At 45.6% G+C, this 144,179-nt stretch overlaps 1 protein-coding gene across 5 annotated transcripts; it reads right to left on the reverse strand.

Moving 5' to 3' along the window:
- Positions 1-1,072: 1,072 nt before the first annotated feature.
- CD44 (CD44 molecule (IN blood group)) lies at positions 1,073-84,277 on the reverse strand. 5 transcript variants are annotated; one of them, XM_080814978.1, is made up of 16 exons: positions 83,985-84,277; positions 50,043-50,208; positions 46,261-46,394; positions 41,219-41,287; positions 38,347-38,577; positions 30,358-30,459; positions 27,647-27,760; positions 27,060-27,176; positions 22,669-22,797; positions 19,703-19,804; positions 17,876-17,965; positions 16,813-17,019; positions 14,043-14,108; positions 10,235-10,306; positions 8,074-8,152; positions 1,073-1,417 (listed from the first exon to the last, which is right to left on the reverse strand). In XM_080814978.1, exons 1-16 carry the CDS (start codon positions 84,049-84,051, stop codon positions 1,213-1,215), a joined length of 1,950 nt encoding a protein of 649 aa, XP_080671104.1. In that variant the 5' UTR covers positions 84,052-84,277; the 3' UTR covers positions 1,073-1,212. The 5 variants fall into 5 exon arrangements, with proteins under 5 accessions (XP_080671104.1, XP_080671103.1, XP_080671102.1 ...); XM_080814977.1 differs by having other exon boundaries at positions 30,358-30,483; XM_080814976.1 differs by having other exon boundaries at positions 17,867-17,965; positions 30,358-30,483.
- Between the last annotated feature and the right edge of the window lie 59,902 nt (positions 84,278-144,179).

Consider the following 144,179-nt stretch of genomic DNA (forward strand, 5'->3'; position numbering starts at 1 on the left):
ACAGCTGCCCCCCTCTTCCCCAACCTGTGGCAACCAGTTGGCTACGGTCTATGCTCTCTTTCATTTCCATTGGCTTCTCTTTTTATTTCAAGAGGTCAAAAGGTTCTCCCATAATGTTTTTGGACATGTCTTAGCAGGGTCAGCATCTATGAAATGGGATACCACAAATGGTAGGTCATGCGATGTAATGTGACTTTTCAGAGCCTTGTAAAGGGCAGAGAACTGGTGGCCATTCTCACGTAAAAGCGGCTGAGGCTCCTCCCCCTCGCAGTTCTGGTGCTAGGACCGGACAAAGTTTTTGGAGACTCAGGGATAAAATAGTGCTGTCTTCCTGGATTCTCTTTGGGATTTGGTCGAGTGAGCCTGAATGGGGGTTTAGTGGCTCTGAGATGAAGACTTTCGAGGAGGGCCTTCTCACATCTTCCTGATGAGTTTTTGGGAACCAGACTTGGCTGGTGAAAAAAAGTGAAGGATCACAGCACCAAGGGTTAAGGTGGAAGAAGTACAGATGTTTATTATGAATCAGCTTGAACCCTTTATGCCTCTGACAAAGTAACCAAAAAAAAAAAAAAAATCATACTAATCAAAGGACCTCCAGGGTTTAATATTTCAAAAACATAGATAAATAGCTTCCTACAGATAAATAGCTTCACCTTTTGGGTATTTCCCAGAAGCACATGAAAAATTTCCAAGGGTTCTGTAGAAGGGGCTTTGTAACCAGTACATTCTGACCCCTAGCCCACCGGAAAGAAATGCCCAGGGACGGGCTGTAGGAGGGGGGTGGGGATGCGGACTGATTCAAATATCCTCCCAGGGACCAACCCCTCTTAGCTCTGGGGGATGTCTATAGCAGGTGGCTGCTGCCTGGGAGGAGGAGTGGAGGGATGGCCGGGATCAGGAAGACATATTTGTGGCTTTTGTTAGAAGCCATCTAGAGCATGCCCTACGGGGTAGAGGCTTCTAGTGGAACAGTCAAATTCTTGCAGGTTATCAGTTGGATCCTCATTTCAGAAAGCAATGCTGTTTTTATAAACTGGACGTGACTTTAAAAAACAAAATGCAAAAAACCAAAAAGGAGTAGAAAATTTTATACTAAAAAAAATCTCCAAATGAAACAATCAGTAGCACGTCACATCTGTGAAGTGTCCCAGCTCCTTCTTAAGGTGATGTTTCCAAGGGCTATTTCTCTCCAAGGTCACCACGGCATGGGTGTTACACCCCAATCTTCATGTCCACGTTCTGCAGGTTCCGCGTCTCGTCAGCTGTCATATACTGATCGGGGGTCTCCGAGGGCTCCTTGTTCACCAAGTGCACCATCTCCTGAGACTTGCTGGCCTCTCCGTTGATTCCGCTTGGCTTCCTGTCCCCCACCGCTCCATTGCCATTATTAATCACCAGCTTCTTCTTCTGCCCACACCTAATGATTGAGAAAAAAAGCACATGAGAAGGCGCTCTGACAACACAGATCATCATTGTCACCACCACCGTCAAGGTCATCACGACAGGTTTGGATGGTCCGACAACATTTTTCATCCGACCGACGGTTAACCCTCCAAAGTGAGTCCCTGAACCAGCAGCAAAAGCATCACTTGTGAACTTGTTAGAAACGCACATTCTCAGCCTGACCTCAGAGGTACTGAGTCGGAGAAGTCTTGGAGTGGGTTTAATCTCTGTGCTTTTACAAGCCTGCAAGGGGGTTCTGATGCACAGCTGAGTTTGAGAAACTGTGGTCCCAACTCAGGGACGCCGGGGCTAGTATTGTACTCCGAAAAATCAGTAAGTTGCCCCCTTTTATTTGGCAAGTAATAAAAGAGTTGGGATTCAAGCCTTTTGGTATCTGACTCCTAAGTTCTAATTCTCCTTCTTCATCCTAGGCGATGGCAATGTTTGCCTTTTTTAGGCACTTCAGCAGTTCCTGCAGACTTAGATAAACCATGAACATGAGGACTATAAATCATTCTGATTTGTGTATTCAACCAAGTGCCCTGACTTCCTCTCCCAGTGGACATTTTGTTGGCCTTATCAGGGTTCTGACTGCATGGCCTGAGAAAAATGAAACATTATTCTCGACATGTAAGGCCATATTGATTTTCATCAGTTAACATTGGGTAACTTCCATGTAACTCTGCACATAGGAGGCTTAATTAACTATGTAAGGAAAGCTCTTCATGGTTACTGCAAGGGTTCTCAGTAACATTGCTCAAGATCCGAGTTCAGGAGGTCTTCTATGGGAGAGCATGACCTTGATGGTATCTCTGGGTCATAACTGTAGTATTGCCTTGCCCCACTCAGCCTGATGCAATGCTTCCTCTGTCCCATCCCAGGCCTACTGCTGCACATCTAGAAGTCAGATTGCTTAACAGAAGCAAAGCCGCAGAGCCTCATGGCAACAAGGAGGTGGGGATGAGACAAAACGGGCTGGCATTTATTGGACACCTCCTGACTGCAAGGCACTTTACATATAATTTCATGAAACCCGCAGAATAATCACGCAACGCAGCTGTTATTCTAGTTACACAGCAGTGGAAACTGAGGTCCAGGGATGTTTGATAACTAGCTTGAGGTCACACAGCTAGTAAGACAGAGTCAATATTCAAATCTATGCCTTTATGACCAGAAGCCTGGGCTCTGCCCAGCTTTATTCATGCTGCCAGCCATCTGGAGATTTGGAAACAGTGTGAAGTCGGAATTGTTCACTTTGCCGCTGGATATTTGGAGTTGTAGAGACAAAGCCTCTATTATTCATGATTATGGGCCATTCCCTTTAGAATTGCCAAGGCCATAAACTTTAATCTCTTATTTGGGGAAGCAGAAATTATACCTCCTCAATGGGAGGTAGATCCTGTCTCCGCTGGCATGATGCTTGAGGAGGGGTGGAGGGAGGGTCACTTGAACTTTGGAGCATGTCCGTGGAGCTGGGACTATGGGTGCAGTCCGCACAGATAGGGGTAGAGGCTGGGAAGGCTCGGGTTTTGAGAACTTCTTGCTGTGTGGCCTGGAGCAACTCATTCAACCTCTCGGATTCTCAGGTTTCTTATCCATAAAATCAGGCGGGCAAGATTACCAGTCTCACAGGATTGTGGAAAGCCCTTGAAACACAGCCCAGCACTGACACATGAGTGTAACCGCAGTTACTACGTGTTGCTCTTACTCAGGAGGATGGGGCAGCCAAGGCCTTGGAGAAGCACTTAGGACAGAATCTGGAACACAGTGAATGTTCGAGAAACGCTGGCTATAGTTCACAGAACCAGAGCCACATGAGTTGAGATTTGCTTGTGCTCTGGCTTCTCCAGTCATTAACCAGTCATTATATTTCCTATGAAGATGGCCCAGAAGGCTGAAGGTGGAAGTCTGCTTGTATTTTTTTCAAATTCTCCAATGGGTATCTCAGGTGTTCTTTGGAGGGAAGGTGTCTTACTAAAGCAATTCCCATTTGCCGACCTAATGGATGCTTTAGAAGTTGAATGGCACATTGTAGAAAAGTGATTAATAATCACAAAAAATGGTGCATGGGTGGGGGCTAGAGACTCATGTTATTTTGTCTAATAAAGCTGATTTTATTTAATTATTTTTTAAGATTTTATTTATTTATTTATTTGACAGAGGGATAGATAGTGAGAGAGGGAACACAAGCAGGGGGAAAGGGAAAGGAAAAGGGAGAGGGAGAAGCAGGGTCCCTGCTGAGCACGGAGCCCCATGCGGGGCTCGATCCTAGGACCTTTGGATCATGACCTGAGCCGAAGGCTTAACGACTGAGCCACCCAGGTGCCCCACAAGCAAAGCTGATTTTAAAAGTGGATAACATTGAACCCATGGGGTGCCGAATTACTGTGCTTGGGTTTGTCCTGCCCCCATTTCCCTTTGGATTTCTGTGTCTGTGCTCTGAGTTTCTTCAGGAGGACAGGATGAGTCCCATAAATAACTAGTTTAATATTTTTGCTCCAGGCACTAATAAGTCCGTCTGTCTTTCCTTCCTTCCTTTCTTTTTTTACTTACTATATCACTGGCTTATTACAAAGGACATAACCCAGGAACAGCCTGATGGAAGAGATGCACAGGGCGAGGGCCAAGGAAAGGGTGTGGAGTGGCCCCGTCCCTGTGAAGGCACCAGCCTCCCCGAAGCTCCCCATGGTCACCAGCTCAGCAGCGTTAATAAGTACCTTTTAAAAGACAAGTTATAATTTTTTTTCATTCTTTTTAGTTACAGAACTTTCAGAGAGAACACAAGAGCTGAGGGGACTTCAGAGGTCGCCCAGCCAACCTCTTCATTACGTAAAACCAGAGACCGAGTCCAAGAAGCCAAGGGTATCATCTGAGGCTACAAGAGTTACGGCAATAAACAGAGTATCTGCAAGTTAGACTTTCAGACTCCAAAGGGCAGACAGATCTCTAGCAAACTGCACCCCTTCTTCAGCTCCTTTCTCCTCAAATCTCAGGCATCAGACAGCTGAGCAGTGGAAGGAGCCATACAGGGGTCTCACCAGGTCTCCAGGGTGGGCAGCCTGGGTGGGGCGAGAAATCAGGTGGCACACATTTGGGGCATGGAGGAATTTATCCTGAAAGGTTTGGGGGAGAAACTTAACAACGGCTCTTCTGTCTTCCCCCGCCCCGACACTCCTTAAAGATACTTAGAGATATATTTTGCATTGTGTCCGAGCTGTGCCACCCAACATGGCAGCCACTAGCCACGGGCCACTATTCAAATTTAAACCAATTAGAACGGAACAAAGTTAAAAAGTCACTTCCTCAGTCAAACTAGCCACATTTCAAGTGCCTAGGATCCACAGGTGGTTAGTGGTTGTGCGTTAGTGCAGATGTAGAACATTTCCATCATCACTGAAAGTTCTATTGGACAGCTTTGTTCTGGAGGACAGAACAAGGTCGGGTGAAGATAGAAGGCAGTGAACTTGACTGTAGCGGAAGAGAGAAGGAAGGCGGCTAAACCATGGAGCTTTACAGAAGGGGCTGTAAAGCACAGGGGGGACGAATGCCCTCTGGGAAGGGGCAGCACAGAAAAGATGATTATTCCCATGAGACTGACAGCTGGTGAAGGCCTTTTCTGCATAGCCATATAGTGACACCCTGGAATCATTCCAGCTTTGTGAAACCTCCTCTTGTAAGGTCCTCACATTCCCTCCCCCATCTTCATACAAATCAGATCACATCCTTATGGGAGAGGCACTTAACCCCTCTTGGGCCTTATCTGATACCTGCCAACCCAACCGACTCCTAAGATAATTGTCTGCTCTTAAGGAAATGGAATGAAGTAGGATTTTCACTGTAAAGCGGAAAATCAAGGACTCTGGTTACGAACAGCAAGGGAAGATGATGTGGGGTGTGACGGGGATGGGAAAAGCTAAAGAAACAACAGGACCCCTCCATCTACATCTTTACGATGCATGACTCACGGGTCACTTTGTCCTGGAAGCCCGTGGGCAAGCCTTGCCCGTCAACTTCAGTAACTGCTTTTCCCTTTCATCTTTTAACCAAAGTTCATACACCAGGGCCCAGCACAGAGTATGTTCTCAGAGAGATCAGCTGACTCAGATCCAGCAAGTCAATGCTGCTGTTAAACCTCAAGGTTCTTCTGGGCTGGGATGGCATCTTTTCCGTGTTTAATCTTTTCTCCCTCACTAGCGTGGATCGTAGGAGCCGCTCAAAAGACGTTTGCTGGATAAACGGAAGCCTGCCTTGGGTCCTTATTTTCCACCAAACTTTCTTTGATGAAAATAGGATTCTGGATCTCTCTAAAATGTAATGTTCAAAGCAAAAAGGCCCCAGCCTTTTAAGAGGATTAGAAATGGGCTTGCGGCTTTAGAAATGCAGTGCACATGAAGGGGCCCGGGGAGCCGTTAACCACCCAGTCACTGTGTGGCAAATCTGTTTCCGATTATCAAATCGGGACATGGTGATTTACGGCATCTAAGCAGCTGCTTTCCCTGTGAGATACTCACTGTGCCGGTCCCCGTGTCCCTGTTTGCCTGTTGCTAGGGTGACGGCTGGTGTTGGGATGGGGCGGGGGGGTGGGGAGGCAGCTGTGGGGCCCCTTTCTGAGGCTGACAGGCTGGGGAGTGCCGTGGGAGCTAACCAGCCCCACTGGGCAGACTCCAGCTGCTCTCGGGGACAGCTGAGATGCTTCTCGGAGGAGTCTCCCACTTGGACAGCGTCTGGGGCCAATGTTTCTATGGCGACGTGTGCAAACCTTATGGACGGTGTATGTGAGCAGAGGGGGTGCAGTCTAGGCCCTGGAACAAAAGGACTCATTTCCAACAATAGCAAATTCATCTTTAATTGGGCAAAAGTAATCTAAAAGAAAACAAGAAGGCTGAGGGAAAGTATAAAGATGCTTTGTAAGGGCTCCCTCAAGTCACGTTATTTAAATTCAGCAAACAAATTCTCTTTCCATTTAGTCATAGGCGCCTCCTAAGAGGTCTTTCAGATTTCTTTTTCTAGTTTTTGTTCCTTTTACAGTTGGCTATCATGAGTAATTTTTTTAATCATTTTTTTAATCATTTGTCAATGATAAAAAATTACTTTTTATCATTCTTTCAAAGATACAGATAACAACAGCTATTTGACTTTAAGATAGCACTTTTATTAACTTGTACCAGCATAAAGTGACATCATCTAGTTTCCTCAGATAACCAGTAACCTCAGAGATACTGCACATGCACTGCACACGGCCACACAATTAGCTGTTGCTTTCCAAAAGCCAACAAGAAAGATTCTAGCATGTTCTCCGGGTCCTCTCCTCAATCAAGGGCCCCTTCTGGCCTGTTAGATGATCTGGTGATACAATAAAGGGAGCCCGCCTTGGAAATACAATTCTTTTATCTCGGCAGAAGCAAGCTCCAGGGACATTTATAAAAGGTGGAATATTCCTCTGCATATGCTCAGAAGAAGACAGGGCATCTTTAGAGCCCTGGAAATTGAGACTCATGCTTTGGAGGGCCCTGTCAAAATTCATGTTGCTAGAATGAAATTTTTCTTTCATTTCACTGAGGTGGTATTATGTCTGAGACTATCACAGCTCAGTCAGGTACAGGAACTATTTAAATAACTTCCAACATGACAGGTCTTGGTTGGGGTGAAGAGAGAGAGGGACCTCTGAGAATATGACAACAGCCCACACGCTGTTTGACCATCTTTATTCAGACTTTTCCAAGGAAAATTCTTCATTATTTCATAGACCTCTTGTCAGAGAGCTCTTCCTAAGCAATAAGCTGAATCCTTTCAACTACAGTTTCCAGAAAATACAAAATAGTATGATTACAAAATAAATAAATAAATAAATAAAAACCACAAACAGTAAGAAAGCCACAGGAACCCAATGCTTATTTTAGGTAAAGGTTCTAGAAGATTCCATGGGCCATAAGCAGGCTAAAGGGAATGACCAATTCCTAGATCTTTTTACAGTGTTTTTGTGCATTGTGAGTGCACTTACTAAATACTATTTAATCAGTCAATGAATAGGTACATACTTTTATGCCTTCCAGGTGAGATATTTTATAAATTTCATTAGATAGTATCTCCATGGGTTTAACTCTGATGTATTTAAGAACCTCAAAAGATTAAACATTACCTAAAAGTGATGGTCCAAATAATCACAGGGTCTCTTTTATCTAAAGAACGTGCCAGAGCAGGGCTTCTTAAACTGTACCATACACATGAGTCCCTGGGATCTTGTCAAAAAACACAGATTCTGATTTAAGAGATCTGGGTAGGGCCTGAGATTCTGCATTTTTAACAAGTTCCCAGGGTGTTGAGGCTGCTGGTTCCAGGGGCTACACTCTGGAAGTTCATGGAGCCCACATGTAAGTGACATCCTTTCTTTTTTTTTTTTTTTTTTAAGATTTTATTTATATATTCGAGAGAGAGAGAGAGAGAATGAGAGGGGGAGGGGTCAGAGAGAGAAGCAGACTCCCCGCCGAGCAGGGAGCCCGATGTGGGACTCGATCCAGGGTCTCCAGGATTATGACCTGAGCCAAAGGCAGCTGCTCACCAACTGAGCCACCCAGGTGCCCCATAAGTGATGTCCTTTCAAAGCAAAGGCCCCGAGGTGCATCCCCTTACCTTCTTCGACTATTGACAGCGATGCAAACAGCAAGAATCAAAGCCAAGGCCAGGAGGGAGGCCAAGATGATGAGCCATTCTGGTGAGAGTGAACCAATAGACAACCATGAGCTTGGGAAATACACTTTGTAAAAACAAAATGCACTTTATAAATTGATCTGGTCCAAACAAGAGCTATACTCAGCACCAGAGGCAAGTCCGGCCAAAGGGCCCTGCCAGCTGGCAGATAACGCCAGACCAACTCTGCTATAGGCGTCTGCCCAACAGGCCTCTTATTTTGAACTCTTACCACCAGTCAGAATTTTCAAGTTCCTCCAGGAGAAGTATGTCTCCAAAAAAAGCATAGACTGACCTGTAGAAACCTGTAAATGCCTTTGGCGCAGTGAGATTAAGGAGACTAAGGGAAATTTATGTTTCCCTCGAAAGGAACTTTCCTCTTCTATATAAAAGCATCCACCTTGTGTTTTATTAAGAAACACAAATGGGGGCCATGCCCTAGTGGGTGGGAAGAGGACACCCCCGTGGAAGGCTGAACTTCTGCACATTCAATAGGGCAGTGGTGTGTGTGTGGGGGGTCATTTGGCAAATCTTATCGTTCAAAATGGGCATGCCTTTGATTCAGCTTTTGATTCCTGCTTCTGGGAATTGATAGGACCTCAGAATTCGTTTTGAAAGATGTTCATTGCGTGCTATTTCTAATAATAAAATTTGGAAACAACCTAATGTAAGAGTAAGGGATCAGTTGCCAGAATTAGGTCATACCCACTCTATTCTACACAGTGAGAACAGGGGAAGAGTATTTACTGACATTGGAAAGCCGCAGGCAACCCGTTGGTAGTGGCGGTGGTTCACTAAACAGCATGCGTGCTATAATTACATTTTTGTATATAAATTACATTTTAAAATGATGGGAAGGACATCTATGAAAATGGGAACTGTGGCATTTCCAGATGGTGGGGGAGCTAACAAATGATTTACATTTTTGTCCTTTGGTTTGTATTTTCTCAAATGTCTCCACATATCACTGGTGGACCGTTAAGATGTTATCTATGGGTTTTACAATCAAGCTTTAAGGGGATAAAAATATGACGGCAACTTTAATACGTTCTTTTGCCACATGGGTTGTATATCTGTGCAATGAGATAGAAGCTCACGACCCATGAAGGATGGGAAGTCATTGATTGGCCATTCCCCCTTGGGAGTCTTGGTTTTCCTCCCACTTCCTGCTCAGGACCACCTCTGCCTGGCCTCCACCTGGTTAGGTGAGGGTGGGGAGGGAGGTGGAGTCAGGAGGTGGGCATGCCAACAGGTGGCCTCATTTCTGCTTTTTTCTCTGGTCTCTCCTGTTCGTGCTCACTAGAGCCGGGAAGAGTACTGCAAATCGCATCTCCACCACCCCTCTTCCCAGGGAGCCCACTCCCTCTCTCAACTTGCTCCTCTCCCAGCTGTGCTCAGGCAAGCTGAGGCAAGGGGGCAAGGTGCACCCTACATTCCTCCCTTTCCCCGAGGGAGGCTCAGCTCAGAGGCTTCTGAAGAGGGGAAAGTTAAAAAGAGAATTTACAACCCTAGGAAAACCCTTTCTTCTTTGTAACCCTACCGCCCCTCAGAAATGCTCCATTTTGACCCCAAGTCAAATAAAGAATGTGCCTTGAGTGCCTTAAACCTTGATGCTCAGGAGAGCCAGGTGTCCTGGCCCTCTTACCGCACGATATGACTCATTTGGACATTTTCTTCTGTCTGGATCAGGAAAGACTGTCCCTTGAGAAATAGTCGTTTAGGGACCGGAAGAATGTTTTTACTCCCCCTACACACATGGCGCTCATGTCTCCCCAGTGTCTGCAGTGTGAAACTTATATGCTGCCTTCCAACTCCAGACATAAAGCAGAAATTGCGCTGGGATAGGAAGGACCTGGGTATGGGACAGGTATGACCCTGGGTGATGGATCACTCATGTGGGAAGGAAACTTTAGTAGCTAACGTGTCCCTTCTTTGGGACAGGCCAGGGACAGGTCTGAATATTAGCTCATTCTATTTATGGGATCTGGAAAAAAGAAAGTTCCATTTTTTTTTTTCCTACCAAGTGCTCTCATTCACCTTTTAGCTTGCAAAGAATGCATTTTTTAGTATTTATTTATTTTTTGCCACACAGCTTGAAATTTACCTGGAATTTGAGGTTTCCGCATAGGACCCGAGGTTGTGTTTGCCCCACCTTCTTGACTCCCACTTGAGTGTCCTAAGGGGGAAAAAAGCAATATCTCTCAATCAAAGTTTGGAATGCCTAACGACGAGCTCCTTACAGAGCAGCACACACAGCGAACCTCTCTACCTCCTGCATCACTGTGCAGCTATTTATAGATTCAAGCCACAGACATTTATAAAGTGTTACATGAAAGATTTCTCCCCAGAAGAATTGGTTTGATTAAATCCGGCATCTGGAAATGTCACTGTTCATCAAGAACATGAGAATTCTCACCAGCAGTGCTGTGCAGTGTATAAGACCTCGGGTTCCCAGAGCCGGGGCAGCCCTAGATTCATGTCCGCCTCCACCTCTTGCTAGCAATGTCTGCTGAGTCAAGCTACTCTCTCCAGGTCTCAGTTTTCTCATTCAGAAAATGGGGATAAGAATAAAAATCCACCTCATCACAATTTCACAGAAGTTTAAAGAAGTACACAAGAATGGGAATTGTGGAGAAAAATAAAAAAGAATGGGAATCACGTGTAGTTGCTCCACCCTATTTCTGATTTAGGACCTTGCTACCCAAAGTGTGGTCCCCGGACCAGCAGCATTGGCATCACTGGGAAGCCTGCTGGGAATACAGAATCTCAGGCCTCACCCCAAACCTACTGAGTCAGGATCTTCATTTTAACAAGATCCCTAGAGGACTCAAATGCTCTAGGAAGTCCAAAGCAAATCTAACAATCGCATCCAGTGTCTTCACAGACTCGAAAATAAACATTAAAAAATAAGGGTTTAGGGGGCAATGGCCCTTTTTGTCCGGGAAAAATCACCCTATTAGAGGTCCTGCTAATATGTTATTGAAACATGCCTTGTTTTCAGAGGAATGAGTATTTTCTACCCCTACAAAACAAAATAAGGAAACAAAGCATCTCAAACTGGAAGGAAATGTCGCAAGACGAAGAACCCACAACTCTAATCACTGAACATGACATCGTAAACTAATGATGTGTTATGTGTTGGCTAACTGAACATTAAAAAAAAAAAAAGAATCCATAGTCTTCCTGGGAGGCTTATCAAAATGAGGGAGGCATCGTGTTTTAAAAGAAACTTCTAAGCCCTCTCGTGAAGAGACTCACCTAAGTTAAAGCTTCGTCTTTTGTGTTTTATGCTCCCTCCACTGTTTCAAAACATAATTTGAAAATATCCCACAAAAGTGAACTTGCTCCCTCCTACCCGTGGGGAACCCACTGCAATATTCTGAAGTCTACCAAGGGAAGGAGAAGCAAATCAGGGCAGTACGTCTGGCTAAGCAGGGGATGAAGATGGCCAGGGGTGGATGAAAGGATGATGTCTGCGAAGAGTCAAACTTTAGACAGTGGACAGTGAAATTTTGATGATGGTGGTTATTCTGGAGAGGATGACTCCTATTTATGCCATCTGATGTTTTTGTTAAACTCAAAATGGAACAAAACAAATTCTTACCAGACCTCTGGCCGTTCAACACACCTCATGCCACTAGGACAGTGGCCTTAAACTTTGCAAACCTCAGGAATCCAAGGTGCTTTTCCTAGCTGCCCCCACCCCCCAGGGCTCTTGGTCATTGGCACATCTTAACCTGCACAGGTCATGGGATGTTGGCCATCTACACTGGAGATCTTTGGGCTTGAAAGCCCATCTAAGCAGTATAGTCTCTCTCCCTGGTCTTCCTCTGACTCATAGCAGCCTTTGATATTTGAAAAGGAGGCCACTAATGGATCATAATCTCTTTATTTTGGTTTTCAAAAAAAGCGCTCCCAGCAAGGAAAGATCTGGGTGTGTGTACAACAAGATGAAACCTCCCACTTGAACAATACACACCTGCACAGGAGTCAAACAAAAGAGACCGCTCCCGCCCACCTGATTCTCACTTCAAGCGAAAACCAGAGAAGATGAACGAGATAGAGCAGGCCTCACCTCGCACCCTAGAGGTCTGCAAAGCCAGCCAGAGCAGGGCTGGCTGGGAAAGCAAGCTTTGCCAAGACGGACACTTGACACTGTAATTTGGAGATGAGATACAACCTGAGACGTGTGCACAGAGATAATTCAACTGGCCTTGACTGTGAGAAAAACAGTCTAGGACAGAGTTTCTCAAACTTCAGTGCACATACAAAACACCCAGTGTTGGGGGAGGCCTAATTAAAATGCAGACCTTGATTCAGTAGGTCTGGGATGGCTGGGGATTCTGCATTTCAGCCAGCTCCAAGGAGATGTCCCAGTGCTGGTCCAAGGACCACAATTGGATTAGCTCTCTCTTGATTTCAGACAGCATGGTTGTAACAATAACTCCCTATCATTTCCCAAAATTTTTCCTTTTCCTGATAGTTCCCATTCTTCAAAAAAAAAAAAAAAAAAAAAAAAAAACTCTGGGAGGTAACAGAGGCAGGTGTTCTGATCCTCTTTTTTACTAAAAAGGAAAACTGAGTTGGGGTAAGGCTAAATGGTCCATCCAAGGAACGTAAAGAGCTTGGGACTTTTGTCTTTACTTTAGAAGCATTTCTAATGAACCCTTCTATCCCATGCTCTTGCATGAAAGCTTATTACCAAGCCACCTTGTAAATAACCGTCTACATATTTGCTTTAAGTATATAAATCTTTAGGCCCGGAGGCAACTGCAGCTCTGACTTGGGCATGAGGGGAAGACCATGGTCCAGATGGATTCCCTGGTTTTCATGGGGTCACCTGGACTAATGATATCAGGGTCACCAGTGTCGGAAGAACCTTTCAGTGGTCCCAGCATTACCAGTCACAAGTAAACCTGCCTCATGTCAGACTTTGGTGCCTGCAGTAATGTTTCCAGGGCTGTGATCTGAGTCACAGCAAACATGTATCCATTTAATAATATGTGCCTGGCAGTAATTATGGTCATTATGGAGTGTTTTCTCCAGAACATACTTATAGAGGCAATATGAGACCCCAGGGCTCGAAACCCAGCTCCACCACTCAACTCACCAGTCATGTCAACCCAGCCAAGGTACTTGCCCTCTTGGGGTCTTAGTGTCCTCATCTGGAATATAGGGATGCTAACCATACTTTCAAAGGTCACAGGGTTTGTAGGATGGTTATATAAAGTAATACTAGGTGAACCATACAGAATCGTGGATATTTGACTATTAACACAAAAATGGCAGCTTCATCGGGCCCACCCTAGTACATGGAAAGTGTTCAGTACACCACCACCAGCACACCGTAAATTCTCAGTAAATGCTAGCTACAGTGCCATGTGCTGGGGTTTATGTTAAATGCTTTATACCTGTTTCATCATTTAGTCCTTAAAACAATACCCTGTGACAAGTATTATTATCTCATTTTTAATTATTAGGAAACTGAGTCTCAAATCCCTTAAGCAACATCCTTAGTATATGCAGGAGCTGGGGTCAAGCCCAGGCCATTCATACTCCAAGACCCACGTTCTTAATCAGGTTGGAGCAGTATAATGTGAAATTGAGACCCTGCCTGAATTCTTCCTGATCCTTCCACATGGAAGACTTCTCTCCAACACAGTCGTTCTCAAAGTGCAGTCCCCGTCCCTGCAGCATCAGCAGCACCAGGGAACTTACCAGAAACAGACCTACCACATCAGAAACCTGAAGAATGGGGCCCGGCAGTGAGATTTAATAAGCACTCTCCGTGATTGTGATGCGTGCTAAGAAAGTCTGAGAACCACTCTTCTCGAGACACTGACTCATGCTTTATTAATCAGCAGCAGGCTCAATGATGATAATAGCAAATGACTACAGTAGTGCAAACTCACCAGCTGATTCTGATCCATGAGTGGTATGGGATGTTCCACTGGGGTGAACCGATGGGTCCTGGTCTTCTGTAAGGAGTAATCAGAACAGGCTCATTACTGGGTATTCCCCACTGCAGTTCTGCATTTCCTCACTTTTGTAATTTCAGACATCCTATCACCAACTTTGGTGTTTTAGAGGTCACCAAAAAACCAATGGCAAGGAGCCCTGAATGGCTCCATAGTACTAATTACTGTTCATTGCTGGATTCACTGGTGCGTAGTAGTGAGTAGGCTAGGGATTTTAATCAAAATGAAAGAAACTGGGATAGCACAGACCATCCAAGATGACCACAGGAAGTGTGGTTTTGGTAGAAATCTAAGAACATAACACTCTAACAAAAATATTATGATGTCTTCACAGATCTGAGGTTGGAACTTGATACTGTGTCTTTGAAATAAAAACTATATGCTTTGAATTACACAAATGTGATTACTGGGAGTATGTGTACTCTCTGACTCAGAGTGTGAGCCACTTAAAGAGATTTCTCGGAGGCAGGAAATAGAAAATGGTTTTGGTGTGCCGTAAAGGATCTTGGTGTTGAATTATGTAAAAATTCAAAGGGAAAGGCCAACTGCTTATTTAGGGAAAAAGAGCCTGAAGATAAGTGAAAAAGGAGTACGATGATGAGAGCTAACATGTAAAAAATGTGGACCTGGTTATTAGACTATGTTTTAAAAAATAACATTTTTCAAAATTTAAATTTGTATTTTCAACACCAAGAGTTAGTATAATCTCATCGTCCCAAACATCTATCACCAAAAGGCTTTAGATTGAGACAAGCTCACGAACTACTCAAATCAGGGTCCACAGGTCAAATCTGGGATTCAGCCTATAGAAACCCCTCCTCTTCTCCCTCTTCCCCACATATTTTCCAACATGCTGGAATCTTAAAAAACAAAAACAAAACAAAACAAAACAAAAGCAAGACAACAACAAGACAAACAACAATAACAACAAAAAGGGACACTGGTTTCATAAATGGCTATAGTCACCTCTTATGAAGACCTGTAAGGAAAATATAGTAATCTGATCATCACCATTTCCTTCATTAGAGAAGGCAGAAGTAGGCATCCTGTCACCTCTCATGTAACTATATAGAGGAGACAGCTTGTTTTGTTCCTTAGTTAGAATACTCAAAAATAGCATTTGTTAAGATGCTAACACCAGTACCCCCAATACCACCACCACCACTGTCACCACCATCATCACCACCACCAGCACAATGGCAAATGTTTTAGTTCTTAACATTAAGCATCAAAACAGAGAAAAATGTATGGGAAGAAATAAGCTTTATCTGAGTGGCTTGGAAGAAAACCAAGGATGACAGTTGAATCACTTACTAATCATTTAATCCATGAAGAACCACAGAAAATCTGTTTGACCATGGAACAGAAGGAATCCACGTATGTGAGTATCAATTTTGTAGAAAGCATTTTATTTACTAACAAATAGGTTACGTAACCGTTCCGCGATACTATTACTTTGAAAATTGCCATTTGAAATTTAAATTCATTTGATTGAACCACAGTCCTTATTCTGCCAAGAGAAAAGAGCAGTGCTCTAAGATTCATTTCTTTGGAAGAAAACGGACAATGTTACTTGGGATGTTTCATAACTGAGGGCAGAACCATGCTGAATAATGAATCAAAGGGTGTGAGGAGCTTTGTCTTGCCAATATCACCAAAGTTAGTACTTTTAAAAACTGCTTTTCTGGAAGCTCTGGGTGAGCACCACAGAGGAAAGAATCCAAGCAATTGGCATTCTGAGTCTTCTGTCCCCATTTCAGTTAGAGCATCACAGATGTCATCTGTTTTATATACTGGGTTCTCATAAGACTTATTCATTTTTGGGGGGGAGGAGAGGCAGACCTTGCTACAGATATAACTATATATATTTAAAATCACAAATCTTTAATATAATTCAATGGTTGAGTGGCAGGAAACACTTGAGTCACTGAATCACTCTCATGAGGAGGACAGATTTCAATTCTCATTTCTTAGAGTAATATTTCTAGTTCTTTTTTCTTCAATGTAAGTTTCTTATTGCAAATGAAGGAACAAAGAAAGGGAGAAGTAGGGAGACTGGTTATTTGAGAAGAGAAGTCTCACTTTCCTTTTAGGTCCGTGTCCAACTTAATTGAATAAGTCATCTTTAATCATCCCTTTGTCATTGCAACAAGAGAAATCATGTCTGTTTATTAATAGTAGATTAAATCATAAAGTTTGAGGTGTGAATCATAAGTAGGTTTAGCCACAAGCCCTTCACCGAAAGTAAAATTCACCAACCCATCACCAGTAAAGATAATAATTTCAGAGCAAAGATATTAGCATATGTAAATTATTCACATGTTGGGTAAAGCCATATGAAACAGGTAGCATATCTGACTTGAATCAAATGAAATTGCTAATATTTAACTACTTTATCCTACAAAAGTATTGATTTCATACGACTCAAGTTAAGATATCACAAGATTAGGAAGAAAGAAAGAAATTCTACCATAACAACTAAGTCACAAAAATAAACAGAGACTATACTGGCAAATAAAAGCATTATATTCTAAAATAAATCTAACTTTATTGGCACTAGAATGATGACCTGTGATAAAGGCCCTCCCCAAATCACAAATCGGTCTAATCACAGCCCACAGAGAAAACGTCCCCCTGTAGTATGAGAGTATGCGCTGTTTCTCTCTGCAGAGAAATCAAACTGGATGACAAAGGGCCAAGTTACCTGAAAAGAAATGAATAACGTTAGAATTGGAATCTCCAGCAATATTGACTTCAGTAACTCCAGGGAACCCCGTGTTGGCAGGGGTCACCGGGATGAGGGTCCTGTATTCCCCCGTGGCAGGTGAGTGAGAAGTAGAGGCTTCCACTGAAGTAGCTGAGTCTTCAGGAAGATGTCCACCTCGTCTTCCGCCTCTGTCATCAGTCCTATCTGTGTGGAGGTAGGATCAAGGGTAAGCCCATGATTGTGAGGCCACCCCACCTCGGGGGCTTGTCTTCAGAATGTGCCAGTGCTGCAGAAGCTTTCCACTTATATTCATGAGTATGGAGCAAAAGACAGTGCAGTTTGTTCCTACTATTGAACAGAAGTGATATTTTGCCATCGGCACCACCTGGACATGATTCAATGGAAGAGATTCTGGTGATCCCAATACCCAGGAGAGGCATTTGTTGCAACATCTGCCTGGATTGTTAGCCACCATGACTGTGACCTTGAAGTCAACTCAGGTACTAGATACTCTTGAGCTCTTACCCAACTGGACCGGGCTTTGATGAAGTGAAGAAAACACATCATTGAACTGACAAGTAAACTTATGCTGCCTGCATATGGAACCATAAACGCCAGGGCTCAAAACCGTGAGGCTTTCATTACTCTTTCCTTTGCCATAAGGGCTCCGCTTCCTAGTCACCAGCACCATGGGCATATATCCAGAGGATGAAGGCAAAATAACAGGTTGATGAAAGGAAAACAGAGAGTGATAGAATTCAGACCTTTACACCAATTATAAATCATATATAAGCGATTTTGAAACCATGCCACTAACTCTAGAGTTTAAGAAACCTGACCTTTAAGATTAAGAAATACACATTGCACTGAATGTACAATAGCTTCTAAGAGGCCTACAAAGCAGAAAAATCAAAGAACCATCACCAGCCGCACCTTCAGATCAGAAGTAACAGCACAACAGCAGCCACCTGATGTACCTCCACCAAAGACACTGCAGAAACATCCATAATTTACGGATTTTTATACAGAGCTGAAGCCTGCAGGGCTTTACCATCCTTACTGCTAGATGTTGGAGCAGAAGTCACTGGCTGGTCTTTATCTTCTTCCAAGCTTCCATGTGAGGTAGAGAAGCTCTGAGTCTGACTCTGCTCTGTTTCAATGAGGGAGGAATCCAACGTTAATTTGGAGCCATGAAATAAAGCCTCTGTTATCTGCCGAGAGGGAGGAACTGGCTAGAGCTAGTGTCGATGGGTGGGTGCCTAGGAATGCCCAAGTTTGTGTCCACCATTCTCCTCTGATTGCTAGAAATGTACAACGGAATTGTTTTGTCTCTAATTGGCTCCTAAGAACCTCTTTTTCAGTACAGTCAAGAGAGGTAAAGTGCCAAGGTGAAGTCTGAGGCGACAGTCTGTCCCCCCCGGATCATCCTGGCCCGAGGGTAGCACTTAGGAAAACCAGGGAACACAGAGACAGGGAAAAGGGAATGGCTGAATTCTGGTGTTCCTGTACACAGTCAAGGGCACCCAGCTGTGGCTTGAGATGTGGGACTGCAGGGAAATGAACACCAGGATAGCAGAGAGCACACTTCTCACGACCAAAGGGGAAGAAGCTCTAGAATCTAGAATAACCTGCTCAAGTAACTCAGATCAAATTTACACAAAGAAATCTTAAGTCCCTTCTAAAGAAGATTAAATTAAAGTTAGTGTTTTATTCTGTTATTAGGTTTTTGATCTTGTCTATGAATGAGGATTCTCTTCACTGCACCAAAATGTCAGGAAACGCTTGCCTGGGCAAACACAGGGCCCCCGCTGACATACACCAATTTGAGGTTGAACCACTGCCCATATCTGAAATCACTTTGACTGTTTTGAGTTGATTTCTTGTGTGTTCTTCTAAGGAAGGGACTGACCTCTGAGTTACAGGTGCAAGCATTCCATAAAGCACATCCATAAGCCATATCCACTACCAAGTAAACATGACAACCAGGAGAAAGATGGTCACCAAATCCCCATCCCAGTATCAGAATAAAAGTCAGAAGGGACATAAAGTGGAAACACAAGGCCCTCCACTGGAGAGGTCCTTCTTAGTCTTCTCTCCATCTCCTTTGATTCTTAACGTTGTGCTTCCTACATTCTTGGTGATCAAGACATGCTTGCGCTCACATGAAAGAGTCTGCCCAGTATGTGTAGCAAGCAGTGAAATGAAGCCCTCTTAATTCTGGATTTCTTTCATACTCTGTCAAGAAATTGTGAATGACTTCAGGCTGATCTCTAGGATAGCCCTGTCCACACAGTGGCAATTAAGGCCGCTAAGAGTTTAGCATTGCTTCTCCCAGATGTTTAGTAGTAGGAAGAGATATTAGTAAATGTTCCTCTTTTGTTTCCGGGCCCTGGCACCTTTGTTAATATTCACAGCATGTCTTGCCCCTCTTCTGTGGGCTGCTAGGATTTCCCAATTTTCTATGATTATCTGGCCCTAAAATGTCTTTTCACGACCAATAAAGCGACCCTACTCCTCTTCTGCCTTGATTGGAGGAAAGGTGGGAACCAAAAGGAGATGGTTAAAACATGGAGAAACCACTATCTTAGGCATGGTCTTGGGTTTCACTCACATAACTATTTAGGGAAGAAAAATCAAGTGGGGTGGAATCCCACAATCTTTTTCTTTTTCTTAACATAAAGTCATGTGTCTGGAAAATCACCAAGAATGTAGGCAAAAACCAGATTTAAAGAGCCCACCAAGAAAATACAGATAACGAAGACCCTTTTATACTCCAGGGTTGAACCTCTCAACTGCACCATTCTACCACCAAGCTCTGCTTCCAGGCCAGTGGGAGCAAGAGCTGAAGCGGGACTACAAGCCAGCAAAGGGGTTGTTATATCCTTACGAGCTGTCACTGAAAGAGGTCCTGTCCTGTCCAAGTCTTCCACCAAATGTGTGTTTGGAACTGCAGAAGGCTGATGTGTTGTACTATGGCTGGAGTCCATATCTGAAGGAATCAAACCAGTGTTAATGCTCGATTTACTAAGCCACTCCCTGAGGGTGGTTCATGGTCTTTAGACAAACTATTTTCATATCCAAACCCGGACTAGAGGGAAAAAAGTACGTACTGATTCATGTCTCCAGAACTGGAACAAATGATAACTTCTTTAAAAAGTATCATAAGAAGTAACTGGTTTTCCTTTAAACACTAAGTGTACAAAAGGTGTAATTTTTGTTTATTTTTGCTGAGTCTGGAAAGACACTAAATGAGCACATGATGTGTCTCTCAAACCTTGCAAAAAAACCAGAAACAAAGCCTGCATGTGACTTGTCCCATACCATACACCTTGCCTCCCTTACAGACACGTGTGATCTGGATCATGGAGAAAAGACAAAGTGTACTGGTTCAGCACCATTTTTTCACACCTCCTTCCCTCACTTGGCAAAAGAACTTTTCCTTCTTCCTTTTTTTTTTTTTTTTTACGACCCTCTTCTCTCATTTGGTCCTTTCTGCTTCCCAAAGTGAACGTGCATATAACACATAAAATTATCATCCAAACTACTTATGTGGAAGTCATGGGAAGCATTTAGGGGCAAGAAATAAGCAGTAGAGGTCAGTGAATCATTCTCCCTATAAACACAAGTATGAGGTCTCTCTGGAATTTAACATGTACCATGTTGAGTGATACACAAATGTCACTGAAACATTTAAATGTGCTGTTTCTAGTAAATATCACGAATCAGTGTTGCTGGAATAACAAGTCCTAAGGGAAACAGTGGCCAAACAATCCAAGAGCCCCATCACTGTTGCTGGCTCTCTAGTTCAAAGTTCACCCACACTGCTACATCCGGACAGACTTAATCAGGTCCAGATGACTCCAGAAGGAAATGCCAGAATACTGGGCACTCGCATATCTACACTGAAACCTTCACATATAAGAAAAGATCTTTGTAGGACATCAAGATCTTTGTAGGACAAAACGGGGCTGACTGTATTATCCCAGGTTTCAACAAGGAGGAAAGGCTAGTTAACCCAAATCAAAACCCCAAATGGATATTCTCCCAGAAAAGTCCTGTCTGTTGAAAGTCTCTAGACACTCTTACTCATCTTCCCTTTTGTAAATTAGACTCCTACAAGATGTTTTGCACTGTTCTATGGTTGAAGCCCATTGTATTGAAGCCCATTGACATGTTCAGTTCAATAGGCTCTTTCTGTTCAACAGTATGGAGGCTTAATATTGATCCAGAAGCCTTTTTTTTACTGTCTTGGCTTTCCACCTTTGTGTTTGCATGTGGTACTTCAACCCCGCAACCTAATGGCCATGACCTAGCCATTCAAACTCATCTTCCATTATGACAAATGGACCCAGTCACTCTGAAAAATTCATTTCTTGGTTTCCCTTCCTTTATCCCTCTCCTTACATGAGTCTCCTTCCTATGAAACGTTCCCCAACTCCCTTTCTGACTATCCATATTTCTTTCCATTTTTTGAAAAAACCAGATTAGATCCATCTTTCTCTGACACTCTCTGGAGGGTCCTCTGAATGTTTGTGTTTATTGTTGGCAACATTCATTTGACATCTATTACCTATTGTCCAGTATTGTTAGATATATTTTAATTTATCATCGATGATAAGTGTTTTCTTTTCCTAGCTTTATATTAAATTAGTTAAGGGCATGGAACATGATGTATCCACAATGCACTGCACATTAGAAGATATTTAATACAACTGTAGCTTAAGGGATACCTAATCATTAATACTGGGGTACAGCATAGGATGTTTTAAAGAAATGAGGTCATAGAAACTGTGGGATTCATTTTGGAGATAATTTTGTTCAATTCAATATCAAGGGACATCATCATTGTACTCTTAGAACCCATTTCAATACAGTCTAAGTTATGCATACCCTTGGCTTTTTGGATCTAGATAATATATTCAATACTATGACTGAAAATTCACATCCTTCTATTGACTCTTTTGGTTTATCTCCCTTTTTGGAATGTGACATTTCTGCAATCAAGACATCTTGTCAAATAATTAAAAAAAAAACCTGAGTAACTCAATTCATGGGTATAGTAAGGAGCATCAGTTCTTCAGTCTGGTAAAGACTGAGAAAAGGGATGACACCACCTGCTGCCAACTCCTACAGATTCTCTCAGGAAAGCTGTCATCTGTTCTGATAAAGAAAGAATTCCTTTGGAATATAAAAATTAGTCAAATATAATCACAATCATCCATTCTTGCAGAACTACAGCTAGTATCTTTTTTACTTTCTTTCATTTCTGTTTTTAACTGCTTATAGGTAAATAAGAATGGTATTTAAGGAAATGGGGATTCCATCCTGTATAAAAGTTGTCCATTCATTACATTTGAAAACATTTACTGAGGGCCAAGAGTGGTCTAAATCCTAAGTCACTGGGTGCTGTATTTCTCTCTAAATGTAGAAAGAGTGAACAATAATGTTTTCTGAGTTTTTCAGTTACTTGTTTGAAATGAGCACTCGCCAATTTTTGACCTCCAATATTTCTCTACCAAGGACAAGTTATGGCTTTGGGTCTACAGTGAAAATAGTCACTGAATTAATGTAAAAGAAATCTGAAGACTGCTCCTTCTTCAGAGAAAATAACTTCCACTCCCACCATCTTAGAACTAATTCTTTTTTAACTTTCTGGCCAAATTCTTCAGTCTCAGCCTAGGATTTCATATTCAGATGAATGTCCATATCACCCCTACTTAGAAAACTAATTTTTAAAGAAACTTCAAGTTCCTTAAGGAAGCAGACTGGTCTAAAATCAAGGGCACATTTCTAGGTAAATAGCTATTGGGTGGCTTTCAAAAACAGCATATAAAAAAGCTCAGAGGCTATTACCCATCCATCTTTCTGTTTGATGACCTCGTCCCATTGGATGTGAGATGGGGTCAAAGAAATACGTCCAGGAGCTGTCCTCTTGACTCTGCGTTGTCATTCTTTGATCTAGATGGCCGTCTTGGGCTGGGGCTGTTGTGAACATGTAGTTCAAGCAAGTGTCAAAGTGTTAGTTGACATCTGGCCAGGGATACATACGCTGATAGTGTTAAAAAGACTTTACTCTCTAGATAAGACAATGAAAGCATCTTCCTGGTATAGAGGGTCAAGAAGTTGTGTAAACACAGACTGTTTTAGCAGGTATGGATTTGTTCATGCTCATTTACTTAGCATTCAGCATGTGAACAAAAGGCTACGAAAGCATTAATGATCCCTGCATGAATAGAGGATGAGTTATAGTCATCATGTGAAGATAAAGAAGTAGTTCTTGAACCACACGCCATACGGTCACCATCGCCTAAAGGAGGAAGTATCTGAGCACATGATGTCATTCTGAGACAACCACATCCCAGGGAAATGCACATTAGGCTGGCAGTGATTTAGAGGAGGAATCAGGCTTCCCACAAGATAAACCTGAAATAAGTAACATTCATCTCAAAAGCATGAATGGAATCCATTAGAAGCATTACCTTCTAACAATGGGATTCACAGCTCAAGGGACATTTAGAATTCAGCACGTGCTTTTGCTTCATTCTGAGCCAGCGGAGATATATACGTAGAGAAGAGTCCAGTTGTAGCCCCTTAGTACCAACCACTAGCCAGTCACTGAATCCACATCTCTGCCAGGGATGCATTCAGAAACTGCCATGCCCCGGAAGGACATTCTGCATTACCTTCTATGTCACAAATGAAAACAAAGGACTATTCTGATATCAAGTGAGAATACGGAATTCATATTCTTTTACAAGACAGGATGAATCTCCATGTTTCTGCCACACAGACAAAAGAATCATGCACAGCAGCTTGCAGAGCCAAAGTCATCTGGCATCACTTAGAGATGATGGCAGAACTTGAGTCCAAGTTCCACAATCCCACAAACAACAGAGAAAGTGTGTTTCTAAATGTAAGAAGAAAGCATGGTTCTTTCAAAGAGAAATCTCCAAATAGATAGGACCAAAGTGCTAAATGACATCAGACAGGTATTTTTCTAACGATCTGGCTCCATTTCTTCCAACATTAGGATTCTGACCAAATGTGTTCTAATGTGCCCAGTATTTCATAAAGTCATGTTGTAGATTCCATCACAAGAGAAGAGGGAGTATTTGGTCAGATCAGAGTCTCTGCCACAATCTCATTGGGAGATGCCCAAAACTAGACCTGAAAGTGACATACACAAAAGACATATTCTCTAGGTCTCCTATATGCTATATCCATTCCTGTTTTGGTGATTTGTTCTACGCATCTAAGGGTTGGCTCTGTATTGTCCATATTATAATTTATTAAGGAACCTTAATATCTTGTGAAAACTCCTTCAATGTCTTTCTATTCAGTGTCCTTAATGCTCAATATTTAACCCAAGAGGAAGCTTCCACCCAAGTCTGCTAGTTAAACAATCCATTACCAGCTGTCCCTGCTGCTGAATGGGAGTCTTCTTTTGGTGACTGGGAGTATTCCCCATGCCACCCTTTCTCCACCCACTGCTCTTTTGGGGGTAGCTCTTTATTCCATTGTACTACTAGGAATTCCCTGAGCTGTGAGAAGAATGTCAGCTGGGAGTCATTATTGTTCAACTTCTTTACCAACACATATCTTAATACTTTAAAGCCACATACACATGGGAGAAAAGGTAGAAAAGGAAAGCAGCATGGAGAGAGATCACTTATATTCTGAAAGAAATATTAGAAATCAGTGGCCCAATCCTTCAATTTTTCAGATAGGAAAGCTGGGACCCAAAGTAGTTTTGCTCAAAATCTTACAGCCAGATTGGCACACACAAAGTTAGGACTGGACCACAGTCTATGAATTTCCAGTACGATTCTTGGTTTACCATACTCTATGGCCTCATATATCCTCGTTTGAGAGCACTGTGTGTTCACAGAATTAACCTTTTTGCTCCTGTGATGGGGGGGTGTATTATATATACCAACTGATGACAAAATCAGCATGGTGGGAGGCCTTCTCAAATGGTGGTCACATAATCCATGATCACATGCACTGGAAATGCACCAGCAGTGGATTTGCCCAGCATGAAATAGGTTGACAATGATGGGTACATTATGAGATTATGTCTATGTGGTATCCAAAATTGCCAAAATTACTTTTTAATGAAATTAAGTCAATAGAATAAAACTATTCTAGCCAATGTTTGGCATTATATAAACAATAGGAACGTGTGACAAGTTAAAAATTTCAACCCCTCGGTGTTTTAATTGCTCAGTTTTAAAAAGAATAAATTGAATGGAATAAAATTGTATCAGGGTATCTTTGGGAAAAATCAGAAAGCCAGGGTCATTTTCATTTACAGCAACTAACAGCAAATTTTTAGTTCAACAAGAAAATGAGAGCCTATAAACTTGCCAAGCCAAAGTATTTTTTGCAACTGGTAAGACCAGTTGTATTTCATAATTTTAGAAAATGATATGTGTGATTTGATAATAAGAAAAATCTTCAAAAAATACAATGTGTGTCCTCATTTTACCCTTGCATTGGCCAGAACATTCCTGGGGTTAACTGGTTATCCAGAGGGAGGAAAAAGAAGTCTCAAATCTTCAGTTTTACCTCCCACTGACTAAATCACTACCTCCTGACAAATAATGAAGTTAGAAAAACTATGAACTTAATTACCAAAAAGGGAAAAGTAACCCAAACATAAACTGTCTATTCAAAATCTTTTAGAAAAGAAAGAAAAAAGACAGAAATATATGTGTGCGCGCGCACACACACACGCGCACACACTACACTATCACTATCTTCATAAACATTGCACTCCTTTGAATATCCAGTTTAAATACCCGCTGTTTTCAACATATGGATTAGCAGAATATAGGATTTCCAGTGTAAAATATGAAGGTTGAATCTCTTCTAGAAGTTGTAATGTCCTTTGATAAAGCCCAAAGGTCACCAACCAGAATCTGTTTATGTTTTGCAAGTACTAATGAGAGAATTGCTGTAGTGGTTACTGCTTTCCCTTTTCCTCTGTGAGGTTCTGTCACATCTGGCTTTTCAACCACCCTCCAGGAATGATGTGCCCCCGCCAACCCCCCCACAACCTTCTGACAATGGGCTCATTAATTCCAAGCCTCTCATGTAGCTATCTTCTTTTTAAGTACAAACAGTCTTAAATTTTAGGTTCCAAGGGGGATTGGTACAGAATCCCTTTCCAAAGAGACTTCTGCTTCTCATCTCCTCCTTCTATCAGAAGACTCTTGCGTTCAGTCCATAGTCCTCACACAAAAATAAAATCTAATGGGATAAGTGATGAGATGCAGGCCTATTTGACGTATTCAGTACAATGCCCAGCACTTAAAACCTATGTCCTAGTTGATGTCCGAAATGTTTCTTTTGTTGTCTGAAGGCCTCCCTCAAACTCTGGGGTCTCCCTTTGGTTTCTAAGTGGCTACTTCTTACAGTCTTGCTTTAAGAGTATCCAAGACTAAGGGAATGATAGTTAAACCATAGTTTTAAAGATGCTACAAGCTGTTATCCTAAATTAAGGCTCCTTTATTCCAAATATGATGGGCATATTGCCAAGAGAGAGATGAAAGAAGAAGTGTATATAGTTCTTATTTTCTTTGGTCCCGTCCTCAAGACCTGTAGTGAGACTTGAGATTGTTTGGGGAAACCTGAGATGTTGGCACTTAAGTAGGAATAACAGCATCAAAGCCTTCGCCAAGTTACTCTGGGCTTAAAAACAGAAAAAGAACAGTCACAGAAATTCAAACATAGTCTCTATGAGCTACTGACCTTCTTGCAGAGAGTACAAGGGATGCCTTCCTACAGTACAGTGAGGAACAGAATGTAAAAAAAGAAACTGGATTTGTCAGAGATCTTCACAGAAGAGAAGGATTCCGAAGATCATCGCACTTGTCAAGCTCTTTCCAGACCCCACTGCCTGGCACCAAAAGATACACTCTTCCTCACACATTTCTATAAACACAAAGAAATCGCCCAAATGGAAACTCGAAGAATCTCTAACACACAAAAAAATATATCTCAGACCTTTAAAAAAAAACATTTTAAGCTTTCCACCATTTTGGCCCTTCATGCAACCTGACCAGTTGGTGTTTTTCTCCCAATTACTAAAACTAGTCTGTAGATTTGGCAGCTTTGCATGCTCTGTGGATAAAAGAAATGACAGAAGATGTGGCTAATGTCTAAAACAAAGCATTCCCTATTCTTTGGAAGGACTTCACTAAGTCACGGACACCGGCATTGCTGACCTCCAGCCTCCTTACTTGTGCTTGCAGGATGCTGGGTCTCCTCTTCATCGTGATGCTCATGGTGAACAAGAGGAGAGTGTGGTTCTCGGGGCCAGTTCTCTCCATTGGTGCTGGTGCCACTTTGGTCCATATCTGCCGTGATGATGGTTATATACACTGTGACTTTTTATCAACCAACATTTGGTGTTGTGTTCTTCCATTGAAATGCATGCTATTTAACAGTGCCATGCCTACGTAGGACCTCCGAGCATCTACGCTCAATGCTTTTGAGTGACTCCACTCATCTCTCCCAAGAGAAAAATCAATAGGTGGGAAATTTCTTAATGATTACCTGTTGTTCTACTATGATCAATTTGTAAAGGGCAGCATCATAAACTGAGCTAATGTATTTATTTTTGTAATAAAGCAACATAAAGTATCTTGTGCCCAGACAGTGTGATTGATGAATGACTCCTAGGTTGAACTGAGTTTCCTCATGAAAGTTAAGAATTTGTGATGAGACATGAACTACTGTTCCCACCGTGTCCTGATGATTGACCTTTGCAGCGTCATAGACTTTGAGGGGGAAAAAAGTCTTTAATGAAGTATGCAAAACCCATTACCAGTCATCCTTGTAGTAGTCTGAAGTAATACTCCTGGATTCGATTCACCGGGGCTCTGCGAAGTCCAATCCTGGTTCTGTTTTGGGTGGCTAAAAAGCCGTGGTGTGGTTGGAACTGTTATAATGATGATTGAAGCAATTAGGAAAATGTTAGTTCGTGAGCCTTCACCACTTGTTCTGCACATCTCTCCCTTCTTTGGTCTACACAGTGAATCATCTATACCAGCTCATATAGATGGTTGAGTGGAAACGGAGGGAGAGCAGAGAGGACTTCAGCTTGGTTCAGCCATATTGTTAAGCACCTCAGTATCCTCTGCCTTCTGTCATAGGAGACGCTGGGGTCAGAACATGAGATTTTCTGGAGAAAGCAGCCAAAGGAGTTGCAGCAGAAGGAAGAACAGCTTTGCAAACACCAGCCCTCCACCGAGGAGAACCAAGAACATCAGAGTTTTGGCCCATCCATGCAGTCCATAACGGCCCTGCGCGCTTGAAAGCCCAAGGGATTGGTATCATTGGCAAGTGTGCTACAGCAAGATCCTCAGGCTGAAGAGGTAGATTCCTGAAAACTATACCATGATGATATGATCATTTTATTTATTTCGCTAGTTTTGGTGGGAAAAGGCATACTCTGAGCAGCCATGGATCTCCTATAGATGGTTCTAAGAAAGAACATCTACCTTTAACAGCCATATGATTTAGCTGTACATTTCTGAATGTGTAGCAAACACCTATGGTATTCTCATCAAATACAAAGCATTTCATGAGCAAGCCATTCATAGCCAATGAGAGAAAAACAAGATTCATACATTCAGTAGAAAAGCACCATAGGTCACCAACCACCATTATGAAGCTCCCCGAAAAAAAAAAAAAAAAAAAAAAAAAAGAGGCATACATCCACCAGAGGCCTGATGCCGTCACCCAAAATGATAGAGCTGGAGTAGGAGATGCACTTGAAAGAAGGATCATGACAAAATTAGGATCGGTTGCTTTAGTGAAACTATCATGTGCAAACCTATCCTAATTCTTCCTAACTTAACTTTGATACCCAACTAAATACAAAATTCTTTTCAGAACTGTAATACTATCAGCTTGATTTCACAAGTGAAATTTTCAGGTTGATCTGTTTGGGTTGCCACCCAAGAAAGCTACGTTTCTCAAGTATCAAGACCACATCTTTCCTCATGGTCCCACCTGGAAGATGGGGCCACATCCTGAACCCAGAAGACAGTGTGATAGTAAAGCTCCAGTGTTTTTGGTTATTTGGTTTTCTTTCTGAAGTTATTAAGAAGAGTTTACTTGTTTTATAGACCAGACTCTGCAGAGATGTCTGGGCTAAAGAATGCGCCATTTAAAAGCTTAGATATAAAGTGTCTAGTTCATTTTGAGTATTTATGGTATCGATGCCATATACTCAGGTGCCTCAAAGCCCAAACTATTATTTTGGACTCCTCCCTTCCTGGCTGTTGTCCATGTGGGGACAGTCCTCTCAGGTTTCAGTAGGACAGTGAGAACTTCAGTGACCTGAGAGGGTCCAGTCACACTGCAAAGGTCCACCTTCTCTAAGAACAGGTGATATGGTAGCATCAGGTTCAGAATTCTCATCTCTGCTCAGCAACATCTCACATCATTACAGATATGTCTAGGAAACCCAGTCATCTGGCTTAATGTTAGACTGACCTTTGTGTACTTTTTTAAAGGTTTTTTGGGGCGCCTGGGTGGCTCAGTGGGTTAAAGCCTCTGCATTCAGCTCAGGTCATGATCCCAGGGTCCTGGGATCGAGCCCCGAATCGGGTTCTCTGCTTAGCAGGAGCCTGCTTCCTACTCTCTCTCTCTCTCTCTGCCTGCCTCTCTGCCTACTTGTGATCTCTGTCAAATAAATAAAATCTTTTTAAAAAAATAAAGGAGGTTTTTCAAGAAAATAAAAATTAAAAAAATAAAGGGGGTTTTTCAGCTCAATTTCCATCTCTGTTCTCAAAAAGTTTTATAACTGTCACAAGTTTGGATACTATTACACAGTGTTTTCACTATTCGTTTTTAATAATAGGCACTGTTTTAGTTAAAGCTCAGCTGACGTTCGTCCTTCCCTTCAATGTCTTTCCATTATATTTGTGCCCTATTTGCTAAAACTAGATTTGTCCCCTTGGTTTCAACAAAGTTTTGGTTATGATGATTCTTGAATTCTGTACCCAACTTTTAAGCCTTTCTAGGGCCATCTAAGTCTTTAATGTAGAATCACCTGCAAGCTTTAATTAATATCCTCCCACTCACATTCTATTGCTTCAGTAAGCCAGAGCTTGAAGGCAAAAGCTCTGGCATTTTTCATCTTTGTGTTGCCAGCACCTAGCACAGTAGGTATACAATAAATATTTGTTGTAATGTTTTACTATGCCATTCTCTGTCAAAGCTCAATAATTCAAGAAGAATTTGCAGCAGCAGACCACATAAGTAACAAAACAGAAAACCTGAGGCATTAGGAGTTTTATAAAAGATATTTTCCATATCTTTCCTCCAAATATGTTTTGGCTTCTATTTTTTTAAAAAGTCATTTTTCTTCCTTCATACTTTTACCAAGGTATAACTAAAGTGTGGTCAGTCATAGGTTTATGCTAATTTTCCACATTAACTATTTCCCAAGGTAGACACTATTGGGCATCACTCAGTTTAATTAGTAAGCCTTGCATAAATGGTTCTACTGTAATTGATTATTCTTACTGGTGCTGGAGATAAAATCTTCATCATCATCAATGCCTGATCCAGAATAACTGGGGTGTTTGTCTCTTTCATCTTCATTTTCTTCAGTTGGTTCCCAGCCTGCTGAGATGATATTTGAATCCGTACCTGTTGTGGTGACTTAGGTTAGTGGCTGAACTGGATGCCAAGCAACCCATTTGACAAAGGAAGAAAATAAGGCACAGAATGTATAATGAGTTCCCAACACTTTAAGAAGAGAGTGAGACATCTGATTTGTGTAGTCCCAGATTGTTATATCCTGGTCTCTGAAGCTAAGGCATAGATCTAAAAACAATTGGCTATGACCGTTACAACGGAACAATCTCCTTAAGGAAGTCAAAAGAATAAATATGGACATAACCCCACAAAAGAAACAAAAGAAAAACAGGCCAATAAACACTGCTCCCACCCCATGCTCTCAGATTATTAACTTATTAAGCATGTGCCATTAAAGCAAAGGTGTCAAGAATAGAATGGAAAGGTTTCACATGTGCCCATTTGTTATATCAGCCACCTTCAGAAAACTTTCGGAATCTAAACACATGTCCACCATTTTAAAAATCTCATAGATGTATTCATGATTTGTTAATTCATCTGCTGACCTTCTCCAGCATCACATCACCAGAGCTCTGAACACAAGCTGAGCTACCATCCCAACAACAGTGCAGCATCCAGTCACAGCAAAGTTAGTCAATTCACAGAGAAATCGAGCCTGGCACTTCTCAGTCTACCGAAAGGGTGGACTAAAGTGGACTGGAGCCAAGATTTTGAGAAATTCTCATGTTTTCCCTTCTGGACACATCAGAGGAAAGAAGATGGTGACCCTCTGCCTCTTCTCAGTGGTTGCTGTAGATGTCTCTTTCCTGAAAAGGGGTTTCCTATCATTTGACTGAGAGTCATGCTGTCTTTTGGAGTGACCATTTGTCTTTTCTTACTACCAGTGGCTGCCCCGAGAATAGTTCCACTGATGGAGAGTTTCTATATTTTTCTAGTTCTAGCTATGTTATTTTATTTCCTCTTGGAAAGTCAGGAATTTCTAATGACTTTTGTCTCTTTGGAATATCTTTCAGAGCCAAAATTTTGTTCTGTCCTCAAGAAAGACTGGCCCCCTTTCATAGTGCTCTTAATAGCCTTCTCCAGGCCTGTATTAGTTCTATAGAATAAAAAGAAGAAATCTGCTTATTAGTGTTATCAAATCAAACATATGGGTCTCTGAGCTCATGGCCCTTTGAAAGTCATCAAAAACATGTGTGAAACCAGAATGCATTTCAGACTTAGTATCCCCGAGGTCAGTGAACTATTGAAAACTGTCAAGAGATCTTATGAAATGAGATAATAATAACTCATTACCAGCCATTATCGTTGTTGTGTGAAGATGATTCTTGGACTCTAATGGTTGAAACCACCATGAAAGCCAATCCTGGGCTTCTCGCCTCTTGGTTGCTGTTTTGGGACTTGTACCACTAGTGCTCATCAAAGCTGTTGTAACCACAATGGAATTGACGGTTGAAAGGTTAATCATCAGCCCCTAAGAAATAGCACTGTATATGCTTCTACTCTTTTATTACTCAAGAGAGTCATCTATACTTCATATAGATGGCGGGAAGAAACAGAAAAAGTACAGAAGTTCCGCTTTATTTTCGAGGCCCATACTGCAGGTCATAGAATGTCAGAAATGGAAAGACCTTAAATATCATCTTGTTCATGATTCTCATCTTAAAGAGGAAAAAACTGTGCTGGATGGAGCTTGCCTTGTCTGTAGTCAGGAAGGCCAAATGAGGGGCACCTGGGTGGCTCAGTGGGTTAAAGCCTCTGCCTTCGGCTCAGGTCATGATCTCAGTGTCCTGGGATCAAGCCCCACATCGGGCTCTTTGCTAAGCGGGGAGCTACTTCCCCCTCTCTCTCTGCCTGTCTCTCTGCCTACTTGTGATCTCTGTCAAATAAATAAATAAAATACTAAAAAAAAAAAGAAAGGCCAAATGACAGAGGGTGTGACAGTAGTCTTTGAATTTTGAAAAACTGTAATGTAGAAGTGGGATTAAATTTTTGTGTGTGCTCCCAAAGGCCAAACCAAGGCCTGTGGTGATTCATTGCAAGTGGAACAAATATTTTCCCAAATGTTGAATTTAAAGGTTATAATCTGGACTACCCAACAAAGAACATCTTCATAAAAGTTGTGTTCCTCACCATCAGAAAGATCACTTAGCCGGAAAATTATGTAGCTCAATCACTGGAAGTGCTGACTGAGCTAGACTATTGAAGATGCTCTCCAAATCTGAGAGTCTATGATTCTGAAACCAAGCTCTCCAGGGTCCTAGCCCTTCATGTTCTATCTTGGCCAACCAATATCATTCTCCAAGAATTTAGGGTATGATATTTCTGCCAGCAATCCCAGACACTTAATCCCAGCAATCCCCAACACACAAAAGAATGCCACATGAAGGGGAAGCTGGAAAAAGATGCCTTTCCACCTTTTTCCAGTTAGTGTCCAGATCCTCCAGCAATTTTGCCCATGGTCACTTTTTTATATCAACACTATATTTTGCAAAGTGGAACAGGACATTTTGAGTCCATTTTTGAAAAAGAGGTAATCAATCAGGAAAGATGGAGAGAAATGAAGTGACCCAAGGATTTCATGAATAAGATCAGAAGTAAGAGTCCTGGTTTGAAAACTTCCCCAAACCGCCATTTTTGCCACCATATTGTGCACCAGAAGAATATTAAAGAGTGGATAAAAAACCGAAAAAAGTTGAAGCAGAGAGGCTGAAACCATCGTTAAATCCCCCAAAACAAAAGTAAGGTGATTAGATTTCTTTTTTTCAGCTATCAAGAAAGCCCAGAAATGGCCCACGATACAGCATTGACAAGAAGACTTTTTCTTCCCAATGTTTGTTCTATGAAGATAAACATTGTAAACATTAAACATTTAAAAATAGCATATTCTTTATTCTGCGTCCCCCCTCCAGCATGACCTTTATCACCATGATATGAAATCACAACATAACATCAGCACTATTTTCCTTACGGGAATATTTGTTAAAATAAAATATACTTTATTCAACTAAGCTGAATATTTGTTAAAATAAAATATACTTTATTTGACTAAGCAAGTATTAAGGACCATTTTTATTATTCTCCTTCTGTAGAAAGAATGCCCAATTATTTTAAAATATGACCATATCCTCAATCAACAAAAGCTAATAAATGAAGATATGCTTGTAATCTCCCATTGTTCTGGACCTGGACTCTTTTCCCACATAAGCTCTCAGTCCAGAATACTTTGCAGGGATTTAGAGTTAATGGTCAAACATCCAGGCAGTCTATATTCTCAGGGAAAACAACAGGTCACCCCCCCACTTTAGAGCTGAGGACTGAGTGTCCAAACAAGTACACAGAACCTACACTTTCCATCCATAAGTCAGTATTTCCCTCTATTATTACTGACTGCGATAAGTAGACCAGGAGAAAGTAGGAGTATGCATTTTCTAATAGGCTTCTTTCAAGAGGATCTGTTCTGAATGAATCTCCTAGTTGAAGCTCCTGAAGGAAAACTAATTCTGATTCTATGTGCATGCTGCCAAAAGAAAAACAAATAGAACACAGAGGAGTATCTAACCATATCCCCAGATCCATAGGCCTCTCTGATAAAAAAAATGGTATCAGATACCAATTCCTTAAGGATGGAGACAGGACATCAGTCCCAAACTTGGACATAATCATGGATACTCTTCTCCTTGACGCTGAAAAACTTGACATTCAGGACAATGGATAAGCAGAAGACAGAGCAGTTTACCTGTTGTTGCTGCTGCTGTGTGATCCTGAGTCTTAGGCTGTGAGTTACCAAACCAGGACCACATCCAATGCATTTTCTCCTGAACTGCTGCTTGGCTGTTTGAGTGCACAGTTGAGGTAACTGGATCAATTATGAAAATATCATTTAGTGAGATCTTTCTACAAACCTTTTTATTCTCCGCTCTATGTATATGTGACATCTGTCTCTATTGTAGAGCAAAGATTAGAAAAAGAAAGACTGAGGCCTGGCTTTATCTTTCCAATCTCCTGAAGTGTCTTGTAATCTTAGAACAACATGAGCAATGCAAATTCTGGATGGGTGTCAATTCAGAGCTACTCAAACTTCAGACGGAACCCTCTGAACACAGGCTCAGAGCAAAATCAAGTAGGAACTTAACAACCTGTGAAGGAAATGAGATTTTATGTTTACTTGATGAGGTGACCCAGCCATGGACTGAAGGTCTTTGATGCAACATTTCATAAAGTTGCTTTCATTCATCCGTGTTTGGAGTGTCTTCAGAGGTGCTTGCTTGTGTCTTCTGGGCCTATCCCTTCACGCCAGTAGCCTATGATAACAACTGGCATTTCAAAGATCCACACACACTCATTAACTTCAAGTCAAGCTTGATGCTTGAGCAGGAACCTTGCAAAGGGTGTGTGCTAAAAATGTTGAAATCAGATAAAGCTTTGTCAAGTCTCCCTCTATCACCTTCCGTCACTTGTAATTCTTAATTTGGAATGTGTTTCCAGCAAAGAAACAAAACTGTCCAAGCTAGAGAAATTCTGGACACTATTCAAATTTGAGAAAGGATAATCAGTGATATCTTACAATTTGAAATCTCCCATTTGACTCTCAAGTAGGACTTGGGTCTAGAATGTTTCCCTGCGGAAGAATAGCAAAGATTATCAGGATCAACACCTAAACCAGCTGAGGTTTTTAAAAGCCATTTTGAGCTCTACCTCCCTTTGAAAATCTGATCTAAGTTATGACTTCTGTCCTCAAAAGAGTGATGTGACACATACACATTCTCAAAATTTTGTATATTATTTCAGGTTCTTGAATGCCTTATGGCCTATCATTGAGCCTACTGGAGGTCCATGAACACCTGGTTAAAAACTTTGACCCTATATTCACCAAATGTCAATAACCTCTGCAGTATGTTCTGTGCTAGCCAAGGACACATTGGCAAAGAATAGAGACGAGACACAGGAGCCAATTTCACCAACAATGCCCCCAGATCCACCTGAGCATCCCCCCTGAAAAATTCTCAGGCACCCATTCTGCCCTCAGAAACTTTATTACAGAGTTCCTGCCACCTTCGCCCTATATAAGGCCGAGAAGAGACCAACAGGAAGTAAACATACAAGAGCAAGACAGAAATAGGAGTTATTTCTACTTTCCCAAAAGGAGTCACATGAGATTTGGGGAAAATGGAAGGATCTACTGTCTAGCCAGCAGAGTTTCCAATTTTCCCCACCCACGTAGACGATGCCAGACCAAAAATATATATGTATATATTTCTTTGACACCCAGAAGACAAGGAAATGGAGCGTTCCAAGGTAGGAGTCTCTGCTTCCTGAATTAGTTTAGGTTTCTGGATTCCAGAGAATTCCAGATAACCAATAAAAAAGAGGCTGATGACATGCCCCCAGAAAGTCTCTTCCAAAAATAACATTTACAATAAAAAGCCTGCTGGAAGTCAAAACCTACCCAGATGGTTGTTCTTACTGGCTTTCCCTATTGCCACCCACCAAGGACCCTTACAGAAGGAATGAGCTGCCAAGCTAAAGATGCACTTCTCTGTCCTCAGCCAGACCTTCTCTTGACATCTGTCCTTCTGCATGCATTAGGGAGGATTTGCAATCACTCTTCCCCGCCAAGACCCACCTTTTAGTCCAACAGTCATGAAGCTTTGGGAATCTCCACACTGGGCTCAGAAACTGGGGTCTATTCAGGAATTTACCAGTGGTAATCTTTTCTAGTATGCCATGGGTTGCTTTCAAGTTTCCACCCGATTTTTTTTTTCTTGGACACTCTTCTTTGCAAGAATGGATTTATTTGGAGCTGCCACTGGCCATTTGGATGTTTTAGCACTTCGGTGACTCTCAGGTTGGCCCTGGACTCACTCTTTTGGACCAGTGAGTCTCTCTGTTCCCAAACTACTAAGAGAAACTTAGCTAAGTGCTTTGAAAAGAGGAAAGCAAGATTCTTTTCTCAACCCAAATCCCGAACTACGCTTTCGTGAAATCTCAAAGCACTCCTTCTCCTTGGTTTCTGAACAGTGGATGGGCTCCACGAACGTCAGTCCAACTCTGAGCCCCCAGTAACTAGAGCAAAGACACAGAGAAGACCTCAAATATTGGTTAACATTTGGCAAATATTGGTTACTAGCTTACTGATCCTTATTTCCCTTCTGTATTACTTTCTAATGGTACTTACCACTGGATCCCCCAGCATTAGAATAGACTTGGTACATAGTAGGTCCTCAAAATAAGTATGCTGACTACCTAACTTGGGCAGGAAATGTACAATCCCTAAAAGATGTGCAGACTATTCGTTAAATGTCCTTGTTGCCTTTCTAAAGTACATGTGTAATACTCACTGTTTGATATAGACTAATAATGACTGCAATGTGAATTTCACCTAGTTCCTCAAAGGTATATTTTGCCACGATTTTCTTCTTTGGTGGGAACTAGTACTTTGGAGTAGACTCGATCTGCCTCTCGCTGAGACCACTAATTGTTACGTTTGCCAACATCTGACAAAATTGCATGCTCTGATGATAGGAGCCTTCTGCATGGTTACTTTAACAGGGTGGGGGAACTCAGGGGCAGCCAGCCCCCAGCAGCAGGGCATACTGGGTTTGTAGAAGCTCCTCTCCAGAAAGGTTGTCCGTGGGACCATAGTCAAAAGGTGACCCAATCTCCAAAGAGCCAGTAGTCTGGGAAGGCATCAGCCATTTGAGAACATCTGCTTCCTGAAAATGCTTCAAAGGATCTGCAGAGAATGACCAGGCTTCGAGCCCATTGGTACTGCTCCCCCACCCTTAGCAAGCTGCTCATAGAAATTTAAAACACTGTTGAGCAAGTACCCTTTGGCTAAATCATAGTGCTCTGAAGGTTGCCCTGAGTTCTGGGTGACAAGGCACAGAAAAAGGCCCTATGCGGCGCATTCCCAAACCAGTGAATGTCGGCCACACTCTTGGGAGAGCAGAGTCCTGCCCCACAAGAGCAAGAGCCTGGACAAAAGAAAATCCACACCATAAGAGGAAAGCTGCCCAACACGCGGATGCCCTACTTCAGTTCGAATAATCCTCCACAGAAGGAATGCAGCCAATCTGGAAACCCGTTTTAAAACAAACCACAGGGAAAAAGCAAAGTGGAAAGCAAAGAAGGAGGCCAGAGGGAGATGTGAATACTTTCCAAGGACAGTGGAGCACAAAGGGCAAAACCCCAAAGAAATCGAATGCAATGTTGCCATATTTCTGCTCTCGCAGTCCCCAGGTAATGAATTATCCACGTTACCCAGCAAATGTTAACAGCTTTCCCCTAGAGGCTGCAAGGAGACAACTTTTAAGTGGGTTGAGTTTGATCAGGTAACTCCTTTAGATATGCTTCCTTAGACTGAAACCAAAGGAATTGTTTAGTAAATCATGGATGAATAGGACAAAATATCGTACCATCGATAATACTGCATAAATCAAGTTAAAACATAAAAACGTAGAGTTAAGATGAAAAAAGCAGATGGGATGGTATGCATCTGTTAGGATCCCAACTTTATGAGAACAATCTTATCCAAAGGTGGGGAAGAACAAGAAGGAAACACGTGAAAGTAAAAACAGCTTCTATAGCATGCTTGAATTGTCACCACATCCCTGGGACAAAAGAACGAGAAAGTCTTCCAAAAAATCTTCCAGTATGGTGCTTCTTATCCCGAGGTAAGCAAAACAGAGGAGTAGATGGAAACAAAACAAAACAAAACAAAACAACACTGTAGACAGTAGCAGGCAATGACTATGGGGCACTGGTTACCATAATACCCCCCTACCCCAAATGGTGTCCCCAATTCTACAGACAGGAGACAATCAACACACAAGGGAATGCTGATCACCCAGGAAGCTCAGAGACGGTTTTGTAAACAAATCACCACGGGAAAGCACAGTGATTCATTCTCCTTACTGGTAATGGGGGTATTCTCTGGGTTGTCAGACACCCCGGTACTGTCTTGGTCCTGGGTCGGGTACACAGTTGGAAGGAGGGTGTGGAAGATGTAGCCTCCCGAAGTGCTCCTCTCGCTGGAGGAGCCACTGCTCACATCATCATCAGCGGGGGTGCTGGGGTTGATGTCTTCAGGGTTCGTTCTGTATTCCCCCGTCTGGCTGTAGCGGGTGCCATCGCGATTGACAATGGCTGGGGGAAAGAGAATGCACTTTCAGAACTTGTCAGCTGACGTTTGTTGAGTATAGGAAAGGCTGTGGGTTGTCACATAAGACAGTGATTTCAAAGCTATTTTTCTTCATTATCAAGCAAAACAACACCTAACTACCTATCTAGTGGGGGGGGGGCAGGGAGCAGGGGATGCTCTAAGAAAGTCTACCCTCCCCTGCCCACCTGCACCTGCTGGAAATGGGGAGGGGGAATGAGGGTGTGTTTGGAAGTCCCTATGTTTGAATCCCAGCTGTGTGCGCCCTTAGACAAAGCTGGTACTGAGCTTCGGTTTTGTCATTGGTAAAATGAGGATGCTACTCCCTTTTGCTCTGAGCCCTATATGATACGTGGTATGTGAAGTGCTTAGCACAGGATCCAATATTGAGTTGGTCTCAATAAACGATAGTTCTCCCACTGGTTCCTTTTCTCCCTTCCAAGTACATATAAAATCTATTGCTGTTAATTCCATCTATTTCCAGAAAGGATTGGAAGTAGGACATGAAGAGGTTAGCAGTCTCAACAAGGAATATATATTTGCACCTCCGTGAAGAAAGAGGCTTTTCTTCTAAGGAGCAAATTTTGTCAGTCTATGTGAACCCCTACTCTGGCTAAGAAATCAGCATGCCTAAATGATGACTGAGCCTCCGCCCATTCTCGGTGAGATTCAGTCTTGAAATTAAGAGGCACGGAGGTATATAAAGATCAGAATCTTTGATTTAAACAAGGAAATGTCTAGAATAGACAGGTGAAGAAAAAGCAAAGCGAATTCATTCTTTGCTCCTCCCTGAGAGGATTTGCTGCCTTCAAGTCTGGGCCACTCACTGTACAAGTGTGCATTTAGCTAAAATTATCCTCTGCTATATTGCACTGGACTAAATGTTCCTTTTGTCTACCTATCTGGCTTGCCTAAGTGGAACTATTAGTAAAACATACATTAGAAAATATTGCAAGGGTGCCTACGTGGCTCGGTCAGTTTTGGCTCAGATCATGATCTCAGGGTCATGAGATCGAGCCCCACATGGGCTCTGTGCTCAGTGGCGGGGGTTAGGGGGGTCTGCTTGAGACTCTTTCCCTCTGACCCTCTCCTCACTTACTCTCTTTCTCTCTCAAAAAAAAAAAATAAATAAATCTTTTAAAAAATATTGCAAAGTCTCAAACACCCTGATAATCTCTCCAGATGTAGATCTGATTAAAAAATATATGACCAAATTTGTACAGATCTGGACTTTGAAAGGTATTGGTGGGGACCAAGGAAATGGAAAGTTTATTGAACATGACTATGGTCCTGACATGCATTGGACATACTACTTTTCTTCATTTTCATTTCAAATCTCACAGGTTTTCCATTATCCAGATGAGAAAACTGAGGCTCAGAGAGACAAAGTCATTCCTTTGAGATCAGCCAGGTGGCAAGGGACTAGGATTCAAACCAAGCCTGACTGAGACAGCACATCTGAACTTGTGAGCCTCCCTTTCCATGAGGCACGGGTCGGGGACAATTTTTGGCCTAACAGTATGGGGCTGGATTTGCGTGGCTAGGATGATTCTCATCCTTCTGTTGCCTGCCACCTCTGTTCCCCTGCACAGTAAGGGGTCTGTCTCTTAGGAGGCAGAAGTCAGACCTCCTCAACACTATGATACTTCTCAAAAAAAGTGAGGTTCAGAGGCCATAAGATCAGGGTTAATAAGTTGACCTCTTTGAAAATTTTGGTTGAGATTTTTGTTCTCATATAGTACCAGACGCCTACATCTTGGGATCATCAAGATGATTTTAGGTGGATGTGGTATAAATAATGTTGAAATTAGAATTAGAATTAGAATTAGAATTAAATTAGAATTCTCTTCCAATACACAAATAATCAAACAGAAAATTTAGGGGGCTGGAATGCATCTCCTCCTAGCCCTTATTAATCCCTCTCCATGAGAGAGAACATGGCTCAGACTCAGAACCTTCAAGCAGCTAGAATTTAAGAAGACTATTTAATTTGTCCTACATGTAAGTGTATTTTTAAGGATACCCTCTGCTTATGACTGGGGGTTTTGTTTTCCATTTGTAGAGGATTGATTGGTTTATTTTATTTTGTTTTATTTTTTGAAGATTTATTTATTTGAGAGAGAGAGAGAGCATGAGCAATAGGGGCAGAGAAGGAGAGAGAATCCCAAGCAGATGCCCCGCTGATCATGGAGCCTGACATAGGGCTCGATCCCACAACCCTGAGATCATGACCTGAGCTGAAATCAAGAGTCAGACACTCAACCAACTGTGCCACCCAGGCACCGCTGCAGGCTTTTTTTTTTTTTTTTAACAAACTTATTTAAAGCGGAAAAGAATAGGCCAATTAAGTGAAAAAATCAATTAAATGATTGTGCTGTGTACACAGAGGTGCCCAAAAAGGTGAAAGCGGTTTTCAAATGACTGCAGTTTGAGGAACAATGTGTTGGGGTCAACGGAATCGCAGTTTCAAGTCACTGCAGGGAAAGGGGAAGGGACAGTGAATCACACCCAGTGTCCCTCGCCTTGGGGAAATGACTGCTCTTCTACTCAAATATGAAACACAGAAAGTACACCTGATCCCCTTCCCAAGAATGGGAACACCCCACTGAAGTCAGAAGAGATACGTACTTATGGTAATTGGTCCTTCAAAGGCGTTGGGTAGGTGTGTGACTGATGTACAATCTTCTTCGGGTGGAGCTGTGGAGCAGCAAAGAGAAAAACCATGAGAACTTTAAAAACATAGGAGAAAAACTGACATCCACTTCTATTAGTCAGGATGGGGTTTTATTAAAGCTCTATTTGGTAACTAGACCTTGTATTGAGATCTAAACACTCAGAGAGCTTTCAACTGGCTTTGTTGTTGCAGGGAGAATGGATCCATTTGTGGATGATAACTTTTATACCGTGTGTGTGCGTGTATGTGCATGCACTCCTGTGTCTGTGCACAAGATGGCAACTTATTTCTTAGACTGATTTCTCTCATTGTTGCTTCTTGTCAAAGAGGAAGGGAGAAAGGGATGGGTGGATAAATGGATGAATGAATGAATGGATGGACAGATGGATGGAGGCAGGTCGGCAGACTGCTATCACAAAGGAAGGCTGTTACCACAAGCATTTTAGGTTTTCTGACATAAATCGCGAGGTCCTCATAACATTGGACAGAAACATCAGTTCAACAAAACAGGGCTTTGTTGCTTCCCAGGTCCCAGAAGCATCTTTCCTACAGGTAAAAGGCATGTCCCTTGACCTGCCTATTTCTTTGACTCATTGTGAAAACAACCGGCAGCTTTATTTATTCACCTGGAGAAAACCAGGTCTTAAGAAAAGCCATTCTTGCAAAGGCTAAGTAAAAGACATCCCCGAAGAGAGTCTCAGAGAAAGTCACCTCCTCAGTAAGTCCTCTCCTCACCAACCAATCTCAACCAGCCCCTTACCAATCCCCCACACATATCACCATCACATCTTTGCTTACAGTTCTCCTTCTGACTTACTGCTGCCTCACATTATCTTGTTCATTTTACATGATGGCTGCTCATGGCACATCTCTCAACCCCTAACTCCCGCTACCCAACCCCCTCACCTCCAAAGAGCTATAGAAGTTGAGTAGTGATGAATAATGACCTTATTTATCTTGGCCAGAACATTTATGTATGATGGGGTCAGAAAGACACTCGACAAATACTTGTTGAATGAATGAAAGAGGAAGTACCAATATAATTCCCACAGGCCCATGCTTCCAGAAAACATACTGAAGATGTTAACCACCCCCCCAAAATGGTCTACAGTGATGAACAGGTCAAGAAATGTTTAGATGAATCATGAATGGAAATGCCATAAGAAATTCTGTTTTAAAAAGTTTAAGATATATCAGTTCATTTATTCATTTTAAGCATTACTCATGAGACAGATTAAAAAAAAAAAAGGAGCAAAAAAGATGAACATGTTCCTGTTTCTACTTTTAAGGAATTCACAAGGTCATGGACGACAATAACAATTAATATTTCTTTAGATTTTTACAGTTTTCAAAAAGTGTTCCCAATAATTTCCTCATTTGAAAAGCAGGGCAGATAGCCTCCCTGGGAGATCGTAAAGAGTATCTACACTGTCTGCTCTGGTAACACCACCAGAAACCCGCCTGACCCATGAGAAGCTTCTGATACTTTATGTTGCACAGGCCCCGAAACAGGCCTTGGATTATGACTTCTTCATGGCAGGGGTGGAACCACTTTCCCCGAATTCAGGCAACAGTAGTGCCCTGGGAAGAAATTTCTAAGGGTTAGGTTGTAATCGAACGGGATACAACGTAAAAAACACTAAGACAGTTTTGGAAATCATTAGAGCATTTGTTCAAATGGACCTTCTTCATGCTCCAGTTCCCCTTAACTTTTAAAAAGAACACCAAACCTGGCAAGCACAATATGATGAATGGTGACCCAATTGTGCAATTAATACATTCACGCTCCCATGTCAGACAGCAGGGCCTCACTGACAATCTTTTATTTTAATGATTTAATGTTTAATGAACACAGCACTGCTGGGAGCATAGGGCCTGGTGAGCTTTTCCTGAACTTAAGGAATTGTTAGAAAGACTCTGCGGGGGGCTTCCTGGTGGGCTGCACCTCTAAACTGTGCCTCCATTGCCCCAAAATAGCCGGGAGCAATGTTAATTACTCAGTCTAGCCAGTGACTCAGTGCCAGATAGAAAGACATCTTCCTCAACGCCTGATATATTCTAGGTATCCAATAAATATTTGTCGAGTAAATGAGCAAATGAGTAGACAAATGAATGTAACATCTTCTCCTAAACTTCACCTTTAAAAAAGAATGAGGCATTTTACTGGAGGCAAACTCCAAAAATGAACTAATTCAAGCCAGTTCTCTGGGCACTTAACACAGAAGTCACCAGGCTCGTGTTGGGCCTGAGACATGAGGGAATCAAAATAAAAATCATGGGGCCTTTCCAGGGTCTGCCTTATTTTCCTCTATAAACCACAGGCCACGTTTTACAAAAATACTGCTGAAACTGCAAGCATATGGAACCTATCTGCTAAGATTGTGCTGGCTTTGGTCCCTGTAGACCAAAAGGGTTTGGAGGGGGTCACATCATTGGGTCTTGACCACCTGCCTGCAACTCTCAGTTGGACCTTTCCAATGGGATGCTCTGCCTGGAACAGAAGGTTATCCAGATCCATAGTTTGCTTAGCACCTCTCTCATCACCAAGACATTCAGAATTTATTTATCCTTAGATAAACACTCTCCTCCAGCTTCTTTATTCTTTTGTTTCATCATTTCAATGAGATTACTTCCCAAGACAAGAAATATGACTGCTGGTTCTCTCTCACCCTACTTGCCCAGCAGAGTCCTGACTGCATATAGTTGATCCAAAAATACTCTTTTTAAGACTTAAAGAAAAACTTATAAAATCAGTCTATCTCCATTAAGTAAACTTGGATAAAAGAAAAGGAAAAAATCTCCTTAAACTACTTTAAGACAGCCATTTGGGTATGAACACACCCCCCAGAAATTCTCCAGCTTTTCAGCTGCTTTAACACCTCCCCGCAAAGAAGAGGAAAGTTAATCAGGAGGGTTCACTTCCTTCTCTGAGGCCAGACCCAACCCTGCAGGGAAAACTAAGGGGCAGGGAGACAAGTCTCAGTAGTAACTTGTCCACATGGTTGCCATTCCCGGTAAAACGGTGGGAGCTTCTATTTTTTGGAGTTAAAGTTCTTTCCAGGAAGTGATACTAACTTTTAAAACAGGGGAGACAATGTGGATTCACAACAACATAATTTATTGTATCCATGCCCTCAACAAGATTCAGTGGGGGAAAAAAGGGGTAGTACCCAAACACTCTGAGTGTGCGTCCCACACTAGCCCAGTCTCATGTGACCAGCCCCTTCCTCTAAAACACAAAGTCTGCCCAAATTCCCCCTCTGACCTCTGGCACTAAGATAAGCTATTGAGACCACATGCTGCTCTGTGTCTACTTCTCCTTTATTTGCACGTGGTTTTCCTCAATATCATGTCCTTAGAACATTCTGGGTATATGGGTATGGGAACTGGGTGGGGGCCATGCACCATTTTGCCTCATGGGGACTCTCCTCTTTTTGGCCAAACTCCATTTGCATTCCTTGCCCATATACCAGGGAATAAGAAATAATCTACAGTTTTCTTCTCTTTGTTGTGAGCGTCCCCCCCAGAGGTTTAGGGACTTGCCTATATTAGACATAATGTATTGGCTTCAAAACACACCATTTCAACTATCAACCCTGAAACTTTCTCTTTCTCCTCCTAATCTCTAGATTTCTCTTCTGAAATCCCACTTCCATCCCTACTTCTCATGCCACAGTGGGTGGCCGGCATAGCCGAAAGCTACTGACGTAATCTCTCAATTACTTTAATGCCTGCACTTGCACTGAAAACCCTGTGCAGATTTCATACTCTCCCACATGTGATATCTGTGTTTTTCTCATGCAAACAATGCCTTAAGTCATCACTGAATAACATCTGTGTTTGTCTCATACGACATTCTTTAACCACTTTTCAGCTAATTTAACACCCTCCTTCCCATCTCTAAGGAAAACAGATATGCCAGGAAGACGTGTCGAATTTACCTCGTGGTTCCATCTTCCCTTCACACAACCTCAGACCTTCCTGAGGAACAGAAGCCCCAGTTTGAGAAGGAAGTAGTCAAACAACATTTGATTGTTGGCATTCAAAAGCTTGACATTTGTGTGTTTGACCCTTCTCAAAAGACCCTGAAGACACACAGCGTGGAGAATTCTTGAATTCTGCTGGAGCCTGAATTCGACTAATAAACATGAGTTTCTAGGGCAGTGGTTGGAAGCAAGTCCCTCTGACAGGCAGAGGGGCCTGGCCTACAGCCAAGCATACACATCTTAACTTGGTTTTCTTGTTCTCTAGTTGTCAAGGCTCTCAATTGTTGGGAAAGGAAACTCAAGAAGGTCAAAGGCCTACCGTATATCCTCCCAGCTTTCTCTCCAGGCCCAACACAGAATAAATACTTCTAAGCCAAGCCATTTGGCTTGTACCCCTGTTCATGTCACTTCCTGATTCAAAACCCTGCAGTGACTTCCCATCCCACTGAGAATAAAAGCCACACTCTCTACCATGGCCTACAAGGCCCTATGGGACCCGGGCCCTGCTTACATCTCTGACTTCATTCCTCGGCATTCCCCCTTCTGATCACTGGGCTTTATCCACCCTGGCCTCCTTGGTGTCCTCAGAATAAGTCACAGTGCTCCTCCATGCCTGGCTTGGCACTGCTGTCCTCTCTGCCCATGGCTGTTCTCCCTGACACCGGTTGGGGCTCGCTCTCAAATGGACCTCCTCACAGGCACCCTCACCGGCCACGTTCTCAGAGAAAAGCTTCCCTAGCACTCAGAAGCCTCTTCTTCGGCTTTCTTTTCTATAGCACTCATCACTTTTTGACTTCGTATGAGGTATTGACTCTTTCTCTGTTTCTTGTCGGCCTCCCTGCCTAGCAAGTAAGCACTCTGGAGAGAGGAAGCCTGTCTCTGCTGTAGCTGTGGAGATATTCAGTGAGCATCTGTTATGTGAATGGAAGCTGCATGACTCCCTACTTAAGCCAAGACTGATGCGTGTCCAAGGCCACCCCAGACGCAAAGACCATCCCCCTGGAACCAACCTGAGGCATTGAAGCAGTACGTGTCATACTGGGAGGTGTTGGATGTGAGGATGTACACCCCTGTGTTGTTGGCCGCACAGATGGAGTTGGGGTGGATACGGGGGATCACCACGTGCCCTTCTATGAACCCGTACCTGCAAAATGAAAGCGAGAGGTTATGCCCCTGCGAGGCTGCGATGGGGACTGTGTGATGTGCCATCAGATGACATCTCACACAGCACCCGGGGTCATTCGGTTCACCTCTGGGGATCATATAGGTTTCAACAACTGGTTACGTGAAATCCAGAAACAACAGCCGAGAGAGAGAAGGAAAGGGATCAACACTGAGGGAGGCAAGGTGATTTTATTTAGAGCTCTGTAAAGAGCTTTAAAAGAAAAAAAAAAAAAAAGATTCATGGAAGGAAAAACTGGCTTTTTAAAAATAAAGAAGTTTTATTCAAATAATCTCTACACCCAGCCTGGAGCTCAAACTCACAACCCCAAGATCAAGAGTCACATACTCTACTGACCAAGGCTGCCAGGCACTCCAGGAGAAGAAAACTGGTTTCAAATAAATTATGTGGGCAGCAGTGTCAAGTCAGTTTGAACATGTGGAGGGAAGCCTGAGCCACTGAGGTGAGATCCACTTTGGCTCTCTATCGCCTTCATATTTTCCAGAAAATACATCGGACGACCAGTTCCCATAAGCTAGGGCCAGGTGGCTCTTCCTTTCAGTCCACACAGGTCAGACCTGCCTATTTTGTATCCTCTACTCTTCCTTTTTTGCGTCACCTTTCCCTGTGATTCCCTCCCTCTTGACTCCATTACTATAAACACGAAGCCTTGTTTATATGCTAGAAACACAGTATATTTTCTTCATGAGCATCCCAGGCATAACTTCATTGCCAGTGGAAGTAAATTGACTGTCATTAAAATGGGAGTAATAGTGATTAAGTAAGTAGATAACGGTACCTCATTTAGCTCAGGAATTTTCCAGAGGCAGCTCAGAGAAGTGCGTAAGCCCCCTCTGCCCCCACCAAGATGTTTCTGGGAGCATGATGGAGCCTGAGGCCCTGTGGGATACAACAGAGAGCACCCAGCCTCTTCAGTCCGCATCTCGGAAGTTAGTACTCACTCACTGCACAATCTCTCCCGCATATAAAATGCCTCCAAAAATAAGATATGGGCGGTGAAGGGGTTGGTGGCAGGGGTATGGTAGAGAGGACCAAGCTAAATCCAGCAAGTTTCTGAAAATGCAATGCTGGCTAAAATGCATGGCGGAGAGCCTTTTTAATCTTTGCTACCAGAGGTAACAGTTCACAGTTCATCATCCTGCAAGACCCACGGAAATGGCTGGGAGTTTGAAATTTCTAAGCACACGGAACTCATCAGGTCCATGTCGCAACTGTAGCTTGCATGACTAATTCCTCCTCTGAAAGGACAGACTGGTTTCTCCAAAGACTCCTTAGTTTGGTGGGGAGAGAGAGAGAGCAATTAAATGTTAATAAGTTTCCATCTATCTGGGAAATGCTTCTAATCAGGGTGGGGCAGACAGAAGAGAGTGGCTGCTAGGGTTTTATCTGAGCCTACAAGCCTCAGCCACCTGTCTTATGGCAGAGATCTGATTCACAGCCGCCTGAGCGAAATTATGGAAATGCGTTTTGTAACACTTAATACCCGCTATGGGTGGAAGGATAGATTTCTTTGGCACCGTTTTTCTTTTTCTTTCTTTCTTTCTTCTCTTTTTTTTTAATGGCAACACTCTTTGGTGAGCCTACTCCCCACCACGCCCGCATCACACTGGGAGATCTGTGTCACACTGACATTCTAGAATCTACATTCGCTTTTTAAGTTATGCCTGAGTTGTTACCACCACGAGCCAACTGCCCCTTGTAGGTGTCCCACCGTACATGAGTTGGGATATTAAAATTTATATATGTGTATATACTGCCCCAGCTAGTTGCTGTTCACAGGGAGGAAAGAAATGCTCAGCAGATCCATGCATCATGCTTCTGTCTCCCCCTTGCCCTCAGTCCCTCGGGAGGGTCATGAAATTCTTGTCCTAGGCTCAGATGAAGCGGGATTAGCCTCTGGACCCCTCCTGGTGCAAGCGACATGGCCCTGGGCGAGCTCTGGCACGTCTGCAAGCTTCAGTTGCTTCATCCATAAAGTGCAGAAATCAGATCAACGCCAGGTGCAGTCCAAGGATAGAGGGGACGTGGGCAAGTGGACAGCAGGGCGCGTCCCACCTCTAAGTGCACGGAGCTTAGCCCGTGGGAGTCTGAAGAACTCCCCTTGCTTTCAACAGATGGGAACATTTCTGTGTTTCCTAAGTATGTTTTGTCTGTATTTCACAACCCAGATTCAGTCTAGTAAGTCTACTTTCTTAGGCTATTGGCCGAGTCAGGGCCATATTTAAACAATTAGCCTTGGGAAGGGGATGCATGGATCTGCTCCCTGGCCCGCCTTGGGAGCAGCGGACAGAGCTTCTCCTTCTGCTGCTCTCGGGTTCTCCCAGACCTAGCTCTGAACGCATGCGGATGTGCGTGCATGTCGGCCCTTTTTTTCAGAGCAGTACCGCTGAGTAGAACGTTCTGCAGGAATGGAAATGTTCTGTCTAGAATCTATGCCCTCCAATCTGGCAGCTGCTCATCATCTCGCGGAGCAACCAAATGTCAACAGTGTCACCGAAGAACCAAAGCTGAATTTCCTTTGTCATTTAGTGCAAATTGCCACATGGGGCTAGTGGCTACCTTCTCAGTGCTGTGTGGGAGTAAAGATTTTTCTTTCCGTTTTCAGGCAGAGAGACCCCGCTGCCACTCCTGATGTGTTTGTGTCCTCTGCAAGCAAGGGCCAGGGTAGGCATGTTGACATTACATTTCATGGTCTGAATAAAGCCTTCCCCCTGACTTGGCTTTGAAAGAGCAGTCTGTGTTTGCATGTGTGCCTGTGTGTTTAAGAGGAAGGGGAACCACTTTATCTAATGACATTGCATTGCAAAAACAGGGGGGAGCTGCCGGCAGGCTGGAAACTTCAGGACAGTTGCTCGGATTACCCAGAGCTCTTCTAGTGAAAACAAACCAACCAAACCACTTTGCCGTGGCTGTCACCACTACTAGCTCTTGGTGTCTCCCGCTCACCACAGGGTCAGCGGAAATTCAAACACACGAAATATACGGGGCCACTGCCTGCTGTGAGCGCCCTGAGCAGCATGGCATGAGCTGGGGTCCAGGGAGCTCTGTGATGTCCCATGCAAGGTCTCTCAGGAGGTCTCCTGGGTCCCTCTGACCACTTCCCTCTCACTTAGAATAACACATCCTAATAATTTTCATGTCCTTTTATTTCTGGTCAAGCCAGAGCAACACAGAAGAGAAACAAACACACGAGAGACAGACAGAGAGAGGGAGTTGTTCGAAAACGCTGCTTTGAGCCAAGTCTGCTCAGCCAAGACTCCACCAGGCACATATTTATTTTAAACACTGTTATTTGGTTTATGTTTTCTTGTGGTTCCGACAATGATATTGCACGCTGCTTCAAAGCTGGGAGAGCGCTGTGGAAGCACTTTAGGCAAGAGGATTCCAGCTGCTGACCCTTAATGGCCTCCTCTGGGCAACCCCACTATGATTCACAAAGGTGTCTTTAGCCGGCTTTAAATTCCTGTTGTCCTACAGGTTCAGGGTTGACTTGGCCAAATTGATAGGTGGGGCCCACCCTTCAGGCAACCATCCATCAGCTGTCAGGGAGGAGCTTCCGGGGCCTAGGCCCCGCCCCCAACGCCCCACCCCCGGCTTTCCTCCTCCTACCTGCAGGTCTCAAACCCGACGCTCAGGGCTTTCTCCATCTGGTCCATGGTGGGCAGGCTGCTGTTGAAAGCCTTGCAGAGGTCAGCAGCCTCCGTCCTGGAGATGCTGTAGCGACCATTCTTCTCCACGTGGAACACACCTGCATATCGGCAGGTTATATTCAAATCTGTGGGATGAAACAGAAATGGTAGATGCTTTTGCATAACTTATTTGGGAAGGGTAAGAAGTCTGTCTGAGGGTAAATTCATTAAAAACAAAAACAGCCCCTGGGGCTAATAATACATTACACGTTAATTTTTAAAAAGGTATGAATGAATAAATAAATAAATAAATCTTAAAAAAGAAAGAAAGAAAAGAAAAGAACAAAACAGAACATCTCCACTGGCCAGAGCCTTCAACATTCACTCCAGCATTCCAAAGCACCACACACTAAGCTCAACTCTGAGCTAAGACACAGTAAAGGAGCATCACTCTGGCATTGTCTCCATTGAGTGCTCTACAAACAAAAATTTTTTTTTAAGATTTTGTTTATTTCAACAGAGAGAGAGAGAGCACAAGCAGGGGGAGTGGCAGACAGAGGGAGAGGGAGAAGCAGACTTCCTACAGAGCAGAGAGCCCCATGTGGGGCTCGATCCTAGGACCTGGGATCATGACCTGAGTTGAAGGCAGACATTTAACTGACTGAGCCACCCAGGCATCCCTACAAACAAGTTTTTTAAAAGCATATGACTTTTTTTCTGATTCTTAAAGTAATACAACTTGTAGAAAACTGACAAAATTCAGGGAAATAATGAAGGAAAAGCAAGGTTATCACTACTGCCAACACTTGAAATGTTTTATCTTCTTTCAGTTTTCTGAATGTGTGTGTGTGTATGTACTTCTGTACTTACATAGTTAAAACAGTACTAAATGTACCATTTTAGATTTGGGCATCCTTTTTTCTACTTTATCTTATACCATGAGCATTTTCCCACAATCATGTGGTATCCCTCCCTTACTTGTAACCTCTAATGCTTCTGGTTGCACCCAGAATAAATGTCCTCTTCATGGCTGACAAGACCTACAGGAGCTGGCTCCTATCTCCCTCTTGAACTTCTAGCAGCTCACTCTGCTCCGGGGATAAACTTGCCTTCAGTTCCTTTGGACATTCTGAGCTCTTTGCCACCTTAGAACACATTATCTACCATGCCCTCTGTCTAGAATGTTCTGTTCTCAGATCATCACGTTTTGTGTTTTAGCTCCATGCCACTCCCTCTTAGAGGCCTTCCCTGAACACTCTTACCCAACCTATGCATCTCCCTCACTCACTCTGCTTTGGTGTCCTCACAACAACTTGTTTATTTATTTGTGCATTCAATTATTACCCATCTGCCCTTCCTGTCACAGAAGCTCCAAGAAAAGCAAGGACCCTTTACCTGTTTATTGTGTTTCTCTAATTCTTACAACAGTGTGACGGACAGTAGATGTTCAATAAATGTTTACTGAATGAATAAATGGCTCCTTAAAATTTCCTACAAAACACACCTTCCACATATTGACAGATAGAGCCAAGATCAGTGGTTGGCTCCCAAGAATTAATGGCATTCAAAACGAAGCCTAATGGCTATCAACTGGCTAAAGCATGATTTAATCCAAGGGCTCCTGTGAATTTTGCAGACATGAATCTAAAATCTCAATAAGGAGCTGAAGAATTATCTGCTTCTACCTGATTCTGTGAAACCATCTCACAATTCTTCTAAACCATTAATAGAAAACTCCTTCTTTTTCTGGGGCTGTGTTATCATCCCTAGTTGGCACTCCAGTGAAACCCAACATGGAAAGGTGATGTCACTGAAACCGTCCTGGAGGAGTGTGATTTCTCCTGACCATGTCCTTGAGCCTCAAGTGCAGTCCTTGGCAGAAGCTCACTGACATTTCTACTGGGCCTGCCATATGGAGGCCCATGAGCCAGGCCGGGCACCATGTTGGTAGTTAGAAGCCAGCTCTGGATTCAGACAGAACTGGCTTTAACTGACTCTATCCCTCACTGGGGCAGGTCCAGAGAAAGTCAGAAGATCCTGCTTATGAATCAGTGAGAAAACTGAAGCTCAGAAAAATGAGTTGCCCCAGGAAGTGAGCACTTCTATCTAGAACCTGTAGTTGATTTCCTGAATCTCAGCTGCTTTGTTCTTCAGTTCTGAGCTGGTAGCCAGCGGAGGGGAGGCCTGTTACTGCAATGTCCTTGGGTCCCCAGCACCTTTGGGGTTCTGTGGTACCCCATCTTCCACGAATGCCAAGCAGTGAATGTATACATGTGTGTATGTGTTATTTATAGGCAAAGAAACTGAAGCTCAGAAAAATTAAACAATTTCCCCAAGTCAGCCAATGGCAGAGCTGGAATCCCATCTCAGGTCTGCATAGCACTGAAACCCACCCTCCAAACCACTTTGCTATGGACCTGGGATCCTTCCAGATCATTAGAGCGAGTGTCGGCTCTAAAGGGGAGAAGTGCTCTGAAACAAGGGCCATAGAAGGACAAACACACGGCTGGTGTTGCTGAGCTGAATCAACAACAACCGCTTTCTCCTTGTCGAGCAGGAAGCAGGTTCTAACCACCAGGAAGCGGTGTCTGATGATTTACAAAATAAGATGATGAGAGAACCGGGAAACTTCTGTATGATCTTCCTCAACTCGGAAAATACTAAAAGGAGCAAGAAAGGGAGCTTTGAGAAGACAGAAGCTTCCAACAGTTGCTTCTCTTTTTGTGTCATTAGCACGTAGGTGCACTATAAAAGCATCAGTACTGAGTGGCCTGGAGAGCGTGTGTTTCTGCGTGATTCATTCCTTTTGGGGGTGTCCTTCTTCAGCAGCTCACACAATGCCTGGCTGATGAGGGAGGAGGAAAGCAAGGAGGGAACTGCACAAGGCTGTTTTGAAATATTGTTTGTTCTCACTGACATTTTCAGTTTTGGCCTTTGTCAGCCAGTCTTCACGCGGTGGGAAAACTGTCAGGCCGGGTGACGGACTTCCGGCAGCTTTCCTCGTCCAGCATACAAAAGGAAAACACAGCCTCGCAGTCAGCTCCTCGGAGGGGAGGCTGCTCAGGGGAGGCCGCGGGAGCGGGGTGATCGGCCTGTCACTGTGTGGCCAGGTGGCCGCTGTCACTCCCTGGTTATAAATAAAGTCTGAGGCCCAGACGGTGGTTTGGAGCCGAATGGCAGTTTCTGTCGTATTAAAATTCATTCTCGTTTACCAGCTGGCACCCAGAACATGCAAATGCAGAAGGAACCGAGACGTTTGAACAAAATGCCTTGAGTTCCACAGGCAGCTGCCTGCGTGACTGCAGAGACCCGATGCGCATGCGTCGTGTGAGCACGCCAGCCCGCGGGAGCGGCGGGAGCGCGTGCGTGGCTGCGCGTGCCTGCGGTCAGCCGGGACAGGGGACCAGGGGACCTCAACCTGCGGCCGCCCTCCGTGGGCAGGCCTTCCCAGGGCCCGCCACATGGCAGGTAGCGGGCAGGGGCTGCCCAGGGAATGCGCAGTTCTGGGCAGAGGGGAAGGCCCACGGCTCACGTTTAGCTAACCCGGATGGAAGTTCGCCACCAGGGCATCGCAAAGATGGCGCCCGAAACTTGCTTCCAGTCAGCTCTCCCCACGAGCCTTCTGAGTTCCTCCCTCCGGCTCCCTCTTGCCTTGAGAGGGACCAAGCCTTCAAGGCTGTGTAGCCTTTCATAATTTATGAAGACTTTCCAAAACGCTTCCTTCACACTGACGCAAACCCCAATTATGACTCCAAAGGATACTAATTATACCAGCAGCAATAATAGCAAATAGAGACCGGGCAGACACCCCTCTACACACTTCACAAGTACTCACTCATTTATCCTTAAAACAACCCTATGAGGTAGATGATATTATTATCCCCTCTTTACAGATACAGAAACCGAGGTACAGAGAAGGGAAGAAACATGCCCAGGTTCACAGAACTAGTGATGATGAAGCCAGGATTCAAATCCAGTCAGTCTGCCCCGCCATGCGTCCAGCACACTTACCCATTGAGCTAATACAGCCAACTCCAACTGAAGTAACTTTTGATGACCTCCCAGCCTCCCCGGTGCATAGTCTGTCCAGAATATTCCCAAGGTTCAGGGAAAGTTAGAACAAGATCGAGGTGTGAGTAGCGGTGGACCACAGATGACTGGACAGGCACCAGCATCTCCGGCCATGGCCACACCACAAACGCCTTCCAGAGAAGCAGGACTTAACACGTGTGTGTCTTTCTCCTGAGAAACAGAGGCTTCTGTGATTCGGGATCTGTGGTGACTCAAGAGGGCTAATACTGCATGGCCAATTGCATCTCTCACACAAGCATTCCCAGCTGAAAGTAAGTCAAGAATGTTTTCCGTTGAGCCCTCTGGTCTCCCATAAATCTCCTGCGTCATGTAACAAAGAAACGGTCCCAAGTCCCTCCCTCTGAGAGACCCAACAAGCAACATTAACTGTTCAAAGCTACTTTCACATTCAGGGAGGAGTATCTCTGGGGGGAGAAGGGCCACCCAAGTCATTGGAGTGCTTGTGACTATAGGAGGGACAGAGGGGTCATGGGGTCCAGTGCCCAAGGGTCTCAAGAAGAGGTTTTCCATGGATCTGTCAGGAAGTCTAGAAAAAGGTGCTCTCCAAGAGCTACTCCCTGGCACCAGACTTCAGTGTACTGAGGACCTCCCACATCTGGATTCAAATCCTGACACAGCCCCTCACTCTAGGCTACACAGCTAGTTAGCTCCTTCCCCTCTCTGACACTCAGTCTTCTCAATGGATGATGATACCAACCGATCCTGGTTTGATAGGTGTTGGCAATTAATTAGAGTCAATGGTGTTGCATACCTATTGGGCAGTTTATATACTCCAGCTGATTTAATTCCCACAAAAAGTGCTATGAAGGAGTCACTACTGCCAAAGTCATTTTAGAGACAAGGGAACAGAGGCACAAATAGATTCAACAACTTGACTCCAGTCATCCAGGTGGGAGAGGCAGGGATCTAACCTTGGTGCTGGGCTGCCAATTAACTATGCAGGGTTCTGGGGTAAATTCATTCTTACTTGGATAAATCCTAGCTAACCCATATAATACCATTAATCTTACCTATATTTTCCACTAAGCCACAGATCAAGGAAAATAGGTCTCTCTAGTAAAATTGGCCCAGCACATTTCAAAACCTTGCCAAGTGAGATTGTAAGGCCGGAGACGAATGGTTTGCCCAAGTCACTCCCCCCAAGTGGGAGAAAATCACACCATCTGCTGAGAATAGAGCATTGTGTAATTTTTCCCGAACTCACCATTATCCGTGTGTCTGCAAACCTTCCTGAGAGGTGAGTGGGGTGGGGGTGGTCTCACAGTTGACTAGCGATGGAGCTGGGTGACAAGAGGTTTTCCACCTTGAATGCACCAGTTGGTCTTAAGGGGGTGTCCATAAGACTGCGATGTTGTGTGCAAGCCTGTGTGTATATGTACATCGTGTGTGCACTTGTGTACATGTAGAGGGGTTTGGGTGGGACAGACTCCCTAGGTTTCACTGGTTTCTCAAAGAAGTCTGTGAAATGAACAGGTAAAGAATTACAAGGAATTAGGATCACCCCAGGTTTCTTCAGTAATGAGAGATTCCAGGATTCTGGAATTTCGGAACTTCCTTGTGGCCTTGTGACAGCCCATGCTGTATGTCTCCCTCCACACTGTCCCCAGTACTCAGCACAGTACTGCCTACTCTAGGTTGAACAAATGAATGACTAAATGAGTGAATGAATGAATGAATATGGGGATACTCTAGTCTGCTCCCCAAAACTCAGGACAAGCAGACTTGGGAGGTGCAAAGAACACATCTCAGGTCCGGTCCCCAAGTGACATCTAGCAAATCACCAGCTGGGCCTTGTTGAGAATTCCCTGTCAGATTAAAATGTCTTTCCCCCAAAGCACCTGCTTCTGAGAATCTCTCCTGTCTTCCCTGGAAGCGAGGGTCTCAGAGAGCCACTTTCAGTGTTGGAAGTGGCTTTATCGGTCTGAATTCTGGCTGTCATCTCTGCAGTGGGCATCCTGTCATAGGACCATTTCTGCAGTCAGACCTGAGAGAGGATGACAGTCATGCTGCATGGCAGGTGGAGGCCAGCAGATGACACACAGTCGTCCTGTGCCCAGAGCCTCTCGGTCCTCCAAAACAGACTTCTTCAGATAGTCCCAAATGAATTCATTACTTCTCCATCACGAGACCCCCAGATGTGCCTGGTCCCTATTTGACATCTCCCCAAAAGGGATAAGGCAGAATAGGATTTTTTTTTTTCCTACTGATTTGGTCCCAGAGTCGGCTATGTGTCTGGGGGAAGTGGATTTTTCCTGGAGTTGGGAATAGGGCCAGCTCCTGGGACCCAGTGCCTGGTATAGTTCCCACGGCCACACAGACAAGTGTCACGACTCCCCCACTGCCGACACAGAGCCAGATGAGCTTTTTAACTTCTGCACCTCAGAATTCATTTCATTCTTGCCACCATTCCATGCGGTCGGCACCTTCATTTTCCCCTTTTAGGCAGGAGATAAGTGATTCACAGTGAAGACAGGAGGAACCGGAGGTTGTAAGCAGGGGCTACGTTTCAGACTGGGCAGTCCAGCCAATCACACTGAGGTGAGAACAGTACCCTGTGTGTGAAGAAGATGCTAGAACTACAGGAAGTTACTTATCCTCCACGGGGTTTCTCAAATGCAGAGAGGTGAGCTCTACAACAGAGCTCTGGAAAGAGGAATTTGAGCTTCCTGAATATTACTGTAAGATCAGAGGTCCCTTGATTCTGGGCCGTAAGATTCAAGAGGTCAGGGCCTTTGCTCAAGAACAGGTTCTTCAAGAACCTGTTTGCTCAAGAACAGGTAAGGCTTCAGTGGAGGCCCTCCCCAAGGAATGTCCACCCTCTCCCTCAGGAGGAGATTAGGAGGTCTCCCTGTTCACTGGCTTGCCCCAACCATGGGCTGCCTACCTCTTACTGATTCTACCTGTGCTGGTCTTGTGACCCCCTTGGGGGCTGAGAATTCAACCTGAGCTACAGCCTCAGGCTTCCCCTGCCCTTTACAGCCTCTGGCCCATCAGGCAGGGCAAATGAAGAGAGGATCTTGGGACTTAGGGTTGGCCCAGGGCCGGGACACCAGACCGCAGGCTGTCCCTGTGACATTTTGAGATGTTTTCTGCCCAGCCTGGAAATCTCAACAGACCAAGCTAAAATGCCAAGCCAATGAAGCCAGGGATGGCCCTTCAGGCTAACTGCGCCTAACACCATGAGCTCCTGGGAGGAAGTGGCAGACAAGCTTCTTGGGTAGTGGCAGCTGGAAGCGCTGGTGGGTTCCCCCACATTTTTCATTTTCATAGTGTTTATCTTGAAGTGGCCAGGATTCCGTTTCTGTCTTCTGATTTGCTGAGCTCATGTCTAAAAAAAGATTACACAACTCACAAACCTAACCGAACTGATTCTGATTAGAAGCAGGGAGGAAAAAGGCCAATTTTTTTCCCCCAAGCATAATGGTTAATTGAATCGACTATGTTTAAAGCCAGGTGGGGCAATGGCAGTTTCTAAGAGAAAATCCAGAATAACTGAGCATGGTCCCCAGCCCGTTGTAAGAAAAGCAGGGCCTTCGAGGTCCATAACTGCTAGATTCCTGACTCCTCGTCCAGTGCTCTCACTCCTGAACTGCTCTTACAAGAGGCCTGAGCAAGCTGTTCCCAATAAAGCCACAATCTACTGTCTTAACAGGACATGAAGAAACCATTCTATTCTTTGTTTCTTTGATTGTCTTTAAAGCCCCCCAGTTTCCATCCGGGAGCCTTCCTAGCTCTTAGGGCCCCTGCTGCCACCCAGGCCCGCCAGGCCAGAAGGCTGGCAGCCTTCCTGCTGCCCCCACGTCACTCGCCCCCATCCCCTGACGCCCATGTGATGAGTGCCTGGTGAAAGGATCTATTGTTCAGGATCCACTTCTGAATGAGGCCAAAATCACACTCAGTGGCCGAATCGCCTTTGGCTGCCCAGTGCAGACCATGAGTCTTGGGTGACTCAGTCTCTCCCGGAATTGCCCCCGGAGGTGGGTGAGGGTTTAATGAGCAGAGAAAATAGTCATACACTATCATACCCAGAGAATTTCCTCCAGAAATGTGTCCTGGGCTGCTTTCAACTGAGCTATTCATCTCTTGGCACTTAGAAAGGAAATGTACCCCAACTTCTTGGCGCCTGGTTATACCCCCCTGACCTTTCAGCCTCTTGTCCATGGACCATAGAGCCTGTCATGGCCGCCAACACCAAACCAACAGGGGCCCATTACCTCTGCCCTCTGAGATGAGAGTCCAAAGGGATTTCTCAGTCACTATCCTGGCCCTTCCATGGAGGCCTCCACAAGACTGACCCAATGGAGCTCTGGGGTTGTTTTGCAGTCTGAAAAAAGACCCCACCCCTGCCACCTTGTAGGCTGATGGGAAAAAGGGAAGGGGACACAGGGTGGAGAAAGCCTGGATCCTGGATCCAACAGAATCTTTCTGGCAAAGGAGAGTGTGTGTCCCAACACTGTCATCTCGGTACACAACTCTGAAGGTCAAGCAGTCTTCAGTGAGTGAGTCTCCAGGAAGAGAGAGAGAGAGAAACCACAGTGTGTACACCTGCGTGTTGCCATGGCGATCAGGAAACACTCAGGTCTGGCCTTGAAACCTTTGTTTTCTTCTTTTTTTGATCATATCAGTTTTAGCAGATTGACTAACACAAAGCCAGGATGTGGTAAAATGAAATGAGAAAGCCTCTCTGGGACCCACACAGGGTTTTTCCTGATGCAAGGAGGGGAAAAAAGGGGTCCCACTCTGGTAACTACATTTGCTTGTCCTGGTGTAGTTATGATTCTGGCTGTATCACCTCATTCTGGTTCAGCTTTTGCTCAGTCTGCTGCCCGTACTTTGAGGAACTGGCTGACTGTATTATTTCAAGGGAGGCCCTTCATGAATGCTGAGGCGGACCAAGGCTGTCACACACAGGTGGGAGCTGCATTCAGGGGGTTAGCGGGCTGCTGATGCGCTTCTGAGCCCCAGGGCCCCCACCTGGGAGGAGGAACTGGTTTTAGCTTAAATCCTGTTAGTTATAAGCTGCATGACCTTGAGTAACTCACACTAGCTCCTAGGTTCACACCTCATCTTCCTACCTCCCAGGACCAAATAAGGACTTAGGGAACACTTGGCGCCTGTCGGATAAAAGGCAGGAAGGGGGGGGGGGCGGTGGTTGATACGCACTCCAGGGACAGTACTGAAATCTCAGATAGCTTCTCAAAAATCCAATATTAGTTTAGAGCACATTTGGGCTCCAAGCCCTGGGGAACAGACAGATGGAAGTGTAAGCCAGCCTTAGTGATCTTGCCATGTGGGTGGCTTCCTTCTCCAATTCCACACCCCAAAGCAGTTCTGTGAGGCCCAGCAGTTAAATGCCACGGACCCATTTTCCAGATGAAGAAACTAAGGAACAAGAGATCCAGAGACTCCAAGTCTTACAGAGCCTGAGTAATACCCAGACCTTGACTCAGATTGTCAACTTCTTCTGGTTTCCCCCCGTTCTTGGCAGGGCTCACCTTTCCATCTCGGATTGTCAACAAGCAAAGGGGAAAGGTGAGTGCTAGAGAGAAACAATCGTTTTCAGACTGTCCCTTACCGTGATGCCTTAGGCAGAGCCACAGTATTTAGGACAGGTGAAAGCAGACCTATTCCAGGGGCAGCGAGAGTGAAGGCGGAGGGCCAGACCCCAGATCCTTGATCCACCAGCTGCTCATTCTTACCCAGCCCCCTGCCACCCCACCAGTGGCCCTGACGCCCTCCACAACGCTCTGGGAGGCTCACTCTGGAATTCTCTGGAAACCACTCATAGCAATGATACCCAATCGGTAAGGCCAGCAATGTGCCAGCGGCTCCAAAGCATTTGGAGCCCTAAGAGGGTTAGTCACTCCTCGTGATAGCTATGGAAACACAGAGTCGGAGCGCTAAGTAATTAGCACAGGCTCACAGCTCAAAGGCTGCAGCCCAAGTGAAACGCAATTGTGTCAAAATGCTTTACAAGTGATACAGGCTTAGTATGACTATTTTTGTATTTTTTCCCCCTCAGTCTCAAGAATAAAATTACCTTACTTTTTTAAAGTTCGGCAAAGATTGTCCCAAGCCACCCCCGGCCCCACCACCACCCCGTAGAGAGGAGACAGCCGTCTGATTTTCCAATGCTATTTTACAAGGATGGGATTGGTCTTCAGTGTACCCCCACAAGATTTCTAGAGTCAGACATGAAGGTGAACTGTTGTCCTTCAAGATAGCACCATCCAGATAGAGGGGAACAAGATGGCCACCAGTTCCTCGGGAACCCAACCTCACCACACAGCCCAGTGCCTCTCCAACCTGGATTTTATTTCCTCTGGCCTACCTCTTTGAGCATCTTCACAAGTGTTAAAGGACAGGTTCTGGAGTTTACAGAGCTGCTAGTCTGAGTCACACCTTAGTCCAGGAGCCATAAGAGACTTTACACCTGTGACCCCCAGAGCATCTTGAAGAAGTCAAATTATCATCTCCATTTTGCAGATGAAATAAGTGAGATTCAGAGCACAACTGACCCACCTGAGTGGCAGGGGCAGGAGTCAAGCCCGGGGATGACACCTGGTCTTTGACTTGAGCCAGTCTACTTGGGGCACAAAGACGGCCACACTGGGGGCCTGAAATGCAAGTGTGCTGTTGGGTGTGGTTGGGAAACGTTTGTATGGGCAGCAGATCCAGCAGCCTGGCCCCTTGTCTCTTTGCCACTGCACTGCTTGACTCCAGGAGCTTCCAGACCAGTTTCCGGATAACACCCCTCGCCGGAGAGTTTGCAGGCCACTGGGCTCATATTTGTTAGTGCCAGGAAGATAGAGTGGGTGGATGGGGGCCCCGACTACTGGCTCCTCCAAAGGGGGTAACTCACGGACCAGATGAGCTGGGGAGGATTTCACAGAAAAATTGGCCCTGCCCTGGGACTTAGGGAGCCCATGTTCTAAACAGAGCTGACCACCCCAGGACCAGGACAGGCTTGATGAGCAGCCTGTCTTTCCACCTGGCTGTGAGAGTAGGTCATTACCGCCGCTCTTCCCATGACAGTTCACACACCCCTTAGACTACTAGGCTTTAACCTAACCGTTTTAGTAACACTCTCTCTCTCCTCTCATTCTCGCTGGCTCTGTCTCCCTCTCAGGTGCTAAAGTGAGAAGCTGTGGGCATTGTTGGGAAGCACGCACAAGAGGCAGGCTCTCCTTCCCAGTCCAAGAACCCCACTCCTGTTAATTCTTCACGTGCTTTTAAGAGTAACACAAATGTCACAGAGCAGAAGCCCTATGGAGGGAGAGGCTGGATGGTAGGATATTTTTAAAAATCTGGGCCAAACAGATTTCCAGGATCGGTACAGTTGCCATTGCCCCATGAGCTAATAGCTTGTAATTCAAGCCCTCTTCCTGGGCTTTCCATCTGTGAAATCTCATCTGTAACCACAGATGCCAGTCTTGAATGCCAGGCTCCAGAGAACTTATTGCTGACAGGCTTTTAAATCTGACTCAAGCCACAGGGTTTGGACCAAAATCTTACCACTTCATGTTCAACTGTGGTGGGCCAAAGACAACTTCCTGCTTTTAAGGAACGGGGCCCATGCACAGAACCAGGAGCCTTGAAAGTAGAGGAAGTAACAAATGACTCTTCTGTGAAGTTGCTAAAAGAAATAGGACTTGATTTTCCTTAAAATAAATGACCATCAGACATGGCAAGAGACCATACGTGGTGAAAGTGAAAGCTCCTTTTCATGATGGACATTTGAGAAGTGCTCTAGAAACATCAGGGGGAGGATAACTGAGCCTCTTCCTATGAGATCTTGGCCTTCCAAATCACCATTAGTATCCCCAGGGCATGGTGCAAGGCGTGAATTCAAAACACCTTCTAGAAGGTACAAGTGTTAGGTACCTGATATGAACCCTGGAGCTAGGGAGACATACATACAAGGTCCATGCCATCAAAAGACCTTACCTTTTAATGTGGGGAGGCAGACACTATATGGGTAAATGATTAATATATAAATAAGGCAATTTGGGGTACTAATAGTGCCTCTTAGAAAATAAAAGGGGGTTCTAAAATAGAGAGTGATGTGGGTCCACTTTGTCAGGCAGTCTGTGTGGTCTGACATTTCTATAAACTTATGGATGTATTTTACTCATTTTTATGGGGTTTTGGGTGTGATCAGATACCCAGACAAAGGAAATTACTCCCCCACAACACACACACACACACAGATAAAATTAGATATGGAATTCATCTTTGCCTTCCAGGGTCCACACGAGACATCCCTAGGATTTGGGCTTAGGAAGGAAGACAAGAGAAGCTTGGAAGGTCCAGTCTCCAAGCAACTGAATGATCTAGTTTCTGAGATAAGAGTTTCACTGGGGTCCTAAGCTGGGGACAGAGCTGGCAGAAGGGGGTGCATGAGCCCAGAATCTTGGGATCATGACCTGAACCAAAGGCAGCCGCTCAGCTGACTGAGCCACCCAGGAGTCCCACAGTTTCTTCATCTTTAAACCTCAGTTTCTTTGCTAGTGAAGTGAAGGTAATGCCTACCTCATGGGGTGATTTAAGGATTAAATGAGGGAAAGCACCAAACACTTAGCAACAGAACTAACACCTAGCGAGTGCCTGGTACTTGTCAATATTATCCAATCAAAAGGTAGTTCCAATATAAGGTCCCTCTTACTCTGGCTTCGTTCTTGATTAGCTGGTCAACCACCCATTGTATCCTTGGTGACAACCACTCGGGACCTCCAGCTAACCAGGAACCAGGAGCCTAATTCTCCAGAGACATGCCTCTTGCTCTACATAATTGTGTGCTGTCCGACAGAGAGTCTGTCTGTAAATCTTCATCCTAGGAAGGAGCCTGCCTTGAAGTTGGTTCCACTGGGATGACCCCCAATTCATCTCTGTATCCCCACTGTCTGATATACAGTGTGGTGTCTGACAAATGTCCCTTTGGTTTCAGTGGGAGAAGCATTAGGCTGAGAATCCAGTGACCTGGGGTCTGGAGCCAGGCTTCTTCCTGATACACTGTCAGTCCTGGGAGAAGTTACTTTATTTCCCTGGGCCTTAGTTTCTTTAACAGACAAGCAAGAGTTTGGATTTGGTGACCTCTAGGTCCCCAGCCGACCCAGTCCTGTCTCTAGGAGAAATCTATGCTTCTTTCTAACTCGCTCCCTTGACCTTCCCCCTCCCCGACCCCCAGAACCTGAGTGGCTCCTTCTTGCCTGCAGGACCATGTCTCTGCATCCTGGAATCCAGGCAGCAGCGGTGTGACCGAGCTGCTGACAGTAATGTGTCAGGCAGGGTACACGGCCAGCAGAAAGAGACAATAGACAACACAAGAGAGTGTCACCAGCATCCTGCTCTCAAATTACACCAAATAAACGCCTTTGAGCACTCAGAGATTAGAGCCTGCCTGATCGAAGCTGGAGGGAAAGAATGGTTTCAATTAAGAGAAACAGCAGAATTACTGATTTCCTTAGAGACACTCCTCCCAAATTACTACAAACAGCCCCAGTGCTCCCTACTGTGAATTTCAGTGTCAAGGGCCAATTCAAACCATTCTTCAGTTGTGAGACAATCCTCAAGCAAGGCTCTCTCAGCAGCCCCACCTCTGCAAGAGGGAGACGAGGCGCTCCCCGATCTTTGGTGGTCTTGGAGTTCCCACTACCCCCGCCAAGAGGGAAGGGAGGGAAGTTCCCACCACCTCCTTTCCTGAAGATAGCTCCCAGTAGTTCTAAATTGTTTCAAGGCCCTTCCTTTTCAAGGAGCCAGAAAAACCCAGACTCTCAGGAAAAGGAGATGCTTTGAATTTTCAAGACCTCCACTTATGGGGATGGAAGAACAGGATTAACTCCCCATAAAGCAGAGTGGAAGCTCGTGGTGTAAGGTTGAAAGGGAGAGGGGAGCTCTGGACTGAATTCCAGCCCCACCACATAAGAGCTGAGCCATCTTAGGCAAGTTCCTTCACTTTGATGAGCCTCAGTTTCTCAGCCTATAAAATGGCTCTGATGAAAATCAGTTGATCATTTATTCAGTGGCTATTTGCTATGTATATACCTCAAAAAGGAGTCTGTGGGAGTTATATAATAAATATGCATGAAGCAGCAGCCTTGGGTTTGGTTCCTAACAGGTGCTTAGTAAATGTCAATCTTTTTACTTTTCCCACAGGGATATAAATCTTGGATGACTGGCCACAGCTCCCCCCAGTACCGTGGACATTCCTAGGCTGTAAACTATGATGTCCTAACACCACGAAAAACCATTTGTGCTTTGATAATCTTCTGTTTCAGCCTGAACAACAGTCCACAGCCATACTCTCATGAAATTAAAAGCAAAATGAGAATCCAACAAAAATGCAAATACTCCTATTAAAAGGTGCAAGAGCCTTAGTCACTCCTCAGGTGTGGTTGGGAGTGGCCAAATCTTTTTTTCTTTAGAGGATAGCAGAATTAAGCAGTTAAAGGTAATTAAAGGTCTTTTTGGAGATGAGAGAAGCAAGCCCCCACCATTCTTAACCTCCCCCCCTCCGTGATTGATGGCCAGACACTCTATGCACCTAGAATTTTCTCTCCATGCATTTGAATTTTTCCCCCAACCACAACCAGGAAATTCCAAGCTTGGGCTCCTAGGGAGGAAGCAGGTTCTGGGAAACTCCAAAATTTCCCGAATGAGAAGGAAGCTCTTGCATTAAACCGCCCCGAAGGGCCCTTCTCTACTGTGAGGCTGGAGAACAGTCCTGCAAACGCTTGGACCTGAGAAGGAGGAAAATACTCCCTCCTCCTCCGGCCCCACTACCAGCTCCTAGGACCTAAGGCAGGAAGAGGCCGATCCTGCTGAGACACGCAGCCTGGGAGACTGGCTGTCATTTCGAGAGGCAAGACCAGACCTGCGGTGCATTTCCCCATTCACTTTCACCAGCTACCGCACTAGCCAAGGTTCCCGGAACATCCCATGAGGCTGGATCGGCTCAGTCATGGCTGTTGCAGTCAGCACCATGGGGGCCAGCTCTCTGGGGTGCCCTCCTCACCAAAGTCAATGTGAGTCCCTTGGCTGATGTTTTGCCCGGAAATGGAATGAAAACCTTCCAAAGGCAGCTGGATGCATTTCCCAAACGTAGCAAGAGGAATGAAATGAGGGCTGCATGGTGGAGGGGTCCCAGGTCTAATCATAACAATGATCACAAGGATGATGAGCGCTCCCTCCATGCCAGTGGTTCTGTCAAGGGCTTTGTGCAAATGATCGTCTTAGTCCTGACACCACTGGACAAGTAGGTATTGTTATTCTGTTGTAAAGATGAGAAGACTGAGGCTTAGAGACATTATGTAAATTGCTTAAAGCCACAGAATTAATGAGCAGTAGGACTCCAAGGGAGGCCTACCTGTAGCACCCATACTGCTTTCTGAGCCGCAGGACATCAGACTCAGCTTCTCCCTGGGCATCCCTGACAGCCGGCCCTTGCCCTGGGCCCTGAACCTTGAGAACTGGAGCAAACATCCTCAAAGGCAGCCTTTAGAAGCAGGTCAGAAACCTGGCTTTAAGAGACAATGTTTCCTGCCGGCCTGTCTGAAGTGAGGTCTGTTTCTGAATGTCTTCCAGAAGGTATGGGAAGCTCATTTGGAGAAGAAACCAAATTAATTTTCCAGTTTTTAACAATGCAAACAATGCAGAATATAAACGTGGTTGTTGACTTTTGCCTCCCAAACAATATAAAGAACAGGAAGCTCAAACAGATAATAGGGTACATTTCCTGATTCCCAAGAAACAATCCTTTAGGAAGGCGGGGGCTTATCTGGTGCCACTTGTTTGAGAGAGCCTCCCCAGATATGTCCCAGAGGGAGTGCAGAGAGAAGAATCTAGAGGACCCAAGCCTTGCTTCCCCCAAGGCTTGCTTCATTTTTCCTGTCTAAATGGAAAATGTTTCTCCTTCGTCTTTCACATCTACCTTGAGTGGCCAGACAACCCACATACTCAGCTTCCCTTTGGTGCCCTTGCAGGAAATCATGGTCAAGACTGGATGATGCCAGCCAAGAAGGGAAGGTGGGAATTGGGGTGGTGTGTACCATAAATGAGTATGTAGGAGAGAATGAGAAATGTGACCTGCTTGCTGACCCTCCTTTGCTTTTAAGCGCTTGTCTCTTATTCCAATAGAAAGTTATTTCAATAGATGATAGATAGATGATAGAGATATAAATAGATAAGTGATAGATACATAAATAGATAGATGCACAGATAGGTAGGTAAGTAGACAGACCGATACACAGATAGGTAGGTATATAGATGATAGACAGAAACAGAGTGTTGTTGTTTAAGTTGAATTTAGAGATTACAGCTGAATCCATGACGGTAAACCACAATCCCACAAAACCACCCAACAGTGAAGTGGATACAGGCCTTCAGAAAAGAGAATTCCAGCCCCAACTTCATTCATTCAACAAAATATCATTCAGCCCCCATGTGCTAGGCACAGGGACCAGGGCACTGAGCAAGGTAGGCAAGGTCACTGTTCCAGTGGAGGTTATGGCCCAGGGAAGAAGACAGACATTAAACAAGTCAACAACATGACTCAATAAATGTTGTAACACAAGTACAAGGTGCTGAGTGATTAGTCCAAAGGGAAGCCTCTCTTCTCCAAGGTCTTTGCTGTCCCCAAGGGATGTCTCTCTAAGGAAATGCCATTTCAGCTGAGAACTAAAGGTGGATTGGAACTAGCCAGCCAGTCTCATGCTCAGCAAACCTTAGGGTCAGGAAATTCACCCTCAGAATAAGCCATAAATCATTTGGTTAAATAGAATCCATTTCCTCTAGCTCCTTCATCATTAGATACTAAAAACAAGTGGTCCCCTTCCTGTTTAAGAAAGGACCATATCCTTGAGGTCCACATTAGACATCCTTTGAGCTTCTCTTCCCTGGATGCAGTCATCATAAATCCTTTAATGATATTTACATGAAAAAAAAAAGAATGGAAAACAAACAAACAAAATCCCCAAGTTTCCCTCCCATACCACTATATTCATGAGCCAGCTGCATGGAGGCAGAGTACTGTCCCAGAAAGCCCTCCTGTTCATCGCTGGGCTTATTAAAATGTTAAGATATTAGACCTTGAACTTCAGACTCAAAGAAGCTATATTAGGAATGAAATAGCAATTTCATTCCTGCTTATGAAAGAGCATTATTAATGTAAAATGCAAGAGTCAATTCAGACTCCTTGAAAGGAACTCAGGTCCATTGGAAGCCAACACCATGTGGTGACATGGACGTCAGCTCCAGGAGTAGAAAATTAGGGTTCAAATCCCAAACACGCATTAATTAGTTATCTGACCTTCAGGAAGTCATTAAACTTATCTCCTCTACAGGAGGTTAATAATGCTAACCATGAAGTTAATGTGAGGGCCGGGCTATATAACGAGCTGAAAACACTTCGCACACACTAAAACACTCGAGGAGTGTAGTTATAGAAAAGGAAAGCTAACCATCTCCCTTGGGGGTGATCATCTCATAATTTACAGGAAGAGATACTCACTCAAGGTCATAGTCATTCTTTTAAAATGGATCACTACAGACTAGTGTTCCTCATGCATGGTGTGGCTCCAGCAGTCCTGGGATATCTTGCTGTCACGTGTTTCTAATAGTAAAGTGCTCAAGGATGCACACAATTGATTACCTCTTGTAAATTACAACAGTGTTAAAGGTTACTCCCCGATATGATTTTTGGGGCTGCTGTTATGATTGAGTGTAAGCTGCAGTACATCTAAGTCTCAAAATGCAGTGTGTCCCCCACATGAACTCTATCCATTAGGTGTGTCTTCTCAAGAAAAGGCTGAGGGTGTGGCTTAGGAACACAAGAACTTAGCTTTGCTTTTTTTCTTTACTCTATGTATGGTCTCAGACCACAACTCTACCTCCGGGGACACCCTCCGGGGCCTTACTCATCGTAACAGACATTGTTATTAGTGCAACAAAGTTCTCCTAATTGAATCTTGATTTTGTTCAAAATCCCTAACTTGTGCTTCAGGGGGTGTGAGGTCCTAACTGCCAGCTTCAGTGGGTGAATCATGACTGGTCTAAATCAAGGACTGTGGTCAAAGGTCTCCTAGCCAATGACTGGCTCTGCGTGAGCATTTCATGGAATGTGACCCCGTTCTTCCAATCAGAAGTAAAGGGAAGTCAATTAAGGACTTCTGGAAAGGCCATTCCTCCAATTTTCTAGAAGAGACACTTGTAAATAAGCATTCCTCCTTCTGCTGCTGGATACTGTTATTTTTTTCAAAGGATGCTTGGAATTCTGGGAGTCAGTATCAGATTATGAAGAGGGCTAACCTATAAGAAGGTGATGGGCATGGCGGACTGGAAAATTAGAAAAAAAAAAAAAAAAAACCTGGGTTTTTGACAACATCAGTGAGCTCCTAAAATCTTCCTACCTCCATACTTCTTGTTGGGGGAGATAGCATTTTATGAGGGTTTCTGTTTCACTGTTCTATTACTTCCAGTGATATTCAGGTGGCATGCACTGATATGAGTACACCAAGAAATATGTGACAGATAATAATTACATGGGGGGACACTTCATCAGGTCATCTCCAAGTAGTTACCAGCAACAAAGGAGATAAAGGAGTGAGGCCCTTGTAGCCACATGGTTGGACATCTGTTTCCTAGGGTTCTTGCCTTTCCTGCTGCCCAGACCCAAGAGACACACCTGCATGACTGCTGGAGGTCATCCTGCAAATCATTCCCTATATATGTACCTGGAGCCCAAGCTCCAATCAACAAAGTGCTCTCCACAAAAGACCAAGAAACCTCTAATAAAATCAAAGAGATCTTACCCTCAACCAGGCTTAACAGCTGAGATTCCTCATTGTGAATTTTTTCCCATGGCTTAAAATAACTCTGACATCAAATGACACTACTTGTTTCCCGAAATTTGGGTTCCTTTGCTCCCCCAACACATACTTCCAAAGGTCTCATCCAGTAAAATAAATAAATAAACAAATTAATTAATTAATTAATTAATTAAAATTTCTCAGCCAGCTTGGAGAGTCCCGTGGCTCCCTTTTCACCACTATTTCTGGGAAGACATGATAAACCAGCTGCTTTCAGAATTGTGAGGAGTAGAACTTTCTTTTCTTGCTCTCTTCCTCAGTGAGCCAAGTGTGAGGCAGCTGGAAGAGGGGCTGCCTTGGCTGGAGTTGCTGAGGGGCTTTGAGCCCACTCACCAGAATGCTTCTTAGTCCTGAGCACTGGTGGGGTTGAAAAGTTCAACAACAAGGGCCCCCAAGGAACTGGGGACATCCCGTAAACACAGTTCCTGTTCTTCATCTCCCCGGGCTCCCCTGATGCTCCAGATCAGAGGAGGTCTCCCCGTGACGTGGCCTCAAAGACCCTTTGCTTCCCTATCACAGCATTCATCGCTGTCATTCTCTAAGGGCATTGCTACTTATTTACTCTCTGTCCTCCCAGATAGACTGGGAAGACATGTTACTCCATGAGAGTAGAAACTGTGTCCCCAATGCCTGGGAGAACACAAGGCACATGTTATATTTCAATACGCATGTGTCATATGAACAAATGAATCATTTGAAAACCACCAATTATTGACTCAGCTCACAGAACTGCTCGGAGAGGCTGGGCAAAAGCCAGGCTGGGTTGCACTGGGCTTCCTGGTTTCCAAACGCTCATTAAGTCAAAAAAAGATCGAGATGAACACCAAATATGGCTATACATGGTATGTCACAGGAAACCGGGTCCAAGTACAATAACGGCGTGTAAACACCTACACTATTTCCCATTGTGCCACAAAACCCTGTACCCTTTTAGCCTCCTCTCTTTGTCCTCCCAAGTCTTCTTGCCAGCCTCATCTTGTTTAATGCCTTCCCTCTATCATCTCAAAGCACGAAATGGAAAGGGTACTGGACTGAACATCGAAAGACCAGGGTTTTGATCTTAACTAGTTACATGACCTGGGGCAAGTCACTTGCAGTCTTTGAGCTGCCCTTCCCTCACCTATCCAATAAACATGTGCTCTACAGAGTTTCTGGCATCCTTTTCCATTCTGACATGCCATTGTCTTTGGCTTTGAGTCACCAGCCCATGACAAGTTCTCATTGAGGGTCTTCTTCTCCCTCCTTGGATCCACACTTTGGTGCTGCTATAAGGGCCCAGGGCAGCTGGCACTTTCTAAGCCCTAGCAAAGCCTCTGAAAACCCTCCCACCCTTGCCTCCAGTGCTTTTACTGAGTTACCCTAGCGAGGGTACTGTGATTCACCTTGACACAGCACCCCAGTCCCCTGCCAACCCAACTGTATCTGCACACCTCAGGCAATGGCACGACCAAGAAGCCTGAGCACATACCAGGTCTTCCCAGATAAGCACTGCCCAGGAGGGGATGGCAGCTCGGAAGAGATGGGTAAACATTCCGAAGAATACAATTTCAACGATTGGGGTCAACCAGCAACGGGAGACAGAGATAAAGGCGAAAGTTACCTCTGGTAATAATAGGACCTTGTAGTTCCACACCACGTGCTTCTACCAACCAGCACAAAACACTTTCACACCAGCAGGCCAAGGTGGAGAGGTCCCGGGGAGGCAGAGGGATTATTATCCCCAGGTGGTTCACACAGTGTATTGAAGCATTAGACAGATAAAGCCAGTAGCCCAAGGTCACACAATTAGGCTTTGACATGGTGGGAATTAGAGCACAGTGTCCTAATCTCACCTGGGGGCTATTTCTAGTAGACTCCTGGTGGAGCCTTTTGTTTATACCTTGATTCTATCTTATCTTACCTGTCCAGGTAGTGAGCTGGCTTTCTCTCTTGGGCATGACTAGTGGGAAACTTGAGTGTCCCAGGATGGGCTTGCCGGCCTGAGCTCAGAATCCAGCCTACGTGACTTGCAGGCTACAAGCTGGACCCAGAGGGGCCAGTCTGTGGAATGCTGTTGCCGTTTGCACTTGGGAGGCACTGAAGAGCCCCGAGTGGCAGCTGAGAACGCATAGGCTCCAGGGCTGATAAAAGTTGTAATTAACGTGCACATACAACCCTTTCATCTTCAAAGGCTTTACTCCCATTAGCTAGTTATTCCTCCTATCACCCCCATGGGTGAGGCGTCATTTTGGTCTTCTCGGTTCGCAGACGGAGAAACTGATGTGCAGAAGGGGCCTTTTGCCAAGGAGCCTGGCTCTGGTTCAAACAGAGGAGATTCCTGGCTCCCAGCATCTAACTTCACTTGGGGTGACGGGAAAACAGTGCAAAGGAATCCTAGAAGGCTCAAGCCACCAAACTCCTCTGGGTGAGAGACTGAATTTATACTCTTCTAGAAGGAGGTGGAGTCTACAGAATGACTTGCTCACTAGATTGGAGTGGCTAACGTCCTAGGGACAGGCAGCCACCAGAATGGAAAACCAGAAAAGCCTGCTGCTCTGCTGTAGTGCTCTCCCAGAAAGACAGGAGCTGAGTCTTCCAGATCGTGCCCGTGGCAGACATCACTAATGGATCACAGCACCCTCTGTGGCTGAGCCAAGGTTTGGCTTCTTAGCACAGCCCTCCAGGCAGCCTCGAGCAATCAACGGGAAATGGTCCGTGAGCCGAAATCTATTTGCTACCGGGGCCGTAGGGCTTGCCTGGGGTTCTCTTCCATTGCCACTCTCCAACCCAGCCAGAGCTGCCCAAGTTCTATCCCAAGCAGGGTGGGAGCAGCTGCCCCACTTCTGAACTCCGTCCAGCCTCCGAAGAGGGTGTCGTGGGAACTTCCCTGGGGCAGAAGAACTGGATCTTGCCGCCCGTGCCACTGACACTTGATCGCCTGGAATCCGCCCGATGTCATCCCTCACCGGTCCTCAGCTCAGCCTCCTCCTCAGACAGCCCGCGCCCTCTCCTGAGCCCATCAGGCCACACTTCCTTGCACCCCTTGGAAACTTCCAGTCCGAGCTCTGCACTTGCGTAGGGTGCCCCCCTACTCTCCCCCTCTCTGTCCATCTTCTCTTCCATGTGCTCATCCCCCTCGTCCTCAAATCCCGCCCCTTGCAGGAAGCCCGCAGGGTTGCGGCTCTCAGAGCTGTCCGCCTTTTCTCAGCTTCCGGCGCTTGGTGATACGTCATCTCCTGGATCCCTGTCACCTGCTCGTTCTCCCCCCAAACCTTAAATTCCCCGAGGACAGAATCTAGATCTTCCTCTTCCCTCACTACTTCTCACCGTGCCAGCCACACTACACTGTTTAGTGACCTGAAGTAGGGAGTTGATCACCGTGTTACAACGGGGGAAGTGGGCAAACCGTAAGGGGCGAATCTGGCCCACAGTCCTTCTGTGACCAAGGCGAGAAAGGCCGACCTCCGCGGGCTGCATGCGGTTGTCTTTTGTCCTAGAACGCCGTGTCTGCGGGGCGGGCTGGAGGCACGGTGACCAAGCCATAATGGAGGGCATTGCGTATAAGGGAACAGAACCCATGTGGTATTTTATTTCGGTTTCTGGTTGGCGGATCCCAGATGGATATGAGAGGGGCACACCCAGGGTGGATGTGATCTCAGTAAGGATTGTGAGAGACTGGTGGTAGGTCAGGACCCTGGCGCGGAATTTAGTCCCTGACTCACTTGGGCAAACTCTTAAGTAGTGCCATCTTTAGGACTTCCTTTTTCCTATTTTTTTCTCCCTCTCCCTCCCATCCTTCCTTTCAACCTTTTCCTCAACAAAAAGAGCTTCTCTGGGTTTATGAAAAAGAAATATCTTAGCAGGAATCTGGAAGGTTCTCAGTAGAAGCAGCAACTTGCCATCTCAAAGGTCTGTCATGCCCAATGCCTTGGTAGGGGTGTGTGTGTGTGTGTGTGTGTGTGTGTGTGTGTGTTTATAATAGCTATAATAAATACATGCATATTTATGTATTATTAATCATATGATATATTAATATTTATTATATAATTATATAATATTAATTATATGATATTTTTGTATATTAATTATATAATGTATTTAATATGGGTCAATTAATAGTTAATATATATTAATTATGTAATGTATATAATACATAAATAATAAAAAATAATATATTTGTTTATCTTATTTGCTTCCCCCCCCCCCATGGTCACCCTAGTTGTTTTCCATAGGATGCTACAGCTCACCCTCTACACACTGCTTTGGCTGAGTAGTGTGGTTCATTTTGTACCAGCATACTGCAGCATTCCCTTAAGGGAAGTGGAGAAATCCAAGTTACTCATGGAGCTTTGAGAGTAAAGGACATGATCTTTTCTTCACAGGTTGGCTTTTTGGATCACTTGAAGCAATGTCTCTTCCAAGGTACAGTTTAAGGAAAAGGGTATTGCATTCAGATCCTATAGGTAATCTCAGGACTGGCTTCCTACAGTTTTAGCTGTGTGACTCAAACATGTTCCTAACTTCTCTGGCCCCAGCTTCTGCATCTGCCCATTCCAAGATGGTTGAGAGGATTCAGTTGAGTCCTCTGAACAGAGCACCTTGCTCCTAAGAGTCATGCTTCCCCGCTGTTGGGGTTTAGAGTACAACTGAGTCAACAGACTTGTTTCTGGCATGGGTTAATAATTCACCTCTGACATTTAATACAAGCCAGGTATCACTTTTTTTTTGGCCCTGCATTATAGTCATGTTACTCTTTCCGTTAAGTTTTATGAGGCTTAGGTGTTCGTGGCCTACAGAATGGTGGATTTATAGAACGTGAGGTCTGGAAGAGATTTTACAGATCAACTAGAATCCAACCCTCTCATTTTATACATGGAAAATTGGAGGTAAATAGGGGTGAAATGATTTGTTCAGCAAACTAAAATATAATAATATAATAGTTATTTTTATTCTTGAGGCACCTCTATGTGCTAGACACTTAGCACAAGATACCACATGCTAAACATTGTTCGAGACATTTAACGTATGCACTGTCTGAGCTCACGCAGCTCCGAAGTGGAAAAGAGGGAAATCAGCCTCATGTCTGGCTCTTTTCACAGCCCCTGCTCCTTCTACACAGCCCTCCTCCAAAGCCAAACCTCCTCATTCCCAGGGAACCACAAGAAACCTCTGATTTCCCACAAGTGATCTTTGGAATAGGAGGTTTTTAAACCATTGAAAAAAACAACTTCCTCTTTTTTTTTTTTTTTTTTAACAGAGTGACCAAAAGACAACATCTTTTCTCTAAGTGTCATTGGGAATATGATTTTGAGGCTTGGGGTTTTTTGTGCAGGAGACCAGATTTGGAAGTTCTGGGGCATAGAGGCAGACAGATTTATAGGAAATCAAGATCCCTGTTCTACTGGACAAAACCTAATGAGCTCTGAACTTCCCCTGCCTTGCCTGACATGTCAAACTTTAAGAAAGATACTCACATTAGGGAGAATGCAGAGAAAAGCAATTTCAAGGAGGTTTGAGGATCACTAAAAGCGACACTAGAATAAATAAAATTAAAAGGTTTCTATAGACCAGTAAAAAAAAAAAAAGATAAAAAAGAATTAGCCAGAATCTATAAAAATCACCAAAGGTAAATGATAAAGACTGCTTTGCCAAATCTGGAAATTTCACCCATTCAGTCATCCAAAATTTATTGAACATCTACTATAATTGGGGAACTGAAAATTGGGGGCTACCACAATACAAAAATGTACACAATGTACATAAAGCATGGACTTTTCCTTAAGGAGCTCCTCTGCTCACCAGTGAAAGAGAACAGATGGCCACACACAGCTTAGAAGCATCCCTTAAACTTCATCTAAATTTTTTTTTAGATGGAGATATGCTCCTGGGTGGGGGGGGGGGGGTTATGAATTATCAGGGAGAAACAAGACAATAGACGCAAATAAAAGTCACTCAGGCGAGACTGGAGGGATGTACCTGACCTCTAAGGCTGACATTGGGAAGACAACTTGTCCAACCACAGAAGATCCACAGAGAAGATGAACTTCAGGTAAGAGATTTCTATACCGGCATCACTTCCCTCTCCAAAGTCTAGTCTACCTCTGTGTGACCAGCGCTCTGGTCAGTACCTGAATACTTGTCTTCTCCTTGCAGGAAAATGTGACCGTGCAACCAGCTGGGGTCTCGGGAGGATGGCTCAGTGACCTCACCTGGTCTCCCGCCTGCTGTAAGACAGTGCACAGCTCTGCTAGACTCTGCTTCCTTCCGTCACATTTGTGATGGGCAGATAAGAGATCCTCATTTACTACTTCTGGACTGTGTGACGGCTGGGGCCAGGGACCTGCACAGAAACCACCCTCTAGACCCGAGGCAGGAGACCAGGTATTGGTTGCTGGGCATTGTGAATTTCTCCTCGGCATCTCAATTTGCATAATGACGAACACCTACAAGGCTTTACTGTCATCACCTTAATACCTCGGCAGGTTCTCTTTGAGAGAAGAGTAGTAAAAGATGCTGCCTAGATCCATGACGGATGTGTGGGTCCTAGAAGGCCCTGCAGACCTGCTCAAGTGAAATTCAAGTGGGTTAGGAATCTGTGATGAGTCTCTGAGCCCAGGCCAAACACACACAGACAAGGCAGATGTCCCCAGGGGGCTCTGCTTCCACACTTCCTTGGTGGCTTGTTTCTCAAGCAAAGCACCCAGAGGAAACACTGCCCATCTCCCCCACCTCCCCTTGCACAAGTCACCTGCTGGGCCACACAGAAGCCAGGCCACCTTTAGGTGTAGGCTAGGCTCAGGAAGAAGGGCCCACTTGTAGTATTTGCTCAGGTCCTTATGCCAGAGAGTATAGCCTGTTTCCTCATGGCCTCATCTCTCAGTTCCCTCTTCCCTCATCAATTCTAGCTGGTAGAGAGAAGGCCCTGGGACCAAGGACCCTTGCACTGAGGGCAAGCACATTCCTGCTATTTGACTGACCCCTTTCCCAGCTTTGTCCATTCGCCAGCCAAAGTCCTAGATGGTGGAGAATCCCCCATCAGCAACCTCCGCCTCTCCTCCAGGGGACAAGTAATGAAGTGATGATGAATGAACAACTCAATCCACCATCCTTTTCAATCCTACTCCCTGCCCCCAACTTCCCACCATATAGAAGAGAGCAGAGCTTCTCTCCGGGAATTAGAATGAACAAGATGCTCAGAGTATGAATGGGGAGAAGTTTCCATAACAACTTCTTTCTCCTTCATATTTGCAATTCCATCCCCTTCCTCTGGCATCATAAGGAGAAAGGAAAGGCAAGACAAGCTCTGTGGACCTTATGACCTCACCCACACCTGAGTCCCAGATGGAGTTTATGGAAACAACCAGAGTGCCACCAGGCATCACCACTGGGGTTTCTGGGGGCCCTGACAGGTTGATACACTAAGAGAAGCACAGTAAGGCAGTGCCTAAGAGCTTGGACCCAGTAGCGGGATCACCTAGGTTGGAATCCCAGCTCCATCACGTACCAGCTCGTGGCCTTGGACAAGTTACTCAAATTCCCCATGGCTCAGCGTTCTCATATGTAAAACAGGGCAAATAATCACACTGCTCAGAAGGCTGGTGTATGTTAGAAGGCTAGTGTAGAGTTAGCGCTGTGTAAGTATTCACTATTTTTACCAATTGTGGTGATCGTCACCTCAAAAATATCCAGCCTACTGCAAAGAAACAAGTGCACAAGGTACAGGCGCGCTCTCTAACTGTCAAGGAAGGCTGTGGGGAAGGAAGGTGAGCTGACAGGTACCTCCAGAGGACACTGGCCGAGACACCAGAGCAAATGTGAATAATATCTCCCCACTGGAGTTTCGCAACTCCAAAACTCCAAACTCTTCCTCGAGGAAGATTTCTGGGGCCTGAGTTTTGCAAATCGCCTTCCCGGTGAGTCAGCCCCCTCCCACCCCCAGGTCAGTCGGCCCACACTTGCACTCACAAGAGCCACTTGCCTCGGGTGGACACACACAGGCAGCCAGAGCACACCACGCTCAGAAGATCTGGCTTCGGGATGGTCTTTTCCCCCACAACACCTGTCCCTTCATTCCCCATTTGACTCCCTGTGTCCAAGCGTCACTGGGCAGATGATCCCTGGGGTAGGGAGGCAGGACCTGCCCCAGTTACGGGCAACTCCAGACTTGGCAAGCTTCTAGGGAGAGGAGACACAGTTTGCTGTTGCCCGTGGGGTTCCCCAGCAAACAGCAGGCTTCCCTGGAGACTTACTCTTTCCTGAGCTGCAGGAGACCCGCAGAGAAGGTGAGACACTTCTGTGAAGCTCTTCTGCTTCTCTCCCAGCTGCCACCACCTTCCAGAAGCAGGCGTGGTGGGAGGAGGAGAATCAGAGGGGTGTTCAAGGAGTCCAACCTCAGATCAGCATCTCCCCAATAACCAGACCTCCAAGCGGGCTGCTGCTGGGGAGGGTTTTATTTTGAGGCTTAAATTTGGGGGTTGGTGTCACCATCCTGCCTGGCTCCCGCCCCCTTCTTGGCCCAAGAAGCTAGTAACCCTGTCCTGAGACAGACGTCCCCAGCCACAGCAAGCAGCCACCAAAACCACAAATAGACGGGTGACCTCCCTGTTTGGGCAGACCAAACATGAGCCCTGTGGTGGGCAGCTGACCAGCCCAGCGCCCTTCTCACCCCTGCTCTCAGCAAAACAGCCATCACCACTGTTATCATATACACGCACAGACGTATCCGCTGTGTTACGTATGCCGTCCAGCGTGCATCCGTGTAGACGGCCAGGTTAACTCTGGATTCTGGGTATTCACTTGGGTTCAACAGTTACCGGTAACCAGGGCCAACGCTTGGATCTGGGGCCACACATGCATACAATGAATGTGACATGATCCCTGACGTCAGGGGGCTCCCACCGTTCTGCAGAAGACAGATAAGAGAGAGCATGTCTGGTTTGGGGTTTTCCCCCTCGGAGAAGTGAGAAAGTCATTAGCACCCCTTGGCCCACAAAGGGAAAAAGCCCTCCCTCTGCATGATTTTACTGCGCAGCTTCAAGGCTAATTAATTTTAGCCCAGTGGGGCCCTATGAGAAGCAGATACTGCATTGTCAGAAGTGAGCTTCCTGGAATGGCTGCCATCCTACGACCCCAGCTTCTCAACGTGAGGTGACTTTACCTATCACCACCACCAATCTGACAACGTCTGGAGGCATTCTGGGTTTTCGTGACTTGAGGGGGACAGTGCAAGTCCCGAATCTAGTATGTGGAAGCCAGAGACACACAGCCAGCCATTACCCAGGAAACCACATACCACACCATGCGCTTGCGACTCAGGGGTGAGGGCGGTGGCCTTCTGACCACAAGCCCCCCAGTGCCTAACTGGCTGCAACAGCCAGCAGGGATGGGATAAATGTTTGTTGACGCTATGGGCTGGTTCACTAACGTATTCGGCAGTGGGTAGATAAGTAGCGGGGTAACAGAGAGACACGCCCAAATCCTATCTGGTCCCTACTGCCACCTCCTCTCCGTGGATCTCTCCAGCCCTGCTTATCGTGTGTCAGCTCGACAATGCCATTAGCCTGTCAGTCGGGTGCACTATATTCTACACATAGAACCACAAGGTTTTGGGCCAGAGGTGCCGATCTCATACACGTAATTCCCCCGTGGTACTCAGCACAGTGTGGGGCCCACAGAAGACACCTGATCCATGCTTAAGGAGGGGCGAGCAATACCCACATGAGGGGCAGAGGCGTGGGCTCAGACACATACCAACACCCACAATGAATGTATGCCCACACGCAGCCAGCAAGAATCAAATATGTAGCTTGTTTTGGTAGTTCACATATTGGGGTGATCAGGAAGTGGGGAGCAGAGGCATATGAAATGTTTCCCTCCAATACTTCTCCATGTTTTCAGAACCAAATATCAATTTAATCGGACCCTAAACTGAAGAAGGCATTGTCAAGCTGTAAATTCATTTATGCAAAATGCCTTGCAAAGGTTTTGACTCCTAATCACACGAAGCCATACATTTATTGGTAGACGAATAGAGACCCTTAGACAAAATATATACTATGCGTTAAGTGGTAGAGTGTTTGCACATTTGATATCCTGACTCTCCTGGGAAATTTGGCATGCACAATCACTCTATCCATACCAAGCCAGATTCCACAACCACAGACTAGAAAACACTCCTTCCTAACTCTGTCAGGTTGGTCTGGCTTCCCATACCCTGGATGACCAGCTTTGGGGGAGGACATTTTTTTTTAAAGATTTTATTTATTTATTTGACACACAGAGAGAGAAATCACAAGTAGGCAGAGAGGCAGGCAGAGAGAGAGGGGGAAGCAGGCTCTCCGCTGAGCACAGAGCCCGATGCGGGACTCGATCCCAGGACCCTGAGATCATGACCTGAGCTGAAGGCAGAGGCTTAACCCACTGAGCCACCCAGGCGCCTGGGGGGAGGACATATTTTAAGAAAAATTTCAACTTGCCAAGTGAGTGAAGAGTGGGGTTCGAATTTAAAGTAGGAGGCACCAGGCTACCCTGATCATTCTAAAGAACACTCGTGTACTTCCTAGTCAAGCAGAGACACAAAGGAAATTGAGTCATCAGCTTCTCGCTGTGCAATCCCCCAGAATTTCTTTCTGAAGCAGAAAAGATCCCCTTTGAGAACCATGCTTTGTCCGACAGCATCTGCCACCTGCTTCTGCTCGCCCTTGCACAAGAGCCACTTCCTTTTCAGGCTCTGGGTGGAGCTGGCTGAACCGAGGTGCTGGGGAGACATAACTCGCCAGCCTCTGTCTCAGTCCTAGCCAAGACCCAGCCCCAGCCCCAGCCCTGGCCCAGCCCCAGCACAACACAACCTAGCCCCAGTCCCGGGACAGCCCCCAGCCCAGCACCAGCCCCGCGCCAGCCCCGCGCCAGCCCAGCCCCAGCCCTGCCCCAGCCCTGCCCCAGCCCTGCCCCAGCCCTAGGCAGGACCCCTGCTGGGGAAGCCCAGCTTGCCTCCCACCAACTCTACTCTGTCAGGGAACCCCAGCTTAGAACCATCAGCCCAGAAGCGGTAGACGGATCTGAAATCTCACTTGGGTGGCTGCCTGTCACCTCGAGTTCCATACGGCTTTCAGTTCAAGATCCTTGACTTTTGTAGAAGACCATGTCAGCCCACCACCTGAGTCCTTAAGGGACTGGGCCACATACAACCTGCGAAACACCGGGGGCCTCCGCGGAGCATGTAATGAGGGCCTTGCTAGGTTAATGCATCTAAAATGCTTGCAGGGTTAGGGTGAGGAACTCTGCGGGGGCTCTTCTTTAATTTTCAGGCAGGAGGGAATTGCCCTAACTTGTCTCTTAGACGAGAAGCAGAGCCTCTCCCTTTTTTCCAAGCCTGCAAATGAGAGCATGTCTAGAAGGGCAGCTGAACTCTGATAAGGCAATTGACTTATTTTAGTAACAAATAACTAGGTTGGCATCTCTTGACAGCTGTGGCCAAGCCTGGGGAGAAACAGTCCAGGGTAGGGCAGGGTAGGGCAGCCAAGAGTCCACAGAGCCTGCCGGGGGGAGAAGCCATTCACACCAGGCTTCATGTTAGTTGGTCACATGGGACAGGGAAGGGAGGAGAATCGCATACACACACAATTTCCCAAGTAATGAATCAAAGGAGCATAAGCATTGAAGTCTAACACTCCAATGTTAGACAATGGGAAACCCCATCCCCATCGTTTACTAGCTGTGTGTCCTTGGGCAAGTCACGCCTCCTCCCTGAGCCTCAGTTTCTTGATCTAGAAAATGGGGTTAAGAAAGTGCTAAACATATACAGGACTGTCATGAGGCTTATACAGAATAACCTATTCAAATCCCCTGGCTGAGTGCCTAATGCAGAGCTGGTGCTCAGTAAACGGCACTTCCTGGGACTTAGCATTCTTCTTTGCAGTAGCAGCGTGAGGCTTCGAGAAGCAACTCTGCTTTGTGGTAAGAAATACATATCATTATTCTTCTATTAAGCTCAAACTGGATATATTGTAGAGTAAAATTTTAAAAATGTAGTGGATGTTTAATATAGCATTTAAGGTGTGAGACAAGTGTTGTGCCCATTGCAGGGACAAGAGGCGGGGGCTCATCACTGTCCTGGATGGTACAGGTGTTTCAGAGACCCATGGATGGAAAATGTCCAGCCCTCAGTCCATCTGCAAGAGGAAAAGTCACTCCTCCCTCCTTTTCAGGATCTGTTTCCTCCATGGGAAAAAAGAGGATTTTTCTAAATGGTCCTTGGAGTCCCCATTGCTGAGTCTATGACAATGAGTCAAGAAATATTTCTTGAATGAATGGAAGGGGATCTGTCATAAGTTAAGAATTTCATGCTGCCTGTGCTGCTCCTGCGTGGGGTGATTTGGAAGAAAATGGAACCTTTTCCTACTGGCTGCCAGCCTCAGACACACCTACTTGGCCCTGCGCCTTTGCAAGAAATAAGATGTCCAATGCGTATCTGGGGAACAACCGAACTGATTGAGGCTAACCTCAGCAATGATGGATTTCTTGCTTCTGCACCTGGGAAAACTCGGCCAAAGCCCTAACTCCCAGGAAGAGGGGTCTCTAACGTCCGCAGGGAGCAGAAGGGCCCCTGCCGCCCCCAAGCTGCAGAGCCCTCAGATGCACCCCTCTTTCTCAACACCAGGGGCGCAATTCCCAAGCAGTGAGGAGAGGAGGAGAGGAGAGGTGGGAGGGCTCCACCCCCTTGTCCTCTACCTGGGGCCACTTTCTTTGCCCTGCTTAGGACACTGAGTTCAAAGTGTCTATTCTCCAACTTAGTTTTTGGGTCCCCTGTTGGCCATTTCTATACTTTTTGCTTTCTGACACGGAGGATGGAGGCCTTCTTCCTCCCCAAAGCTTTGCTCCTTTCCAAAGTTTCCTCGTTGTCTTTTGGAGGCGTCCCTCTTTACTAATCCACCCATGCTGGGGGGGCGGGGGGAGACTGGGGCAAAGGTACTGCCCACACCCCCACCCCAGCTCCTCTTCCTCTTTCCCCTCTCTGCCTGCCCAGCCAAGCTGCTGTTAAGTCACGTCTCCCTTCCAAGTCTCAGTTCCTTCCAAACAACGTTACAAGCTCATGAAAGCCAAAACTCTTGACAGTTATTGCTACTGGCACTTTTTCGTGCTTCCTCCAGATGATGCTGCCCAAAAGGACCATGAAAACGCGGGGCAGGGAGTGAGGCTTCTGGTCTCTGGGAGAACCTCCGGGGTCAGGACAGCCCCAAATATTTGGGGACAGGGCCCTTCAGAAGAATCAGGGAGACTGGTTGGAAGGAGTCAGTAATCAGGATCCTCGGAAACAAAGCAGAAGAAACGCTGGAAGGTAATACGCAGAGAGATGTCCCTGGAGGTCCCAGAGAAGGCCGGGCCAGGGCTCTCCCTGCACTACAGATTTTCTCTTCTCTGGCACCTGGAGCATTTTTGCCTTTCAAGGGCTTGCTGGAGCTCAGTTCACCTGGCAGCCTTCCTCAATGGCCTCTGTCCACCTGAGCCCTCTGTCCGCAAACTCTTTCCAAGGATGTTTGCACCATCCATACAGTCTAACATGTTCCCACTAAGCATAGGCTCATGGACCTGGGTTCACACGTGCACCAATCCTTCTGGCTGTGGGAAAACTGACAAGTTACTTAACCTCTCCGAGCCTCGGTCTGTTTCCGTCCTTTAAAACAGGGCTAGTAACAGGACACTTCTCCCTGGGCCACCGTGAGCATAAACTAAAGTTAACGCTTATAAAGATTTAGCAGGGCGTCTGGCCCCCTGCAAGCGTGTAGCAAACGGCGGCCGGAGCCGGCATTTATTCTATTAGTATGATTATCATTGCGATTATTATTTCTGTTTCACCAATCTAACTCTTCAATCCTCACTCATCCCCAGCCCAAAATACCCAGGTAAGACTGTGTCTTTACTTTCTTGGTCCCCCCAGAGCTGGGTTTAATAAAGACTTGCTGAGTGGAATGAACCATAGGCTGAGCTGCCTTAATGACCCAGCTGGCACTTCTTAAAAGAAAAATTAATTTTGCTAGCAATAAGCAAATCAGCCATGTAATTATCCGTGCATATACAGACAAAGGGAAGGAACGCCTGGAGTTCAGTCTCACCAGAATAGCCCACGAGCCATCTTGCACTCCAAAGCCACTGAAGATACAGACCCTGTTGGGATGGGGCCCGGCAGCCCCAGCTCCAGGGTCCCTAACACCACCCCGATGCCCAGGCTCCCCTCCCTGCTCTGAGGCTGCCAGGCAGGGAATGTGAGCCACAGTACTGTCTGGATTTCCCCTAACTGATTGGCAGAAGCAGGAGGCTCGCAAGGATCCAGTAGCTGGCTCAGTCACTGCCCTTCCTCCCCACACTCCCTGCCCCAGGCTGGCACCTCGTGGAAACCCAGAACCTCACAGAGCTGGTTCAAGTTCCCACAAGCGCTAGATAGGCAGTGACTGGAGCCAGCTCCAAGAGCATTGGAACCCAGGCGCAGTGGGGAGCTCCAGGGCGCCCGCACCCCTTTCTGGAAAGCTCATGGCCATCAGCCCTCACACCACCATCTCTACGGCCACCTGGCCAACAGCCCCGGCCCCGCCTAGCTCTGCCCTGCGCGACCGCAGCCCAGCCAGGCTTCCAGCGCCCGTGGGCACACGAGCCTGTGGGTTCAGACACCGGTTGCGCGCACCCAGGAGTACAGTTACTTTTTGCCTTGTGCTCCCGCACCAGCGACCTCACCCAAAACCGCGCGCCGGCAGCCTGCCCGGCCAACTTTCCTTGCTCTTTCTCTTTTCCTTTCAACCCAACGGTGCTTCCCTCCAGCACACTCTCCAACGGCTTAACGCAAATCCTAGCTCCGCTCTCCGGAACCAAATCCACGCGGCCCGCCTCCCACTTGCCTCCGGTCCCCGGTCCCCGGGACCAATTCGGCCAGGTGGCTACCGGGTGCCTCCGGGCCGCCCAGGCCACTCCCTCCCGCTGCCCCCCGCGGCACTCACCGATCTGCGCCAGGCTCAGCTGCAGGAGGCACAGTCCCCAGGCGAAGCGCCCCCAAAACTTGTCCATGGTGCGAGCGAACCGAGAGAGCGAGCGCGGGGCGCCGGAGGGTCGGGGGCGCTGGGCGGGGGCCGGCGGAACACGGGGCCAGCGGGCCGGGCGGAACCTATCAGGGGCTGGGGTCCGGCTGGGCAATGAGGGCGCCTGGGAAGTTGGGTGCAGTTTTTATTCAAGGGCTGAAAGAGTGACCTAAGAGGGAGGAGGGAGCGAGCGCAGGACACACCCAAGCGAGGGGGCTGTGACTAAGCAGCCGACAGAGGTTTAAAGACGTAGCAGCCCTCCCCTGCGCTGGCCCTTCCGCCCCCGCCCCGTGCTCCGCCGAGACCGTAAATCCGGGCGGCCTGGGCGGGCGCCCGCAGGGCCGGGGTGCCTGTGCGCCCCGGAACGCACCGGGGTCTTCTCCCGGCCAGCTGGGAGGGCTGCCTCAGGACCCTCAAGGGATTGACTGGGTCCCCAAACCCAGCCGCCTTGGGTTCAGCCTCCGACCCCTCCTCTCCGCTGAGTTTCTCTGGGAATCGGGCTGGGGAGTGGTGTCTCTGGGTTTCGAAGCCAACTGGATATTCTGGGAGGGGAGATGGCCTCATGGCAAGGAGGTCCTGCATGGAGAGCGGAGCTCCGGTGCTTACACTGGGCAGGAGGGGTCTGGAGCTTGTGATTCTTCCCAGGGGAAGAGGATGAGATCCTTCTTCTTCCCAGTGAAAGAGAAGCCAAGTTCTCCTGGCTCAGGTGGAGTTTTGCTTTTTATGAGGGCTGCTCAGAGAAAAGGAAAGAGGACCAGTCTTGGGACTGCTACTTCCCTCTTCCAACCCACGTGTCATCTTCCAGCCTCAGGCTGGCACGTGGATCCATCCAGCCACTCATCCATCCAGCCACTCATATTCATTCATCTTCCCAAACATCCTTCCACCCACCTCTCCACCTGTCTACCCATCTACCCAACCCTACCACCTACTTATCCAACCACACATTCTTTCTTCCATCCCTCCATCCAACCATCCATCCATCCATCCACTTATTCTTCCTATCACCCTCCTATACAACTTCTCCACCTTCCCATACATCCTTTTCCAAGTGTCTTCATAAACCTACATCCATCCATCTGGATACTGTCCTCTTCTCCAGCCAGCCACATCTGTTCATCAGTGTATCTATCCATTGCCCATCCACCCATCACCCACAAATCCATACATCCACCACACATACATCCATACATCCACCCATCCTCTCTTGCTCATGTTTAGACTCCAGTGATGCAAACATTCATCCACTTTCCCTCCTCCGTCCTACCCAGTACATCTCAGAAAGGGAAGGAAGATTGTCCTGTTTTTCAAGAGAGGCATTTTGAGTTAGAAAAATCACCCTTTGCATTAAAATTTCATATCTACCTATAACGTAACAGTGATTTCACATTTGAAAGTCAAGAGTAGTATTTATTGTTGATGTGGACCACCAAAAGTGTAACTGAATGGGCTTCTTGCCCGGTGGGGTACGCAGAAAAAGATAATGTTGTCCGTGACCTTGGCATGATCCTGAAGGAGCCGTGTCAGGATTTCGGACCAAAGCAATTCCCCTTTGATTTTGTTATTTATGGGAAGAAATTGAAAAATTGGGAGAAAGCGTATGCATCGGTCCCTTATTCACCAAACCTGTAGTGAGTGCTCAGGGATATCAAGATAAGTAAGATCTGCCCTACCTTCAGGGGCCCCACAATTTGGTAGAGAATCAGACTCACAAGCTGGCTGTTAGCATACAATAGGAAATGTAGCGCAGAATCCCTGTGAGCAGAGTGCTATCCTTCCTAGAGAAGAAAGTCCCACCCTTTCCTGGGGGAACGCCAGGGGGACTTCTCGGTGGAGGTGGAATATGAGCCAGGTCTTAAAGGAGGATGAGGAATTCTTCAGGACAAGACATCCACCCACTGGCAGTACTCTGTAGTGACTAAAAGCAAGGATTCAGGAGCTGGAATGCCTAGCTTCCTACTTGCCTTGGTGACCAGAAGGTCACAATGCAAGCAAGCACATTAGCCTCTCTCTGCCTGAATTTTCTCACGTCTAACATGGAGTTAATAACGGTATCTACTTCATAGATTTGGGGAAGATTAAATGACTCAGATGTCCTGTACATATTAAGCACTAGATATATGTGTAAATATGTAGGCAGTAAGCACCGTAGAAGTGTTTGTTATTATGACTAAAAGCAAACTTGTGAGTGAGCGCAGAAAAGTGAAAGCACATGACTTGTTCGGGAAATGGGGAGCAGTTTAGGGTGGCTTGAAGATTCAGTGAGAGGAAGATGTTGAGAAGAGGATAGCAAACAGGAGGCCCCGGCTCAGGTCATAGACTGTATCAGGGACTTTGAACTTGACCCTTAGGAAATAGGGAGCCAATATAAGTTTAATTATTGTTGTTGTTGCTGTTATTGTTGTTGTTATTATTATTGTGCTAAGACACACCTAATGTAAGATTTACCATTTCAACCATTCCAGGACATTCTTGGCCAGCTCTGGCTGCTACAGTTGAATGCCACAGACAGGGTGCTTAAACAACATAGTTGTTTCTCACGGTTCGGGAAGCTGGGAAGTCCCAGATCAGGGGGCCAGCGGGGCTGGATTCTGCTGACAACACTCTTCCTGGTTTGCAGATGTCTGTCTTCTACCCTCACATGATGGGGCGAGACCGAGAGGGCAGGAGACCCAGAGGGGTAGAGTGAGAAAGAGGAAAGGAGAGCGAGAGAGGGAGGGAGAGACAGAGACTGAGATTGAGCAGGGGCAGGGGAGGGAGCAAGCCTGCTTCCAGGTCCTTCTCAAAAAGGCACTAATCCCATTCATAAGGGCTCCACCCTCCTGACCTAATTATCTCTCAAAGTCCCTACCTCCAAGTATCATCACATTCGGAGTTAAGAGTCTAAAATATAATTTTGGGGGAAACATTCAGCCAATAACGACCACTCTCTAGTTCTGCGTGAGGTTTAGAGCTGGGGAGAGCCTGCGTGACAGCAGGCTGCCCCTCTTGCATTCCCAGGGAGAGGGTTCGGGACTGAAAAATTACTAGACCTACTCCCAACCACTATGCCGCCGGCCCCATTTTTCCTGAAAAGAAGACAATGCTTCTGAGCCCCACCTGCAAAGCAGGCACTTTGAACCATGTCCCCAGTCATAGCAGAGATGTCTGTCACCAAGAAGACACCTTCCTGAGACACCTGGGTGCCCAGTGACCCCCAGGAAGTTCTTCAGACTCTGACCACCTGAGGAAGCAGCTCTGATGAGTTGCAAGGAGCAGGCACTGGCTCAAGAGTGACCTTGGACTTTTCTGGTTAGCTCCCGGGCCTTCAGGTCTCTTTTCTTAGGAGACGCGAGTAAAATGGAATGGGTGTTCACTGCAATAATGTTTCTCGTTGGGTTTCACGGAAGTTGCAGATTCCTGGGAGACCCTTCAGGAACAGACTTAGGGGCCGAAGCAAAGGCTTCAGCATAGGCTGTGCCCCTGCCCCCAATCCCATCCCCATCCCAATGGTGACTTCCAATCTCATCAACTTTAGACCCTAGACTACTGAGTGAGATTTCATTCTGACAAAGGAGTTGACTTTGGAAAAAATATATAAAGACCACTTGACTCGGTCTTCTGGAACCCTGGTCCCTTAGGCCTCTGGACAGTTAACAATCAGCAGATGAGGTAACTGGTGTGAATGTGCTTTACAAACTCTGGAGGGCCATGCAAATTCTAGGGGTTGTAATTAGGATTCTTCTCTCCCAGAAGGAAATACCTTGCGGACCCTCTTCCCGGTAGTTTAGCGAGGGACTGAGGTTGCTCGCTCCCATGCCACAAGTGACTCATTTCAAACTGACAGAGCAATGGCCTGAGTCAAGACCAACCTTTGGGAATTCCTGGACCACCTCTCTGAGAGAATCCTGTCATCCTCTATCCAGCCCAGACGCCTCTGACACCCCACCCCTGAGCTCCCGGTCTCACAAAGACATTCCCTCCTCCCCTTGGAGCCTCTATAAACTTTAAATCCCTGAAGTTACTAAATTGAGACGCCCAGTATCTGTTGTGTGTTGCACCGGTTACCTTTCTAAGCCCAACCCAGGGCTGTGGGAGACAGGAAAAGAGAACTTGAATTGATCTGAGTTGACCTGAGGTCACACAATTAAATAAGAATCCAGGACCCAATCCATAGCCCGTGGGTTGAGGAAGCCCAGATTTTAGCTGTGGCTCACCCTCTCATCAGCTGGGTGACCTTACTCAGGTCACTTGACCGCCGGGAGTTTTACTTATCTCATCTACAAAGTGAGGTTAATAAGACCTTTCTCATAGTCTGCTATGACTAGTAAGTGAAAGAAGGCATCGAGACTCATGGGAGGGCTCAACGACTCCTCAACCACTAAGCTACCTGGGGACAGGGACCTCCCAGTCTTAGACACTGCGTGCACCAGCTCTCAGTTCCTGACAATCAATACCCCGTCTCTGGCAGGTACACATTTCTCAATAAGAAAGCATTAAATAATGTATGAATGACCTGTTCCTTTTCCTCCCCAAACACCTCCGAGGGTAACTTCAGGAATCCCATGAGCCAAAAGAGAGAAGCATTTGGACAACTTGACACTTTCTAGATGCAGACACGCAGCAGGATCTGATCTGCGTGACCATTTTCGGAAGACCCAGGGGAACCGGAGCGCGCTTCGCTCTGGCAGACTAGGATTCATTTATTTATTTTTCCTTAATGTGGGGGCCTGCTGGCTTCTGACTGGCAATAAATCTTGTTCTTCTTAAGCAAAGAAAAGTCAAATCCAGACCAATGTGAGCAGGAGTGTGTGGAGCAAGGCTGGGAGGTGGGACCAAATCATGGGACTCCAGGATTATAAACACGCCGGCCACCAGACGCTTTTAAAGGGACAACAGTCAATTCTTGCATGGGGCTGCAGGAGGGGCGAGCCGCCAAGGTACAGTGAAGTGCCATTCCAGTTCAACTTTAACTAAAAACAAAAACAAAAAAAATCCATTCTTAGTTTATTCTCAACATGTGAGTTCTACACATGCAAATGAACAGTGGTTTAAAAAGCTCCTGTGAAATAATTATGAGTGAAGTCGAAATAAGCTGGTAATTTGGGAAACAATCTTCATGACACATAAATGACATTGAAAGACTCATTAGTCTTGAGCTAACCAAGTGTGATTACAGAGCTGAGACTTTTGCATAACTAAGGCTTTCAAATTATGGCAAATAAGGGAGCCCGTGTGGCTGGTGCACCCTAGAAACGCCAAGGAGGCCAGGGTGCCTCTGGATTCTAGAAGGGTCCATGTCAGGTGCAAAATGGTCTTCTACAGAACTTTTGAAGCTAAGATAGTATGCCAATAGGTCAAGTCCCACAGTTTGGTGGTAGCTAACATGAATTTTTAAAGATGAAATTTGAATTAGTGGTGTGAGACTTTATGTAGGAGCCTTGTCCATTCTTTTTTTTTTAATATTTTATTTATTTATTTGATAGACAGAGATTACAAGTAGTCAGAGAGGCTGGCAGAGAGAGAGGAGGAAGCAAGTTCCCTGCTGAGCAGAGAACCCGATGTGGGTCTCGATCCCAGGACCCTGAGACCATGACCTGAGCTGAAGGCAGAAGTTTTAACCCACTGAGCCACCCAGACGCCCCAGAGCCTCGTCCATTCTTGACACTTGACTGCATTCTTGCCTGCGACTTCTCTGACCTACCCTGACATCCTCATAATATACCCCTTTTGTTTCCTTGTGTTTGCTTACGCTGGTTTCTGTTGCAACCAAAGAGACTTGAGGAATGTAGGAGGGCATCACTCTGTTTTACAAGAGAGTAAGTAGAGGCTCAGATGGCTGGGGGCTGTGCCTACCACTGGGTTTTGAACTCAGGACTCCGCCTCTAAATCTCAGGTCTTCTGATTCTAAGTTCAATGCTCTTTTCTCTACCTGACCTCACCTACGAACCCTCCCCTTTATCATCCACTTATACCCGAAGAATGCCACTGTTTCTCCTTCACTGTTACAGAAACTACGCATCCCTCATGATCTGCCCACAGTTGCATGGCAATTCCAATGAGTGGTGGGTCTCCTCAGGCCTTCTCCAGAGAGCCCCTTTCTGCCTGAACATGCCTCATAGACGATTTCAAAAGCAAAACCTTTCCGCTGGCAAACGGTAACAGCTGCTTCTCTTCAAAACACCCAAAGGGTAAAACTTCTGGGCTCCGATGTCAGGGCATAACATGCTGGCCAAGTCTGGATGGGGCTCAGTGCTAACTCCTGCAGGAAAGGATATAGGTACTGAACTTGGATGTGAGGCCAGGCCAAAACCCGTTTGATTGCTGGATACTGTTGCTCAGCCACAGTCGACCGCGGCTTTGCAAGGCATGGCGTGGGTGAGAAAGAAACTTGAACTTAATTGGGGGAGGAACCAGTGAGGGAAGGGAAAAGAGAAAGGAGAGACATCTTGAGTGCATGAGTGGTGGAGGAAGGACAAAAGATATAGACATAAACCCACCATGATACGAAGGGAAATAAGCCTGCTTCTTCCTCTCCCTCTGCTGCTCCCCCTGCTTGTGCTCTCTCACTCTCTCTATCAAATAAATGAATAGAATCTTAAAAGAAAATAAATTCACCCATATTCCTACCTGCATCAATATCTCATGACATTTTTATTGCTGGGTAGGACTTCGAGGGTGTCATGTTTGTTTATACATTCATCTGTTACTGGACTTTTGTGTCACTTCCGGTTTGGGGCAATTCTAATTTGGGCATAATAATAAAGCTATGACAAACATTCCAAAAAAATGAAGGGAAATAAAAGTCTTCTAACCATCCACCAGGAATTTAATGGACCTCTACTGTATACATTACATGGACTGGAACCAAGGAAAAAGCAATGAGGAACAGGACCTGACCTCTCTTCTCAAAATAATTAAGGTCTAGATAGGGACCGGCCAGTCACTTCTTTGCACCAAGTACTACTCTAAGTGGTAGGAATCCAACAGTAAAAAAAAAAAAAAAAAATCCAGTGTTTTATTGTCACTGGGGCAGTTGGGGGAGGGAGTAGGGTACATTTAACATGGTAGACAGGATAGTCTGTCTGAGGGTGTGACATTTGAGCCACATAAAAATATTAGAGAAATGCTTTCAAAGAAGAAGGCACAGCAAATGTAAAGGTTTGAGAGGAGAATACTCTTGGTGTGTTTGAAGAACAGAGGAGACCAGTGGGGCTGGAGCTGAGTGAGTGAGCGAGCCAGCAGGTCAAGTGGCCAGAAAGGAGATTGGAAAGGAGGCTGAGCTTTCGCTCTTGCGTGGCTTTGCAAGCCACAGGGAAAAGTCAGATTCTGTGCTGATTTCAGTGGTATGATTCCCGTGGGGTTTCCTTCACTTTCCAGCTCTGATTAACTAGCCGTGACTTCGTAGGTCACTGTGATGACAAGGATTCTGAGGTTTCACAACTCAGTGGGTAAGAGTTCAGTGATGGGTTAAGAATATATGTCACATCTTTGAGATGAGGTGATGGTAAGGCTCGTGATCAACATTCCCCATCTCTGATCCGGATGGAATATTAAGTTGTATCAATCAGGTTAGTCCCAGGTTATGCTGCACGAACAACATCATGAAAATCTCTGTGAATCAAGGCAATCCTCCAAGTGACTTCTTGCCATGCGAAATCTCCCGTGGGTCCAGGCGGTTCTTCAAGGCAGCTGTCTTCCAGGCAGTAACTCAGTGATTCTGAGTGGTTTGATTTTACAGCATCTCCACGTTAAGAGAGTCGCTGCATCAGGGAAAGAGGACAGTAGAGGATCTGACGCCAGCAATTAAACACTTTGGCACAGAAATAATACGTGCCATTCCTGCTCACATGCCATTGGCTAAAACCAGTGACATGACCCCACCTAACTGCCAGGGATCCGAGGGAGGGTAATTCGCCCAGGAGCCTAAATGTGCAGAACAACTGAGCATAAATAAGCAAGGAGTAAAAATCTAGCATGTAAGTCAACTTTAAAGTAAGTCCAGTAACCCTCCAATGCAGTTTGTCATGAACTGGCTCAGGAACAATCAGTAAAAAAGGAGTTCGCAAAGTAGTGAGAGTGACCAGGTGTGGTTCCAAAAGGTTCTGTAGAGAAGGGGTACCTAAGTGAGATCTTAATGTATAGTCTTGTTAGAAGGTCACCCTCCCGCTCCATCATCTCTACTCCAAACCCATTAAATCCTTCCCTTTTCTTGGTCCAATCCCACCCACTAGCCTACAAGAGAGTCTTTGCACTTATCTGACTCTTTAAACTTATCACTTTGGATGCAATAACCTAGGATGCTAAAGAATGTTATTCATTTGCTATGTAACCTCGGACAATTCACTCAGGCTCCCAGAGTTCGTTACTCATTTAATGCTTTCTATAATTATTGTGAAAATTAAAGTATATAATGTAATGCTGTATCTGTTTATCTTTTTTTTTTAATTAAATTTTTTATTTATTTTCAGCGTAACAGTATTCATTGTTTTTTCACCACACCCAGTGCTCCATGCAATCTGTGCCCTCCCTAATACCCACCACCTGGTTCCCCCACCCTCCCACCCCCACCCCTTCAAAACCCTCAGGTTGTTTTTCAGAGTCCATAGTCTCTCATGGTTCACCTCCCCTTCCAATTTCCCTCAACTCCCTTCTCCTCTCCATCTACCCTTGTCCTCTATATTATTTGTTATGCTCCACCAATAAGTGAAACCATATGATACTTGACTTTCTCTGTTTGACTTATTTCACTCAGCATAATCTCTTCCAGTCCTGTCCATGTTGCTACAAAAGTTGGGTATTCGTCCTTTCTGATGGAGGCATAATACTCCATAGTGTATATGGACCACATCTTCCTTATCCATTCATCCGTTGAAGGGCATCTTGGTTCTTTCCACAGTTTGGCGACCGTGGCCATTGCTGCTATAAACATTGGGGTACAGATGGCCCTTCTTTTCACAACATCTGTATCTTTGGGGTAAATACCCAGCAGTGCAATTGCAGGGTCATAGGGAAGATCTATTTTTAATTTCCTGAGGAATCTCCACACTGTTCTCCAAAGTGGCTGCACCAGTTTGCATTCCCACCAACAGTGTAAGAGGGTTCCCCTTTCTCCACATCCTCTCCAACACACGTTGTTTCCTGTCTTGCTAATTTTGGCCATTCTAACTGGTGTAAGGTGGTATCTCAATGTGGTTTTGATTTGAATCTCCCTGATGGCTAGTGATGATGAACATTTTTTCATGTGTCTGGTAGCCATTTGTATGTCTTCATTGGAGAAGTGTCTGTTCATATCTTCTGCCCATTTTTTAATATGATTATCTGTTTTGTGTGTGTTGAGTTTGAGGAGTTCTTTATAGATCCTGGATATCAACCTTTTGTCTGTACTGTCATTTGCAAATATCTTCTCCCATTCCGTGGGTTGCCTCTTTGTTTTGATGACTGTTTCTTTTGCTATGCAGAAGCTTTTGATCTTGATGAAGTCCCAAAAGTTCATCTTTGCCTTTGTTTATGTAGAAGAATGAAACTTGACCATTCTCTTACACCATACACAAAGATAAACTCGAAATGGATAAAAGACCTCAACGTGAGACAGGAATCCATCAGAATCCTCGAGGAGAACATAGGGAGTAACCTCTTTGATATCAGCCACAGCAACTTCTTTCAAGATATGTATCTGTTTATCTTAACATAGGGTTTGGAATAGAGCAGGGTCCAAAAAATTGTAGTTACTATTATTTTTTAAAAAGAAAGCCTTTAATTTTTATTAACAAAAAATACAGAAAAAAAAGTAGTTCAAGGGATTGTTCAGTAGCTCAGTGATAATATTATAGACACAAAATCTGTTCATTTTTCTGTACCACTCTCAACATGCCAGCTCCCTCTCTCAATGATTTTTTGCCTCATGTCACAAAATAGTTGCTGCAGATCCAGGCATTATATCCTCACTTGACAATGTCCAAGGCTGAAGAAAGGAGGTAGGCAAGAAGAAAAAGATCTTTCATCACAGGTTCTCTCTTTTAATCAAAGAGAAAAATTATCCTCAAAATCTCACCATCCCCCAGCCAACCTCTTCATGTCTCAGGTTCTGGGTTTTCAAACCCAGATGTAGTTACAATTATTTTCACCCTCCCTTCCTTTAAATTCTATCCTTTCTTGGCTTTATAGATACTGCCCTAGCCCATTTTTCATTCTACGTTTCAGACGGATTTCTCTTTTTGTACCTTGTAGTCTAATTTTAGCTACTGACAAATCAACTCAGAAATACATCGTGGCTCAAATACATAGAAACTTATTTTTGAATCATCTAATACTCATAAGATAGGGGTTTCTGGATAGATAGGGTAGTGGGGAGGATGGAGGATTCAGGCTGATGCAGGCTCTGTAATTAGCAACACATGACTTCCAAATCCGCTGGGGCATTCGTCATTCATTCAGTGGAAGGAAAAAGAGAATGGAGGAGCACTGTTTGTGGGGGTTTTATGAGCCAGGCCAGGTATGGGACCGTCACTTTCATTCAGGACTCACTGGACTGGGTTCTAGCCACCCCTAATTGCAAGGGAACCTGGGAAATGGAGTCCCGCTCTGCGTCCAGGGAAGGGGGAGAAAGTGGAGTTGAATCCTGCCCTGGCTCTTCCTCTAAGCTCCTTCCTGCTTTCCTCCTCCTGAGGTAGACGTCCTCAAGTAGATGCCTAGGTTTCTATCTGCTTCTTCACTTTTTCACAAGGTTTACTTCACCCACGATGCCATGGCCATGAGAAAGGAGACACCAGGCTGACCTCACTCACTGAACATGCCACCATCTTCCAAGAGCCCTGCTCACTTTTCTTCTTGTCTTCCACTCGAACATTGGGTAAGTCCAACTGCAGACATCAGGAGAAGGTTTGGGGCAAAAAGAAAGAGAATGGGCTGCCAAGAATGGGCTGTCTCAATTCCAAACCCAGCCACCTGGGACCTTGAGCACAGTTTATAGGCGGGAAATGGTCCATGTAGTCCTGGGCTATAAACCTGTGGCTTCCTCTGCCAACTCGTTGGGACCTTGTGAGACTGGTTTTAATACTATTTATAAACTGCTCTGAGACCATTTCCCAAAATGTTAATTTCAAGGGATTTTAATATAAGGGTGCTCCTCAATAAAAGGCTTTTCATAAGCAAATACGTTTGGGAAACACTAGGTTGAAAAAGGGGACTAGGTTTCCTCACTGTAAGTGTTTTTCCTTGTTTATTCCCGCGTCTCCCATTTCTTGAGTGCTTGCTAACATTGGGCACTGTGCTAGGCACTGCGGATCCGTGGTCAACACGCCCATGTAATCCCTATTCTCTAGCAACATAAAATCTAACACTAATACACACTGTAGGTCTCTAAGAGGGGCCATGTTATACAGCTTTTCCCAAAATTATTTGACCACAGACACCTTTTTTTTTTTTTTAAGAAAAGAGTATAATAAATTCCCAAACACCCATCACCCAGTTTCAACAATGACCAACTCATGGCCCGTTTTATCTATCTGCACCTCCTACTTCCTTCCCCACTACCTGATTATTTTGAAACAAATCCCAGACATTATATCTTATTTATATGTAAATATTTCAATATGTATCTCTAGAAGATAAGGGCTCTTTGATATAAAGTAAGTAAAATACTATTATGTCATTGGTGATTTCAAATTTTCTCCAGAAGTTAGGATATGTAATGTTGAAAAATATATTAAGATGCAATCTATGTAACTGGCATATTGAGGTGCATGGGCGTGTGTGCACACGCACATGCGCAGTCACACACATGCACACCCTGAGTAGCTGTGACATCATCTCCAGGGAAACACCCTAGTCCTGAGGGCAGTCTCCACCACACACTGGGTGGACCCATCTGCTGGCAGTAGAGCTGGGAAGGAAGTTCTGCCCACCCTCACAGACCTCAGTCCTATGGGAAATGGGGCTGAGGGGGACGTGGTCCCTTCTTACAAGTGCTGTTAGGTGGCCTCTGACAAGTGACATGGGGGAGGGTGACAAAATCTGGACAGCTGAAGGCAGGGCCACAATATGACATTGTTCAGGGAAGTTTCTATCAGTCTCTCTTCTGCCAGCCAGCTGATGCTCCAGTGTCTACCATCTGACCTTCTACAGCCTTCTCGGTCACTTTAGCCTCTGCGTCAATACATTTTGAAGACCATTCCTTACGAGCGAGTTTGGCCCAGTGGTGGTCGGCGTGGGCAGGAACCCGGGAACTCTGAGCATTCAGGAAAAGCCAGAAGGAAAACCCCAGAAAGAGAGGATGGACCGAAGACATATTTGGCTTTGGTGCTCGTTGTACCTGATCTGGCCTGAGAAGCAACCTTTGTCCCCTTTCCCAGTCCAGATGGGGCAATGCCAAGGACAGCTGGCACTTTTCAAGCCTTGGCTTGCCCTTGTTCGAGGATGGAAAAATTTATTTATTCTGGCTCAGGCTCGTGGGGCAGGGGGACTCCCAGGACAGGGGGCCTGTATCTCCACAGATAAATCCACCAGCAATAGCACTTCTGCTGCCTCATCTCGTGGGGAAAGAGCCCCATGTCCAGCGGCCGATGCCCGCTCCCCTTAGAGCTGCGTTCATAATCACCAGCGCTGGGCATGGTGTTTGGGGTGGGGTGGGGATGTGAGCAGAATGCAGAGGGGGTTGTTTGGAATCCTATCAGCTTCTCCATGCTTTTTTTGTGTGTTTCTCAGCCCCCATTCTCTCCACCTCCTTTTAACTTCCCTTTTCCTGCTGCTCGACCTCTCTCCCCTGCCTCCCTTCATTCCTGTCTCTTGACTGGCTTCGCCTCCCACCGCCATATACATTCTCTTCCTTAAAACTTCGATCTCTCTCCCCTCACCTTGATCAGCCCACCTGCCACCTCCTCAGCCGGGGTTTGTCCCTTCTCTCTTCCCCACCCACAGAGTGTTAGTCCCTGGCGGCCCAGCTTAGACTTCTCTCATGTTTCCATTCTCATCGCACGCAATCTGGAAACTCACCTTCAGAGCAGAAGGACGGCTCCGCTTCACACCTCTCTCTTCCGCTAAGAAGCAATGACAGGCTTCTCTGGTCCTTTGTTAGACAGAAAGCCCGAATGGCAGGAAGTTATCACGTGGGGTGGGCATGGAGGGCACAGGGAATGCATTGGTGACTTAATGACTACAGAGCCCCCTCCCCACGGGAGAGATGTGAGAACAAGGAAAGTACCAGTTATCAGGAGAAGGGCTTCTTCAGGGCATCTCCCTGAACTCCGTGCTGTAGGAATGGCTGTTGTCAGGGAAAGTTAGAAAATCTGAGAATCAGAGAGGTTAAGTGACTTGCTCACAGTCATACAGCAGTGGAGCTAGCACAAAAATGTGGCCTCATGTCAAGCCCTTGTTTTTTCTACTACACTCAGGGCTGCCGCAGACTGTGGAACCCAGCCGACGGACTGCTTTTTCCTCTCTGAACCATCTGAGAAAGTCTCTCACCATCATCCAGCACCTGAGCATTTGTTTTTCTCTTTCCTGCCCTTTACTGATTTGCATCTCATTTCCTCTAGAAAAGTTTATGGTGTCTATGTCTCTGCCTCCTCCCTTGTCCTGCCCTACCCGCTTCTCTGCCCACGTCTCCGTGACGTCACCAGCCCCATGGGCCAATTCCAGAGAACCTCTCTACTTTGTGGAGCTTCAGGGTTCAAGCTGTTTGGAGTCAGGGCCAAAGTTTCCTGTCCTTGTGGGATGCTTACAGCAACCTGCATGGGTGACTTCGGGGTCTGCTTCAAGGTAAAGGAGACCTGGGGGCAGGAGAGGAGAATCCTACGCAACTGACCTTCTCAAGGGCACGCTAATAACTGCAGGCTAGATGGAGGCTGAACCTCATTAAACTCCCCCAGATATGCCCAGTGACCCCTCTCCTCTCCAGTGTGATTCTACTTCAGTGTTCCATGCAGATCTGTTCTGCTTTTATTGACAAGGTAGTGCCTCCACAATGTTGAAAATACTTTTGGGAGGAAGAAAAAAAATCACCTAGATTCCACTTGTTATTAAAAGTTATTTTGCTCTTGTGTATTTTCTTTTCAGTTTTTGGATCACATATGGGCACATTAAGGTTTTTTCCTACCTATTGCCATTGTGGTGTACACACCATTCTCCTTCCTGCTTTGTTTCCCTAGCATTTATTCTATAGTGTTCATTTTTCAACACACATCCCAGAATTACTATTTTATTATTTTTTTAAGATTTATTTATTTATTTGATTGGGGGGTAGAGGCAGAGGGAGAGAGAGTCTCAAGCAGACTCCACATGGAGCATTGGGCCCCACTGTGGCTGGATCTCACAACCTGAGCCCAAGCCAAGAGTCAGACACTTAACCGACTGTGCCACCCAGGCACCCCTGAAATTATGATTTCAAAATTATGTACAGCATTTCATTGATTGGATACAGCTTAGTGTGTTAAAATATTTCTTTGCTGGGCACCTGAGTGGCTCAGTCGTTGCACGTCTGCCTTCCGCTCAGGTCAAATCCCAGGGTCCTGGGATCGAGTCCCACATTGGGCTCCCTGCTTGGCAGGAAGCCTACTTCTCCCTCTCACACTCCCTCTGCTGGTGTTCCCTCTCTCGCTGTGTCTCTCTGTCAAATAAATAAAATCTTTAAAAAATATATTTCTTTGGGCGCCTGGGTGGCTCAGTGGGTTAAGCCTCTGCCTTCGGCTCAGGTCATGATCTCAGGGTCCTGGGATCGAGTCCCACATCGGGCTCTCTGCTTGGCAGGGAGCCTGCTTCCTCCTCTCTCTTTCTGCCTGCCTCTCTGCCTACTTGTAATCTCTGTCTGTGAAACAAATAAATAAAATCTTTTTAAAAATATTAAAAAATATATATATTTCTTTGCTGGTGCGTGTTTAAGTTGCTTCCTCTGGTCACAATTATACAGAACATTCTAATGGACATTTTTAAGCATGTTACTTTTTGCTTCCATTGAATTATTTCTTTAAAAAGTTATCAGGAATGAAAATGGTTCGAACAGTTTGATTGCAATATAGAGTTAGTATTAAGACAGGCATCCCCATAGGGTTAAAAACTCAGGTTTGGCCCTTGTTAGCTGAGTAATGTTGGACAAACTATCTTTCTCAGTTTTCTCAGATGTAAAACAAGGCAAGCATAATCCCTAACCTATATGGTTGTAGGGAGGGCTGAATTAAATAAAATACCACGTATTCCATATATTTTGGCTATTACAAGGAAGAACCCCATGGTTGCTGTGACTATCCTTGTACTCACACTATTCTTCTGTTCCTTTAGACGAAGCTGACTTAAGACTATGTGGCTGAAAGTGAAAAGGTTTTCTAGAGGCAAACTCAACCTGGTTTGCAATAATCTAACAGGTCAAATTACTTTAGATCTTCTTGCTTCACTGCTAACTCTCACTGTGCCACTTGCTCCCGTCACAAATGTGTCCATCCTGAGTCTGAGACTTATTCAAACCTGTCTTTGCTTGATCTCTTTCAAGCCTCTTTCAAGGCCTTTGTCGGACCCTGGCCCCAGAGATGACCACAGGTATATTAAAACACCCCCTTCCCTATCCTGCTGGACATATAATTAGATGGGAACAGGAGACTAGTGAATGTAATGTGAGCTTCTGTATCAAATTAAGTACATACTGGGGTGCCTGGGTGGCTCGGTCAGTTAAGTGTCTGACTCTTGGTTTCAGTGCAGGTCATGATCTCATGGGTCATGAGATTGAGCACATCGGGTTCTGTGCTCAGCGGGGAATTTGCTGGAGATTCTCTCTCTCTCTCTCTCTCCTTTTCCCTCTGTCCCCCCCCGCCCCCCACTCAAATAAATAAAATCTTTAAAAAAAATTAACTACTTACTAATTTTGTGGTTTGGGTGAAGGTGTAGGGGTCCGACGAAGAGTGCCTTCGCCATTCTTCCTGAGTTCAGAACCAAACTGGAAGTATACTCGGGAGTCAGTATACTCGGGAGTCAGGTAGATGGAGGTGAAGGTGCCCGCTTTAATCACAGGGCAGCGGAAGAACAGAACAAGGTTTCACTATGCAGCCACAGGGACTTTCCAACACTGCCCCTGGAATGAACTTGCAGCATCTCTCCCTACCCAAATACCCTCAGGCTTCCCCCACCTGCTGGGGAGTGCATGGCAGCCTGGAGGGGACGCCGCGGGGGGTGGGCACCTCCGGAAGAGAGGGAGAGGGAGGAGCTGCGGAAGGAGCTGCGTGGAAAACGTTTCCGTCTTTCTCCAAACTCACTGTCTGAAAGGAGGACACAAAGGATGCTCAGAGAGGCCAAGAGTGTTTTTAGCTACAGTTCCTGGGCATGGGACTATCAGGGCGGGGAACAGTAGGTTTCTTTTTGGACCCCATATCTGATCCCATACTGACCTGCCGGGCGTGGTGACAACAGGTTCATTCTCCCTGTTTGGACCTGTACTGCTGTCTCCCAGCTATGGTTGGACCCACTCTCTCCCTCCTGCTCTCTTGGCCTTCCCCATGGCCACCCCCCTCACCCCCCCGCCCAGAACAATCCCCGCCCCCGGGACAGTGTGGGCCCACAGCTGGCACCCCCAAGATAGGGGTGCAGCTCGGACATCGCTGCTGTCGCCTCATGTTTTCAGATTGGTTTTCTGTCAGTTTGTGATTCCATCGTTACTCAGGAAGAGTACATCAGTAATCGCAACAACAAGAATCCCCAAACAAAAACCAAATTTCCCTGTTCAAACGGGCTCAAGCAATAGAGATTGATTATTTCACACAAGCGGGTGGTATTACCGCTTCAGTGATCATGAACTCAGGGTCTTTCTCTTTTTCTGCTCTGTCAAGTTCCTGTTGACCTCATGCTAACACTGGCCCTGCTTGGAATCCTAAGGTCCGCGCTGCCGTTCCAGGCATCCCCTCTGGGAATTACCTCATCCAGAAAAAGTAAAGGGACCATGCCCTCTCTGATTTACAATTTTCAGTGAGGAGCTCTTCCTGAAAATGCCCTCCACACTGTGCTGGCCATTACCAAACCAATCTCTAAGCAAGAGGATGGAGCCCCTATTATTGTCTCTGACCTAATAGCTAGATGGGGTGGACATTCTAAGAAAACCGGAGCTCTGACCCAAGGGAAAGGGGAGAATGGATGTTGGGTGGGCAGCCTGCCGTGTCTTGTGCGTATTACTAGATATTTGTATCAGTGGTTGTGATTTATTTTATTTTATTTTTTTAAGATTATTTATTTACTTATTTGACAGACAGAGATCACAAGTAGGCAGAAAGGCAGGCAGAGAGAGAGGAGGAAGCAGGCTCCCCGCTGAGCAGAGAGCCCAACAGGGGACTTGATCCCAGAACCCTGGGATCATGTCCTGAGCCCAAGGCAGAGGATTTAACCCACTGAGCCACCCAGGTGCCCCTCAGTGGTTGTGATTTTAAAGATACAGTCTTCTTCTGTTTCTGTGTTCTCAGCTCTGAACCTCCATCTCCTCTACCTTCTGCAGGGGGCAAGGCTGATATGTTGGATGAGATAATGTGCATGATGACAGAGTGCTGGTACACCTGGCCTGCCACGAGCATGACCATCAGAACGTGAGCCTTTCCTCCCATCCCTGACGTGTGACTCTTTCCAGAACCGAATAGTTGTTTGCCAAGCTGGGGAAGTCCTTGCAAGACTGGAGAGTGGAAACATCTCACCACTGCCTTAAGAGTTCCTCTTTGACCTCCAAATAGAACGAAACGAAGTAAATACAAACCTAAGGAGATTAAACCAACAAGCCTGAGAAGATGTTCAGTGCCACTCACTCATCGTTAGGGAAATGCAAACTAAAGCTACAGGGAAATGTCACCTCACAGCTGTTAGGATGGCTACCATCACAAGTGTTGGCAAGGCTGTGAGGACACCGCAACCCTTGTGACACCACTGGTGGGAAGGTAAAATGGTGCGGCTATTATGTAAAACAGTATGGTGGTTCCTTAAAAAATTCAAAATAGAATTACCATCTGCTCTAACCATTCCCCTTGTAAGTATATAGACACAAGAAGTGAAAGCAGAATCTCGAAGAAATATTTGCACACCCATGTTCATAGCAGCATGAGCTAAAAGGTGGGAGCAATGCAAATGTTCATTGACAAATAAATGAATACGCCAGATGTGGAATATACATACAATGGGACATTATTCAGCCTTAAAAGAAAGGAAAGTTGACCCAGGCTACAACGTGGACGAACCTGGAGGACATCATGCGAAGCAAAATAAGCCAGTCATGGGAAGATAAATACTGTATGATTCCACTCCTGCGAGGTCTCTAGAGAGTAGTCAAATTCATAGAAACAGAAGAAAAGTAATGGTTGCCGGGGGTGGGGGGGGATGAGGAATTGTTCAGTGGGTGAAGAGTTTAAGTTTTACAAGATAGGAAAGTTCTAGAGATTAGTCAGACCACAATGTGTATGTACTTAATGCACTGGCCTGAACACTTAGAAATGGTTGAGATGGCAAATTTTATGTTGTGTATTTTTTTTTTTTACCACAATAAAGCATTTCTTACATTAAAGTTTGGTAATACACAATGCTGGATAGTACGTTGAGAAATAGGCACTTACCCCACCCTATAAACAGTCGGTGGGACTTTCAGTGGGTTTCTTTTTTGTGGATGGTGGTTTGGAATTACCCACACAATGGAAGGCAGAGGAGGGAGGGGTGCGGGAGGTCCATGAGGCCTGCAGGAAGGATCAGAGTATAATCAGACCCTAAGAGGAGCAGAGTCAGCTTCCAGACTGCCTAGGCTCTGCCTAGTGAGGACCGTCTGCAGCCAACATCAGGAAACTGGGAAAACCGCCCCTTGCCAGTCGAGGGCACACTAAACCTTCTGAGTGGTGAGAGCTTCTACTCAGTGTCTTTCTCCTGGCCATCAGGTAAAGGCCTCTTTCTTCTGATTTACGGGTCATCTTGGTAGTACTGCCATCTACCTAGGCCCACAGATTTTGCCAAGCCCTCTCTTCACCACCCATATTAGGCAGGGATGGCTAAACAGCAAAAACAAAACAAAAACAAAACCCTCAACATTTTAGTGGCTTAACACAGTAGAGCTTTATTTCTTTTTTTATACAAAGTTCAATACAGAATTTTTTTTTTTTTTTTTGGTTGAGCAGATCTCATCCAAGCTAGGGATGCAAATTTCTTCCATCTGGTAGATTTGCTATGTCCTAAGCCCTCCTCAGAGTCTCCCCTGGAGCGGAGCTCTGCATTCAGCCAGACAGCAAGCCGAGAGAGAACAGGGAGAATTGCACAGGTTGTTTTAGGAGCCGGACTTGGAAGTGACATCCATCATCACACCCGCATCCTACTGGCAAGATGTGGTCACATGGCAGCACTTGGATGCAAGACATCTAAGAAGTGGAGTTTTCTCATGCAACCACAAAGAAAATGAGATCGTTGGTGAAGCTATCCCAATGTGTTGACAAACTCCTTTACAACAACCGAGAACACTTACGCCCACTGAATCAGAGGTGGTGTCTGGATACCTAAAGGGAGAGTGGTGATAAATGAAACATCCCTTTGCTGCCCCCAGCAAGCCCCATACTTGGTTGGACTTATAGAGGACCATCTCAAGAAACTTCCATGTCATTCCCAACTGCCACTTTTAATCATAAAAAAGGTGAAAATGTCATTTCTACTCGGACAAAACTTATTTTTCTCCTCTTCCACCTATATGAATTTAATTACTGAGACTACATTTCCTAACAGGTACAGAGAACCTGCCAAACATACTGCAGTGGCCAGAGGAACTGAAAAACAGGCCCGTTGCACCTGCTTGGCCCTTTCCATGGAGGAATTCCCACCAGCCCTGCCTGTCCAGATTCTACCCGTCCACTGGGAACACACACATCTCAAGACCTACGTATCCTGCCCTTACCATTCAACCCATAGAGATCTCATCCCTTTCTGCCTTACAAAACAATGATTATTTTTGTTACCATCATAGGAGAATGGGTTATCATTTGTACTGAATTCCACATCATCATGCAACAAGTACCTACCAAGCATACCAGCTTCCAGACGAAGGGATTCAAAGATAATAAAAGGGAAACAGCCTCTATGGGAAATGCAATCCAGAGAAGGAGGCGACTGAGCATACTGTAAAGCGGAATGTTCTAGTGCTCGCAGGTAAAGACAAAACCTCCTGGGGATGCAGAAAGAAAAACAGTCTTTCTGAAGGAGAGGATGAAGGCTCCTTTCTGAAGGAGCATTTGAGTTTGAACTTTGAAGATTGCAAAAGGCCTTAACAAGCAGAGTCTGGGGAGAGCATTCCAGGTGAAGACAAGAATGGGAAAGGCAACAAAGTGGGGAAAAGTCCAAAAGAGACAAGTTACTCTGAATGGCTGGAGATAAAGCTGGCAAGATGGGTCTATCAGTTAGGATTCTTTGAACTGCAAGTAATAAAAGTATGTCTCAAACAGGCGTAGGTGGTAAGAAAATGTATATCATACCTGGAGATCCAGAGAGGCAGGGGAACTCCAAGAACAGTTTGATCAGGGCTTTGTGTCTGTTTTTCCGTTCTTCTCTTGGTCCTGCTCTGCTCTGTGTTCACTCTGCCCTAATGGTGGCCATCCTCATGGCTGCAAGATGGCTGCCAACTACATCCAGGGTTAGGTTGTTCATGTTCAAAGGGAGAGAGAAAGGAATAGTTTTTCTTTCCCAGAGGACCTGAGCAAACCTTTCCTCTGATCCCATTGACGCAAAATGGCTTAGGACTGCCCATTCCTGAACCAATCGATGACAGGGGAGCTACTATGAAGAGGATAAAGTAATGGTTTAAGCAAAATACAAGGTAGAAAGTCAGTCACAATGACTTCTCCCTCTATGGTAGGCTTGGGCCAGACTGTGAAAAGTCTTGAATCTCAGCCTCAAATATCTGTGTGTAAAATAAGAAGTGTGGGAGCTGCTGATTGTTTTTCAGTAGGGGAGTAGACAGAGCCAAGTTCAAGGTGAAGTTTTGGATGTTTCTACTGGAAATAACAAGCAGAGGAGGGTGACTGTGGAATACGATGTGTCCACTGCCATCATGTTTTTTCCTTCTCTTTGCATCAAAAACAGCTCCTGGGAAAGAAGCTGCTACACTCATTCACATCAGGTATGAATGACTAAGAAGGTACCATATCAGTGGGAATGGAAAAGACAATTTTAATGGAAGAAACATTCCAAACAGGGGACATTCCAGATGGGGAAAGATAAATTATAAATGATTCTGAGGTTGTGAATTGATGACTTAAAAAGATGGTGAGTAGAAATACGATCATCTAAGAGAGGCAGTGAGGTGATCTTGAATCCATAAATCAGATGTGTGATGAATCGCAATGATAATAATAATAATGTGATGCTAATTAATAATAAAATTAGTATTCTTGAGCCATCAGTATATGTCAGGCACCTAGCAGATACTTAGTGAATATTTCTTCCTCTGATACATGTATGAATTCATTTATTTCTTACAACAATCCCATAATATCCCCACTTAGCAGAGGAGGAAACTGAAGCTTGAAGTGGTAAAAGTAAACAATCCAAGGTCACATAACTGGTAAGTACATAAGGGGGAATCAAACCCAGGCCATCTGACTCGGGACCCTATTTGTTCTTTCAATCATTATAATAGTAGCCAACATTTATTAAGCATCTACTTTGTGACAGTACTTTATATCCATTCTCTTTAATCCTTAAGAATCAACAATTCAAAGGGGTAGTATTATCCCTCTTGTACAGAAGTGCAGCCCGAGGGTAAGAGGTTTGCCCAGAGTCACACAGCTAGTAAATGGCAAAGGCGGCATTCCGGTTGCAGTAGGGAGAGCTCAAAGACATGCACTCTTTCTGCGATACTGTGAGAAAGAGAAATGCAGCCTAGGACCCCAGGATCTACATCCCTCGTCTCATCGATGAAATTTTACACTTCCAGCTTGGGGACGATGTCTTACACATTTGGGGCACACGCCTGGTGGGGACCTGGCACAGAGCTGCCTGGAACCAATAGAGTTGTGAGGTCTCTGGGCATGTCTGCACTCAGGAAAAATCTGCAACTGCAGTGGGAGAATCCCAACCAACTGCGGCACGGAACTGGAGGAGCTGGAAGGGCAGTGTGCTTACGGGGCAGGCGCGGGTGCTTACGGTCCAGAGCCCAGTTGCAGTCCTGTAACTCAGTGGGCTGGGGAGCCCTGGGCCAACGGTTCCACCTCTGAGCTCCAAAGTCCTCATCTGTAGAATGGGAGTATTAATACCCAGACCCCACCCTGGGGAGCTGCCTAATGGGGACTGAAGATGAAGCAAGGGAAATGCTGGGCTCGTTGCCAAGCATAGAGCAAACGTGTATGACAGGGTAGCCATGTCGCCGTGATTGTTGTTGCAATGGTGATGTTTGCAAGGGAACGTGGGAGGCCCACAGTCGGAGCCTCTGCGGGAGGGAGTCTGCTGCTTATGTTTGATGGCCTTCCTGCCTCTTTGAAGGCTCCACACAGCAGCTGCCTTGCCTTCCAAGTGTCATGGTGGGATCTCTCCAAACCAGACCGACAGAAGCCAGCTGCTACTCTGGAGGGAAGGAGGACAAAGAGCAGGGCAGGAGTAGGGTGATGGGATGAGGGGGTGGAGAAGGCCTGTCCACCCAAGGATCTTCCCAGATCACACCAGCTCCCAAGGGTGACCCCAGGCCTGACCCAGGCTGTGCTTTCCGTCCAGACACTTCGTTGTGTTTCAAAATGGAGCTGACAGCCGGTAGACACTGGTCCCAGCTGTTACTGCCATGACCCAGAGCAGCAGAGCTGGGGAGATCAGTGCTGGCTCTCGAGCAGCCGCTTCCCTCTCCACGCCGGTGGGGAGCAGGAGGGTGGAGAGGACCCGGTGGCCCCTGGAGGCCCTGGGACCCATAGCAGAGGGCACTGGCTACCCCAGAGGGGTTTTCAAATCTTCTGGACCGTGACCCTCAGCCTGGTGAGCCTAGAACTAGGGGAGAAACAACTTCCTCTCAGCAGCTAACATTTTCCAGAAGCTTCTAGAATCCCGTGAGTCCGCAAGTGCTTAGTCATGGAGCATTAGGGCTGGCAAAGCCCTTAATTCAACCATCCCGTTTTATAGGTAAAGAAACTGAGGCCCAGAGGGGTGAAGTGACTCGTCTAAGATGGCTCCATGAGTTAGGGTGGGGCTGGGGCAGGAACTCTGGCTGCGAAGGGCAGCGAGCCTGGGGCTTTTCCATGACGCAAAACCACAGAGCCCGCCCCAGCATTCTTACCTAAAAAGGGCTGGATTCTGAGATCCGGTTGGGACCTGTGACCCCAATCTATGGGCTACACACCTTTGAAAGAAGACTTGCCAAAAACGGATGTTGGGAAAAATGAGAGCAAAGAAAAATGTATTTTGACAAGGAAACGTGCTCACCCTACAGTGTGAAATGATGAAGAAAGAGAGTTTCCCAAGCAGAATTGACCCTCAGTCCTGTTTGGGTAAGGAGCTCACACACACACACACACACACACACACACACACACACACAGAAAAAAGACTGGAAGGATGAGTAAAACAAACTTACTTCTGGGAGGGAGGCTTATGGGTGGTTTTTTTATGTGTCCCTTCTTTTGTCTTGCCCAGAGTTCCTAAGTTTTCTACTTTGAGAATGTTTATTTCTGTAACCACTGTTTTAAAAAGACACAAACTAAACAGACAAACGCCCGGGTCCCTAGTCACCCTCCCTCCAGCCAGCTCGGAGAAGCTCCCAGAACAGACTGCACCCATTGCACAAGGCGTGGTGCTTTCCTTTCCGGCAAATCCTCAACAAGATCAGACCTGAACACAGGCAGCCCCAGCTACGGTTCTGTGGCGGTCTGGGAGCTGCAGATCGGGTTCAGGGCACCCCTGGGTGTCCGGGGTGCCCCGGGGAGGAAGGGCCAGACTTTCCTCACAGCCTCACAGCTGGCTCAGCCGAGCGTGGCTGGAGGGCTGGGGCAGACGCCAGCCTGGGGTCTGACGTGTGGAGAATGAGGAAGGGCAAGAAGAGGGTCAGAGGGCCCTCTGAGGAGCTCTCCCAGCCCCGGGCCACACCCTCCAGGAAACCTCGTGGTCCAGTGTCACCTCGCAGGCACGCCCATCTCACTCACAGTTTCTGCCACTTGCCCAGTGTGATGCCCTCAAGCCAAGCCACTTTCCTGGATTATTCCACGATGCCATGGGGACCTTCCGAGCCTCTTGCTGAGTACAGCCCTGGGAACGGGGAGCCTGTCACCAGTGCCACAGAGCTCAGAGCGGGTATGTTTAGACAGAAGCACAGCCCCACGCCTCAAACCAAGTCGGGACTATGGTGCCCGCCTGCTGTCCTGGCTGGAACACTGGCTGGGAGACGCTGCTTCCCCAAAGGGCCATCACACGTTGAAGGGGCACCTCCATTAGGACAGCGCCTCCTGTCCCAATAAGGGTGGGTCTTACACTGTCTCCATGTGGTGATGACAAATGCAGAGAGAACCCAAGCCTCCAGCTCTGAGGGCATCATGGAGCAGCCGGGCAGAGCAGAGGACCTGAATTCCAGCTCTGCTCTCCCACCGGCTGTCACCTAGGCCGGTTATGGACCACGGCCCCCATCACCCAAGTCCCCCCCAAGCTTCAGTTTCCTCGTGTGTAAAATGCATCTTGAGCCACGGGTGGGATGAACCAACTCTTAGCTCTGTATCTGGGGTCAGCATGTTACTGTCTGCCACTTGTTTTTGTATGGTAAGAAAGGAATTTTTACATTTCTAAACAGCTCTAAAAAATAAAAAGAAGAGCCGTACTTCACAATACATGAATATTATATGAAATGCAAACTTCAGAGTCCGGAAATAAAGTTTACTGGAACACAGCCATGCCCTTTTATTTACGTATTCCTGAGGCTGCCCCTGTTCTATAAGCCTAGGAGGTGAGCTGTCAAAACAGAGACCAGACGGCCCCCAAAGCCTCAAACAGTTACTAGCTGGTTCTTTAAAGAAACAAGTTTGCTGAGCCCCGACCCGACAGTCTAGTGCATGGCAGAATGTTAGCAAGCGGGACACTCCTTTCTCATGATCTTCTTCTCACTCCTCTCTGCCAGGTACCTGTTTTTCTTGTCCAAAAGATAAGGAGTATCAGCGTTTGGGGAGGAGGGTAAAAGAGGAGGCTCTGTTCTCACTGGGGATCCTCAGGCTCCCGGAAGCGGGAAGGTCATGTCAAGGAGATCGGCTCTTCATTCTGCCACCAACTGGCTGTGTGGCCTGGGGAAGACCACTTCCTCTCTCTGAGCCTCAATTTCCCTCCTCTGTAAAACGGGATCCTGGTAACAATGTTTACACGGCACTTGCCACAGGCTAGGCATTGTTCCCATCTCATCCGTCACTTATTCAATCCTAACAGTTCTAGGAGATGGGTACTGTCATCGCCCCGCTTTCTAGCAAAAAAAGCTGAGGCAACCGGAGGTTGAGTCACCTTGGGTTTTGTAGCCGGTCAGAGGTGGGATTCAAACAGCCTCGTCACTTGGCGCTTGAAGTACGACTTAACAGGGCCCTGCGTGCTTCCCTGGTGTCTGGGGGAAATTCCACCGAGATAAGAACCTGACGCTTTTAGGGTTTTATGGGTATGTAAACCCTTTTCATCTTGAAGAAGAGGAAGGGGTAACATTTCCAAATCTCTCCCCGATGGTGGCGGAGAGCGTGGTAGCACTGGAGTGGTGGCAAGGAGACATTTGTGGGTGACAGCAAGCCCTTCCCAGATGGCTCATGTTTCCCAGCTCTCTCACCGGGGGGAGAAACAACCACGCTGCTCCAAAGGCCACAGCGATGCCTTATTCAGAGCTGACCTCAGTCGACCTGTGACTGAGAAGCAGGAGTCGCCTTGCTCCTTTGGGGGTTGGCAGCTGGGACCGCCGTGGGTCAGCCAGGAGTGCGGGGCTGGTCCCTCTGCCCCTCTAGGCTGGATGAGGGTCCACCTTCTCTGTGGAAGGCTTTCGAGGCCCGCCCTCGCTCTCGGTTCCCGTTCTCAGCGCTTCTTCCCGCCTCTCACTCCCACGTTCGATTTGGACAAGGATCGAGTGTGGAGGGTTGGGGCAGGCTGGCTCTTGCCTTTTTGTCTAATTGATCCACACGAGGATATCTTGCCCATGCTACGTACAGGCTCTCGGGCGGCAGGGAGGCGGGCACGTAGAGTAACAGCTTCCAAGGTCAAGGTCAATGGCTGGAGCTTCCATGGCCAAAATCCTTCCACCACTTCCCGGCTGTAGGGCCTCGAGTAAGTCACTCAGCTTTTCTGTGCATCTCTTACCTCGTGAGCAAAGTGGGGCGAGCCCATAGGTCATAGGACTATTGTGAGCACTCAGTGGGGGTGATGCATGCAAAAACTTATGGTAGTGCCTGGCAACTATTAAGGGCTTAGCGTGAATTATCAGTGGTCATTATTATTTCTCTCCTACCTGGCAGCTGCTTTAGCTTAAGTTACCTTAAGAGCATGGCAAAGGCCTTTTCCACATGCTTCTAGAACATCTGTACCATAATGTGTCCTTGATTTACCCACTATGTATCGAGGGCCTACTAAGTGCCGGGCACTTGTCTAGCCCTGGAGAGTGCAAGGATCTCAGAGTCAAGGGCAGTCTGACCCGTAGACAGACACATAGATCCGTGCACTGTACTGAGCCAGGGTTTGAGTGCATTGAGACCTGTGGGCAGTGGGGAGGGATCTTTCCACTCCAGGACTGCATAGTGGTGAAGGGGGCAAGCAAGGGGCAGGGAAGACCCACCAAAGGAGATAAACTTGAACCAGGTCCTGAGTTATGCACAGGACTCAGGAGGAGCAGGAAGACCACTGCAGGCAGCAGAAACACTGGCAGAGAGACACGGTCTGGCACACCCTGTCCATACAGCCACCTTCATGAGCCTCCTTAAAGACCCACCGTGGTGCCAAGAAGTACCTAGACCTTGATCCATGAGGGAAACATGGAAGTTCCTTTTAGCATCTGACATTGAAGCCATGGCTGCCAGGACTGGGCAGGAAGAGGGAAACCCTGCAAATGCCCCAGCTGGGAGGGAATGAAAGGAAAGCGAAAGTGGGGGTGGGGTGGGGGGTAAGGCCAGGCCTCACTTCCCCAAGGGATGCTTCAGAGCGACTCCACCCTGAACCCAGGGGAACAGGCTACTGACGGTCAAGGAGGCCCCAAGAGAGCTAAAAGGCCAATCTTCCAGTCGTAAGGCCAACCTTCCCAAATGCTCACAGAGGGAAAGGAACCAGATGGGCTCGATGGAGGAAAAAAGAGAACTAGTCCAGGGAGGTGCCATCCCTGCAGGTCTTGGCCTGGAAGTTCCTTCCTGAAGCCTCTGATCATGGGGGGAAACAGCGCTCTTGGCTCTCGTATAAGCTGGAGAGAACAGGCAGCGCCTCATCAGCTCCCGGGGAGATAACACCTATGGCTGCTCCGATGCCTGCCATCCAGCCTGTCCTCCTCTTCTCTCCTCCCTCCCACCCCCGTGAGGCTTCAGTTCAGTGCTGCTGAACTCCGGCAGCCAGCAGGTCTCCACACTCAGGGCAGGACAAGGCCCCGGAGAGGAGAGAGCTCTCTTCTGGAAAGCAGAAGCCCTGGCCCCTAGTCCAGTCTTCACCGTTAGCCAACAGTCCGGCCCTGGGCAAGTTTCTGCCCTCTCTGGCCTTCTGTTTCTGTATCCAAATCCTGAGACCACACACTTGCTTTAGAGTTTGCTGGGAAGAACGATGTGAAAACACATTGAAGGGCTTTAATTGTGAAGGATTGTGTTTTCTGACTCCTTCCCTGAGTGTGAAGTCCCTGGGGGGTGAGGAATTTTTCTGGCTCACTGTTGCATCCCAACATTGAGTGCATCTAACATGTTTGGGGGTGGTTCTGCTTGAAAGAGCAGGACTGAGGAGGAAGTGTTTCAGGCTTCCCCCCAACCTGCTCCAACCTTGTGTTCACCTGCACCTTCAAAAGCTACCAGAGAAGGGGCACCTGGGTGGCTCAGTGAGTTAAGCCTCTGCCTTTGGCTCAGGTCATGATCCCAGAGTCCTGGGATCGAGTCCCTCACCGGGCTCTCTGCTCAGTAGGGAGCCTGCTTCCTCCTCTCTCTCTCTCTGCCTGCCTCTCTGCCTACTTTTGGTCTCTCTCTGTCAAATAAATAAATAAAATCTTAAAAAAAAAAACAAAAACACAAACTATCAGAGGAATCCCTGAGGCAACAACACAGGGACAAGGAACATGGTGCCCTCTTCCTCCATGTACACTGCGCCCAGCCCCCCACTGACCAGCTGTCGTAACTGACTCCCCATAGTCACTCTGCCTTCTCCTGGACTGACAGAAGTCCGGTTTAGTCTGAGTTAGTGATGCCAAAAGCTACATTTCTTACCACCCCTGTATCTAGAATAGCCATGGGACACAGTTGTGGCCAAAAAGATAAGGTGTTGGATCGCGATTCTGGAAAACATCCAACAGGTTCATCTGGCGTTTTGCCATCTGCCCTTCATCTTCTTACTGCCCGGAATGTAGAATTTATATTGGAACTTTAAGAACCATTTTGGAACCATAAGGACATGATCCATATGATAGGAATGATTGAGTAAGGCCTTGGTGGCGTCTTGGAACCGCCATATAACCCTGGACCACCTACTTCTGGAAATATAACCTTCCCAGTTATTGAGGCTGCTCTTTTCTTCCCCCTGAAAAGAGGTTAAGGTCGGGGAGTGGAGTCTCCTATCTGTAGACAAGCACGATTATAACTAATACACCCTTCCTTCCAAAGACTAGGTGAGTGCCACCTCAGGCAATTTCTAAGACTTCACAAAGGACTTAACACGCTGCACTGTGAGACCCAGTTACTCATACGTAACCACCACCAAACTGCAAGCTCAGGGAAGACAGGGTCCCCCACTCCGTGTTGATCACGATTGTATCTCCAGAACATGACAATTCTTGGCAAATGTTAGGTTCTTTACATGGTTTTCTTTATATGGCATACGGTTTTGAATCCGTGAATAAAAGAACTCTGTAATTCTGATTCCAGGAGATGTAGCTAACTTGCCTTAGACCTAGGAACCATTATGTCTGGTCAGTTTTGAAACCTCTATTGACACATCTTTGAAAAAGTCAGCTCTTAAAATGGTTTGCCTAAAATACCGAAAGCTTCATAAAAATTCCCAGCCTCCCACAGAACCATTGCTTTTCGTAACCACCCACAGCCCCGCATGGCTGCCCCCAACTTGCCATTATATGACCCAGAAGGCAACTCACACAAATGCTCTGGCAGATTCTGAGGCCAAATGATTATCACAGCTGAGAAGCAGCACCCCACCACCCCCCACAACATTCAGAGAGTTTGACTGAATGTACATGAATGTGTTTATGGAAACCTTCACAGACATATTCGTCAGGTTGCTTTCCTATCTTAAACTTCTCAGTTATTTCTAGACTTGTACAGTTACTTTCTCCATGACTTCCGGAAGGTTCTGACAGTTTCCTCCTCCTCTTTCCTTTATTATGACTCTCTCTTCAAAACCTGCTATTTTTACTATGTCTCCAAAACATTCACACTTTTTCTGTATCCAAGTTATCCAACTTAAATATCCAACTGTATAACTTCTTCATCTTCCTTCTTTTTGAAAAGCAGGGAGGGGTGCCTGGGTGGCTTGGTTGTTAAGTGTCTGCCTTTGGCTCAGGTCATGATCCCAGGGTCCTGGGATCGAGCCCCACGTGGGGCTCCCTGCTCAGCAGGAAGCCTGCTTCTCCCTCTCCCACTCCCCCTACTTGAGTTCCCTCTCTCCCTGTCTCTCTGTCAAATGAATAAATAAATAAATAAAATCTTTAAAAATAAAAAAATGAAAGAGAAGTATGGAAAGTCCATATATTAATAAATGAGAATACAAAGTCCATCTATTTCCAAACTTGGAGTTCATCAGTTCAAGATGTTTGCTGACAGTCACTCCAAGAAATTTACAGATGATGCAACAGGGCTGCCTGCCAATGACCTCCTGGTTTCCTCTTCCTGTGTTCACACCCTCCCAGGAAGTGCAGGGGGGCCCATAACCTGGGATCCTCACACTTCTTCATTGACCGGATGAATGGGAAGAGCTCCAAAGACTTGGAGGAGGATGGAGCCATAGATGGAAGAAGCTTGAGCCTCTTGAGTGGACATGTGAAGTGGAGAGCTGCAGATCTGCACTAGGCTATCACAAACATGAAATAAATTTAATGATACCAAACAGGTACTTTGGAAATGTATCTATTATAACAGCCAGCATTATTTATATATTACTCTTTACTTATCAGTTACTCCTTTTTTGTGTTTGTGTGCTAAAATGCTGTCCCAGTTTACTTTGTTCTAGAGCTACTTACAATCCATGGCTCTACTTACTGAATGTAAGCGTTTAGATCAATGGTTCTCAACAGAAGTAACGGGGGAGCTTTTGAAATCTTCCAGTACTTGGGCCTCCCCCCAAGAGGCTGTGATTCAATTTTTTGATGGGGGGACTCAGCCTTTGCTATTTTGAAAGACCATCCCAGCTGATTCTAAAGGATAGCCAGAGTTAAGAACCACAGTTCTAGAGTAGGGGTTCTCAAACTTGAGTGTGCATCAGAACACACACAAGACTTGTGCCAACATTGCTTTCTGGGCTCACTACCTGCCCCCCAGGTTTCTGATCCAGCAGGCCTGGGGTACATCCTGGGAATTTTCATTTCTAATGCATTCCTCCATGAGGTGGATGCTGCTGGTTCAGAGACTCCACTCTGAGAACTACTGGTATAGATTCGTAAATCCTCATCAATAACAACCATCATGGATATCACACTTACCAAACGCTGGCTGCTAGTAGTTGAATGTATGATTCATTTGAAGATGAAGACACATAGGCCTTTATACTTGATAAGGTGACCCTTCTTACTTTGGGTTTCAATAGACCGAGTTTGCTTAGTCATACAATCCAACAGGAACCCTGTACGGGGACAGGAAGAGGGACTGTAATGCTTGGGTTTGAGCTGGTATGTGGAAGTGAATATGTAAGTCCCTTCTATAGTCATATAGGCACCATGTCGATCTCTCCCTATTTTTTTCCTTTAGTTACAGGAGATTTCGAGAAGAGGAAGGACTTCTAGACATCTGTGACTGTGAGCAGTAGAAGGAGATGGAAGAAGGAGTGTCTGCAGGAGGAATGACCTACAGTATCAACACACACACACATACACACACATTCAATTTTTAGGGGAAGTGGGAGAATCAGATTTGGTATCTCAAGAGGCACAGAATAAATGGTAGTTGAAGTAAGGAAGTCTGATGACCTTTTGTAACTCCTTGATCATCTGCAGCTCCTGTTTTTCTCCAAAAAGGAAATGAGAACCCTACCAGTGGTCTAAATGGAACACACGCCATAGCCTACAGTCTTCCACGCAGACAGACCTCACTAACCAATAATTCTCTGGTTGTGATTTATATACATATGTATATACATACCTATAGACAGAGACACACATATGATATAAATGATCCTCATGGTAATAAAGCTTTTTAAATTGAGTGGAACAGATGACTTTGCATTTAGCATTGCTACCGCTATTTGTTTTACATTTATCAACACCATTACTCAATCTGATAATTACTTTTATAAGGCATTATATACCTGCAAAGAGCTATCAGTGAAAATCTCTTTCTTACTTGAGGATACTTATTTGCAAAACACAGACATTGATTCTGGCTAGTATAGAAAAGGAAGGAAAGAAGGAAGGAAGGAAGGGAGGAAGGAAAAGAAAGAAAGCAGGAAAGAGAAAGGGAGGGAAAGAAAGAAAGAGAAGAAAGAAAGAAAGAAAGAAGGAAAAAGGAGAAAGAAAAAAAGGAGGGAGGGGGAAATTTAAAAAGCATCGATCAGCTCACAAAACACTCCAACTGCCAATAAACTAGGATTAAAATCTACATGGCCAAGGACAACATACAAAATCATGCCCAGACTGGTCTCAACCAGACACTTCCCTTGCCAGTGCTGGGCACTTGGCTGCTTTCTGCCTCCATTGCTGGGCGTGGGCACTGCTGCTAATTGGGGCAGCAATTTGAAGAGACTGATGAAGCTGTTCCTAGTCCCTCCATTGTTGCCACAAGGATTCCTATTTGCTGGCCTCACTGGCCCCGTCTCTGCTCAAAGTGTGGTAAGAGTGTGCCTGCTCGGCAGAGCTTAGGTCACATGCAAATGCTTTTGCTGCAGAGGAGCCTGGGAAGTCGTCTCTCCCTTCCGCCAAGAGTTGCAAGATGGAAAATTCTCCAAACGCAGCAAAGAGGCTGAGATGCTAGATAGTCAAACAGAGCGATAGATGTCCATTTAGTTGGTGTTAGGATGTTGAACATTTTATAACTTCCATTTCCTTAAAAATTTTACTCTTGAATATTTCAAAGTCATACAGAAAATTTTTTTAATAATGAATTTGCATGCTAGTTCTCTGAAAGAAAGCACATGTTTTCTTGTTATGAAAAATGCTTTCTCAAGGTCTCTGGATTTTAAGGCTCCAGAAAATGGATTCTGTGGCTCTGAACGTTTCAGTAAGGAAGGAGTTTGTTCATGGTGGGTGTAGAAATACTAGACCTTGTCTAGACTAGTTGTCCGGATTTTGGCTCATTATATGTTCACTTCTAGAGACTCATTCATTCTACCTGCTGGAGTTTTGGCACAAAAGAGATGGCCACTCAAAAGGATGATTGAAGAGTTTCAGGAAGTGCTATTTACAAAGGTGTAGGTCACTTAAGTGGAAACAAACAAGGGCTAGTGAAACACCCCAGGGCTTTAAGGGCAAGAAGGTGTGAGGATGATTAGGTCTGAAGGGGGAAAGGGAAGAAGGCAGCTCAGGGTGGGGTCCTGTAGCTGTGAGAGTGAGAGGTGACATACTACACCCCAGACACTCAGTCCACTAGGCTTTAGCACCACGTAGTGAGTGGCTCCATGCACTTTACCAGGGTCCCACCTCAAAAGCAAAGAGAAACTATTCAAAGAATATCTCTGCTTCACTGCTTTTGGCTTTCTCCAAGGTCACTTAGTCAACACAGTACGGGGAAACAGAAATTCACGAAGTTTGTGTTCCTAGGAGCAATTTCAATCAGTAACAAACGAACAGGATTCAATGGATAAATGGCCAAACCCCTTGACCTCTGTGGAAATCATTTCGAGGCACATGCTAGCAGTTCCTCAGGGAGTCCCCGCGATGATTGAACTCCAGTCGTCCGTGGCAATAACCAGATTATGAATAAACACTCTACTGGCTTTTCTCCCTTCCTTCTGCTCTCTGGGACCAACTCCCAAGTAAATCACCAACACTCAAGTTCTTTTCTCAGGTGCTGCTTTCAAGGGAACCCAAACTGAGACACAGAAAGCCAATCTTGGGTGGAAAGCATGATCACTACCAATCTGCAAGCTAACATGAAGAGACCTCAGGGAATAAATAAGGATATTGATCTCTCTCCACCCTACCAGAGGTGGTGAAGCCAGGGTGTCTTGGAAGCCAGAGGTGAGAAAACCCAGTTGATGTGGTCTGTAGAGATCAGTCTCACAGGGCACAGAGATAGGTGGAGAAAGGTAGATGTGATTACAGAAACAGATCAAAACTATTAAACTCAGCCCTGTTATCCCTCAGCATCTTCAAAGTCCCTCAATGATTTGCATCATTTCAGGTGATGAATTCTGTCACACTGTCACCTGAGATCTAAAAGTTTAGGCACCACCAGAGTTTTTCTTATAAGGTAGTGGAGGAAAGTAGAGGCAAAGAAACAATTGCTATAAAATTAGCTTCTACAGACCCCAATTCTATACCTAGCCATTAAGTCTAAGGTAATGACGATAGTTTCCTTCTACCACCATTCAATGCTTTCCATGCCTTCCGCCAGCACCATGTTTGCATGAAGTCCTTTACCTTTTGTGACCCAAACTTTCGTTGCCACAACCTGGTTGGGATTCTCTTCATTTGGATGCCACAGTTAGCCAATGATCAGGAATAAAACACAAAGAGTGCCAGGAGATGCCCCTTGTCTTCTGTGTCTGGAATCCCCCAAGTTTCAAGCATAGTCATTCTTGACCCCCTTGTGTAGCATTAGCCCAGTTTTTCCTTACAAATACAGGGACTCTCTTCTCTTTTGGTTCAGGTGTCTGATGCTCCCATATTGGCAGCAGCAAGCTCAAGTTTATAATTTATTAGAACCATAGTTGTTGTCCCTGGGGGAAGCACTCTACCCTTGGGCACTAGGATCTGCAATCCTATTAAGCTCAAGGACACAGGGAAAGGAGGCAAAAGTTCTTCTAAGTAGGTTATTCCTTGTAATAGTGAGAGGGGACACTTTTTACCTCCACCCTTGGGTTTCCAGATCTGTGCATTCTCCAGGTGGGGACCACATGCTGACTCTTAGTCATATGCTGCCAATTGTGGGATAGCACCCCTAATCTCACAGCATATTGCCTACCAGATAGCTCCATAACTGAGGCTTCAGCGGGTTATCTTATCATTATTTCCAGTGTGAGAGGCAGCTTCTAAAGGGGCTCCCAATGATCCCTGCTTCTAGGTATTCATGCCCTTGTGTATTCCCTTCCCCTTGAATGTGGGCTGGACCTGGTGATTTGCTTCTAATAAATAGAATATTGAAAAAGGGATGGGATGTCCCTTCTAAGAGTAGGTTACACAAAGATTCTGGCTTCTGTCTTCCTCTCTCTCTCTCTCTCTCGCTTGCTTTCCTGTTTGCTTGTTCTGATGGAATCCAGCTGTTCTGTTGTGAGCTGCACTCTGGGGAGGTCTGCGTGGCGAGAAACTGGTATCTCCAGCCAATGGCCAGCCAGGATCTGCAGCCTGCCAACAGCCATGTGGGTGAGAGACTCCTCCCCTAGTCAAGTCTTGAGATGATTACGGTCTTGCCCAATATCTTGCTTCTAGCTTTGTAAGCGACCCTAAGTACTCAACTAAACCATGCCCATATTCCTGATCTATGGAAACTTGGACATAATATTTGTTGCTTTAAGATGCTAAGTTTTGAGGGAATTTGTTAAGCAGCAACAGATAATATATCCAGCCAGCCCACTTCTGGATGTTGGGGTATGTGAGAACACCAGTAAATTCTATAATCCCAAACGCCATGCTATACTTTTGTTATAAAATGATCCCCTTGCTTGGAGCCAATGTTATATAGGAACACCACTCTCATAAATAAAGCTCTCTATATAACCCCAAAAGACAGCGTGAGCTAAGTATTGAGGGTCAGGAAAGAAAATTCTGTAAATGAAATGGGTATCTTTTCCTATGAGGACAAAGCCCTGCCTTCTCCATAATAAATGGGACTCGATATAATCATCCTGCCACCAGGCTGGTCCCTGGAGAATGGAACCACATTACAGGCTTATAGTGGTTTCTTTTTTGGACAGAGCAGTCTTGACAATGGTGGTAGTTATATCAGCCTTGGTAAGGGGACATTAATGTTATTGGGCCCATGTATATCACCCACTCCTGCTGCCCTGACCCCTTCTCACATGGAGCAAGCACAGGGTCATCTGGAAGAAAGACTGACATCCCCCAGACTGGTATTTTGCCCCTTTGATTACTGGGATCCTCAATGCAGTAAGTGCCCTTCAGGACAGATATCCTCCCACTGTGTGCCTGTTCCCACAGACCCATCCACACATACTTCTTCCCAACCTCCTTGACCCCAGTCTTCCAATCCTGCTCTTGCTAAGTCCCTGACCTGTCAAAAGTTCTACTCAGGGCATTGCTCATCACCACTGTCTCTTAGGGCCACCCTTGAATATGTCTGTAATAGTGGCCATCCACTTCTGTTGGTGCCAGGATCATATGTAGACCCGTCCATAAACTTGGTCCATCGTTGTCTTTTCTTCTTTAACTAACATGAAAAATTTCCATGAAATCATACATAGGGTTGCAAGGAGGAGAAGAAAGGAAGTGCCGTGGGGGTCTGAGCTACTTGCTTTTACAGAGCTCTTGTGCCTTTCGGACTACACAGGCTTGGCGATTTTCTCTGTGCATTCTCAGTCGGATATTGAAAGATTTGAACTTGTTCTTTACCTCGTGAATACTCTTAGGGTCTCCAACATTAGTCAGCCTGCATCATAATCTTCATAATCATCATTGTCACCTAAGTGACCTTAGTCACCTTAGTCAGCTTAGTTACTCTTAAGTGACTAAGAACCCCAGTCATTGATCTCAAAACAGTACCCTCCACCTGCATTTCCCTGCTTCCACTGCCACAGTGGAAATGATGTAAGTATTTATAAGGCCACAGAAAACCACAATAAATAGCGCCGTTCCTCTCACAAGGTAGCTGTATGTGTGCTTAATATATGTGTGAGCCACTCAATCCCGGAATCCTGTTCCAAGGGGCTGTTTCTGTGGGCTGCGTCTGGTGCCATTTATTACCATGGTCCTGGCACGATACAAAGGGCACTCTGACAAGGGGACTGAAGAGAATACAGTGAGGGCACTAGTCACCCATGTATGGCCAGGAACGTGAAGCACTCTGGGGTTACGAATGTGGAAGCCATCACCGCTCCCCCATCCGAGGCAGAGAACAGAGTCATTCCCGGGATCTAGCAGGGCCTCTAGCTGGAAGGGACAGCTGGCTCCCACAGAGGAGCACAGCTATTGTCAAAGCCTGGTTGAGAGGGGGCGCTGGGGAAGAAACACTCTGTCATCTTGCACTCCATGTCCCTGGCCTTGTCCGCCATTGGCCATCGACCGCAGGTCAGAGGGCAAGAGAGACTGCTGAAACTGCCTACGTGTCAGCCTCCAGAATCACAGAGCACAGGGGCAAGGGCGGCAGGTGGATCCAGAGGGTCCCAAAGAGACCACTCAGCACACGCCTCATCCCACTGCCGAGTAGTCCATCCTCCCGAGAAGGTCAGAACGGAGTTGGCCTAAATGTCAGGAGGCTCCTCTTCTGTGACCATCTCTGTCAATTCTTTGGTGTTCCCCCCTTCTAAAGGAGGAGTCTGCGTGCTCGCCAAGCTGTCCTGGTGCCAGGGGAGGTGGGCCAGGGCTGGATAAAACTATCCTTGAAGGTTGGAAAAACAAATCATTATTTCTTTAAAAATATATTATGAAATAGAGCACAATGTGTGTAATGTATTGTTGAACTATAGCGAATTTAGGGGGGGTGAGGTTTCTCTGTGGAGGAAAGGCATTGTTCCCACCTGCCGCCAGGTGGGCTTTGGGGGAGACATCCAGGAAGCACTAAAGGATCCTCATGAACATCTCATATCTCACCACCACAGTTCCTCAGGTTCAGACTTCTCCCGGCCCCTGAGTTCCCCTCCCTTCGAGCCCGGATTCAGTTTTCACATAGCCCCAAATGGAAAAGCTCAGGTATGAGAAGGCGTGAAGTGCTCTCAAGAATGCATCCGAGTTCGTGAGCCCATCACACCTCAGCCCCACCCCAAAATATCTTGAGCGGAATGCAGTGCCGCCCTTGGATTGACCTCTTGGTGATGAGCTGTTCCCTGGAGGGCTGCTGGCTTCACTGAGGGCAAGAGCTGAGTTTAAAAAAAAAAAAAAAAGAAAGAAAGAAAGAAAGAAGGAAAGAAAATGCAGGGGCAAGGGTAAGCGGACACTGGCAGCCCTGGGTGTCACCGTGGAATAAGAAAGGGACAGTGGGGGTGAGAGGTGGCAGCAGAGAGGAGCTGGGCAGTCAGCACTGAGGGTATGGATGTGACCATGGAGGTGGTGGGACTTACCTTAGGACTGGTGCTAAACTTCATTGTTGCTGCAATAAAGCAAAAGGAAATAGACCTACATGCATCTAGGTTGCCGTTGTTTATTGGCTCGGAGTCAGGCTGTGTGCTAAGAACTAAGGACGGGACCCAGGGAGTCACTGCAGTCCTCCGCTCCACTGGCTGAGCCATCGAAGGGATGAGGGCAGCACCCAGATCAAGACAGAGGACTCTACTGGCTTGCCTGGCACTTATGTCTATTGAGCTGGGGGAGAAGAACAGAAAGCAAGGAAGCAGACAGGTTCATTAATTCGGATACTGACAGGCACTGTGAATAAAGAGGCTAAGGGATGGGCAAGGGCTGGCGAACTTCCTATGAAGGGTCAGATGGTAGCTCCATCTGGTCTCTGTTGCTACTTCTCGAGCATAATACTCACCCCTACTGCTGTGGTACAAAGGTAGCCATGGGCAGTATGTACATCAATGAACAGATCTGACCCTCTGACCATAATTTGCCAAGCCCTGGGATGGGACAAGCTGGGAGGCTTGGGAAGGATGTTAAACAAGGCACCTGGGGACCTGGATAGCAATAACAACCATGATAATAACAACAACAACAACAATAATAATAGAGGGGACACCTAGATGGGTCAGTCAGTTAAGCACCTGCTTAATCCCAGGTCATGATCCCTGGGATCCTGGGATCCAGCCCCACATTAGGCTCCCTGCTGAGCAGGGAGCCTGCTTCTCCCTCTCCCTCTGGCCCTCCTCCTGCTTGTGCTCTCTCTCTCCTTCTCTCTCTCTCTGTGTCAAGTAAATAAATAAAATCTTCAAAAAAAAAATAATCAAAAGGGCCAATCCTGGGTGGTCTGGGAGAAAAGCTGTCCAGATATGACAATGAGCACTTGCAAAAGCCCAGGGGTAAAGGATGTAGCATGTTCCCAGGACAGAATGAAGGCTGGTGTGTCTGGAGTATGTTAAACCAGAGTAGAAGACGTTTGAGGTGATATCGCCAAGGTAGGAGGCCACTGAGTCTGGAGTTCCTCCAAGTATGACGGGAATCCACTGAAGGGTTTTATGCAAAGTGATGATCAGAGAGGTCTGTTTCTTGTCAGAGACAAGAAAGAGAATAGTGATTCCTTATTTACAGAGCAGCTGGACAGTGTTTAGCTCACGGCGGTGTGTAATACCTTCTTGTGTATTGGTTGATAAAGCACTGTGCCTCCAAAGCCATCAAATTCAGGAATGGATGGGACCACGGGAACCCAGCTAGCACATCTCCCATATTTTAGAGATGAGTGAACTGGAGCCCAGAGAGGTTAAACACTTTGCCCAAGATCACTCAGCAAGTCAGCGGCAGAACCGGGCCACGCACCCTAAGGAGAAAGAATATCAGCAGAGAAGCTTGGCCTGATAACAAAGCATTCGTTGTGGGAAGGGCAGGATGATTCTGGATCCAGGATGGTGATGTCACTTGGCCAGATTAGTGAGCCCAGCCCCACATGGACTTCAGTGTAAGAGCTCTGGAGAGACATAAGCTATGAGCAGCGAAGATTGCCTGGTGTTATGGAGCCAAACAGCGGTCTTGACTGTGCGGACGTGGCCTTGGGCACGCTTGTTCTTCCAGTGCCTGCTGGCTGAAGAGTCATGGACATGGGACTCTAGTGGACAGGGCCAGAGCCGGACAAGAGGACAGTAGCAGGCACCAAATGGAAGTGATGAGGGCTTGGTTATGAGAGCCTTTAATAAAACACTAAGAGAGCACAGAGATTCTTCGGTGACCTTCTGAGAAGAGCAAAAGTATGTATTGGCAGGTGAGGCCAGTGAAACATGATTTATTGCTGTCAACTGCATCCCCTTTTTGTCACCCTGTCTGGTGTGCTCTCAGGAAACACATGTCATGTTTCAAATTCGACTGAGAATATACATATCCATACCCTTGTCCATTCAGCAAATACATGGCACCACCTTAAGTATCTATCTATTGCCTCTTCCAAAACATTGGTTTGTCTTGGAGTGAATCCACATGGTATTAATGACCCCAGACCTGTGCCAACAGCAAGCTTTGGCAACCTAGCACACTGGCCTGGGCGGGACTATGAGAGACAGAAGGGTCATATATTTCCTGTGGAATACAGCCAGGCGGGGCAAAGGAGGGCCACGCTCAGGGTCTTGGAGTCAGCTCTCAGGAGATGGGGCTACCCTACAAACAGGGAAGCGAGGTCTCACCAGGTTCAGACCCTGATGGCCTTCTACGTAGGGGTAGCTTTCCTGTTTTCCCCAGGCTAGGGCCTCAAGTTCTGCCTCTTCAATGGCAAAGCTAACTTTCTATTTTTAGGGGAAAAAACTGCAAAGAAATGTACTTTCCAATTTTAGGGCTCTTGCCTGGGCTCTATTTCTAGTGACCCACTGGAAAAATTTCTCTCATTCTGCATGTACATATTTGAAATCTGGCCAGTGGTTTCAGTGTCCACTCCCTGGAGAGAGTTTGCAAGAGAGAATCCATTCCAAACAATGACGGGGCCATGCTTTTAGGAGAATGTCAGTCTGTATTTTGTCCAGAAGACCTTAACCTTCATGGCGCCAACACTACTACCTTCCGCCACGGGAAATTTGAATTTGTGTTTTGTTTCTCAAAGAGACTCAACTATGGCCTTGGGGCTTTCTGCTAATGAAGATGATGCAACTTTAGAATGCATAAGTAGGCAAAATCAGAGCTCCAAGAAGAATCTCAGCCCTTTTGTGACTTTCTCCCAGTGGGTTCCATTTCCGGGAGGAATCATGGACTGTGACAGAGGAGGGATTTCATGCTTTACTGTAAAAAACACTGAGCATAAGATGTGCTGCATGGACCCGAATGGCCTTCACTAGAGAGGAGCTCAGCCTGCCCAGGCAAGAATGGATGGGAGGAAGCCACAGAAACCAACATCAACTGAAACACTAGATCTTCGCAGTGAGACTGGGACGGTCAAGAGAAGTCAGCTCTGTTGGCCCAATAGGACAGTGACATAGCTGGCATTATTCAAATTCAAAATTCAAAAGTGCTTCCACTTTTAGGAGATGGAAACTGGCCTCTCTTTCCAGGCATGGTGACTCATTTTTAACTGAAGGTACACTCAATGAGACTGGGCAGTGCCTCTGGGAGGACCCAGAGCTTCTCAAACTGGAGTACCTGTTCCCTGGGACAATGACTGGTACACGAGGTTTAGGAAAACAGGGCATATGTTTTCTGGAACATTGTTTTCACTTGCAGATCAGTAGCTAAAAAATAATGTGAAATAATAATGTTATGCATTAAAATAATGTTAAATAATGTTATGCATCAATGAGGCCCACTGATGACCATTTCCTATGTTCTGACAGTCTTTCTCTATCGGGACAATGTCCTCTACTGAGAGTCCCACTGGAATTCACTCTTCCATCTTCTCTTGTAGCGAGGTTATGGTCTGCGTTTTGGGCCCTGACACTGACACAAGATTTCAATTTGGCAGAAAGCCATCCAAGGAAGGGGTCTTGAGGAATCCACCTTTGGGCAACATGGTGGCAGAGGCATCCTTTTCCACATGGGGAGTGTTGGGTATTTGGTGTCTTCTACAGTGCAATCAGAAAGAGAAGCCCCGTCTGGGACGAGCTGTGGTGTTTGTGTTCAAGGCTGATGCCACTGGGGATTCACTGGGGCAGCCCCAGGCCAGCTGGTTTGGGCAGGTTTCCCATGTAAGGAGAGCATGACATTCTGATCTGCCTTCCCAATTCACAGTTGTCCTCAATGTCTGGTTCCGCTGGAGCTAGCAAAATGGGCTCTGCTGTTTCAGTCAAGAAAGGGCACTGCTGCACATGGACAGTTCATGGAGCTGAGCACAAGTTCACCCTCCAATGCCAATGATATCTCACACTTGTATGGAGCATTTGAGGCTAAATCCTTTTTATTCTTTTTGGAGGTTAGGGGTATTTTGGTGGAAATGACTTGAAAATCCCTAGCCTAAGGTAAAGTATGGGGGAAAAAAGGAAATAAATGAGAGGTGGGAAGGAGGCAGCGCAGAGGCAAAATGAGGCACAGAAAGACAAATAAGCAAAAGAAATATTTGTATATATAATTGCCTGCCTCAAAAAGACTGAGACATACACTACCCTGTATGTTCTGCCCATCACCCTTGTGACGGGCCCCATTGTACAGATATGGAAGCTGAGGCTACTCAGAGAGACTATGGGATTTGCCCAAGAATATTAGGCAGAAGGCAGCAGAAGCAAGTGTTGAAGGAGGGACTTGTCTACCAAATCCTATGCTTTTCCCACTCAGCCACACAATGGGCCAGATACTCTGTTTCCCTGTCTTGTTTTCCTCAACAGTAAAGGAAACTAAAGCCCAGAGAGTAAGAACCAGAAGGCATCCCTCCTACCCTTCTCTCCCAAAATGCTTCTCTCTAAAACATGTCCCCCAATACCCTGTCCGTGCCAGGTGACCAGATCATGGTGGCCCAGAGAGGCAGCCTGGGTGGTCGTGGCTCTGCTTGGGCACTGTGGCTTCAGGTACTGAAATCCCGCTCTGGGCAGCAGGCACTGTCCTCAGGGAGTGTAAATAGTCCCTGTGGCTTCCAGGATGCTCTTGGCTTTGACTGGAGCAGGAGCTCTGTTTCTTTGTCCCCTGCAATCCCCCTCCTTATGCAGTGTCACAATGGCCTGGGCCTTGCAGACACATGGTTTTGTCTGATGTGACACATGACAAAACAGGCCATGGAAATGGAAACTGGGCCTCTGAAAAACAACATCTCCTTCTGGAAACATGCACACTGCCCCATGGCCTGTGTTGGCAGGATGGCTTGAGGCAAGGCTGAGAAAAAGAGGGGAGACCCAGGCCCACTGAGGGCCCTTGCCCAGAGTGTCAGGCCACATGGAGTTGGAGTCCAATCCCACTTATGAGTAGAAAGGAGAAGGCATAAAGGGGGTGCAGGAGACATCCAAAAGAGTCCAGAACTTCACTGCTAATAATTATGGCTATCATTTACTGAGTACCTAGTATAGGCCAGCGATTCTGTTGAGCCCTTCCCATACTCATTCTATCTGAACAAAGATAGATAGATATTATTATTATTATATTATATCTTATATAATAAGATAATATACTATTATCACAATAATATTATATCTTATTATATTATATTATATCTGAGATAGATATTATTATCCCTGTTTTTCAGACAAAAATGGGTTAAGGGACTTACCCAAAGTCGCACTATTAGAGAATAGCAGAACAGAGATTTGAGAACAGGTCTTGCAGACTATGAAAGCCATACTCAATTATACACTCATTAAGTACTTGGCCTTTTGAGTTCTAGATGGCTCACAAAACAAACAGACCTGTAGGAACAGTGAATTTAGTAGTGACTTATAAACATTTTGTCTCCCCTACAGTTATCTAAGGATTGTACGTCCAAATCCAGGCTGAGCTGCTCAGTTGAGCTACTGGGACTCTTCCATGGTGTTCATGAAATGCCCACTGAGAGCTCTGGCTGGCACTCTCCTGTTCCTGCAGCTTGCCAATGATGTCAAGAGATTAACCACATTCATACTGAGTAAATACAAGAGACTTGACCCTAGGATGTTCTTCATTTTGTTGCCCATATGACACCAAGTCAGTATGGGCTGGTAGTATTTCAGTGCTTATTTTCAAGGCTAGGTTACAGTCTCTGACATCTACAAAGCCTTTATTACTCTGCTGGAGGAAGGTGGCGTAATTTTTGACACTGTGCATAGGCATTCACTCCATAATTCATGCCACCTCATCCCCATTTGGGGGATTACATTTCTGACTTGCAAGGAGGAGCAGAAACAGATAAGAGAGAAAATATCATGCCCCCTTTTTTTTATAAAAGAAGGACGCTGGCTCACGACCATGTCCTCGGTATGTGTTCGGCCCGTTGTCACCCAGCTAAAGCAGGAACAGGCAGTGACAGATGGATTTTTCACATAATACATGCAAGAGGCCTAGTTCTGCGTTGACGGCTAAATGTGACTATGGAGCCAGGACAGAAAGCTCAAACAATGGGATGACAAATACGGGGCCAAAGCAGAAACTGCTAGGCAATCACAGCACTCCTTGGAATCAGGATGTGACCCCTCAAATGCTCAAGAGAATGCTCTAAGCAGCCATTATGAATCAATCAGAGCACATGAGGTAAGGCCTAATTTTAAATGTAAACCAGTCTGTGTGTTCCTTATGGGGAGGGACCCTATTTTATGAATGCATTCATCTCCCCTCGATGTAACCTGATTGGTATAGTCTGGATAGCCCTCAGTGTTTGTTGAATGCATAAATGAATGAAATAGTGAATTAAGGTAGCTATTTAGAAAGATGTGACTTAGTCCTCTTCAGTGTACCCTATCTTTGATGGAGGTCCTGGAGTTTTCTGGGTACCAAACTTGTGCTTGTTCACGTAGATCCTCTCCTTCTACTTTAGTTCTACAATATTCCACGCTGAGCCCAAAGCTGGGGAGCTTGTACGTCAGTGTCCTAGAGATGTGTTAGTGAAATAATCCTTTGCCTACACCTTCCCTGTACCCTCCACCATATAAGTCAGACAAGACTCCGTTGAGCTTAAGCCAGAAGACCCAGTAGGATAATAGATACTGGGGTGGATTTTCTCAGCCTCTGATGACTAAGTCTTTGTTCCCAGGCCAAGCTTCTCTGCTTGACTTGTTCTTCCCTTGGGATGAATTCCCCCCTGGGAGGTACCTCATGCAAATAACCTTTGAACAGACCTGCCCTGACAGTTCCTCAGAGTTTCCTAGTCACAACTGAATTCCAATAGCTTACACCTAATCTTTTCCTGTCCTTCTTTAGCACTGCATGTGGGAGATCATATGTAACAGTTAGTTATTGCTACATAACAAACTACCCCCGAGTTTGGCGGCTTTAAATAATCATTCCTTACTCCTCACAAGTGTACATGTCAGCTGGGTGGTTCTATTGGTCTGGGGTGGGCTTGGCTGATGTGGGCTAAGCTCACTCATGTACCTGCGGATAGTTTGTTAGGTGACTGGGGGTAGCTGATCTAGGATGGTCTTGGCTGGATGACTTGGCTCTCTTCCATGTATTCCTGACTTACTTCCAGCAGACTAGCCTGGGTATGTTCTCATTACAAGGGCCAGAGTCAAAGAGGGTAAGCAGAAATGAACCAGTGCTTTTTAAGCCTCTGTTAGGGTCAAAGTTGATTACATGACCAAACCAAGAATCAGTGTGAGGGGACACTAATAAAGGAGGAGATGCAGGGAGGCATGAAAATGGGTCATGAATGCATCAATCCTACCACACTATGGAAGAGGATGTAGCCTTCACCAGTGGGAAACATACGAAATAGTGCCTGGATGTGATCCTTATTCCTTTGCATGATGGGAAAAGTTTCAAATCAGTGACAGTCATACTTCAGATGAATATCTTAGGAACAAAGACCTCAACTGAAACACCCTCTGGTGTTGAGCAGGCTTTGGCCTTGATTGGTCTGCTAGGTTTTCCTCAAGGACCTCAGAAGATGAAGTAAAAATAAAGGACTTCCATGGAGAGTTAAGGGTCCCCAACCACTTCCCTTCTGTGTCCTGAAAGTACTTCCTTTATATCCACGTGGCACAGAACCAGCTTCCTATCGTTCCCCATCTCTTGGCTCTTGTACCAAGATGGGCATCCTTCCACTTGTTTAGATTTCTACAGCAGCTGTCATCATCTGGTGGTTTGGATGTAGTAGGTGTCAAGAGTGGGAGTGAGGACTCATTTTTGGTGCTTCCAGAAGCTCATTTCCTATCTGGTTCCAGTGGCAACTCTTTAGCCAAAGCAACTTCTCAATCTCAACAGGGAAAACATTCAGGAATCCTAGACTGATTATGCCTTTCTGAAAGTTAAACTCCCTTTACTCCCATCTTTAACTAGCCAAGTCCTACTGCAGATTTGATCATTTTCATGGGCTAGACTAAAATGCCTTACAAGGATTATTGAACATATCAAGATTGAAAGCTGGCAGCCACCTTTTAGGGATCATCTCAATTAGAGAGATCTGAAAAGAGCAGGTTTTTTTCTGCAGGTTTTTTTTTTTTAAATTTTTTATTTCTTTTCAGCTTAACAGTTCTGTAGGTTTTTCACTCTTTGGTGAGGTTCCTTCTTTAGGAATGAACAGCAGGATTTTAAAGTCTTCTGTTCCTTGGGTGAGCAGACACACAACAAGCCCCTATTTCTTATATCCTGTACCCTTCAAAAAAAACCTGATCCAATTCCAATCACCTTTCCCATTAATCTTGGATGTCAACTCACAACCCTTTTCTGTGCAACACTCTGGGCAATCACTCCCATTGATTCGAACTGGCAACTGAAATGGAAAAGATTTATCATATTGAGTAAGGATGAACCAAGGATTCTAAGGTAGAAAGGGTAAAACAGGCTATTACTCTGGGTTAAATTGTGTCCCCTAAAAATTTATAGGTTGAAGTCCTTGCCCTCAGAATGAGACTTTATTTGAAAATAAGCTTATTGCAAATACAACTAGTCAAGATGAGGTTATATAGTTACGATGAGTTTATACTGAAGTATATGACCCTCTCTATTAAGACTAGTAACCTTATAAAAAAAAAACAAATTTGCACATAGAGGCACTCAGGAAAACACTATATGAACATGAAGATAGGGCTGTATAAGCCAAGTAAGGTCAAAGATTACTGGGGTGCCTGGGTGGCTCAGTGGGTTAAAGCCTCTGCCTTCAGCTCAGGTCATAATCCCAGGGTCCTGGGATGGAGCCCCGCATCGGGCTCTCTGCTTGGCGGGGAGTCTGCTTCCCTTCCTCTCTCTCTCTCTCTCTCTCTCTCTCTCTGCCTACTTGTATCTCTCTCTCTGTGTCAAGTGGATAAATAAAATATTAAAAAAAAAAAAAAGATTACAACAAACCACCAGAAACAAGAGAAGCACGGAGCAGACTCTATCACAGCCCTCGGAAGGAACCAACCTGCCAACACCTTGATCTCAGACTTCTTGCCTCTAGAACTGTGAGATAATACATTTCTGTTTAGTCTACTCAGTTTGTCATACTTTGTCACAGAAGCCCTACAAAACTCATACACAGGTCAAAGAGAATCTTGCCTATGAACACATAGAACTGGGAAGTTCAAAGAGACAAGCAATTTTAAAACAGGAAACCAGACAGACAACCTCTCTCCCCTCAGCCATAAACCTATTTACAAATAAAGAAACCAAAGCCCAGAGACATTGTCTCTGCTACTTGACACATAGCTTAACTAGAGCCACTGAGCCAGCTCATTAGAGCTGAGATTTAAGGTTAGATCTTTTGACTGTCACTCTCCCATGCCTGATTTCAATGCATATTTTATTTTGTCATTTGCTTATATATACACCTCCTCTAATTGACACCTTGAAAGGAAGGACTCTATTTTTGGACTGCAGCATGGTGCCTCACATGTAGCAAGCCCTCAGTGATATTAGTTACTTATAGCTAATATTTCCAGGGTCTTCCACAGGGTAATCTTCATGTTGGCCCAAGAAATGGTGCTTTTCCAAAAGCGATGTCAATGTTGGAGAGAGAACAGGAAGGAAGGCTCTCTACGTGTCAGGCTGTGGACAGCAGCTCCCAATGGCCTGTAAGTGATCAAGCCCTATCCACAGTCAGCCTGGGCCAGCAGGCTTCTGCTGACAATATGGCGCTCAGGGTGGAGTTAGCCGCTAAGTAGGGCCTGCCAACCACCCATAAGATCGAGGCCAGCTCCCTTCCACAGCTACAAATTTATGTGTCTTCCCCAGCTGATACACTTCTTTCTTAGAGGCAAGGACCCTCTTAATTATCTCTACAGCCTCCCCGTTGCCCATAGCCTGGGGTTGGACTCCTATCACAGCAGATTCCCAGTGAGCGTGCGTCAGCTTGGACAGACCTTCTATATAGCCGCCTAGCTGTTGAGCACAAGAGGAAAATTTACAAGGGGTTATTTTGCTAAAAATATACCTCTGAGGGGAATCTTATGCCTTGTTATTTGTAACTCTTCCTTTCCAAAGCCAGAAGAGTGTTGAAAGAAATCGTCATCAAAATGACACTTTTCAACACTTAAAATGTCTGCCCAAGTTTTGAGAACAAAGCTTTAGTCAGTCCAGTCTCTGCAGGAAAATCTCCCACAAGGCACACGTATGATGTCAATTGTACATTGCGCTTGATTTTCCATAATAAACAAGAGTTTAGGATGTGGAACTCATTTTATACACATACATATAGTAAGATCATACATTTGAGATATATTACAAATCTCAAATATATTAAATGTACTTATGAGGTGACCTCATAGGACTCACATTTCACGTTTATAATTAGTTTTGGTATTTTTATGGTTTAAGTGGCTTACAGTTTAAATGGGAACAGAATCTAATTTGCCATAATTGAACTGGTAGGAAGTCAGGATTGGCTTTTTTAATGATGGTGATTCAAGACCTTCTTGGACTGTGTACAGCAGGGAGTCACTGGAGTGTGTTTGGTCTGGCTACAGAATTGTGGTGTGGGGAAATGAAATGAAATGAAATGCACCCCCAGGCACCAGTCAGGTGAGGTCTGGGTCATCAGTGGCTGGAGGTGGGGTGCAGGACCACTGGTGAGCTGAGTGCCATTGTCCCATCAGACTTCACTTATAAAACACAAAGTCAGAGATAAATTAAGAAATGCAAGACTGCAGCAACGTCTTGTGTGAAACTCAAGCAAGGCACCTTGAGCGTGAGTCTCAGACAACCGCTCCAATTACTTTCCCATGAATTCAGCCCCACCTGGGACATTTGCTTAAGGGCTTTCTTTTTCACATGGCTTTAATAAATGTGTGGGTCCCACCTTGAGCGTGTAATGCTTTGTTCAATGCTATGTAATAGTTTGCTAGACTAGCTTATAAGACCGTTGGGAGTCATCTTAATCCTTGTTCCTCCCAGAGCACACAGAATGGTGTTTTTGACACACGAGTCACTAACAGACACCACCTAAGTCATGTAAGTCACAAACTGGAGTGCCGAGAGTTAAAATATTCTGTCACACGTATGTGGAGTTGAATTACAGTTTCCATCATGGCAACGTAGACTTCATTCCTGCCCACGGATTCCCAGGCAGTGTTTGAGTTAGAAAGGGGGGAAGGGGGCGCCTGGGTGGCTCAGTAGGTTAAAGCCTCTGCCTTCGGCTCAGGTCATGATCTCAGGGTCCTGGGATTGAGTCCCGCATCAGGCTCTCTGCTCAGCAGGGAGCCTGCTTCCCCCTCTCTCTCTGCCTGCCTCTCTGCCTACTTGTGACCTCTATCTGTCAAATAAATAAAAAATCTTTAAAAAAAGGGGGGGTAGGGGCAATTTCAAGGCACAGTGTGGGCAAAGGGATGGAGGAGGGAGGTTTCTGAGAAAGAGGTTATTTGCTGGGTCAGAGCCTCAGCTCCCATCACTGTGATACACGCATCATAAAGCAACACGGACTCTTCAGGGAGAATTAGATAATGATGTGCACTGGAAACCATAAGAAAAATGGAGACACGCCTTAAATGTTGTGGTTAGAAGCTGGAAACCACAACCTCTCAGCTCCTTGCCATTGAGACTTCTTAATAACAAAATCCCTTCCTGACTCCATCCATAATTGACTGGAAGAGGGAGCAGGAGATGAGGTCCTTCCATCCTGAGAGGCCCAAACGCCCATTGGACTGATTCACTGGCTCCCTGCTGTTGGAGACCTTCATGCCAAACGGCTGCTGGGAGGAGAGTCATGAAGACAGGGGATGGAAATAGCGCAGTGCGCTTCGAGTAAAGAGGATCCTGGAGCTCTCTCTTCTTGTCCTCTTACAAATACCAACCAAGCATTTTTGCACCTCAGCCAGTTGCCATAGAGACAGTGTGGGGAACACATGTAAATATTGGGCATGTGTGAGACACGCTCAGGTCCTCCAGGGCACTGTGGTTCCTCTTCCACTCGGCTTTGGTCTCTCTGGCCGAGAGCAGCAGCTTGCAGCTGCATTAAGGCCCTGTGGTTTCGGGCCTCAGACTTTTGCAGCTCGTCTTTAAGGAACTCATCTGCTGGGAGGGACCTGGAAACACCCCACATTTAGATCATGAGCCCTAGGCTTGCAAGGCTTTCCTGCCACTTTTTGGTAGCACGAGGTTGTTCCACCTCTGTCTTCTCATCTGTAAAATGGGGAACATGAAGCCCTGTTCATGTGGAGAGGATTAGGAGAACGACCCAAGCTTTGTGAAGAGGAAGGTGTGCTTAGCAGCATTCTTTTGTCAGTGCTGTGTACTTCCAAAGGCCTGTCAGATCGGTTCCTGATAGGTCGGTGTTCATGAGAGTTGATGGTTGGATGGTAGTGTCCCTTCTCCGAGTCCGGGGTCTCCACGCCATGCACCTCCTTCTGCTGAAGGCCGGCAGACTCACAGGAGGAATCCCAGGTCCAGGGGCTTTGCCCTCGCCTCTCTCCTTCTGATTTCCCAGGGCCTCCATGGTGATCAAGGGCCGATCATGAGAGCAGAAGCGCTCAGCCACTAATCTCTTCTGACCCTTGAAAAACACCAGGTGCCTTCTTATACCACAAACACACCCCCAAAGCTTCGAGAACTCCACAGATCTAGCAGCAAGAACCTCTTCCTCAAAGGACACAAGGACTGGAGTATAGATGTGGGCAGGTTTGGTTGGAATTCCAAAGTCAGTCCCTCGAATTCCAGCTCCTTGTGTGGCTTTTTTGGGGGGATGGGAGGAGGGGCGGAGCCAAGGAACAGGGTGTTGTCCTCGATGACTGACTGTCTGCTGCCACCCACGCTCTGGAGAGCTTCTTTCTCATCAGAACGTTCCTTCCTATCTCCTTGACAACCCTACACGGTGCTGTGGTGACAAGAGGAAACAGTGCAAACAAGTGAGCCAGCTGGGCGGGGCTGGGCCAGCTGGGCGGGGCGGGGCTTGCTGGGCAGGGCGGGGCCAGCTGGGCGGAGCTGGGCGTTCTATGGTACCCACTCTCCTTTCAGGATTCTAGGTTGTAGCATTCATTCAGTCTAGTCTCGCTGCGACCCAGAACCGTACCCTTGGAAGCACAGCCTGGCAGATGTTCCTCGTGCTGCACAACCAGTCAGCGTGGGGAAGCTGCGACACGGAGCCTGGGGCTCAGCCCTCCTTGCCCGGAGGTGCAGTCTGAGGACGCCAAGAGCTCATCACATAGATTGGAGGAAGAGCAGGGCAGCAAGGAGGGAAGGGAGATGAAAGAACGGGCACTGGGGGAAGAAAGACCAGCTAGGCCAAGAGCTTCCCACATTCTCTTCCCTTGACACTCTACAGCCCAATACTCCCATCTGGAAGGAAAAAAATAGAGTCCTGACTTAGGATGGTTTGACCGAATGATTCTCGACTTCACAATGGCACGAAAATGACGCACATTCAGCAGACACCGTACTTGCAATTCTGAATTTCGATCTTTTCCCGGACTGGGCATACCTGGGATAGTCCCGTCTGGTGCTGCTGGACAGGGTGGTCAGCTCCCAGCTCCCAGCTCCCAGCTGGCCCTCCGATCGCCAGGGTCAGCAATGATAGTTACAGCCATCCAGGACCCGCATAGCCATTCTGTTTTACACTTTCAGTACAGTCTCCATAAATTACATAAGAGAATCAACACTTTATTTTAAAATGGGATTTGTATTAAATGATTTCGCCCTACAGTAGGCTAAGTGATGCATTCCAAGCACGTTTAAGTTAAGTTAGGCTAAGCTACAGTGTTTGGTAGGTTAGGACTGTCACACACATTCTTTTTGACGTAAGATATTTAAAATTTATTATGGGTTTATTAGGACATATTTTCAATGTAAGTAGGAAGATCTATTTTATACACACACACACATATATAAGCAATACATATATGTATCAGAATTTTCACGAAATTGAGAAGGGGAGAATAGTAGCATCTTGTGGGGGTTCTTTGGTTGTTGTTCTGTTTGCATTCGCTTTGCCAGGAAAGGAAAGAATGAAAAAGCGAGGCATTGAGAGGGAATGCATGCAATTGACAATAACAAGTAGGAGCAAGCTGAGAACTCATTTATTCAACTAATAAATGCTTTATGAGCATTCACTATATCCCAGAGCTTGTTTTAGGAATTGGGGATACAGCAGTACACAAAATAGAAACTCTGCCCTCATTGAGCTCATGTTCACGCGAGAGAGGCAGGCAATAAGAATGACAAATTTCTTCCTCTCTGGTTTCACCTTGTTTCATTTTTCCCTCCCTTCCCCTATCATCCTCTGTCTTATTTCTCAAATTCCTTGTATCGGTGAGATCATATCCATAAGAGACTCTCAAGCTCAGGAAACAAATTGAGGATTGCTGGAGGGGAAGCAGATGGGAAGGATGGAGTGCCTGGATGATGGACATTGGGGAGGGTATGTGCTATGATGAGAAAAAAATAGAGAGATTGTGTAAGGAATGGGTCCTGAAACTAATATTGCACTATGTGTTAACTAACTGGAATTTAAATAAAAAACCTTAAAAATAAAGTGCTATTAAGACAAAAAAAGAATGACAAATTTCTAAAGAAATGACAAAATTACACACAAAAAAAATTCCAAATAAGTAAGATACATTGTACGTGCACACATGCAAAAAGCAGAAGGAGAGGAGAAGAGATCTGCGAGATTTCCCATCTAGGATAACATAACCGGGGGTCTTCACTGCTAAAGGGGCATCTGAATCAAGTCCTGGCAGATAAAGATGTGAGCTGTGCTGGTATCTGGGGCAAGAATATTCGAGACCAACAGGAGGCCACTGCAGTGAAAGGAAGGGGATGCATGGAGGAGAGAGGGTGGGGCCGTGGCTAAATGTCAGGTCAAGCAGGGCCATGGTACCACTGAAGGGATTTGGGCTTTCCCTGTGAGTGAAATGAGGAGACATCGGAGGGTCTTAAGCAGAGAAGGGGCACAAGTTGACTTCTGTTGAAGGGTCACAAGGCGGTCTCATGGGGGATAGACTGGGGCTGGAAAGGCCGCTGATACCGAGTCTGAAGTCTGCTCTCACTTGGTTAGGGAGGGGAACTGGAAAGTGCTCAAGAGGTCAAGGCAAGAACACCACCAAAACTTGCTCTTGCGTGATCAGAAGGGCTGAGAAACTGGAAACAAGATACTTCGGGTGTGATTCAGTGCTAATTGATGGTATTCACGCACAACGTAAAATCATCTTGATTATCACCAGTGGTTTATCTCCCATCCCTTGGAAAATGTGGTCAAGAGAGCAGCCAAACATTGATTGTACATGGATCTGTAATGTATCCAGTCCATGGACCTTCTCTGCAGGAAGCTGCTGTCCAGATATGACTTAGGAGAAGCTAAGCCTGACCTCTCCTTAACTTCATTTCTTGGGCTAAAATTAAAAATGTAAAACGTTTTATTCAAGTGCAATGGGGTTATCAGTTGATTAACACACAGACATGCGAAACTCTCTAGCTTCTTTGTTTTATATTAAAAAACCAACCCTACAGAATTTAGAGGAAAAGACTAGACTTACACACTCAATCAGCATATCTTGGACTCTTCCACTCTCCCCAAGTCTCCTACATAGCACCTAGGTCTCTGGTTGGTGGAGGTGTCATTATTATGTGGCCATGAGTGTGGGAAATAGAATGGTGAACTCTGGTGTTGGTTCACCAGAGTTTTGGGCTCCCCTGCTGGGTTCCTAGGCCTGTTTAGTCTGTGCTAGTGTCCCCCGTTGCCCCTGGTCGAGCTTGTTTTATGATATGCAATGGCATGGGACATCGAAACTGCCCTTGCCCCTAGCAATCACACTGCCTGATCTCACTGGCCTCCATTTCCAAACCTCAGGTTTCTGCATTGCCAGTGATCCCGGACCTTCAGCAGAGCACACAGGAATACCAAGGTCCCTCCATTTGTTAATGCTGCCCTGTCCCACTCAAGCCATGGGAAACATGGTGCCAAGACAAATGTGGGGCTTCTCCTAGGGGCTTTCAGACTCCTCCAGCTTATATAGAAAGTAGGTCACTTGCCCCAATATTGTTAGTCTCCCACTCCCTTTCTGGATGCATGGTTCACTCCCCCAACAAGGCTTGACCCCAAGGAGGAGGCGAGGCACCCTAATATGTAAAGGTCTTACTCTGCCTCCACATCTCTTCTCATTTTCATACCGTCCTTGGCAGGAAAGAGTATGCCTTTCCCAGCCTTCCTTTCTGGTAAGAATGTTACCCTCAAAATATCTTTTCCTTTGCTAGATTGCCACCTGGCCTGCCCATTTGCGCCCAGAGCAGCAGACACTGGGACAGAATTAAGAAGGTAGGAGGTTTCTTGGGTAGTGATCCTTGTGAAGGTAAAAGGCAGAGAAAGCAAGATTGGACAGGGAGAGCCTCAGACCATTCTAAGTTTTGGCCAGCTCAATGGGGAATTCCAGAACACAGATCACTCATTAGAGGAAGCCCATACTGAAAAGAAATGGCCAGGCCTAGCCCCCACTATCACTCAGCCATTGGCAGGGGGATGCCCCAGGAGGATCACGGCCCCCGTGCTCAAAAGGTGAAGCAGATCCTAGGGTACTAATATCTGGAGGCTATAAGCTAACTGCACACCTTACAGCTGACCGGCGATTTCTTTCTTGAAGGAAGACCCAAATGGCGTCCAATACTGCCATCATGGTGGAAGGGTTGTTAGACATATGATCAATGGGGGGGAATGGTAACATCATAGCAGTTTAATATTTTCTACAGCTTACATATTACCCAAGCTCCTAAAGTCATCACAGAGCATAATCTTTGCCCACATCCTCTTCACTGCAGGTGAGGTTTACCCACTGGCGGCAGCATAGCACAAATCACACGGATTTGGCCTTTCCCAAGAACATCTGCATAGAACACAATGTTCGCATACTAGCCCTCAGCGTCGTCTTCTTTTTATCTGAGAATTTCAGAGAAAAGACAAATCCCCCAAATGCCCATTTTAATTCAATGTTTGGAACCATCAAGTGCTCAGCAGTTAATCTAAATCCTCATGTTTTGTTTTGTTTGTTTGTTTTACCAAGACAGCATTCTGTGTACTGCGGGGGAATCTTCAGAGGTTTCTCAACAGCAAACTAACGGTGATGGGGGCCTACAGATCTTTAGCAAAAAAACTTTCTGTGAGTCAGAAGCCTATCATTCAACTGTCTGTTCACCAGGTTTCCTTCCTGTGAGTCATGTTAAGGAGCCTGACTTCTTCTTTCTCAGTTTTCAGCCCTTTTCTGCTTCAATCAATGGCAGTTGAAACCATATTATAATTCTTGGAAGTGTTGGCCCTCTCTCTCAGACAGCCCTTGGAAAGGAAGTGGTGTAGCGGAACTAGGAAGAGGTGAGGAAGAAGTCTGTATGTGGACAGAGGGAGAAGCCAGAAAAAAAAGACTAGAGGAGAAACTGAAGGACTAGAAATTTCTTGCTGCCCCAGAAGTCAAAATATTTAGTTTAGTCATGATTTATCACAAATTGGTGGCCAGTTTCCTAGGAATGAATGATGTTGCCAGAAAAAACACAGGATTCCAGTTAAATTTGAAATCCAAATAATTTTTATTATAAATAGGTCCACTGAAATATTTCAGACATATGTGTATTAAGACTTTTTTTTATTGTTTATCTGAAATTCAAATTAAACTCAATGTCATGTATTTTTATTTTTGAAATCTGAAACTCAAATTAAACTCAATGTCCTGTGTTTTTATTTTTTGAAATCTGGCAATCCTACCCAGGAGAAATTTCAATCTCATGACCTTGGGTTGATGAGGGTGATAAGCTACCATATTGAAGAGGAAATAGAGAAGATAGCACCACACTCCTACTTTTTAGAAGAAAGATCCAAGTTATTTGGACTTGATGGCTCCTTCTTTCCAGGGCAGCCTCTGCCTTCCAACTCTGTGGAGCACTAAGCACCTGAAATTGACCATTGGTTCAAACCTCCCATCAGATCAGTGAAATTGGACTTGCTGCCCTAGACTTGGTATCTTCCATAACTAAGGTAAGCTTGAATCCCAAAATTCTACTGAACCTCATTCCTGATTTAATTCCCACCATGTTGTTCCTGTCAGTTGGAGAGATTTTGCCTTGGGTTCTGCCTATACCTGAGGTACTAAACTCTAGAACATTTGGTTGTGGTTTTGACATCCAGTCTACACCTTACCATTTGTCTCTTTTCCCTCAACCCATGCCTAGGGTGTGTCTTTAAACCAAACACATCAACTGGGACCACAATGCTGACTCCAACCCTCATCATCTTGCAGAACAGGAGTTGCCAAACATTTTGTGTTAAAAGGTCAGATAGAAAAATTGGGGGCTTTATAAACCCTACGTTCTATGTCAATTGTACCACTGTAGCATGAGCAAATAAATGTGTGTTCTAATAAAATTTACAAAAACAGATCATGAGCCAGATTTGGCCCACAGACCATAGTATCTAGAAAATCCTGTGATCTTGCTCTTCTTGCCCAAAGGTTTCCATTTAGATATAGATGCTGGCCTAGGGGCTCTTTTTTACCTGATGCTATGTTGGTGGCTGCTCCATGCCCCCATTAGGGGGTCAGTCCTATTTTACAATCTTGGTGCCTTAGTCTTGGGCCTGGCAGTTCCCAGCTTTCTTCTCTTTTCCTCCACCAGCCTCTGAGGTCGCGGCATGTCTCGAGGATGAGCACACTCAAGTGAGTCAACTTCTGCTTTTGTTTCCATGCTACAACCAGGACCCACCCTCTTTCTTCCCACAAACACTCTCTCTCAAAGACTTAGTTGCCTATGCTTTGGACTGGTTCTGTCTCTTCTACCTGAGGAATCTTTATCTTTCTATCACTTCTGCATAATTCAATGGAACTACCAACAAGAGCTAAGCATGGTTTGTCTTGTAATAGTTATGGATTTAGAGAAAACTTTTCTCTCTTAGATAATTAAAAAACTCTGGCAGAAGCAGGGAAAAGCAGCCAGAACAGCCTCAGGGCTACCCATGTAGTGTGTCAGGATGAAGAAAAATCAACATTATAAATTGTATTGATCCTGCTATTAGAAGTAATAATATGACCTTGGAAAGACCTTATTACGGTGTGAAAATGCTAGGTAGATTTCATAAGCAACTCAATACATGCATGAATAAATCCACTTATTCACAAGGGTACAACTTTGGGACCTAATGAATGAATGTTAAAAATAAACTTTTAAATAAGAAAAGGACAAGAACTTTGAAAAAACTCTGCACAAAAATCTTGTCAATAATGTTGACTAACACTAGCTGCTGCTCTGGGTTAGTCTGACCCCCTTGTTCTGCGTATCTTTTTACTTTATGGGGTAAGTATTTCTCTCAAAAGTTGAGTGCAGTTAAAGGTTTTGTAAGCCAAATACTATTTTAAATAGTTCTAATTTTGGAGGCTTCCTTCCCTCATTAAAAAATTATTTCTATTTGTTTTCTTTAATTATAACAAATTTCCAATAACTATTATATCCCCCAAATTAAAATTCTCTATACTTTCTTAGTAAAGAGTAGCTTTGAATTATCTTTTTGATAATTATCTGAACTCCTTCAAACCAATCAAGTGTTACAATTAATTTTGATGACTTTGGAAGAAATTGAAAACTATCAGATTTTTACATTACAGTTATTCTGTGGTTTGATTATAGCTGATTGCGTCAGACAGATGCTCAAAAAATACTACTTGAGCTAGAGTTCTGTAATAATTATAATCAATGGCCAAAGCTTTATTATCATAGACTTTTAAAAATAGGTGTATTTTTGACAATTGTCCTACAATCAACTGCACACATTTAAAGCATACAGTTTGATAAACTTTGACATATATATAGACGCATGAAACCATCACTACCATCAAGATTAAGAACACATATGGGACGCCTGGGTGGCTTAGTTGGTTAAGCGGCTGCCTTCGGCTCAGGTCATGATCCCAGCATCCTGGGATCGAGTCCCACATCGGGCTCCTGGCTCTGCGGGGAGCCTGCTTCTCCCTCTGCCACTCTGTCTGCCTGTGTGTGCTCGCTCGCGCTCTCTCTCTCTCTCTCTCTCTGACAAATAAATAAATAAAATCTTAAAAAAAAAAAAGATTAAGAACACATTCATCACCTGCAAAAATTGCTCATGTTCCTTTATAATCCCTCCTTCCCATCTTTCCCTTTCTGTCCTTCAACCCCATCCCCAAACAACTACTAATCTGTCTTCTGCATTTTCTAGGATTTTATATAAATAGAAGCATACATTATTTCATTGAGTAAAATTATTTTGATATCATTCCATTTGAAATGTGCATCAATAATTCATTCCTTTTTGTTGCTGTGTAATCACTTCATATACCTGTTGATGGGCATTTGAATTGCTTCCACTTTGCGGTTATTAAAAATAAAACTGCTAGGCCAGGGAGGAGTCAAGATGGTGGAGGAGTAGCAGACTGAGATGACATCAGGTAGCAGGAGTTCAGCTAGATAGTTATCAAAACATTCCGAACACCTACAAACCCAACAAGAGATGGAAGAGAAGAAGAGCAGCAATTCTAGAAACAGAAAAGTGACCACTTTCTGAAAGGTAAGATGTGTGGAGAGGTGAACCTGAAACAATGGGAAGATAGACCGTGGTGGGAGGGGCCAGCTCCCGGCAAGCAGTGAAGGAATTGAACACAAAATCAGAACTTTTAAAAGTCTGCTACACTGAGGGAGCCAAGCAGGGGTGGAGACCTCATGGGAAGAGTGTGGTGTCACGTCCCATGGGGTCACAGAAGGATCGGGGGTGTCTTGAGTGTAGCAGAGCTCGCAGGTGTCAGAGCGGGGAAGACCCCTACAGAGACAGAGCCGAGGAGTGAGTTCTCAGCTGGGGGTTACCTTCAACTGTGATCCACAGCACAGTCAGACCACTGCTCTTTAAGCAGGGATCCCACAAGTGGCAGATCTGGGGAAACTCACCTTCCTTCTCTGGAGGCAGGAATCTGCTAGGTTTGGAGACTCCAAACAGGGCTGTGTGCCAGAGACAGAAATGCTTGGTCACAGTCCAGGTGAGCTCGGAGTGTGGCCGGAAACCAGGGAGACAGGAGTGATTGAGCACTTTTCTCCGAGGGTGCACTGAGGAGTGGGGCCCCGAGCTCTTGGCTCCTCAGGGCCGGAGGTTGAGAGGCCGCCATTTTCATTCCCATCCCCCAGAGCTCTACAGAAAGCATTCAGGGAACAAAAACTCCTGAGAGTGAACCCAAGCAGATTACTTAGCCCAGCCCCTGGCAAGGGTGGCGCAATTCCGTCTCTGGCAAAGACATTTGAGAATCACTGCAACAGGCCCCTCTCCCAGAAGACTGCAAGAACATCCAGCCAAGACCAAGCTCACTGATCAAGGAGAACATGGAATTCCAGAGGAGGGGAAAGAAAAGCATGGAATTCATGGGTTTCTCCCCATGATTCTTTAGTCTTGCAAAGTTAATTAATTTTTCTAAAATTTTTGTCTTATTCTAAATTTTTAACTTTTCCTCTTTCCTCTTTTAACATTTTTTAACTAGTTTATCTTAACAATACCTTTCTTAAAAAAAATCTTTTTAAACCTTCATTATTACACTCGTATTTTAACCTTCATTGTATATAACTTTATTTTTTGTATACATATAGGGTTTTTTCTTCTAAAAAAATTTTGGGATACAATTTCTTCTAATAGATCAAAATATGCCCTAAATCTAGCACAGGGCTTTGTTCTAGTCTCCAGCCTGAGCAAATTCCCTCCACGTTCTTTTTCTTTCTTTTTCGAACCAACTTATCTTATCAATTCCTTTTTTAGAAATTTTTTAAAATTTTCATCTTTAAAGTCATATTCCATCCCCTTGTCATGTTTTTCCTTATTTTTGTATATATAAGTTTTTATTTCTTTAAAATTTTGGAAGGTAGTTTCTTCTAAGAGACCAAAATACACCCCAAATCAAGTGGGTGGCTCTGTTCTATTCACCAGTCTAATATATATATATTTTTTTAATTAAAAAATTTTTTTAAACTTCTTTTTACCCCCTTTCTTCTCCCCTCGATTTGGGGTCTCTTCTGATTTGGTTAGTTTACATTTTTTCTGGGGTCTTTGTCACCCATTAAGTATTTTATTCTCTTGTTCATATAGTCTTATCTGGATAAAATGACAAGGCAGAAAAGCTCACCACAATAAAAAGAACAAGAGGCGGTATTGAAGACTAAGGACCTAATCAATATGGACATTGGCAGTATGTCAGATCTAGAGTTCAGAATGACTATTCTCAAGGTGCTAGCTGGGCTCGAAAAAGGCATGGAAGATATTAGAGAAACACTGTCTGGAGAAATAAAATCCCTTTCTGGAGAAATGAAAGAATTAAATCTAACCAATCTGAAATCAAAAAAGCTATTAATGAGGTGCAATAAAAAATGGAGACCCTTACTGCTAGGATAAATGAGGCAGAAGAGAGAATTAGTGATATAGAAGACCAAATGATGGAGAATAAAGAAGCTGAGCAAAA

Source organism: Martes martes (genome assembly GCF_963455335.1).
Source record: "Martes martes genome assembly, chromosome: 10".
NCBI lineage: Eukaryota > Metazoa > Chordata > Mammalia > Carnivora > Mustelidae > Martes > Martes martes.

Coding starts and splice junctions, on each gene's coding strand:
- CD44 (XM_080814976.1), bottom strand. CDS start 84,051: ATGGACAAGTTTTGGGGGCGCTTCGCCTGGGGACTGTGCCTCCTGCAG. Junction 50,209..83,984: donor GCTGAGCCTGGCGCAGATCG/GTGAGTGCCGCG, acceptor TTCATCCCACAG/ATTTGAATATAACCTGCCGA. Junction 38,578..41,218: donor TGAAGGACCAATTACCATAA/GTACGTATCTCT, acceptor TCTTTCCCCCAG/CCATTGTCAATCGCGATGGC.